This window comes from Lonchura striata, chromosome 2 (genome assembly GCF_046129695.1).
Source record: "Lonchura striata isolate bLonStr1 chromosome 2, bLonStr1.mat, whole genome shotgun sequence".
Classification (NCBI taxonomy): Eukaryota; Metazoa; Chordata; class Aves; order Passeriformes; family Estrildidae; genus Lonchura; species Lonchura striata.
In genome coordinates this window covers 65,332,517-65,452,146 of record NC_134604.1, presented here as the reverse complement: position 1 = coordinate 65,452,146, position 119,630 = coordinate 65,332,517, and the positions used below count along the sequence as shown (strand labels likewise).

General features: G+C 38.1%; 3 protein-coding genes across 11 annotated transcripts; 1 reads left to right on the top strand and 2 right to left on the bottom strand.

Annotated features, from left to right (window-relative positions):
* Positions 1-11,085: 11,085 nt before the first annotated feature.
* Positions 11,086-30,938, bottom strand: ALG5 (ALG5 dolichyl-phosphate beta-glucosyltransferase). Its single transcript, XM_021541903.3, has 10 exons — positions 30,838-30,938; positions 29,684-29,825; positions 28,796-28,842; positions 28,058-28,126; positions 26,738-26,830; positions 25,055-25,168; positions 23,703-23,762; positions 20,828-20,979; positions 13,529-13,614; positions 11,086-12,342 (listed from the first exon to the last, which is right to left on the bottom strand). Exons 1-10 carry the CDS (start codon positions 30,919-30,921, stop codon positions 12,230-12,232), a joined length of 960 nt encoding a protein of 319 aa, XP_021397578.1. The 5' UTR covers positions 30,922-30,938; the 3' UTR covers positions 11,086-12,229.
* A 183-nt stretch (positions 30,939-31,121) lies between these two features.
* EXOSC8 (exosome component 8) lies at positions 31,122-40,564 on the top strand. The gene is made up of 11 exons (XM_021541902.2): positions 31,122-31,158; positions 32,824-32,860; positions 33,869-33,932; positions 34,476-34,549; positions 35,114-35,159; positions 36,130-36,235; positions 36,319-36,364; positions 36,630-36,726; positions 37,721-37,841; positions 39,843-39,949; positions 40,352-40,564. The coding sequence occupies exons 1-11, from the start codon at positions 31,142-31,144 to the stop codon at positions 40,465-40,467; spliced, it is 831 nt and encodes a 276-aa protein (XP_021397577.1). The 5' UTR covers positions 31,122-31,141; the 3' UTR covers positions 40,468-40,564.
* SUPT20H (SPT20 homolog, SAGA complex component) lies at positions 40,491-70,211 on the bottom strand. 9 transcript variants are annotated; one of them, XM_021541893.2, is made up of 24 exons: positions 70,131-70,211; positions 69,343-69,440; positions 67,342-67,377; positions 66,194-66,252; positions 66,044-66,110; positions 64,644-64,773; positions 63,935-64,038; positions 63,296-63,412; positions 63,119-63,172; positions 62,772-62,911; positions 61,370-61,526; positions 61,216-61,272; positions 59,558-59,629; positions 58,429-58,586; positions 56,245-56,277; positions 54,204-54,315; positions 52,004-52,112; positions 51,602-51,760; positions 49,569-49,881; positions 48,412-48,566; positions 46,092-46,147; positions 42,479-42,584; positions 41,823-41,947; positions 40,491-41,021 (listed from the first exon to the last, which is right to left on the bottom strand). In XM_021541893.2, exons 2-24 carry the CDS (start codon positions 69,358-69,360, stop codon positions 40,884-40,886), a joined length of 2,475 nt encoding a protein of 824 aa, XP_021397568.1. In that variant the 5' UTR covers positions 69,361-69,440; positions 70,131-70,211; the 3' UTR covers positions 40,491-40,883. The 9 variants fall into 9 exon arrangements, with proteins under 9 accessions (XP_021397568.1, XP_021397574.1, XP_021397576.1 ...); XM_021541899.2 differs by having other exon boundaries at positions 49,569-49,638; XM_021541901.3 differs by lacking the exon at positions 41,823-41,947 and adding an exon at positions 44,695-44,808 and having other exon boundaries at positions 64,644-64,770.
* Positions 70,212-119,630: the final 49,419 nt, after the last annotated feature.

Genomic DNA, 119,630 nt, shown 5'->3' with positions numbered 1-119,630 from the left:
CCCCCCCCGCCCCGCCCCCGCTCCTCCACCCTTTTTCTTTTTTATGGACCTAAAAGCTCATTAACAAATTTTCTCAAAACAGAGACTGCAAAGATGTGTTTCACTTTTGGAGAAAGCCCATCTTGGAAGGTCACTTGAAATGCTTATCACTAAATGGTGTCCTCTGCCTTCCCTCTCCAGATGAAAACATGTAAAGATATTAAAAATTAATGTTGATTGCAAGCATCTCCTTAATAATATTTTATTTTAAAACACTCCCATGGTTTAAAGAAAGACAGTATATGTGCCTGCCAGGGGAGAAAAAAAGCCATCTTTATAAACTAGACTATTTAATATTCAAAATATGAAAAGGAAAAAACCCTCAGTGATATATGACAGACAAGAACATTGTACTGATAAAGATTCTTATTTGTTCAGTGTTGGCATTATAGCAGGATGCAGTGATTAGAAGGGAAAATGCCATCTGTACTAGAAAACTTAAAGTATTTTAATTAAAAACTTGATTTATATGCATCAGATTTATCTGTATTTTTATTATCTGGCAGAAGGAAAAAGAACCTCACAAACTTACAGTTGCTTCAAACAGTAGGGGTCATGCAGTGCATAATTTTACCCTGTTTTTGCTTTAAAACAAGTTTGGTACTGACTGAATATTTTGCTCAGGAGTTCCAAGAAGGAGATCACTGCACCCCAATCCACTCCTTGCAAATATGTTGTTGTCTTGGAGATCATGAAGTTATTGCCACTCCATAGGACAAGTAGGAACAGTCTGCTTGGAGGTCTGTGTCTTTCAAAGGGAGATGCATTTGGTAATTTATGGCCTGATTTAAAGTTGACTGCAGTTCATAGGAACTACCACCACCAATTTCATTAAGTTATAGATCAAGTAGTTATTAAATAAGGGTTGCAAGACTAAGCATGTGATAAATTCACTCCCCTGGGAAACACCTGGCACCAAATACCAGGCCTCATATTTAATCAAATTATCAGAGAAGCTGAGATACATAAAGACCTGTTTTACTCAGCATCTGTTCAGTGACTATTTGACATCTGAAATGTACAAATCCTGAAGAATGTTTTTATGTCTACAAACATTTTTAACCCACTCAATGCCTAGAATTAAATACTTTAAGATAGTTAATTAGTATCATATTTTCCAGTCTTACCATAAAGAAACCGCAACCAAACTAAAAGAGAAATAAGGGGAGAAGAAGCTATTTCTTATGGAGGAAAGCAAATCAACATTTAAAGATTTGCTGCTAAAGCATACCTGTAGGTATATCACTTTATGAACTTCAGACAGGAATGTATTTATTCCTTAAATCATAAAGCAGCTGCTTATTTTCTAGAGTCCTACCACATTTGAATTACAGAGATGATGTACAGCACATGATGCATATACTGTTGCCATTTCATGATGTCTTTTCATCTTTTTCCATGCTCCAGACCATGTTCCATAAAAATTTCATCATTCCTTTCACAGAAACATCTATGCAACTGTAAAACTGACCCCTTTTTTTTGTTGTTTTGTGGCTTCCATCACAAGACTTAAAGGCACCATATTTTATAATCTAACACATTTAGATTCAGTGAAACTCCATGTTACTGCACACTAATGTAATTATGAGAAATGTAATTAAAGCCACTGCTATAATAACATCTTATCGGAATGCACAATGAAGATAAACTTGCTTATTCCAGAGACAGAGGGCTTATTGCATAGGAAGCAGTTTGTTCTGATGGGATCTTTGATCTACAACCGGTATTTCTGTTAACTGGAGGGGTGAGGAAGGGCTCAGTATATATTGCTACATTTTCCTTTGGCTGCCAAAGGGAGGATAATTAAAATAAAGGGGGCTTCAGGATCAAAGAAATGGAAAAAGTTATGCTGCCTAGTCAACAAGCTGAGGGAAAAAGTTTTCGAAAAGATCTTTGTTAGTAAATATTTAGAAGGCACAGATGCTGAATAAATGCCTCATTTAGCTACAGAGTTCAGAACAATTACTGTATGAAAAAATCAAAAGATTCAAAAGAAAAATAAAACTGGGTTTGTGGCTAGTATTGTAAACTGTGTGTAGAAATACCACAACTATGCACAAGGTATCAGATTTTCTTCATAAAGGGTTGAGAAATTACTCTGACTCATCTCTCCATATTTTGTACACAAATGAGACTGGATGGCAAATGGAAGCCTCAGAGAAGGCTCAGAAGTCAATGCCTGGGAACTGGGTGAGATAGTTTCAGCAAACTGGCCCTTGGCACTGTGTATCTCAAACTGGGATGCCCAACTATCTCCAGTCTCTTCCAAAGGAGGCCCTAACAAGTACAAAGAAAGAGAGGAGAAAAGGAGTTCTTTCTTTATTCTGCACAAGGCTTGTGAAAGCTGAAGCACAACATTAATTGTTTATTCCAAATACTTAAACACTCAGTGCAAGGGTCCATGTTTGCAATGTCCAAGTGGAAATGACTCAGCATGCTAAAAAGAGCAGGCTGTCCTGTTGTAATTCACATAATTAAAATATTCTGCCTAAATGCATTAAATCTCCCCACACACATCAAAGGCTTGTCTTTCCCCAAACTCTCCATTTACATTTAGGGAAGAAGAGTTCTTAAGCTCTTATGAGAGAGAAAATATGATGTGGTCTGGGCATCTCTGCCTTGGTGTGCATAACAAATCATAATACTGTGTAAAATAGCAGGTCCCAGGCAAAGATGCCTGATTTTCAATACATACTGCAGCAGCACCACTGCTGAGTTACCCTTTGCTGTATGAAGGGTCCTGTGCCTAATTCAGTTTGTACATCAGCCTGTATCGACATGAGCCTGCCTGTGTGCCCACCAGCAGCCCAGCAGTGCTGGAAAACTAGATTGCAGGTCTTAAGGAGTCAGCAGGAATATATATATCCTAGCTGGCATATTTTTAAAGGTTTTTTGGTTTACTTGTTCTTTGAAGGTTTTGTGGGGAAGTCCTGGGAAGCGGAGGTCTGCCTAGAAGAATGGCACTTGTGATGAGAATGAGCCTGCCCTGCCACTGTTGGTATTTGGATAGGGCTGCTCTTTTCTTCTGTGGCTTTAGATAATATTGATGAAGGCTTCATCAGCATTTGTGAGGTGTTTGCTCTCTGGCCTGGCAGCCTCCAGGTGGTGGAAAATGCAGGTGCAGAGGCAGCAGTTTAGGGAAGTAAGGACTCAGCAATCTCCATGATGGAAAGGGCAGCAGCTCTGGGCTTTGGGCCAGTAATAAAATTAACAGCCATTGCAGGGGTGTCCTGAAAAGCAAGGAGGAGCCAGCAGTAATGCTTGTGTGGGCTGCTTGCATTAGAACTGACTGGACTGTGGGTGCAGCCTTGTAGGGCTTTACTGGGAAGAGACATTGGCAGGGAAGATGAGGGGCAGGCACTTGGTGCTTGTTGTACCCTCTTGTATCATGCCCTGGTGACAAATGATGTAAGTTGAATGATCAAAAGTTTTAGAAGAAAAGGTGGTTGCTATTTTCCCTTTATAGCCCAGCTGGGTCTACAGGTGGGATGGTTTTAGGTCAAGGATGATAATGTGAAGAGAGTGAGGGTAGGAGCTAGGGTGTGGTGGCGTTACCCTCTGGTCTCTGGACTTGAGGTCAGATATTTTCCTTGGCTTAGGGGGCTGTGTTCTGGATGACTATGTGATTGGACAGTGTCAGGACTCTTCTGGTGGGGACAGCCACGCCAAAAACTGGAGCCTGTCACCTGGCCCATGTTCTTCTTGGCTGAAGCATCATCTCCCTTCGGGTTTCTTTAATGTAATTTGCTATTTCCAGTGGGTTGGTGCTATTTACTGGGGTATTGTACTGTGTATCTTGTGAAGACAATACTTAGGACTGACCACTATAAACAACTACCCCAGAGTTCAGGGGATGAAGAAATGAATATGTTTTAGAAAAATCTTCTTGTTCAGTATTTTCCCATGATACTCCCAATCTAGTTTTATCTAGCAGCAGTAACCAACCATTCTGTGGCATTTAGTCTTAGGCTACAAAATATCAGTTTCACAATTAATTTTCCCTCTCAGTGAAGAGCTGGGGAATCGATCTCATTTCCACAACATGGTTGTATAATCTCTTTTTTTTCTTTCCAGCTTTAATAAATTAGAGCAGTTCTCCTTGCCTGCCTTAGCCCTTCAGTTGAAAGCTGTTGGGCATAAGAGGTGGTGCTTGGTGAGAACCAGACCTTCATCCAAGGAAGGTAGGAAGTAGGTGCTGTGTCACCACAGCAATATAATGGCTACAACAAAATGGAGCAGACAGATTTTGGATTCTACTTAGCTTAAAGGAATTTAACCTGTGGTACCTCCTTTCTGAAACAGTCATTGAGCTATGGAAAGGTCCAGCATGAGGCCACTGAAATCTATTGAGCCACTGTTCAGCAAGGAGAACAGGACTCCTGAGGACACAGACAAAGTGAAGAGGTACACATCTTGCCTTTTAAAAGAAAAATGTGTTTGAGAATGGGAAGTCTTGGTTCTTGTCCATGTGCTGGAAACTGCTTCACAACACTTGCCCAAGAAGCAATTGAATAAAAAATACTTCTGCAGCACTGGAAACAAGACAGAGGACTCCTTTCCCAAGAGGATATTTAAACTTTTCATTGGAAAAGATTTAAACTTGTCATTCGACATATTTTGTCAGCAATGATTTTATTACTCAGTGGCTATTAATCATGGGCCTTACTGTGGCATTCATATTTCAAGTCATTAGCCTTTTATTTTCTGGCAAAAATGTAGTAGATCTGTAAGAGTGACTGTTCCCTGCTGTTGAGAAAGCCATAGCATCATAAAACTTGAGAAGCCTTGCACTAATGTAATCAATCTACTAAATGACAGCTATATTTGAAATACAGTGTGCATGTATAATGCCTCACAATGGAAAGTAAACCACTGGTAGCACTGCTGTGTTGTGGCTCCACACCAGCAATTTGGGGTGTTTCTTGTGTGAAACTACTTCCATGCTGCAAACCTTTCTTCTTCTTGAAGGTCTGTTCCCTCAGACTTGGTGGTGTTTATCAAACACCAAATGGTGTGTTGGCCACATAGCATTTTGATGTCAGGTTTGCATCCTAGCAAAATGACAACCACATCTTTTTTGTTTGTTTTAATTACATTATCTCTCAGATATGAAAGATAATGTTTGCCACTGACTTTACATCCAGTAAGAGTTTCCTGTAAGATTTTTTGCTGTATTAAGCAAAGACCTGTGAAACTGGAATCAATTTATTTTTAAGTTCTTTACAGTGATACTAACTACAAAGACAACAGCCATCTTAGGAGCATTGCATACTTTCATCTGCCATCTTCTTTGAGAATGAAGAACTAATCTCTACAGGACACAGTCCCATTTAGTATGGGATTCAACCCTGAGTGAATAGAAATGCAGGTTAAATTGGGGGAAAAATGTTGACAAGTCTGCAGCAGCAAAATGGTAATTAACAAACCTTTTGTAGAATGAGGAATTTCTTAAGAAACTTTTAAGGTCCACATAAATTATTACTTAGGCATAGCTGAGATTGGTCCACATTCCTGTTGAATTTTCCTAACTCTTAAATATCTGACTGGATGCAGTAGTGGCTTTATGAATGACCATTCTGCAAACTTTTCCCCCAAACATCAAACATCTTGTTTGATGGAAAAATAAAAGCTCTTGCACATTGCTCAAACTTGTGCAGTGATATTATCCATTAGATTTGCACTTAGTAGCAAAGACAGTATTCTCCCCAAAGCAATCACAGTGCATAATAAAGCTTCTTTAAAGTGGGGAGTGTAATTGCCTGATGTTGACTGCACGCCTACAGAACTATAAGCCTAATGCTTGCATTGATAGAGAACATCTCAGGAGGAGAAGAGCCAAAACCCCAGGATTTTTAGTGCAGCCTGCAGGCAGGGTAATTGGGGTCCTAGGTAGTTGATAAAATGACTTCATATTCCCTGTGAATGTTTGCTGTTCACAGTGAGGAGCTTCTATTCCAACATATTAAAATCTTTTGTCCTACCACTGGAAAATTCAGCAGAGGTTTTTTGAGGGTAATTAAATTATCATTACCATCTTCCAGATTAGGGCTAGACTGATTTACTCTATAATCTTGAGTAAATAAGGAGTAGCCAGGAATAGAAAGAATGCTTCATTATTTTACAACCCAGAGAAATCATTACATATGAAATTAGATTCTTGTAACCTCGCAGGTCTGTTCAAGGCACTCCTGAAATTCCTTTGTGTAAGGATGCACAAGGAAGACCACTCTTCCCTCACTACTTTCTCCAAAACCTTTCAGTATTGGAGGCAGAGCATCCATGGTTTCAGTGAATGGAATGGGCCTTACACTGGCTTTTCCTATCTTCAGTCTTGTCAGTGTAAAATAAAACCCCATTATTTTGCCTCTGAATGATTGTTCAGGTGTACCCTGCATGTGGGACTTTATCATGATCCTCTTCTATTTTCTGGAAAAGAGGATGTCCAGGATATGAAGTTAGCTCTTCCCTGGTTCTCATGAGGCTTAGGAAGGCACTGGCAAGTATAGGAAAGACAAACATTAAACATGGAGACAAAATGGTGAGTAACATTTCCACTCTGCAGTATTTCTGTAGGATCTGACAAATCACAGCATTCCTTATTCTTTGTTTAATACTTAAAGATGAATGGCTCTATTAAATTGTCTAACTCTATTTATTCATTTTGGTAAACAGACTTTTTCAGTAATTAATTAATTTGATAAGTGAACAGAAAAAGTCCAGATTTCTTCTCATGCCATAATATGTGCAGATATGAGTGTGGGTGCAAGAATTTCAGAAGTGTCATGGAAATTGAGGCAGTACATGAAAACATGAGTAGTGCATGCAGAAGTTGCTTAAATCTAATATATTATTGTGCAAGCAACCATTCTTTTTTTCTAGCTTTCTAGCAAAATACTGGAATGAAATTGCTTGCTGTCTCCTTTATGAGAATAATTTTTGTATTTGTCCTTTTTGTAGCCCCCTTACACTACTCCTGCAGAAAACGAGCTATTTTTCATTCTGTTCTTGTTCTTACGAAACATTTTATTGAGAAAATAAATTGTCAAAAATGGTAAAATTAAACGTAACATCAGAAAAATTTTTTTGAGACCAGAATTTTACTGTTTGATTGAAAACCATTAAAGGTTGTTCTAACTTCATCTGTGTTTCATCTTTCATTATCACAAAACCTTTACTAGGGCAGAACCTAGCCAGGCTTGTAAAATAACCAAATGGAGAGCTGACACAGTTGATTACCACTTCCAAAATGTATGACTTGGCTTAAAAACTGGAAGATAGCCATAGATATGGTTTTGGGTTTTTGGCAGCAAGATACGGAAGTTATCAGCAGTTCTGTTGTTGAGACCTTAAATGGCGGACCTAGTCAGCCAAAAAGAGCTACAAATTCCTTGTGGTTTTGACCTTTTTCCTAGTTTGACAGCAGATGATTGAGAGTATGCAGTGGGTAGTTTATGACAGCCTGTGCAACTAAGGCTGTAGTGTGGCTACAGGGTGAAGCCTGTCCTTGACATAATGAGCTGAACCTTTCTCTACTTTACAAAGATAGAAAGATAAGGATTAGTCCCACATGTGGAAGGCTGCTTTCCAGAGACAAGGCAAAGTGAATTTGCCAAAACTGTTTGCAGAAATCCATGATTCTTCATCATTCTGTGGTTCATGTACCTCTTCTGATCTCCAGTTCAAAAGCTGACAGTCAATATATCTCTCTGTTTTGTAACGGGATCTTTACACAGCTCTAGAATAACCTCAGATGAAACACCAAAACATGGCAAAAACCAGATGGGAATGCCAGAGTTCATGTCACCTCATTCTTCAAGAATATTGCATAGAATGTGCCAGCAACAAAGGCTTGGATTCAATGTCAATGTTGAAGTTCATTCTGCTAAAACAACAAATTGATGAAAATCCAATGGAGGAAAGTGATCTTGAGAGCAGAGCATGAAGAACCAAAGAAGGCAGAGCCTGACTGATGCAAAGGGATGTACCTGAGGGGGAGTTAAGGTCATGTAGGTAAGAAGGATCACCTGTGGCTAAGCCATTTTGGAAGGATGTTTGCTTGGTTTGCAGCTGTTTCTTGAACACCCAAGTGTTCTGGTACTTGGAACACTAAGCCCAGTAAAGGAGACTGGAAAGGTTTTGTTTGTTCCTTTTTTCCACCAAGGTAACATCTAATTATGCAGCCAGGGCAGTTGAACAGACAGATCCATGAATGAAAAGTTAAGTAGATTGAAAAACTGAGGGAAATGGCTAGTTAGCCCTTTCTTTTCTGATGGATATCTTAAATGAAATCATATTCTAGCACACCCCTCTCGGCTATGATCTCACAACTATTACTAATTCTTGGTCATATGAAAATATAATTCCTTTCCCAGTAAGAAACAAAGGTTTGTCTGTAGCTTCTCCCCTGAGCCTTGATGACCTTTTGGGCTTCTGTGCTTAAGACTCCCTTATGTGCTGTTGGATAAAGCAATAGGCATGACTTGGTACCATCCCATTCTTAACCTCTGAATCTCTATCCCAAAGAGGTAGATAACTTATGGTCCAGCTGGCAGGGTGCAGCCTCCTGCAGTGCTGGAATACTACTTTAATTCATGCCCCTTGAGCTATTGCAGACATGCCACTGCATCCCTAAGAAACATACACGGATCATAAATAAGGTTAGATGTTATTTTAAGTAATAAACACTAAGATACAGAACTTCATTGCAGCCTTCTGTCTTTGTCTGTCTCTTCGTTTTGACTATTTTTAGTTTGCAGTTAGCGTTATGACTGTGAACTCAAGGAACACTTGGACAATAGGTACATAAATAATTATGGATAGGTCTCCAGAGCCTTAAACATTAGCAGAGAATTCAAGTTAAATACTGGCTGGTATTATTCCATGGCTTGGAAATACAAGCTGTACTTACACATATTGCTATAATTTTATTTCCCATGGTGAAAACCTAAGCTGGACATCGGTGGTGGTGGAAGGGTCTGCACAGAAGCTTTGAGAATTGCAAATTGATGTATTACTGAATACAATACTGCAGAACAAACTGGTGCCATCTTCTATGTTTATCTGCTTATACTTCTCAGCAGTGAACTTTGAGCTGTCACAGAAAACATATTGCATAACTAGACATGCCTGAGAGTAAAAAGAAAAGTTTTACTGTTTTCCCAATTGATATTTAAAACCTGAGTTAAAAAAAATAGCTTGTAAGGATAAAAGCTAAGTGTGTATCAAGGGATACTGTATGGCCTAGTGCTTTGGGTTGTGATAAAAAATAGTAAAAGTACAGAAAACTTGTGTAAACTACTGAACATTTTCCAGTAACTTTTTTTTTTTGCATGTGTTTTTCAAATAGGACTCTTAAATATTGTCACCTTTTGAAAAAAATCTCTTGTGAAGTATTAGTAAAGTGGTGCAGAAAGTAAGGTTTTTATGCAGAGATATAATTTCTTTAAAAATTGAAATCTGTATTTATAAAAGCACTGCCTATACAGCCATTGATGTTGGTAAGAATGTTGCAGAATTGCCATGTAGATTTTCTCTATTTGTTTTTATTTTCTTTTCACAGTCTGTGAGAATACTTTTGAGTCTTTGGAGAGCTGGGTCAGGACAGTGAGTAATATAGAAGACTTTCACCTCCTGCAGATCACCCCTGCAAATGGAAGGCTGGGAAGAAATAGAAAATGTTAAGACTCCACTGAATACAAATAAATGTATCACTGCAACTCTATAGAGAAGCATGAGGACAAGTTAGGCAGAGCACTGGTTTGAATGACAGCCTTGGTGATCAGGGAGGTTCTTTGTTTATATCCGAGGCACTTAGTTCTCCACAGAGTCTACAATTAAGCAGGCCTGTATCAAATGTGAATCAATCAGCTTTTTTCCTACTAGGAACAACTGAAACATTTTACTCAAACCTCCCATTTCATGTTGTATCACTTTGTAAAACCAAGTGGGCTCTCTGGAACACATCAAGAGCCAGAGTCAAATCTTTCTGATGGAACTCAGTAATTCAAGGTCTCATTTTGAGGTGGCAACAAGACCTCAGGTCTTGTATAGGATTTAAAAAGATGGAATTTTAAATTACTTTTCCTGCCCTTGGACAGTGTACTAGCCTCCAGGTGACAAGTCAGTCTACAAACTTGTGGTAAGTTCACAGCTAGGAAAGGGGAAAGCTCTCCTTTTGCTGCTGCACCCTCTGCCTGCTAGACCACGCAGGGAGTCATTTTAGATCACTGAAATGATAGCAAACTGTATCAGAAGAAAGGGAAAAAAACAAAAAGCAGACATGTAGAAGATGGCATCCTGCCATTCTAGTGAGCTGAACCAGCCTGAGGGAGACTCTAACCAACAGGTGTAGAGAGGGAGCAGGAATACTCCTCTTTATGGCTCTGTGCCACTAAACCAGTACATCTGCTTCTGAAATGGAACCCAGGAGAATCTTTCCCTGATTCTGGGACTGCTGTGCAACAGTTGAGGTGTACTGGGCCTGAAAGAACACACAGGAGAGCAGAGCAAAAATCTAAATGCAATGTGAGTCTAAAATATGCTTTTTTAGAGCATGTGTGTGGTAAGTCCTGGTCTCCTGGTACTGCCTGTGTGTCTTGTATTTCCTAATCTGCAATAACTGCCTAGGAGATGAGTTTGCTACCCAGAAGACTTCTGACTGCTGCATGAGTGACAGAAGGCCAATCCAACCATCTTTCTCAGCTAAAGTAAATCTTCCATTTCCCTATGGCTTCCATTCCACTATGGCTTTCAACCTCAGCCCCAGATCATTCTCCTTTTCTATTTCTCCCCATTCTTCTTCCATCTCAATTAACTCTTTATATTCCAGCTTCAGCTCTTATCCCCACTGAAAGGGAATACAACCATTATAGGTCCGTTCCAACTCAGAATATTCTCTGTTTCTGTGAATCCACACTGTAGCAAGTGTCCTGAGGAGCAGGTATTTTATTCTAGAAATGGCAATGAGGAGTCTTGATTGATTCTCCAGAGGTGACAGACATGTATCTGGACAAGGTAAGAGAATAAAGCCTGTGAAGTCAAACTGAATATATTTTTGAGAATTTATTCCAGCACTTTATAGAAAACTGAGGTAACCCAAACAGAAGCAAAACTCAAGTCAGTATTACAGAAAGAAAAATCACCAGTGAATTCACATGTGAAAGTACAACCATACACTGTTCATTCTTTAAAGCTTTTTAAATTTGTACAAGTTTCAGAAAGACAGATTGGCTTAGTTTGTTGGCAATTCACAGCTACTTTGAAAGCACAAATGAAACTGTTACTGTACTGTAATGCAGTGTGACATTAGTATGAAAGAGTCAAGACCCTCCCTCTGTCTCTGGTCTCATTTGAAGCATGACAACATCACACTGCCATTACTAATGCACAGGTCCCCAGTGCACACTGGGTCTCACTTTTGCATGCTCTGAGCTTTCCATACCCTTTTCACTACAGATCTGTAGATGTCAAGGACTCCTAGCCTTGAGCATGCACTACTAATTATGTATGAGCAAAGCACATTTATAAAAGACATTTTAAAATTAAATGTGCTTTCTCTCGGACCTCCTACAGTCAGGAAAAGATCTGCAGTTTGATCTCAGGAAAACTATTTCAGCTTCAGACAAAAACATTTGGAATGTCAAGGGACTACTGGAAGTCCTGAGAACAACTTTATGAACATTACTGTTGTAACTCAGTAAAATCCATTAATGTTTCCCATAACATTGAATCTAAACATGCATCAGCATGAACCATGAATGATAGTTCCAAGTTGCAATATGTCCTAACATTTCCAGATATAACAGAAACAAATGGCTGTGGTCATTCACAACAGAACATTGCACAATATCAAACAGAGTACCTCTTTTCAATATGTATAAGGAGATTCCAGATGGATGATGAGACAAAAGCAGATATATTTATTTGACTGAATTTATAAGAAACGTTAAGGCTACTATTTAATAAAATAAAAATCTGATTACCATGTAAGAAAACCTTTTTGGAAATACTTTCTTTTTTCAAAATGTAGAAATTCTCTGCTGACAATCTTATAAAACACATACATGCTGCAAAAATGAAACATACAGAGGAGCAATGAAGAATTACCTCAGCTTTCACCACCACTTCACTTGATTGAAATTGTTCTTGTGTTCCATTAAGCATAATAATATATTTGGAAAATGTAAATAACCTAATTACATTTTTTTGCTTCAAGCTTCCAGGCACCAGTCATATATCGCAGTCGTATAAAAAGAAGATCCCTGCCCATCTGCAGCCAGCTCCAAAAGGGAACTAACTTAGAACCTGTGATTAATGAAGAAGAAAATCAGAATGACATTGTTAGGAAAAAAATGAGCACCAGCAAGCCTCACATTTAAGCAGTCATAAACCTCTGCATTCTCAGTACACTCAGCCCCACAACCTAGACCTTAAAATGAATAAAAATATATGTATTTTGAAAGCAATTGCTTTATAGTATTCCATTATGCCACAGGTGGGACACTCTAGTTTGCAAGCAGCACAGTAATTCCATGTATGTGACAAGATGTGCAGTGCTCTCCATGACAAGGCTTTGTTCAAGAAAATAGGAACCTGAACACCAATAACTAAGCAAATGATTTATCTACAATCTTTGGAGAAGAGAACCACCAGCTTGTCTTACAACAATAATCTTCAGGCAAGGCAAGGAGCCCACACTACAAAACCAAACCTTCTACCATCTCTGCTAATATTTGTTTTAGGTGCAATGAACACATGGAACTGCACTGAAAGGAAACATTTCCAGTAAAGCTGGCTCAGGGCAGTCTGTACTTGCACCTTTCATAATTACTACAGTTCATTATAATATCTGTTGTCCATAAGTTGTACTGAGGAGATTAAAAAAAGATAAAAAACATGAAAAGGGCAAAAAAATAGAGGAACTGCATTTGATGTGGGGGAAGTGAGCCAAAGCAAGCAGTACCTCTCAAGCTGGTTCTGCACTGAAGAAATACACAGAGAGCTATACTTCCCAGTAACTCAGTGGCAGAAACCTCCTGGTCTGAACAGGTCTGAAACAGTATCACATCTTAAGAAGAGATGGTGCTCTAGAGGATGCCTTAATAGCTGAGATTTTTGGAAGGCAAGATAACAGTGAAATGGAATTGAATCAATAAGTGATGATGGTCAAACTCCCTGCAAAGTGGTTTACAACTGCACTAATTTATTAACACATTACAGCAAGAAGACATGCCAAAGTAGCGTTTTGTCCTAGCACTGTAATTCCTTACTTTTGTCTCCACTCCAGTGGGACTGCAGAGTTTCTCTGCCATGCTACCCTTTCACCCACTCTTTCTGTACCAAGCCATGGCAGTAGGCTGGCAAGGATATAAAATTCAGAATTTGTATGGAAGGAAGGCTGTGTGCTATCAAAACAAGGTAAATAACCTTGGATAAGTTATTCTGGATTGACATGTCAGGAATCTTTTACAAACATGAACTATCTCCCTACCTTCTATTTCAGTCCAGTTGACAGCAACTTCTGCTATAGGTATTTTCAAGCGCTGGGCTATATAAAGAAGTTCCACGTCAAAAGCCCTGAAGAAGAACATGAAATACCAAATATAATCAACATACTCCCAGATGAAAGACAGTGGAAATGTTAATTAAATGACTGTTCAGTTATGTAGTTGATAACAATGCTCTATGGGTCAGATACACATGGATAGGAAATTAATTTTCCTGACTAAACATCTCAGAACACAGCCAAAATACAGACAACAGTAACAATACTTCTCTGTAATCTGTATTTAAAGGCATAGATGACTCTGTGTTCAGTCCACTACTTGCTTTTCCTTCTGTTACAAACACAATTTAAACATTTTTGAAGACCATGAAGACCAAGCAGTCAAATGTACAGTGTCATCCACATCTCTAGTAGTTTCATCAAAGAGGACATCTACCTGCTGTGGCTTTATGATGATCTGATGGGTGCTACTTTTACTTTCTCAGTAAAGGAACTCAAGTTGGCAGCATAGAAGTGAGAAATTATTTATTTTACCGTGCACAACAGAATCCAAACAGTTTAGTGACCACTTAATGCACAATAACCCTCTTGAGAGACTTGTCTTTTTTGTTGGCTCACTTTTTGCAGATTGTATAGCAAAATGAATTTGGGCAGTAATCCTGCTCTGTCAGGTGCTCTTTCCTATTCACTTTGTCCAGAATGCACCTTAATCTTCTCAGTTCTCTGCACAGAGAATTGTCTGTGTGTTTCATTCCTGTAAATGCATTCTCAAGTAGGCCTTCTGGCTCTGAAACACCAGACTTTTGATATGCAACAAGTAGTTTGGCAGCTGTTAATGCTTGTTTAGAAATAAGCATATGAAGCTGCCAGTAGCTACTATTGACAGGGTTGAACACAAATCACAATTATGAAGATTGATAATTTGCCTTAAATTCTCATTGCTAAATCCAAGAGAGTTTTCTTTTGAAATGAAAGAAAGTATTTTGCCACTGGAGGGAATGTATGCAATAAAAAAAACCAGAAAATTATTAATTCATGCTTAGAGGGTTGCAAAAATTAATGTTTTTAGTAATTCCAAGTAACACTAGAGAAAAGATGGAAAGGGACAAAGTGATCAAGAGCAGACAGAAGACATACTTTAGCAGGTTGCTTGCCAAGTTGAGCAGACAGAAGACATACTTTAGCAGGTTGCTTGCCAAGTTCAGATGTTATTTCCTTCTACTTCAATCCACCTTCTCCTTTTAAGCAGTGCATTTCTGTAAAGCTATTAATGAATGCAACAGCAGCAGTCCACTCTGAAATGTGCATGTAGGTCTGACACACACAGGCAGGGCCCCACTGAAGTACAGACCACAGCAGGATGGCTTGCTGCTGGAATCACAGGCACGCACACAGACCTGGACTTGCGCTCTCCGTGTACGTGACAGGAGAGCCACTGATTTCACACGGGACACCACTAAAACAAGCAAAGGCAGCACTGACAGATGTTATCTACAGAGGCTACAGCTATTGTGTATAGGGAATTTAGAGCTGCTTTGTAAATCTGACTTTGATTAGGACACAGGCCTTCTCATTGTGACAAAATAAGTTCTAATAATAAATTATTGTTTTACCTCCATGAACTAAATCTGCTCCAAGCAGCCCTGTCATTTCAGTACTGTCTTTACATGAGGGTTGAATATTATTTTATTAATCACTCCATAGTCTCCTCTACTAAAGAGGTAGTATTTAATTTTTTGCTGACATTTTACATTTGTAAGCCAAAAACCCAATGTATTCACCTTTTAATGTTTATGAATAATGTGTATTATGACTAAATCTAATTTTGTAATACTTACTTAAATGACTAAAAATCTTAAGAGACGCAAAATAATTGTCTGATGAATTAGACTGCATGAACTGCTCTAAAAGTATTACACAAACTATTAGCCTAGTGAACTAATAGTTATTTGCAATAATTCCTGTGGACAACTGATTACTGGAATGTCAGCAGATACATCACAGAACATTAAATAATTCTGTGAACTACAGGGCTTAAAGTAAGAGATTAAAAGCACAGGAATTAATCAGGTTGAACACTAATATTGTTACATGTGGTTGCCATTTGGGTAACAGTGAATATATCCTGAAATAAATAAAAAAAACCCAACAAACAAACAAACAAAAAAAAAAAACCCAAAACAAAACAACTCAAAGCTGAAAGGAGAATGATTTCCGTAGAATACCACCGGGTTATTGTTTTTAATTTCTTTTCCCCACCATCTCTCAGTATGCCAGAATGGTTAGTCAGGGAATACAGACTGCAGTGTGCTCAATACACTGACAGTAGTGCACCCATACTGCAGACCACCAGATCCAGATGGTATAGGAGAACCATACAGAAGCTTCCACAGCCAGGATAAAACTTGGGTGTGTTAAATGGAGCCTACCCTAGAGGAGATCAAAGCCACACCAGCAGATGAGCTGTAAGTGCAATTCACGTGATTTGCCACAAAGCCATTTGTGAGCAGTTAACCTGTGACAGAACTGCTCTCAGAAACAGCAAGATAAAATTCACACCATGTACTTCATTCTGCAGCCTCTTGGGAGGGGGGCACACAGCTCAGAACACCCAAACGTGGCTCCTGACTGAAAGAATTCGGGTTCCAATCTAAGTACCCAGAGTCAGATAGCAAAAAATCTATAGTGTGAACAATTTCCCCATCTATTTCTAATAGTGGCTCCATGATGTGCTAATTACCACAAACATGAATTGTAAAGAAAAAAATTCTCCATGTACTTGTGTTTTGGTTAAGTTACAATTTAAGACAATTCGTTTGAAAACCAAGTTGGTAGGTGTTTAATTGAATTCAGTCTTTTTAAACTGAATCCTTAAGATGCTTGAGCTTATAAAATATTTATCCTTAAAAATTATTCTGTATTTTAAAATTGCACTAGGACTCTTTCTTTTTTTGGTCCAATATTATGTGTTTCAAAAAACAAAATCAGGCCTTCAGCTATAATGTTTTAACTGGAATTTATGAGTTTTGTACATCCAAGATCTGTTTTTCCAAGAAACTCTTAAAGGCAAATAAAACAGCAAATGGTCAAAGAGGTCTAACAATTAAACAGGATGCCAAATAGGCTAGACTGCCAAAACTGCCCTAGCTGAACTTGGGCTTTTGAAAGACCAAGTGTCAGCCAAGAGCAGGACTTTTTAAAAGACAAAACAGAGTTAAAATGGCAAAAATATTTTTGCGTTGACTAGACACTCATAAACAATTTTACTTGCCATGCAGAAAAACAGGAAAAAAACCCAATTCATTCCACTGCTTGTGTTGGTCTACAATGGCACAAAAGTGGGAAAAAAAAATCCCTGCAGCAAGATGAATGCTTATTTTTCTGCAACTTTTATACAGAAACTCATATTTAGAGATTAGTGACAAACTAGAGAAACAAACATTTTTTTTTTTTTACATTGATCTTTCCAAGTTTTAAATGTGCAACAGCATGCCTTGTTCAGTGCACAAGGCAATTTTTATAGATAAAACTAATAGCAACAATTTGATCTCTTCATTGATCTGCTGACTTGTACAATGACATCATAAATTGCCACTTCACAAAAATATGCCAATCAAACCAGAACACTAGAACTACATTTTAAATTTCACCTCCTTTTATCATAAAGGTAGGACTGTAATTGCTATGTCTAGTTCTTCTATGGATAGACATTTTCTGGCAGGAAGAAAATTTATCTTTTTTTTTGTTGTCAGAAGAAATCAATGATCAAATTTAGGACAGGAAAACTCAGCCAGCGAGACCATTTAATTTTCCAGTATTTCTCCTGTGCATCAAAATTTTACACTAACAGTTACATTTTTCAGGTCAAGACTATAGATGGAGAACTAGATCTTCTTTTATAGCCTGAAGTAATTCCAACTGTCTCTGTTACATTTTTATAATATCTCTTTTAATTTTCATTTTAGTTTTAGATTAAAAAATCTGCTCCATCCATTTCTGAAAAACAGATTAGTTGTGTAATCAAATTCAGAATCTAAAACACAAAGCATATGCTCTGTGTTCAAAAGGTTGCTTTCATTTCAAACTAATGTTAAAACTTTGCTATTTAGAGAGTAAATTTCAAGAATGTTTCATTTATACTCATATATACACAGCCAAAGAATAGTTAAACAAAAAAGACAATGAGAACACTCGCCAAAAAAAGCCAGTTTAGGATGTAAATATTGAATATATAAACAGTTTGTAGAATCTATTAATTTTCAAATGCCTTCTAAAATTTAGGGTTAGATTAAAACAATATTCTAGGGAATATCTTGGTCTCTCTTCAAGAAATGTTACATGACACTTTATTGCCATAATGATAAAACTGTATTTTTCCTTGTATGCTTCAACTTCAAGATTTCCTAAATGTAAGCATCTATAAATCAAATTCATCACAGCAAGAAGTAAAATCTGGTCTGTTTTCTAGTATTTTTAGTATTAAAGAGGTGATATTCACATCAATGTCCACTGGAATGGAAAAAGCATGGTGAAAGCATAAAGAAGGGAGGATCTAAGCAGGTGGGAATTATTAGATAGTTGATTTTATAGTACTTTTGTTTAACATTAATGAGTAAACATGTTATGCATCAATTTTAGTCTTTTTAACAAGCATTCACCTAACACTGTAGTACCCCCACAAATCCAAGCTTGACTAAGCTTGAGCAGACATGACAGACAATTTGACTTGTGCAGAAGCCTGGTGTTCATTCCTTTCAGCTCACCAAACATTCCAGTGCAGCAGCTGGGGAGCCCTCAGCTGGCTCAAGGACTGGGGTGCTTAACTCAGATGGCTTTTATCCTATTAAATTCCAGCACCCCCCTGCATTATTCCCAGAACATCTGAGCACTGACCATATGGAACTGAACACTCCTTCAAATACCTAACAGAGCTGCATCCCACTTGTTGGATTTTAAGATTCAATGAGAATCAAATAATTTCCTTGGATGTCAAGTAGCCCCAGCGCAGTGACGCAGAAGAGGAAATAAATCCAGATTTCAGAGCCTCTTATCCAGTACCAAGATAGTAGCTCCTCTGCTACCCCTTGCTGATGGTTTCAGTATGAACAAGTTGCTCTATGACCCAGCTGGGGACTCCACATTGTTGCAGGTCAGCAGAAGTACTATTCCAACTACTATTACTCTTCTGTCTCCATACTCATGATATGCACAGATCCTCTATGGCATAATGTCTAACCAGTTTGTATTTTCCTTTGTACACATGCTATGCAATGGAAAAATATCTGGGGCCAGATTTGCTTAAAATAGGAAGTTTCCAGCATTGAGCTGTTTCAGATTCTTATACAATTTTATACAAAGAAATCTAATACTATGGGATGAATGCTTGATGTCCCTATATAATTTCCAATTGCAATTATCCCAACTGTTTGTACAACACTGACATTTCACTTAGGACTATAATTTCCCTGAACATATGCACTCTCCCCACATATTTATATTTCCCATCTCCCAGTTCATTTCCAGATCTTATGAATAATAACTGGGAAAGGGACAACACTCAATTTGTGCACTGACATGCTATCTTCTAGTTACAGATGCTAAATTACTAGCTATGGAGCAGAAAAGTAACTTTTGAGACCTTACTATAGGATTTTGTCTTCAGCAGTGGCAATAATCTAAGTTTCTCTCCTCAGCTGTTCTGTGAGATTTGGTTTAAACTATAAATATAAAAAAAAAGGTGGGTAAACACAGAGACTCGATTGAGAGATGAGCATGAAACCAGACAATACATTGCCAGTTTGTGCAGAAGTAAACCAAATTTTATAAACCCCAAAAAACCTAAAGCTGTTTTAGGCAAATTTGTGACTTGGAATTATCTGAAGAGCTTTTTTCTTGGAAGAACTTGAGTTTTCTTTTCTTGCCACACAAAACAAGCATTCCTCATCACTAATCAGCACATTTCAGATAAATAAGAAAATACACAAGGGATTAGTTTATGCATTACTATAGATAAAAGAGCAAGAATAGAAGGAACAATGAACTAAGACATGAAGATCTGGTATGTTCGACACCAACGATATAATTGCTATAAAATATTAACAATATCCCTTTTTCATTGCAACTGAAGTCTGGAGGGGCAATATAGCTGTCAAAGCTCAGCCTAGAACTATACACATTGGAATTGACTAGAGCTGTAGGATTGTACATGTTTGTGCTCGGGAACATTGTTCAGCAGTTCTGCTCCCTGTCAAGCAAGCAGAAGCCCATGACAGATTTTCTTGAATGAAGACAATTGTTTTAAAAGGTTTGATTACACCTAATTAAACTATCCTTTTTAGCAAAAATTGTGGCATAGAATATCTACAGAAATTATGGTATTTGTGCAAAAACAGTGTTTCAATCCCATAATAGTAGCCGTGGCAGTATCATTCACATACAGGAACTGTTGTAGCTAAATCACAACTAAAGGAGCTGTAAAGTAATTAAAAGACTACACATAATTTTCAGTCGTCTTAAATTAAAGATATCTGTCAATGTTCCTCACATAAAATACTTTAGCAAGAAAGAAAGTAAAGAATAAGCATTTGCTTTCACTTTAGAGTCCTCAGCAATTATAAACACCTTATCAGATATTGATTTTACATAAAATGCTTTGGTTAAGCATTACTGAATTGTAATGTATAAAAAATAACACTGATAGGAGTTTTGAATATGATTAATAACTTTCCTTATCATAATAACAGTTTCTCTCAATTTCTTACTCTGCTTGCATGGCTCGTATCTGTAAAAAGAGAGAGGACTCAAACTGGGGATGAATTACAGCACCATGAAAGCTGTTTGTTTAAAATTTCTTCTGGAGGCGAAGAAAGAAGAGTTACTGGGATTTTTAGTTGTTTGAGACCTTTTTCCTCTTTTTTCCCTCTCCTCTTTTCTAATCAATTATCATTTCCTATGACAAGGCAAAACCAAAATATCCTACCTAGGATTACATATATCTTTTGAGAAAAGAGAATAAAATTAAATAAAGAATAAAATTAAATACCCAACTACTTTCCTACAATGTATCTTAATAAGAACATAGAATTTCTAGCAGTTACCAGGATACTTTAACATAACAAGAAATCAAAGCTACCATGCAGGCAATACTGTAAATGGCTAAAATGAGCAGCTGGGATGTATACACAGACATCCTATGCTTCATTATAGTTGCAACACTAAAATTACTTTTCCAAACCCATGTTCAATTATAAAAAAACACCACCAACAAAAAAAGGAGCAATTTACCAGCGTTCTATGTGAAGGCTTGAGAAAGTCTGCAAGGCAGCTTCTCTGGTTAAAAGTTTAAATCCACACTGTGTGTCCCGTATCTCTTTGACACAGAGAAACCACACCAGGAAGTGGAACCCATACATGAGGAGAGTTCGAAAGTAAGAGCGCTGTGGACAAAAGGCAAGAAGTTAGGTGGTTTTATTTGAGTGATGAGTGAAGTACGTGAAGAGAGCTGTCTTACAGGACAGTAACCCTGTTTTGTGATAGCTTTCAAAGTTTATATACTGGTTGTATTTTGCACTGGAATGAAAACAGAACTTACCAATTGTTACAATACAAACAAAATCCTGCCTGAAAGGGAAATATTTTCATCTAGAGAAAGACTTGCCAGTCATGTGTATAGTCTAGGATAGGAGAAATCCAAGTTCCTTTTTCTCCTCTCCCCGCTTCAGAGCAGTTTTTCACTCTGGATTATGCCTTATTAAGTAAAGCAGGAACCTGCAACTGGATTTCAAATAATCAGTGGAACAGCTATAGTATCTTCTGTATTACATACTTCTTTGGAAGTATATAATGGACCAAGTGAAAACCAGGTCTAAAGCAAAGGCTGCTGCGTAGGATACTTACTTTTGTATTTCCAGCAATGTTACAGTCATCTCTTTTGTTCTTTTGCTTTCATGGATATGTTTTATATTCCTGATAAATGTACCCAGCTGGCTCATTGGTTACACTTGTGCTCCTGACACAATAATTATACAGATAAGTTTGTCCATGAACTCCAGAGGCTGGAGTCTGAATTTGCAGAGGTCCCTCTTAGTCTTTTATTCAAGACAGTTCCTAAACATCTAGAATTGTGATCTAAAAATTGCTTCTGAACTCACTGATGTTCTCAAGCTAAATTTAAGAGATTGTATCTATGACTGCCAGCCATAAATCATGTAAAATCTTTAGGAGCCAATGATCCAAGTGCTATGTATCTCTGGGTGATAAGAGATGCCTTTAAAGTCAACAATTTACAATCTCACTTGAAAAATAGAGAAGATGCTTGCCTTTGGCTCAAGGGAAACCAAATTCATAGCTTGTGTCTTTTGAAAAGTGCTCCTGGCCCAGGTTAATGTGTCCTCTTTGGCTCTTTTGGCTCTGTGACCAAGAACACCAGTCTCCCACCAGGGCCAGAAGGGAAGAGCTAGGAGGTTGCATGATTGTCAGACAGTGAAACTGCACTTACTTCACAAAGAGGAGTTCTTGGGTTATACTTATCACTCCTAAGACTATTTATGCAAGTCAGTATAGATTCATTAAAGGACATTAGCAATTCTGGAAGCAGAGCAGAATTCTTGATGTATTGAGACTGAACATAAGGGTGAAATTCTGGTCTTAATAAGTTCAATACAGCTGCTTATCACAGCTTCGTTCTACTGTTTTAGATGCCAATAAGTCCAGAGAGAAATCCCAACATCTAAAAGATTGCTCTGCAACTCTTTTATACCTACTGCACTATACAACAGTCTTGTCCCGCTATAGTAAAGGTAGTCCTTCTATTCCAGCCTAGGGAACAACTGGGTGATGAAATGAAATGGGTTATACATTTCAAGCAAATCAGTACTACCTAACCAGTTTGTGATTAAAAATTCTCTATTAAACTCTATTAAAAATTCAGAAATATGGGGAGAAGCAGGATGCAAAGGCCGGACATGTCCTAAAAATTATACTTTTGCATTAAAAGATGAAAGTCCTGTTCCAATTCCTCTCCCTAACATACCAAGACCTTCAAGAAATATGAATGCACTAGGAAAAATCTGTCCACATGCAGTATTTGACCATGCAATGAAACACTTTTTCTGGGCTCCACTTTATCAGCCACATAATCTTCCTGTAGTAGTTCCTAGTATCTGATTATGATGAAGGTTTTTTTCTTGTTGAATTCTTTTTTTGGTTTTCGTTTCTTTTTGAGGATGAGGATGCTTTGAGCATGCATTGAAGATGCTAATATACACACAGCAATATTTGCAAGAACTCAGAGTGAACCACTCCAATACTATCTCATAAACCAGAAGAAAAAAAGTACAGATCTACTAGAGGCTGAACATTACCAGTGTAACTTTTTTTGATCTTCTGTAACTATTTTAGTAGTTGTTTATATATTTCAGAATAATTTTGAGTACTAAACATCAGTATAAACAAAGAGAACTCTTTGAGAACATTCACCATGATGAGCACATCCAATGACACTAAAAAATGAGCCCAGCAATGTGTCTGTTGCAATACAACTTCCATGCCTGTGCTTTGTCAATTACTGTCTGCCAAGACATCAGAAAATCAGATGCAAGATAAAGCCATGTGCCTGTGCATCATTGTTTAATACACAAGAGTTACACATAGAACAGTACTGTCTGTGTGTTCAAAACTCAGAAATTTACTATGAGTAATACAGAAGACTTAAACCACTTTCCCATGAATAGAATTACTCTTCAAACAGCTGGCTGCTAATTATCCCTAACTCATTTTAAACAGGTTTCAAGATCTGCAAGTCAAATTCTTGCACTGGAAGGAAATCAGTAATAATGAACACATCAGCTGCTTTCCCTTCCAGCCCCAGCACTGGTTACTGGCAACCAATTCTGTCAGGGTTTAGAAACTCTGCTTGTGAGATATTCTCAACTACAAAAATGAAATTCATAAATTGGAACACTAACTTAAGTGAGTTCAAAGTGCCTAAAATCTAGAACACATCCTTTGTATATGACTGAAGACATGCATGACAAGCTTTTCCTTATTTTTAGCGTCCATTCTTTTAAAAATATTGCTTATCTAACTGCAAAACCTGTAGAGCAGAAACAAATAATGGAAATATTTGGTTATAATTACACAGCCGGAAATGGCAACAAACCTTTGCTATCGAGTCTTTCTCCAGATGAGCTCTAGAACCACAGGAAATAGCCATCCCTTCCTGTACAGGAATATAAATTAAAGAGTTATTTCTTAAATTAATATTATTTTAATTGGTGGAATCTTGTGTTGAGAATCACAAAATAAAATAAGAAAAAACTTCAAAGCAGCACACTTTTCTGCTTCCTATAGCAGCACTTCTACTGCTAGGTTTTGAGCCTAAATCAGTCTTCTACAATTAAGAGACAATCTAAAGTTTATTACAATTTGCATAAGGTGCATGCAAATTGCCTCAATTTATTCAGGTATTTTTTAGCTTTACATTGTTTACTTTATGCAAATGTTAGCAGTACAGATAAGTATGCAGCATTCCTAGGATGGACATTTTCCTTAAAAATTGCTTGATGGAAGCAATAACAGAATAAAGCACTTATTGCACTGATGTATCTTCAAATGAATAAAATGCCATGATATCAGCCAAAAATATAATCTCAAATTAAATCAACATGATCAAAACAAAAGGTTTAACACTATTCTCACACTACTTCCCACATAAAATCTCTCAAATCTACTGGATTTGAGGCCAGTGTTGGAGAACCAGCAGCTGCTGCAGCCCTGGTAGGGAAGAGTGTCAGGGTCACACGCTGCCTGCTGGCTCTTGCACTTGTGGCTCTGGCACTCACAGGCTGTGGCCCCTTCCACAGGCACAGCCCCCACAGCTCTGTCTGGGAGGCTGCACATCTCTTCTGGCACTCTGGGAAACCAGCTACAAGCACCTCACCCATCTGCATTTAAGCAGAAAATAAACCTCAGTTCTTTCAAGTCAAGCTCCCAAAAGCGAATGACTGTGCAGGGAGGTGTTCTTGTTCCACAGGTTTTTGAATTTTTGTTTACAATAAAACGTTCTTCCAAATACTGTCATTAAACTAAGGACCCTGAGAAAAGAAAACCTATATAAAAGAGGGTGGAATTAAGATGCACCCTTAAAGGTATATAGGATGACATCAGATAAAATGAAAAGACAAAACAGTTCACAAAGAAAACTAAGCAGGCATCACATGGCATTTATACACAACAGAACAACTTCAAGCAATTAGCAGGAAGGATAAACAGCAAAATAGAACATTCTGTACTGCCTTGGAGTAGGCACAATGGATGCAAAGGAGGTAAGAACTCAGTGAAAGCTCCTTCTGACAGCCCATTCTTGAGGTTTCTAACCTTACACTTAGGTCTTCAGACATACACCTAGATCTTCAACTGGATCTCAAAAAATTTGAAGAGAACTACAAAGTCTATCTTGTGTATTAAAGTATGCAAGTGTATTGCAGTAAAAGCATGAGAATTTATACTCACAGGCCATGGCCGGAGATTCTTTAGACCTTCTTCTACTTTTTCAATATCTGCAAATTTTGTAGCCCCATCTGCATCAGCCATAAGAATTGTTTTCCCCCGAGAACTAAAGACACCCTGCAATGAAAATAGTCAATAAAAAAAAATCGACATATTTGAAATTGATTATTTGTCATAAGCTAGGTGCAAGATGCTAAAAAATCCTATGTAGTAACACGACAGTGATATCTCACAGATTCCACACAACAGGTAAGTCTTAATATTCTGCTACTAACAGTAATTTACCTATTTATATGGTAATAGCATCTAGAGACTTCACACTGTGAGTGTCCAGAGTGACACACAATGCATGAACATGAAAGGCTAACAATCCTCGGGAAAAAACTGAATCTAAAAGGCAACAAGTGCTACAGTCAGCTCTAGAGGGGAGCACGAAGAAGCAGTGATTAGCAGTTACCACTGTACTGGATGGCTTTTCTTTTCACATGTGCTATGTCAGGAGGATGCAGTGTGAGTTTTACCTAACACTGTTTCATGAACATTCAAGAGCTATTTCTCAAAACTAATTTAAGACTACTGTTTCAAGTGACAGTATCACTACAAAACACTTGTGATGCACAGGTTTCTCAGCTTATGTTGCCATATGCTTGGTCAGAAAAAATTTGTAATTTTTGAAGGGGGTCCAGACAGGAAAACAATTAGCAGTGGGTGTCACAGAAGTACTGTTGCAACCAAGCATGTGTGCATCTGGAAAAGACTGGCAAGGAAGTAGCTGTACACACATCCACTCTACACGATGCATTGCAAAAGTATATCACACAGAAAATTGTTCTCCTTCTCTTGAAATAACTTCAAAATTGTATCTCTTACAACAGTAACATATGTTCTAATACTGTGTTTTCTCCATTTCTCATATTTACTAATTTTTCATAAAAAATAAATTGACATACAAAATATAGAGCTGAAAATAAAGACATGTCACTGAAAATCCATAGATGATACCACCCTTTTTCAGAAAAGCAGGGTGTCATGCACTGGAGGAATACAATGTTCCTTCTAAATGTGTAGCAGCTATTTCATATTTAGAACATGTTCATTTTATAATAACATCTATGTGAAAGCATGAATTGTGCTTTTTTGACTATCTAGTGTGGGTGATAGCAGTGGGCTTCAGTAAACATAAACTTTGTTGGAGGAGTTCTTGTTTATCAGCCATGTTAAAAACCACAGCCATGACCTGGAGAGTGAAGTTTGCCAATTTGGCTCTATTTTTTCTACAAAAGCTTAACTTCAATCTGTAACAGTTTTGGGTTACTTTTTTTGGTTGGTTTTTATAAATGCAAACCTATTTCTAACATGAATATGAGATTCTAACATGAACTAACATGATTCGAACATGAGAACTAACATGAATATGAGATTCAAGCATTTTTTTTCCACTTTGAATTCTTGTATTAAAAAAAGTCTTTGGTGTTGATCTTTCTGGAAAGACAACACTGCTACCAAGATCTAAAATAAACTTACTTTGAAAAAAATTTTTGCTTTAATTTATAGAATCTGTACTCAGTTTTTGCCTGATCCATTTGTTAATGCATTGAATTCAAAATGTCAGTCAGCACAGCTCTATCTTCTGCATATTTGGGCACAGGTACTTCAAACAGAGAAGGAGATGAAAGTATTAATTACCGTCCTGACTGCTCCCCCTTTCCCTCGATTTTTTTCCAAAGATATCACTCGCACTTTGTCACTTCCATATTTCTTGCAGTACTCCTTTGCAACCTGACAGATACACAAAAAGCCAGCATAAAACAAAACTAGGAACCAAGGGACAAGTGTACATTTGCTCACCCTTCAAAAGAAAATAAATTAATAGCACAGAGCTATAACCACTTCAGTCGGCACAAATACATTGCCAGTGTTCGCTGGAGCCTGTTTGGGAAAATAAAAAACAGTCCACGGTTAAAACAAGAAGACTGAAGAAATGAAGTAATGTTCATTAAGAACAGGATATTTCCCGAAGCAATTCAACCCCCATCCTCCCACCTCTATGAAACTCAATCCTAATTTAATTTATATCATACTATTACAGATCTTTTCTATTAACACCAATAGTTCATAAAAGAAATACAATTTTCTATGACAGCCATCTATTTCTCACTTGTCTTGCTGCTATTTGTGGTTTTGAAGAAAAATTCATGTTGATCTAAAGCCATATTCACACTGCAAGGATCTGAACATTTTGGTATATGTTGTGGGGAAGAGAAAGCTTGAGTTTTCTCCTAATTTTTTCTAAAGGTTGTCTTGAGGTCTTTTATGTCCAGAGGGCTGCAGCCATTGTATGCTCAATTGAAAGAGATAGTAGAAAGAATGCACAGCAGTCAAAATTATATACCAGCAATTCTTAAAGCAATATACATTTTAGTCTCTACCTCAAACATCTTCCAAGCAGTAGGAAAGAAAACCCACAAGCTGGCTAGCCTTCCTTGCCAGTAACATAGATCAAAATTGAAGCAGAAGAATACAGAACTATTTTTTTTTACAGAAAATACTAATACTAGCACATGGTTTTTTAAATTAACAATCCCAAAAAGGGTGTGGGAAAGAACTGTGTCACTTGTTCTGTCACAGTATGAATGAGACATTTTAAAAGTCTTTTTAGCTTCCTCAAATTCCTATTCACATCATCACTATGCACATGTAGAGTATTTCAAGTGAAATTTCTTGAAGTTAGGATTAGAATTCTTAGAACCACAGCTGCAGGAAAATGGCTGTCACAGCTGCCAATCAAGAAAACTAGAATTTGCAGAAGAATTGTATGTGCATTCATGTGCATATGTGCCATCCATGATGCAATGACAGAGATAATTCAGATATGTGAACTTCAACTGTCAACTATTTCAAGTACCAAAATATAAATATAAACCACTGTTATATTCCACAAAGATACAAAAATCCAAACAAAATTCCACGCCTCTGATTGCTTGGGAAGACATTACTTTTTCTTACCTTTGCAGTTTGATCTTTACTACCATCATTAACCACTATCACTTCATAAGTGAATGAAGGATCTTGTTTCTTGAAAATAAAAGCAGAAATAATGCATTTCATCCAATTTCTTAAGTAGGCAGTAGGTCTTTCAAACATCATTATTCTTTTCTCCCTACCACAAATTCATAGTTGCCAACAGATACTAATATGATGCAGTAAATTTGGTAAGATGGCATAGCTACAGAATTTTGCCATATTTGATGCAGGTACTGTAACATTGGCTTGTCATGCTACCATCTAGAACTGAAAAATCAACTTAGCAGTAGAAGATGGAAGCTCAGAAAAACATAACTTTTAAAAAAACCTAAACAAAACAAAATCCACAAACTTTTACAATGAGCTTCTTACCCAGGGAACAAATTCTATTGAAGAACAGATGCTTAAGAAACTTGTTGGAACAAACCAGGACGTAGTTTAGAAAGTTAAATGCATGGTTAATCCTTAGCTCTGTCTTGGGCAGATTTCATGTATATGAAGATTGTTTCATCCTATAGTAGCATACTAAATTTTTACTTAATTTAAAAATCCTTTCTGGCACTTGATCTAAAAATTACTGATAAGAGACAGAAGCATTATTTCTAAGTGGCCAAGTACTACTGTTTTAATGTACACTAATATAACAAAGTGACTAGATTACCAACTTGTTATATATAATACACAGGAAAATAATGAATTTTGAATGCAAAAAGAAAATACCTGTCTTTTTTCTAGATAATCCAAAGCTTCATCCATCATAAGTGGTACTAGAGAAAAGGTGGAGGAAGTCAGGTTAGTAGATTGTAACACCAAAAGCACCTGCACAAGCAAGCTGAAAATAGCCACAAAGCAAGACTGAGCAAATCAACTCTTTCATACAACACTACCTTCAGTAAACAAGCTTAGCAGCTGCAACTCTAAGTGCTGTCCTTTCTGAATGCAGAAAGAACACTGAAGAAAATCACACACGTGATAAAAAGAAAGCATAAAAACTTTTATTCTGAGGAACCAACTTTATATTTTAAAGTATATAATTCTCTGCACAACATTAAAGGAAAAAAAAAATAATTCTTTATGACTGACACTGCAAAGCACCACTGACTATCTATTTAAACAAGCTGTCAGCTTGTGTACTGCCACATCAGCTTTAGAGCTTGATTATTTCTATCACATCTAAAAGCCTTCACTCAGTATCAGGTACTCCTATCTATGGCCAAGTCAAACACAAACCCCTGAGACCATCCCTTTTTCTGCTTGTCTGAAGCTGCTGTAGTTGTTTAAAGAGTGGGAAAATCTCAATTTAAAAGTATTTTACTACTTCTTGCCTTGCAGCATGTGCAGAGGCAATGAACAGCCATTCTTCTGGGGTTCATTAAAATTAAGAGGATTCTTACAAGTGCTCCATGCTATTTTTAGCAGTAGAAATCAAGTTCCACTATGCCTTAATTTTGAAATTCAATGTACTTGGACTGTTTTCTGGAAACTGTGTCCAAAATCTGATACATAATCTGGTCTGCCAGAATCTACTGCTAATGCAACTGACCTCTGCATTATTACAGTAACAACAGATAGCTTTTCTTCTTTTCCTCAAAACTAGAAAAATCTTACACCGGTTTTCCTCATTGTATGAAGGCACAACGACAGAGAGTTCTCTTGTAGCAGGATCATGAATATTTGGTGCAGATCCTTTCCTGCACTCAGCATCTTCGTGTGGCATTGTTTTGGCAGTTACATGAGCGATTACACAAATCTGTGATGAAGAAGAAATGAAAAAAGTTGTCAAGCATTGTTAAAAGTTTATTTAGTTGTTAAATGTTCTACCAGGGGCAACTAAGTATATTTCAGTAATAAGGTGGGTCACTGTTGTGGAATTTCACACAGGACCAAAACTCTCTCATGCCGTTTGGTTACTCCCACTCTGACCACTGTCAGCATCATTGGCTTGCTGCTGTTTTTAACTGCAAAGCATGCAGATGCTTCCAAAGCTGTGGTCCGAGCTCCTTCCCCAAGTAACCTTGAGCACATAAGCAGGTGCCGCCTCTGATCCCCCACCACGCCACTGAAATCAATGGCAAAGCTGAAATCAACGACCAGACAGCCATGTGTGCTTGCAACACTAAGGCTCTGATTGCTTTATGCGTGGATAAAAAAAAGTGGTAGAACTTGGGTTCTGTAGCACTTTTACTTGGCGATACCACACACAGAATAACTTAGGTTGAAAAAGACCTCTGATATCACCGATGCCCCAACAACACCGTATCGATCAGACCAGTGCCAAGTCTAGTCTTTCCTTAAACACCTCCAGGGACGGTGCCTCCCCCACCTCCCTGGGCAGGATGCATACGTGGCACTGTGGACAGGCAACAGAATTTCGCTTTCCAGGGGCTCGACCTTCTTAATCTCGCACGACATTTCGGATACGCAGAAACACAGCAACTTCCCAAATGGTTAACGCGAAGGCGTTACCAGGACATTTCCCAACACGTAAGGTAAGGCTGAAATGCTCCGTCCTGGCCCCCTTTGCCAGGCACGGTAGCCCACGCCCCGCCGAAGCACATTCCCCGCACAACCCCCCGCAGAAGCGCAGCGCTGCCGGCTCCAGCCGCCCGGCCCGGCCGGCCCCACGGCCTGCGGGGCGCGGCAGGACCGCGGGACCCCGGGCGGGGCCGGACCGCGCTGCCCCGCGCCGGGGGGCGGCACGGGGCGGCCTCGCGCGCCGCCCCCGCCACGGAGCCCCCGGGCCCCCCGTGCGCGGCTCTCACCAGGACGAGCAGGAAAGCGGCGAGGGCCGCCAGCGCCAGCGCGGCTGCGGGCAGGGGCAGGGACGGGAGCGGCGGCAGCGCCATCGCCCGCGGCAGCCGCGGGGCCCCGGCGCGCCGCGACAGCGACGCGGAAGCGGCCGCGCCGCCCGCCGGGTGCCGCTGGGAGCCGCCGGCGCCCCCCGGCGGTCAGCGCCCGGCAGCGCCGCCGCCCCCATCGCCGCCGCCGCCGCCGGTCCGCCCGCGGAGGCGGCCGGGAGAGCGGGCCGCCAGGGGGCGCCACATCCGGGGCGGAGACGGCACCGCCATGGCGGCAGCGTTCAAGTAAGTGCTGGGCCCGGCGGCCGCGGTCCCGCCGGGCCCGCCCCGCGGGTCCCGCCGCACCCGGCGTCCCCACCGCCCCGGCCGCGCGGGGACCCCCGTGGGCTTTATCCGGCCTCCGCCCCGGCCGCGGGGGGACCCCCGTGGGCTTTATCCGGTCTCCGCCCCGGCCGCGCTGGGACCCCCGTGGGCTTTATCCGGTCTCGGGCCCGGCGCGTGCGGTCGGTGCCGCGGGGGCTGTGGAGCCCCGACGCTTGCGGGAAAAACTGAGCGAGCGGGGTTTGGCCAGCCGGGAAAAGACCCGGCAAAAAGCCCGAGCGGAGCTCGGTGAGGCCCGGAGCTGCCTGGTAGCAGAATTGCAGCCTGCGCCGAGGTGGATCCTTAGAGATCAGCGGGTCCAGCTCCTGGCCCGGTGCAGGATCCCCAGGAGTCACCGTGTGCCTGAAGCGCTATCCAAGCGCTTCTCGGACTCCGGCAGTTTTGGTGCTGTGCCCTGGGGAAGTTCCAGGTCCAGTGCCCAGACACCCTCTAGGCGACAAATGTTTTCCTACTGTCCGACCTAAACCTGCCCTTACACAGCTGATAGAATTATAAGGAAATTAACACGGTAAGGAATTCAATGACTTCCCATTTATAACTATTCGTTCTGGAATAGTAAAGTGGTTTGGGTCAGAGGGGATTTTCCCAGATCATCCAGTTCGAATCCCTCTGCCGTGGGCAGGGACACCTTTTGCTAGGGCCCCATCCAGCCTGGCCTTGAACACTTCCAGGCACGGGGCACCCACAGCTTCTCTGGGTAGTCTGTCCCAGCATCCTTGATTCTATTGTATGGCTTAAAAGCATCAAGCCAGGTTTAGCAAGTGCTGTTACCTGAACTGTAAAACAACAGACCTTCTGTTGGGTTTATAATCCAGTGGTACAGGACCAACACGTGTGGAGCCAGCAGGAGCCCATTCATGCTGGCCATTATGTTCGTGTTGCCTGTATCTTAGTTTGCATTTGGAAAACTTGCCTATTCCACTTTTTTTTCCACCCCTGTCCCAGAAGCACTGTTTTAACAAAACTGTGAATGCTTTGTTTAAATATTGGCAACATTTTTTTTAAAAGCTTTTTTTTTCCTTAATGATTCCCGCATAAAATACTAATGCACAAGTACTGTTACTAGTGTATGATTAGTAATAAGCATCAGTTATGTCTCATCTGAAGCACTGCATGAAGCATATTTTGTATTTTGTTAAAGATTCTAAGAAAAACTGAATAATTAAAAAAATCTATACAATTTTCTGCATCTGAATGCAGTCCTTGGACTTACAGATATTTCACACATTGTAGTAAAATTTTCATTTTTGCATTCCTTGAAAGGCAAAGTGTTTAATGACTCATTTGTCACTAAACACTTCTTTCGATTAGAGCTAATAGGATTACTGAAGTGAAAGCTAGCAATTTTTGTTAAGTGTATGTGCAGGCAGTTTCCTTATATGGAATGAACAATTTGGGACTGAACTTAGGAAAACATATTTTTTTTTTAGATTATTTTAAAATTTCCTCATTGTTCTTTAACTGTATTGGTAAGCAGCTTTGTCAAGCATCTTGATTTCCAGATTTTTTTTTTGTGCATCTTGCTTACTCAGGAGCTTACATTTGAAGTTCTCTTTCTATTTGTTCTAGAACTGTGGAACCATTGGAATATTACAGGAGGTTTTTGGTGAGTGAATCATGTATAAATTCCTTGTAGTGAATTTTTTCTTGCTTGTTTCTGCTCTTCTAACTTGTCTGTATGGAAATCTAAAGCTATGGAAATGGAAACTGAAAAAACTAAACCCAAAAAAAACTGTCTGAGCAGGCAAAAAACATCTGTGCTCTTCAGAATGTGTTTTTCTTTCCATCTATGGTGTTGATGCTTTTTCATCCTTGCTTCTTTTGGTCTTGAAAGGAGTTCAGTTTAATTTGACCAAGATGGTAATGCAGGTTTTTGCCTAGTACAAAATTATATCAAACCAGGTTTTTAGATGCTACAAAAATTAGTAACAGATACTATTACTGCTAACCATACAGCAGTAAATGTAACTGCAGAGGAAAACCACTTAGTTTTGTTACCTTAAATTAGTTCAGCTATTACTGAAGTTGTATTGACTTAGAAATGGATCCAGTGTTATTGCAAATTTTGGTTCTCATAATTGAGCCAAAAGTGTTTGCTTTTGAAAAGCTTGAAACTGTTGTGAGTGACAAGTCAGATCTAAAATGACGGAATATTGTTTCAGTTTCTAACATAAGGGTTATGTGCTGTACAGCTTCTGACTGATGGTGTTTGAATGCTGGATTTTCTAGTTTTCTTTAGTTCACTCTAATTTTAAGAGCTCCACTAAACAATGCAGGCAGGTAGAAACTTTCATTTTAAGTTTACCAGTGTGTGTTCATTCTTGGATAATGTTCTTAATCTAGCCTCCTGTAGTACCTACCCTTTAGACAATCAGTCTGTTGTTGTATTGTCTAAATAAATTTAAATTAATTTTAAAAATCAGGGTTTTTTTTTTGCACGTGTACAACCACAAACTATGTATCAGTTGATGAAAAGCCAACTAAAGTATGACTGAGTTTTCCCTAGCATTTTTGAGAAGACAACTTCATTTTTTATGAAGTTCTGTAGCAAAAATATTATTGTGTTATTTGATAAAATATGCTTTCTAATTTGAAATCTGTAATTTTTCTTTAGAAGGAGAACTGTCGGCCTGATGGAAGAGAGTTAGGTGAATTTCGGACAACCACTGTCAACATAGGCAAGTGCTTATGTGGAATAATCATAATGGGGGAGGTATTATTAATATCAGGTTATAGTGGTGATCTTAATGACTTACTAATTGGTTTTCTTCGTTCTTGCATTTGTAAACCAGGAAGAGGAAGGATTTTTCTTTACAGTTTCAATAAGGATGAAAAAGAGTATGTGGTACAATAATATCCTTGAGCATTGTTTCCAGTCCTGTTCCTGGGCTAACGTGCACAGTGTAATTAGTCAATTCTGCACCTGTATGTGCAGCACAGTTTAGGTGCCCTCACAAGTTTGCAGGTGACACCAAACTGGGAGTGGCTGATATGCCAGAGGGTTGTGCTGCCATCCAGAGAGGCCTCAGCAGGCTGGAGAACCTCAACCATTCTGTGTGATTGACTGTTTAATACAGAGATTCTCACTCTGGATTCAAGACTTTGCTTAGGCTGTGTTTAGTATAAAACGATGGAAGGTAAACACTTAGTGAAGATTGGATGTTATTTGGCACCCTTTGAAGGGAAAATAGACTTTACTGAACAGTACTTTTTCTCTTCAGGTTCAATTACAACTGCAGATGGTTCTGCCCTGGTGAAGTTAGGAAATACCACAGTGATTTGCGGAGTAAAAGCGGTATGGTTGGTTTTTATCTTTATTTATCTGTTAGTTGTCTTCGTGTGTTTGTGTTTGGAATTAATTGCCCTTGGAGTTACAATAATATGCTGGTCAGATGCAATTACAGTATTTCACCTGAATTACTTCCAGACCTGAAAGTTAATGTATATTCTAATTGTATAATCCTACCTGTATAGTCTGAGAACATGTCTTTTTGTGATGCTCATCGTGTATGGGGAAAGATGTGTACAAAACTAAGTCCTTGTTATTTCTAGATAAAAGCTCTATAATTGAAAAGTTCCTGAACATGGATCAGTAAGTGCATTGGGAATGAGCTGGCTGGACTATTGAATGCCTTATAGCCTCAACTGCACCGCTGGCCTGCCATGACCTACAAGACAAATGGCTGCTCATCCCAGTATTGAGTTCTTCCATAGGAAATTTACAGACAAGGACTGATTAAAAATTACTTCTGTAAATCTCATTCTAATGATAACTGGGAAGAAAACAACCATTGTATATAGATCATCTGGAAAATATTTTGTACAAAATTCTTCATTTTTCTCTTTTCTATTTTTCCAGGAACTTGCTGCACCTGCAGCAGATTCTGCTAATAAGGGATATATTGGTAAGTGTAGTGTTTCAGTATGGATCTGAGGTTTTGTATTACTTCAGCTAAAAGGTTGTGGAAATTATGATTTCTTAAAAGAATTAATTTGGATCAAATTTTATTACAACCCTTCAAATTAATTTCAAAATTGACATCTAGGCATCTAGAATTCCCTTTGCTTTGCCTGTGAGTTTTCCTTATACAGCTACCTTTTTGCTGCTCTTTCCGGGCTGGGCGTGGAAGGAAACCTGCATCATTGTGTATATTAAGAGAGAGAAGATACTCTATAAAAGATAGTGGCATGCAAGATTGTGCAAAGGCATGTTAACTTCTGTTTCAAAGTCCCAGTAGGCAAAAAATGTAGCTGTTAAGAACAGTGAAATAAAAACTGTTTATTTCTCAGAGAACTGTATGTCCCAGTGGTACCTCCTCACTCCCATTTGGAGTTTCTTTGGAAATAAAATAATTTTGTGGAATTGAGAGCTTAGACAAAATCCCTTTTTTCTAAGGCATCTCCTAAGTATGTTGTTTTCAGTAAGCTTGACTATTCTTAGGTTCTTTTCATGAATGTTTATGCATGTTTTTGCTTCAAGTCTAAAGCCTTAGGTTTTAATGGTTGATGGAAAGCAGACAGCATACCAGTAAAGTCAGGCAGTGGGATGAAAATGCTGCTGTTTCTTGGTCTGCTGAAAAGTGCTAAGGAGTGTTTGTGGGTCATGATAGAGAAGGAATATAAACAGAGAGTGGTAGCTAGGAGTATGTGCTTGTCCATGTAATATATAGTTTTTGAGTACAGAGAGTACTACAAGTTCTTTAATACAAACTCATGCATAACTTTATTTTTGAGGGGAGAATTAGGAAGGCTTGATTGAAAAATTCTTAGTCTTGCCTTTCATTTGAAGTACATAAAATTGTATTAAGAGCATTCTTTTTTTATTATCCATTGCCTGCTTTCTTTGGTTTATGACTCATGATTCTTGCTACCTAGTTCCAAATGTCGAGCTGCCATCCCTCTGTGCAGAGAGGTTTCGCTCTGGACCACCTGGTGAAGAGGCTCAAGCAGCAAGCCAGTTCATTGCAGATGTGATTGAAAAGTAAGAACCATCTCAGTGCTGTTAAAATACAAGCAATTCTGCAAGAGTTTTCCATTGCCTTGCTTACTCTTATTTTATTTTAGTTCACAGATGATAGTGAAAGAAGATCTGTGTATTGCCAATGGCAAGGTAAGTTCTATCTTAGAATGAAAAGGGAGACGGTAACAAGATCACAGGACCTGTACACAAGTGGAGATACAGAAAGTATTTGAGGTTATAGCAGGTTTTAGTGTTGTTTTTGCTTTTCAGTTCTCATAGTTTGATTTACATCCTAAATGCAAAAATCAAATGATAGAAATAAGTATCTGTATTTAGTGTGGCCAGGATTTTCTTATATATTGCACCATTTACTTAGCTGATGGAATATCTCACATGTGCAAACCTTTTTTAATAGCTTGCGTGGGTGTTGTACTGTGATATCATATGTCTGGATTATGATGGAAACCTTCTGGATGCCAGTGTCTTTGCTTTGTTGGCAGCATTAAAAAACGGTAAGAGACATTCTGATTAGTGTTGCTTGGATAAATGCATTTGTTTTGAACCCTAATACGTGGGTAACTAATTCATGGGACCATTTGTGTCCTGTCATTTGAATGCAAATACAAGGTGGAAATGATGGTGGGATGGTATAGGTGTGTAACACCTGAAAAATAGGATCTGTTTTGTATACTTACTGCTTTCTTAAGAGGCTAACAGCTATTCTGTCACATGTTCTTTGGTGTCAGATACCCAAGTCTTTTAGCAGTGGCCATGAAAGAGTTTAACATCTGTATCAGGATATTACGTTGATAATGTGTTTTTTGTAAGCAGGATGAGCTATTGGAGGCTTTGCTTACACAAGTACATTGTCACAACATAACATTCCTTTCCTAGCTTAATGAATTACAGTGTGTAAAATGTGTGGCCTGACTGAAGGTGTGTGGCCTACAAATGCATGAAGGCAGCAGTTTAAAGGGCAAGGCCTTTCTTTTTAACTGAATTGCCAGCCTTGGAATTCTCCTAGCTACTTTGCTCTTGTCCTCCTTGTCACTAGCAATGTATTGGTTGTCACAGCAAGAGTTAGCTGAAGGTCAGTTTGCACTGTTTCTACAGATATATAAAATTCATGACATGAGATTATATTACTAAATTTTATTTGTGCAGTAGACTTGGGGAAAAAATACCTTTGGTTAAATATGACTAAAGTATTTTAATTGTGTGGCATTTTGGAAGTAGAAAATATTTCTGTGTAAAGAGAAAAGCTTCTGTTACCCTGAGTACAAGAATGAAACGTTTTCTTGAACAGGTAGTTCTAAGATAAATACTTTCCTTGAATTCAAGATTTTTTTTTTTTTTAGTGTACCATTAATGTAGGAAGAACTATTCTAATTGATTTTCAGTGGATTAAGAGAACAGCTTAAATATTTCAGTAGTTGTCAACATCCCTAGGCCTGCTAAACCCAGCATGTTTAATATTAGACCATTGTAATTTTTTTATCTCTTCAGTGCAATTGCCGTTAGTTACGATAAATGAAGAAACTGGTTTATCAGAAGTTAATTTAAAACAGAAGAATCCTTTGATTATCAGAAAGCATCCAGTTGCCACATCATTTGCTATATTTGATGAGTAAGTTCCAAACTGTTTTGTACTTTATGCAAACAACAGTGTCTGTAAAACAAATGAAAGACAGAGGATGCCACCGGTGATGTTTCTGCAGTTCTGCCAGGGATGAGAGTGAAGCCTCAGGCAATGCTGCTCCACTCATCTTAAATTCACCGCCTCTCTTACTGAAGGGGCCTCTAGTTCTGTGATGCAAGGAGTGCACAGAATGAAGTGCAGTCTGTACTCTGCAGCTTCTTTCTGTGGCTTAAAGCAGAAGTGGTTCCCAACCTAAAAGATAAGCTTAACACGGATGGGTACTGTTTCAGGTTTTAGATGTATCTTGGGATAAAAACATTACCGGTACAATTAATGTTTTAGAAGTCTGTGTAAGTAGCTGATAGAAAAGATGGTAGTTTTTGAACAGCTTATTCCAAAGATGCAGTCAACAAAGAAAGTAAGAAGTAACAGTCCAGTTAGAACAATAGAACCCTTGGATAACTGAAAACATAATTACCCAAGGTGAAGTGTAACTAGCATACTTAAATCATTGTTCGTGTAGGAAGAGACTCTGATTATGAGAATTCAAAGTAATCACATTTGATGACTTGACTCTTCATCTGAAATTGTCTACTGGTTCTTCCTTAGGTCAGGAATATTAAGAATGTGTTCTGCTGCTATTTATAAGAAATGCAGTCATTTCTGGTGACATCCATTTGCTTTAGAAAGTGACAGGATAGTGCTCACTGTGCTATTCAAGATTTAGGCCTGTTTGGAGCTCTTGGGGTATTATGGCACATTAATATGTATTCACAGAAATTATTAGTAGGGGCCTTTCATCCAAATAGGGTGGGGAGAGCAATGATCGCAAATGTTGACCAAGTGATTACTAAAATGCATCAGAGTACAATAAAGTACAATAAATTGTGCAGTAATGTACAATAAAGTACATTATTAGGTACTTTAGAATGCTTCTGTTAATTGCTTTAATACCATTTTTCTAGGTCTGAAGTTTGATGTACTCTGAGCATTTGAGTAACATACTAGGCAGACAGCTGTTAGTAGGGTATTATTTACACACAAACCATACATACTTACACATAGACCAAAAAGCTGCCTGGGGAAGAAGGCTTTCCATGAGTGTCTTTTGGGCTTTGTTTCGTTCCCTGAAACCAACTGTTGCATCAAATTTTAGCTCCTAAAACTAAGTATTGAGGGGGTGTCTGCCTGTGTTGTGTGGTTTGCTGGGGGGTTTTTGTGGTATTTGTTTATTTTTTAAAAAACTCTGGTTAATAGCCCTTTCAATAAAATGCTTTACATGCTCTGGCTTCCAGAGGCATTTTTCTTCTGCATAAAAGGCCTCCTTGAATAAATGGAAGCGGTAGGTTGCTGCTTAGCACGGCCGTGGCTGAGGAGCACTGGTGCAGTGGCACCAGCACTGGCTGCTCCTGTGGCAGCAACCTGTACATCAGCAACAGCCATGCATTGAACTGCTCATGTGACAGTATGACAGCCAGAATAAACTGTCTTAAGCAACCCAATGAACCTGGTTTTGAACTAGTCCCAGTCTGAGTGATGTTTGAGTTCACTGACAGCAAATGGAGAACTACTTTGGTGAACTTGCCAGTGGAAATCAGTTTTGCTTTAAGGTGTCTGGTACAAATTAGTGCAGCCTACATGTAAAACCAATGCCTGTCTTCAGAGTAACTACAAAATAATGACTGGAATCTTTCATATTGCATACTGCAGATGGAAATTTAGTGGCATTTTCCTGCAATACATCACTGTCACAAATTATAAAACTACTTATATGCTATTTTCCACAGTCACAAACACATGATTATGTGGAATCTCCCACATTTTTTGGCTTCTTTTTTTTTTAATTGGTGCATTTTGGTAGAAAAACATATAAGCTTGAGACTAAATCCATCTACAAGTATTTTGTAAAACTACAGTAAAAACTGTATTTTGCAATAACATTAATGGAGCAATGTATACCAACATATCTGCATGCATTTCTTTCACAAGCACGCTACTCATTGTTGATCCAACTGCTGAAGAAGAAGATTTAGCAACTGGAACAGTAACCATTGTAACTGATGAAGAAGGCAGACTGTGTTCTGTCCATAAACCAGGTACTTCTAAATTTACGACAAAGAAACCTATGGGAGATGATGGTACTAGGTAAAGCAAAGATTCTGTACCTGCTTTGCCTTGTAAGATACATGTGCTTTGTGGTAACAGAGTGTCTGCTTGAATAGTCATAAAATTACCTGGTCTTGAAATGAGTTTTAAGATGGTGGGTGGCATGCTAAAGTTCAAAAAGCAGTCACAGCAGAGGATTAATTCTGGGCATGTCTCCTGTTACAGCTCTTTGTTTCCATTATCTTTGCCTGAAGCTAGGGCTGGGAAAGCTGTATGCTCCCCAGTGAAAGGTGCTGGTAATGACAATTACTGTATTAATACTCCCATTTGGAAATCACAGATAAATAACTGAAGTATAAGTAGAAAATCAAATTGTTCTCTTCAATGTTTAGGTGGAAGTCCTCTTACAGGAGCCAAGCTTCAAGACTGTATCACCAGAGCAATTACAAGACACAAAGAAGTAAAGAAACTGATAGACAAAGTAATAAAAAGTATAACACCCAAGTGAACAAAAAGAGCTCTTTTCAAAAATGGATTTGTAAAAATTGTATTTGTTACAGTGTTCACAAACCTTTTATACTAAATAAACAAATACCAATACTACATTTACAAAGTTCATTTTTTCTAAAATGTTTTTCACCCTTATTCTATGTACAATGTTGTTGAGTGGTAAAAAATACAAGATAAAACATTCTGTTAAAAAATTAAGTGACTAGAGGAAACCAGATCCTAGCCACTTTATAGATGATATTTCTAAGTTCTGTAAGGTTGGCTTCCAAAATCAGTTCACTTCTTTTAATGTAATGTCAAAAATTCATTTTCCCACCAGTAATATAAAACACTAATTTTATTTTAAGCCTTTTCTTTAACAATCTGGAAAAAACAATCCCCTTCAAATCAATTTTTTTGGGGGGGAGGCAAGTCTCATGATTTTGGAGGGGCTGGTGTGCCTCTTTTCCTTTTACTTTTTGAGTGGCTGCCTGAATGCTGTTGATGATGCAGGTGAGCTGCTTGTGCTGCTGCCGCTGCCATAACCATTTGATGCTGCAAGAATCGCAACTGCTGCCATGGAGGAGAAGGAGAAAAAGCTTGTTAGTGTTGACTATAAAGCTTTCACATCAGAAGAATAAAGGGAGGGGAAAGAAAGAAAAAATGAGGAAGCACCAGGTTGACAAAGGAACACACCATATACCAGGGCAATGGGTACAGTCAAGCAGCACCAGTGGCACAGAAGCCTGCTGAGGGCACAAGCTAACATTTTACATGTGAATGTGCACAGCTTTGTTTCTTTGCCCTTTCTCTTCATTGCAGTAACTGCAGTAACTCAGCAACTTCACTGAGTGTTTCGGTTACACAGTACCTTTATAATGTGATATCTTCTCAGTGTACGCATTGTATGAATTTTCCATATATATTTCAAACATGAGACTGTACTAAAAAAATTCTAAAATATTTTCATGAAGCATCTGAATGGTAAAGGAATGCTTTGCAGAGCTCTTGCTTTCATGTACTTACTGTAGGATTGCTACGTTTGAACTTCCAAGTGCTTACACTTTGAAATCTATTGGCACCTGGTATAGTATTTAGACATGTGCCACAAGCACCCCTTGAATGTTTGCAAATCAGGAAGGTGGAGGGCTTAAACAAATAAAAATAAATTCAGTGCTCCAAGCTGAGAGAATCACAGATTTTGGGTTTTACAATATAGTTTGCCAAATACATGTTGGTTTTCTTTTCCTTCAATTTGCGAGACCATAGTTAAAAAGAGAGCCCAAGAGGGCCATATTTTTTATTTTGGAGCCAAGAATTATATTTTTAATTTAATTTTTTTTAAACACAGTCAGAGTGAAGTTGCTGGATTACTTGTATCTGTTGCTGCTGCTGCTGCAAGGCTTGTTGTTGCTGTTGCAGGGCAGAAGAGAGCTGGAGTCTCTGCTGAGGAAGGCTTTGCCCAGGTCTGTTCACGGCAGAGCCAAGCTGAGACAACACTGAGAAAGGAGAAGGGGAAAGCAGGCAGGTCAAAGAAGTCAGGTTGAGTTGGTCAGGGGAGGAAGACATAGGAATACAGTGTAACAGGAAAAGGGGGATCAACAGAATTAGTTTCAGAGTCAAATTTGGAACAGTGCAGAATAAAGTATATATGATATACATACTCTGTTAGTTAGAACATAATTAGATTATGAAGTGCTTGTAGAGACACAAAGGTTTCTCACACTGGGAGTTAAGCACAGAGTTAAAGAAACATTCCTTAATGAAGTCTGGCATGAAGTTCCCTGCATTTTCGTTTTAACTTTAACTTGTTTTCATGTGATACTATCAATTGATGGCACTTAACTGCCAAATAAAGCAGAGAAGTGCATGCTTTAGAAGTCGAATATTTCTCATAGAATTCATGTCCTGATAATAAACAGTGAACCATTCTGATCTAACGTAATACTTCCTTAAGACCAAACTTCATTTCAGTGTGAATTTATCAACATAAACACTTTGCTACAAAAGGAGGCTCAGCAAGCACATACCTGTGGCTTGAGGTTGCATAAAATTCCCTACTCCAGTCAGGTTAATTACAGCAGCTTGTTGGGCAGATAATGCCTGATCTTGATTGGATGGACCTTGGTCAGACCCCTAGCAAAAATGAAAAGCTTGATCCTTATTACCAAACTTTCATATCAATGAATAAGCAAATAAAGCCAGTGTGAAGGCAAACTTCTGAAGTGCCATTAAAAACGTTTAATGCTAGGTCATCCAGTGTGTGCAGATACAGGCTACAGTGTAGTCACTAACAGTAGGACAAACAGACACTGAGTACCCCAGAACAGCTTTGTTTTGGCAGAAGTGGTATTGCTACTGTTACCCAGCAGAATTCCATGTAGTTGTCAATTTCCCTGCAGTCTAGCAGAGACTACACTTAATGGTTGTAATCTTAGGACAATTTCCTGTCCCAGTCCCAGCCCCAAAGTCTTCTGGAGACCCTAAGATATCCATGTGCAAAGGTCCTAATCAATCAAGATGTGCAAAGGCTGACACATTCCCATGTTCATATTGTGCCACACACTCCTTAATTTCATAAAAATATAGACCCTGGTTTTAAAATTATATTTTCAGAACACAGTAGTTTCCACAGTAATCACTTTAAAGGAATTAGTGGAGTCTGACCAAGTGTCTCCTGAACTCAAAGGGTGCTGAATTATGACCTCTTTTAGAACTTAAATTATGCACTGATTTATAACACAGAGAAATAAAGCATTATATGCACAATTCAATAAAACTGCATGGTTTATGAGTCACAAAAAAGCTGGTTCAGTCCCGGAGTTGCAATGTTTCTTTAGCATTACATTATAATGCTACTAAGATCTAGGATAACCAGACCAAAAGATTGCACGTTGAGACATCATCATCTCCATGATGACTAAGAGTCATAGAACCACCATGTGGGGAAAATTCCTAAGTATGAGAGAGAATGCATATATTTATATTATATGGGTAGCACAGTAAATTGTTGTTTTTGGGCCTAAGTTTTTTCACTAAGCACTGTGAGCACATACATTCAAGTCCTTATCAAAGCTAAGGAATCTAGTGTTCATATCTCACTTTAGCCAACAACCCCCTCCTCTATAATGCAAGGTATGAGAGAAGTTCCTTAGGGCAGTTTAACCAATGCAGAGACTGATTTTCTCCAGAACTTCCTGCCACAAGAACTATGCTTACATCATCCTTTTTATAAATGCCCTTGATGTTCATTATCTAGAAAATAAAACCCAACAGTACAAGGTCACATTATTTTTTTTTTTAGTAGTTCAACTACTAACTGACATTCAGAGATTCAGATGCTGTGAACAAATTGTAAAGTTTCCCATTAAACTGTCCCACAATCCAGAACAAGGCCTGTGGCACAGGAGGCTAGGTATCTATTTTTTATATACCATAAAAAATTTCAGAGAAGCATCTTATTTATGAACAGTCTACAGTATCACATGTGAAATTATGACATACTTGAGTATCCAGTAGAGAGTATTTGGTAAACAGAAGGCCTGTGTGTCTGAGAACACAAAAGCAGAGCAGCTAGTTTTCTCACACTGCTGCATCAATGTTAGTCAGGATTTTTAAGTGCTAACCTGGTACTTGCACCTTAGGATTTTTAAGGTGCAACTGACCATTCAAAATTTGTCACTTGAAGACAGAGCAGTGTCTATCAAGACTTTATATTTCCTCAATGATTAAAGCCTTTAAGACTAATTACAGGCAGCAGTAGAGCAAATGTCTTAAGATTATAGCTTTAAAGACAACCGGTGTTTCCTTTGGTGCAAAGAACATTCTGAACTGCAGCAGTGAGGTTTGTAAACAAACTCACAGCAGTTGCAGTAACAAGTTTTTGCTACTCTGTAATATCCTGACTGCATTTTTTCTCTGTTCATCTGATATATCTGTTAGTTATGATAAACAAAGCACTAAGCTGGTTTCACACCACTCATACAGTGGGGCTGGCTCTCTTCATGACAGAGTTAGACAATGCTCAGCATTGTTAGAGCTTTTCTATACAGAATATAAATAAAGAAGTATAGCCATAGCAACAGAGCCACTGCACTCTTTGCTGTTTGAGAATGTTTAGGAGGAAGAACTGCCTCCCCCTCTGCTTCAGATCTATGGGGTAATGGCTCATTTACTTGTAGAGATGGGGAGAATAGGAGAAACTGTTTCATCCAAGCAACCCAGACTGAGGGCTGTTGGCACACACCTGTTCTCCCTGTTGCTGAGGACTACAGGTTGTAGGCTGCTGACATTGTTGCTGTGGAGAAAACTGTGACAGCTGCTGCTGGAGTGGGTTAAAAATAAGTGAACCACCTGGAAGCTGTTAAAGATTAAAAACAAAAGGCATAATTCAATCAAACTGCTGAGTTTCCTACTGTTCTAGGATGAACATAGTATTGATAGTGGTGTACTTCCCAAAGGCTTAATTTTTCTTTTGCAATGCCTTTAAAAATCAATTTGCAATTGTTGGTGTTTCTGAAAGACTCATGCTCTGAAAACAAACTTGCATGAACTTATAGAAAGGTATTTCCACAGGAAAATAGATTTGAATTATTTTCATTAAAATGGCAGATACTGTATTAATACTGGAAAGATAAATGCCAGTCTTCAACAGCACTGTGTCTAATTTCCACTTTCAGAATATTCCATTGAATTTTAAGACAGCAACACAGCCTTGATTACTCTTCCTTACCCAGCTTTAATTGCACTTATTTCAGCTGAGTTGTTCTTGGTTTATGAGTGGCAGAACTAGCTTGAAACAATGTCCTTTAACATGGAATCACTGAAATACAAGCATTTAATTGTATAGAAGAGCTCTACTCTGGCATAACTGCCTCCTTTGCCTGGCCTTTTCCATGTTTCTGGAGTGTACAGGAGTGGGAAGTGGAAGTAGCAAAGCTGGTAGTAATTTTTTGAAATGTGGTGCAAACTATGTGGAACACCAAAACTGCAATTCTGCATCTGTATCTGGCAGCTGACTTCAAGATCCAAGAACTCTGCCCAGTTCCACAAAAAAAACCCTGCTCCACTTTTAAATGCAACTCTGACATAATAAACATCCGCTCATGTTTGTATTTGTATGCATGCTTTGTGCAAATAAAGCATTTACAGACCTTCTAAACTCCCTATCTTACATGAACTTCCATTTCCAAAAACTCTTAAAACCTATACTGCACCTACCTGTGCATGCTGACCTTGGCTTTTAGGCATTCTGCATGTAAACCTCTGAGTGATTCTACCACACTGTTTTGTACAGTATAATTTTAACTTTAGTCTATGATCTGTAATGAAACCTTATGCAAATCCTGAAGGATTGCATTTTAGGATTAATATTTTGAATCCAAATGTCAGCATCTTTATATTGTTACTGAGAATTATCTGCTTCTTTTCTGAGATAAGAATATAACTTCCACCTGGTATCTCTATGGAGATGTCTTTTCTCTTATTCTAAACCTTTTAAATAAGCAATTAAGATTTGCAGTAAATGGTCTGACCAACTGGCTCCAAAGATCTCTGTGGAGCAGTGCAGTAAGCAGCACTAAGCAGGTCTCTACAGAAAGATAAAAAATTATCATTATTATTGTGTCCAAGTATATAAATTACCTGTAGAAGATTTAAGGGCCGAAGATTTGATGTATTTTTCAAACCAAATGGACTGCCTGTTAAAGAAAACATCTTTTCATTAGTAGTGAGTCTTTACTCAGTTGTATTTGTGTATTGCAGTACACCTTTTCACTGGGACTATTTCTGAATATCTGGAATTTGGAAAACTGGCAAATGTAAATTGAGTGTAAACTTAATACTAAGTGTATAATATAATACAAGTATAATAAAAGTGTAATACTGGTAAGTGTAAATTAAGTGTAAACTTAATACAATGCTGCATTTTCCATAATGCAGTTCATAGTTATTCAGACTCAAAGTGCGCAAGAGCTGACTAAATGGAAAGAAATCTGTACACTACATAACATTATACCCTGTGACCTATAATCTGTTTGTGCATTTACATAAAGGTGATTGTGGAGAACACCACAGCTGTTATTTTTCAGTGATTCTTCTTCTGCCTTTAAAAAGCTTGACTGTTTGTACAGTAAATCCAAACAAGTCCAAAAGCTCAGTGAAGTAATACACTCTCACCAATCTTTAACAGAAAACAATCCCACCCCAAATCTGAGCAACACTCCAGTAAGCCAGCATCTACCAAACAGAAGCCCAGGAGATCTTGCACAGACCTAGCTCAGCTCACTACTTGCGTCTGTTGTGTGGGTGACAGCACAGCATGTACAAATCTGTGACACCTAACTGGTAGAGGTTGATAGTGCTTAAAAGGACAGAAGTAGACTAAAAGAAATCCTCATGAACTGAAGAAATGGTCCAAAACTCAGAAACACCGAATTAAAAAAAGACAAATGACCAAGTACAAAATTGTAACTATCTTTGTGTCTATACAGCAAGAAAGGACACGAGAAGTTACAGGAGGTCACAAACATATCCAAATCACCCATATCACAAACTACAGAGCACTCAAAAGAAAAGAACCTCTTCACACAGTTTACATCTATAAAATTTACTGTCACAAGATGCTGTAGAGATTCCAAAAATACACATGGGTTCAAAAACCAATTAGATAAATCCACAGACTAGACATCTAGCACAGGATATTAAGCACAAAGATCCATGTGGATATTCTTTAGCTGAGAAAGTCTCAAAGCTGTAGATTGCCAGAAGAGGTACAATTGTAGACAAGGGATGTTTGCATTTCACGCTTTTGCCTCATCTCAAACACTCTCCTCAGTATCCTCTAATGGCAAGTGTCAGAGACAGAATATAAACTGGATGGATTTTTGGCCTAAACCAGTAAAGCCATTCTTATGTTAAGGTAATGCTGTTGTGAAAAATACAGATAAAAAACAGGCAGACCTCATTTAGGCAAATGTTAACAGGAATGTTGTGAAAGAGATGAGATGCATTTATTCTGCTGTGCTCCACAGTGGTAAATCAGCCAAGCTCAGGCTTGTGTCCCGTTTTGGTTATCACATTTTAAGAAGGATGTAAGCAAATTGGACAGTCTAGAAAAGAGTGACAGGATTATGAAAGGTTTGAAAAATACGACCTATCAGAAAGAGAAGACAAATGTGGGACATGACAGCATGTTTGATACTTAGAAGGTAAAGAGAAAACATGAACAACTATTTTTCACATCTGAAAGGTATAGGAGGAAAAAAAAATTGCAATTCAGGAGATGCACTGTAATTAGAAAGGAATCATTCTGCATGGATAATGAGCCACTCCAAACAGCTACTGAGGAAAACTGGAATGTTCTTCAGTGAAGGTATTTAAAGATAAACGTTGGTTCAATATGGTTTAGAGAGATTTAACTCATAAGGGATGGATATCTTGAAGTCTTCTACTGTTCTCATTCTATAACCATACATTAGACATTTTTAAATTATATTCATAAAAAATAAACTGGTATTTAAATCGTGCTTTTAAGACTTATATAGTTGCATTTGAAGGCAATATGGAACTACTTAATTGTTGTACAAGAATAAAATAGTACCAGGGCCAGAATAAAACACCCCACACATTTAAAAAGTGAGGCCTCTTTTTAAGTTCAATCATGCATTTTTTTCTGGGAGTCAGCATTATCAAAATTGCATTTGAATTTGGAGTTTCTCTCAAACTTTTTACTGAGCGCACCAAATAATCCAGGTTTTGACTGTGTATCCCCAGCCTAGCTCACCAAAAACCAGCTTAAAACAATCTCAACACAGCCTAGACCTTGAATGCAAAAACATGGATGTTGTTCTGAGCTCCAGCCATCAACCTCTTCACACAATGGCCACTTCAGTCCATTTTTCTCCCAAAATGTTTTCACACTGTCCCTGTCTGAAGGGTGGCTTTTCCACTCAGTCACACTGACCTGCTTGGGAGGCAGACTGCATTGCAGCGGGCAGCGCACTTGGTACCAGACCTCCTGGGGGTAAAATGCCACTCAGATTTATACCTGCAGGGGCTATGGCACCAGTGTTGCACCCCAACATGGGGTTTGAACCACTCATCAGTGACTGTGCTCCACTGTAGAAGAGGAAAGACAACACATCAAACCCAAGTGGCACAAGTAAATCTGAGTAAGTAAATTGTTGCTCTTTGTCTCATGGCAAATAAATCAGTAGCTTGCTGTAAATTATGGGACTATGGATAAAGCATCAATGCAGCTAAATAATTTTGCCTAGAGCATAACATATATTTCATATAATGAGACCATACTAGTTTTTTTCTTCTTTGATATCAACTGATAAAAATAAACCACAAGTGGTCCTTTCATTCTAGAAATACTAAAAGGTCAACAGTCTTCAAAATGGTTGTACTATCATAAAAGGAACAGGTTTGCATTTTCTTTTTGCCCTATAAAAAGTCCAATTTATCAACAGTGACCAGCTGCTGAACACCTTAGCTGGGTAATTTGAATGTCTGATACTTGCATTGAAGCACACTATGTGTCTTACACTGACCATCATAATTGCAGAATTTTTCTTAGTCTAAAAAGCAGTTCATGTTATACCATACCATCTATTCTTGAAAGCATTTATTATTTTTTTCAAACCACAAAATGAGTTTTAAGGATCAAAGAGTGTTTCACCTCTTTTCAAATTGATGCAAACAAATCTGTTCCCATTTTTCATTTAGATTGGTCTGCATATGATATTCTACTTCCCCTCTGATTAATAAAACATTCTCAAACTTAAAAGCAAAACCTCAGAAATCACTTAAATCACTTAAATTGAGATAAAACTTTAAGAAATCAACCTATACGACTCCACAAAGATGAAAACAATAAAGGCCTTTCTTAATAGATGTTTTTCAATAATCTAATAGTAGGTGACTTCTATTTGAGAAATACAAATAGTTTCTACTGGCTCTTCACTTTATAATTACAAAGTGAGTGATCTTTTTTGTACTGCAGATCCTGAAAAATATTTACCCTAATGGTTGGTGGACAGTCCTGAACCACACTGCCTCCCACCAATCAACCAAACCCCATGGCAAATTAAGAAACCATCATAACAAAACACTTACCACACAGAGCCCACTACATTGATGAAGTTAAGTCCTGCAGGGTTTGCCATGACCTGGGTGGAGGTTGTTCCTGTAGTAATGGATGTTACCATGGTGGAAAGAGGAATGGTCATTACAGGCAGTGCCTGGCTCAGAGACATTTGCTGCTGAGCAAATGGGGTTAACAAAGTGGGCTGAGGGGTGAAGCCTGAATCTTGGGGAGTAGGGGTGGCAGAAGGGGTAATAGGAGTTGAGCTCTGAGCATCAGGAGGGTGTGGGGTCGATGAAGGGGTGTTGGTTGGAGTAGGAGTAGATGGTTTAGGAGTTCCAGACCCTGCTCATTGAGAAAAATAAAAAGTGCTAGTTTGTTATAAAAGGCCAATCCTTTTTGTATAATAAGGTTAATGGAATCTTACTTAGCACTGACAATGTTTTCCGTTTTTTAGACTGCAAGTGTTAATTTCTACATGACAAATGTTGCAGCACACACATTGTTAAGGATGCAGTATAATCACAAAGAAAATCCATTCTCCATGCTTCATTCCTTGTGGCATACAACAATTTCTATTTTCCTTTAAGGTTTCTATAATCTATCATACATTAAGTCATAATTCTATTCAGGAATACTTAAAATAATTTCTTAGTGACCATTTTAACCTAATTAATGTTTGTCCTAAACTGTTAAACAAATAGTATCCATGTACTGCCTGCATAACTGGTTGTGTTAAAAACTTATCATGGAAAACAATCATGTATAATTTCAATGATCATGGGGCTGGTCTAAATTTCATCAGATAGCCAAACTGCAGTTTTCCAAGTATTGACCAAATAAAAAGCAACTACCTAATATTTAAGAACTAGAGGATAATACTGCATCTTTAAAAGCTACTGTGTAATTCTCTTTGCTTAAATGTAACACATACAGCTGTATTTGTTGTGGATGCAGTAGGCAAAGTCTATCAACAGAAAAAGAAAACAAAACAAAACCCCCAAAAAACTTGAGCTAGTTTTTTTGTTTTTCTTTTTTTAGCTTTCATGTCCTGCAGAAAGAAAGGAAATAAATATGAATGGCGACAAGAGCCTTAGAGTAACTGTGCAGCAGATTTACAGAATTCATAACACTAATGTAAAACCAGACTCAGTATTTTGGAAGAAAACTAGTTTTCTTTTTTATCTTGTGCAAAATAAGAAGGCAGAAAAGTTACACCTTTTGAGCTACCCAGATTTTAAATTATTTAATGCAAAAAGCATATTTTAATACCATGCAGGATACTGGAATGTGCAGTATACAATTATTCATAAAAAAACTGAGAAGTTGCAGCTATGGTTTCCTCTTTGTACAGATCTGTTCACGACATGGCTCAAGACACATACATGTTTTAGAAAACATTTTTGATCTACAGCTAAGATTAAAACGATCCTGTCAGTGTTAATGAAAATACTTTAACTAGGATGTCGCTTCTGATTGAAATTTGCATTTTTACACCTGAGAATATGGTACTATCGTCAGCAGCATCACCACCACACTTGCAATCAGCAATGATTTGTAAAACAGTGTAGGAGTGTTTTTAAAAAATCATCTTATCGTTTATTGTATCATCACCTTGGGACTGATCAGATTATATACATACATAGATACACAACTGCACCAGTTCCTATAACATTTAAAAAAACAGATGCTTAAATTATGTAAAGGCAAATTGATCTAACACACTGTTTTTACACCGGAATAAAAAAATCTACACTTTGGAATTTATCTCATCACATCATCTACCAACCAGCCTTTCGTATATGAGGAGATCATGCTAATTGCATAAAATGTATTAAAACGTATACACAGAGGGTGCATACATATATATACAAAAAACGAACACAGTTACAATAAACATAAAATACATACAGTGAACAAGAGACCTGCCTAAAGCTGCACAACTTATACAATTTAGGGTACACTGTACACTTAAGTTTCATAATTCCACAGGTTAAGAAGTTTATCTCAGGAAGCATTTATGCAAAAGCCTAAGATTTAATGGAGAATTTAGGTCGTGACTCACTTTGTGAAGAGCTCGCAGGAGACATGGCAGCTGGAGAGAGCATGCTAACTTGATTAAGATCCATAGATTGTTTCCGAGAAACACCAGGAGGCTTAGAAGGAGGAGGTGGAGTTGGGGATTTTAGATGGCCACTAGACTGTTGTGAGCTAAAAATACTGCCTGGAAAAGTATAATTAAAATACATTACTATTCTGTGAGTACATGTTAACTTAAATATTAGGATACAATTTTGTGAACAATATAAGCAGAAATTAAAAAAAAAAAAATCCCCAAAAACTCCATGCTCTTCTCACAGATGACGTTCTGGTATTTTTAAATTAAATCTTCATTAAAGGGACATCCTTTCATTTTACAACAGGCAGAACATGTTAAAATTAGATGTTTGAGTCAAAAAATTATTACCTGAAGAGCTACTTCCTGAACTTGAAGGTAATTTGATAGGAGGAGGTCGGTGTTTTACACCTTTCCCTAGTACTGAAGACTGAACAGAGCCTGATACACTTTCTGGCTGCTGGAAGGAAAGAGAAATTAACACTACCACAGCAATGATGAGAGCTTTCGCACAGCTGACAGAAGAGACAATTCAACTGATTTGTATGAAGGCTTCTCAGAACTACAATATTCCTTGCAGCCATTTCAGATGCTTATGTATTTATTAAAAAAACCCCAAACCTATGATGAACTCTCTTTTAGATAAAGTCTTTACCATCAAGAAGCAGCACGAAGGTGCTAGTAAAAATTTAAACTGAGCAAAGAAATAAGAAATATAATTAAAGTTTCACTTTTCTCCATAATTGTCATTTTCTGTAGTAATTCTCACAAACACAAAAGTGATGAATACACTTAAAATTATAAAACATTTAGGTTTTACTTGAAAAATTACGTAATTTCATTAATTCATTCTGTATATACCTGCCATTTTCAACCAAGACAGACTTAAAGAACAGGATCAGAATTCTTCATTCTAGGAGCAGGATTTCAAATAAATTTAGGAAAATCCTGAATGCAGAGAAATCAAAACACATTTCCCCACTGGCTTCAGTGGGACCAGAACTTCATATTCTTAGAGGTAAGATACAGCCTTTTTGTTTATTCTTATATCCTAATTACCAGGTTGTCTAAACATACACCCACTTCACCTACTGGAGCTTGCAGTTCTCACTCACTCACAATAGAACCTAAATCCATAATTCCAATAGCTGGCACTGTCTAAAGACTCAACAATAAAACACATTCAGTTATATTCCATGTGTTTTTGCCTTATAGCAGATATCCATAAATGACAGTAATGTTTAAACAAAAATACAGTTTGTTTAAACAAACTGCTGAAACTAGGAAATGAGGCTTGCAATATAGTGAATGGAGTATTTCAGTACTGGAGCCTCAATTAAATGTGCATGAGGTAAGAAATCAGAGCATTGTGCAGAATCACCCTTTTTGGTAAGCTTAACTTCCACTGATTTTCAGTAATAAGAGACAGTCCCTCTACATGTTTCTAATTGCTTGTTTATAAAAAAGAATCTTTTGAGGAAAGTTCTGAGAACTACCTTTCTGTTCTTGTATTAAAATCTGCTTTCTTGATTTTGAAAATAAAGACCAATGCCCCATTCAAATGGTGATATAGTAACCTGAGTAAGTCTGGTCCAGGCAAGCACCATTCCACCCAACTTGTGATTTTAATGTATATATACACACATGCATGTACATGTGTGCACACATACACAGAAACATCCATATCTCTTTTTGCAGTTGCTGAATGCTGCTGGTCTGCCTGACACCAGAAACTACCTCCTTCAGAAAAACATTGTTGGAGTTTGTAAGTAGGCATTTAGGGGAAAGATGTCACAAAGGAAATACCCCAGGGGATACAAATCTCAATTTACTAGCTGGAGTATAACATACAGCTCACTGCTGAAGCACCAACTCTGACCAAACAAAACCAGAAGCAAAAGCAAGTAAAACGCAAGGCAATGCCAACAGGCAGGAAAATCTGGGAATATAAGAGTTTATACTGAAAATGTAGAAATGTGTGTGCATGCAAAAATACACACTGCAAAGTTGTTGGGGCTTGTTTTGGAGGTTGTTTTGTATGCTTGAGGGTTTTTTTTTGCTTTTGGCTTTTTGTTTCTTTTGTTTGTCTTGGTTTTTGTTTGAGTGGTTTTTAAAGTTTTCCTCTTCAAATTGAAGAGAAAATAATTTGAATTTCTAAAGGTAAAATGTTCAGCTACTCCATCTGTTTCTGTGTTTACTGACCTGCAAAACAAGACACACAGCTGCATTTTACTATACTGCTCTATGAAAGATTCATATGAACAGGGCAAAATGCTAAAACAAAACTTTGGAGCTACCTACATCATACACAGCCAACCCCCCAATGCCTCAGAAGAGCTAAAAGACAACATCCGAACATGGAAAACACAAATGCTTTCCACTAACTTTTCCAATATACTCACATAGAATGATCATGACCATAATGCAATTAGAAATTAATTCAGGATAGCATTTTTAGGTTATTTTACTGTTAAATATGGATAGCAAAAATTATTCTAATAATTCAATAATTAACCACAAATAAAACAAATTTGTAGCTTGATAAACTCACTTCCATTTCCTTCCCTGGAGAAAGATGACTGACTGATCCACTTGAATTATGAAACATTTTCACAGTACATTTAGCTTCATTTTGCACTAACTCCTGGTACTGATTCACCACCCTAAAACAAACAATGAGGACATGAAAAGATTAACAACTTTGAACTTCCAAAGTAGATACTTGTAGATAAACAGATAATTGTATATGTTATAGTCATATATTTTATATATTATGTAAGCATATCTCTATATAACATAGAGATGCACATATATAAAACATACTTATACTTCTTTGTATCTTTCTACATTATATTCCTGGGCTCTTAGATTTATTCCGTTTTAACATTTAATATCTTTTTTTTTTCTAATACAAAATAATAGTGTGAGAAACACTCTACTGGAGGAATATAGGAAACCATAGAACAGTTCCATTCCCCAAAGCAACTGCAGATCTTTGGGATGTCAGTCAATGGGGATTCCATTCCCGCTTTTTTACAGAAGTCCAGAATCCTCTATAGAAAGTGTCACTTCTGGTTATGTTGCCTGTGATACAGTCAACCCTCATTCAGCTTGAGGTCTATGACAGGTGAGGAGTCTAAATGCAAGGGCTGACCAATCACTCCCCTGTGAGCATTATGACAGACATTCGACAAACAAGTTTAAAATACTGTTCTATCAAACAGAATCAGATACTACATCTCTATTAATCTAAGACAACCAAGCTGAGGGAATAGTGTTTCACAAACATGAGTGCAATATAACAAATGACCTTGAAATCTAACACTGAAGTGCTGTAGTCACTTACACTCTGGCAGACTGGACCTCAGTGAAAACCTGCTGGAATATTTCCATTACCTCACACCTAAAAGTGATGAAATACTCTTTATCTTGATGTAGGTCTGCTTCTGTTATATGCTGTTACCTGACTAATGCAGACATAAGCAAGGGCCCTGACACACATGACAAAGGAAAGAGGGCAGTGCACTTTTTGTAGCAAATAGGTTTTAGGTTTTAGACTGACTTAAAATATGGTGGCATCAGGGTAGTAAAATGCCGTGTACTCAAAAAAAGGTGGTCTTGCACTCCCTCTACTGTTTCTTCTTGTACTTGTCCCTGAAACCCTGTTGCTTATTCTGATGAAGGGACTTGTGCAACCCAGTGACAAACATGATCAGGAAATCAATCACAGTTAAAACCAGGCTCTTGTAATATTGTTGTTTTACTTTCCAGCCAGCCAATCTCCCCAGTTCAGCTTACAGAACAAGCAGCAAAAGTATCAGCACAAAGGAGGCAGGAGAGAATATAAGTAAAAGACTTTCTGGATCAAAATCACCTATTTAAAAGAAGAACATTATTACTGATTTTTGATCAAGTCAAAGACTCATTTCCCTGCCACGCACATAACGTGCCACACAGGCATGGGGATAAGAGCTATGGTATGTACATAGCCAGTGGTATCCTATGGAGGCACAAAAACACAACTGGCTCTGACAGAGGTTGCTCTTTAAAGGTTCTGTGCTTATATGCACAGGCAATCTAACATGATGTACGCTGACAAACACTTAAAACCACTTATCTTGCTGCCTCAGTTATCCCTGAATTGCTATGCCTACTCATTCTATAACTAAAATATACTGAAAAACTGTTTTATTACTAGCTTCTCTAGGAAAGCTGAATCAAAACATGCACAATACACAAAACGAAGGTGTATAAATCTTAAATCCTAGATTACACTTCAAACAAGAAGTTCAAATGAACCATTTCCATGATTGCAAATTTACTGTGCCAAATGTTCAGATGAAATTACTCCTAAGTGCTCTCAGAGTTCAGGTGTACTCACTTATTTGATGTCCTCTATTCTTCCTTGCTTGTTAAATACAGAAACTACACACTATTCTACTTCTTGATATGATGACTAATTCCTCTTTTTTTCATTTGTTCTGTATCTGTTTCCATAACTGTAACACTGGCAGTATCCAGTTTTGCCAAAAAGAAACAAAATTTATTATTTGTCATCAAGCCAATTAGCTGTACAAACTATATTAAGTTACCTTTCAGCATCAGTCTTCGAACCAATAAGGAACCTAAAATGTAAAGTACATTTTCAGTCATGAATTGGACTAAAAGAACATATTTTTATAATCACAAGGCTTCAAACAAATGGCAGTGCTGTGTTTTTTTCATACCTGCTCGAAATACAAATGATAATGTATCCATTCAATCGATCATTCAGTACTTGAAATACACACTTGACTTCCTAACTATATATACAACCTACACACATGATCTAATATGGTCTCCTTTAACAGTAAATTACCTACAAAACAAAAGGCAGAATATAGAAGTTTTGGATTTTATATTTTTTTAAAATATGGAAGCAAGTAACTGCTACAGAATTATTTATGTAAAAAGTACAAAGGGAAAGTTATGCATAAACCAACACCATACCAGTACACTCAAACTGAAATATAAGCGTTCTGAGGGGAGATCAAAAACAGTCCTATCCATAATATTTTAACAAACATTTAGTTTCCATTGTTTGATATCACTTATGCCAATTCCAACACCCTGTGATTTCCCAGACCTCCTAGATAAATATCTCTCTTTTGCATAACACTTATGGCTTGCAAATTTATTGCTATGTTTAACTTTACAGAACTTTCTCCAACTCAAAAAAATTTCAAAAACCATTTTATTTTACTGAACAACAAAAATGTTTACTTCACCTTTAATTTCATATGACAGTTTGCCAAGGATGAGTTATCCAAATTTGATGAACTTTAACTGTTAGTGTCTTAGCAATTATTTCCAAAACCCCCCAAGCATTTAATACCGCTAAATTCATTTAATTCCCAGTTTTATTACAAAACTCTAAGCTAGCATTGTTGTTTCAAGAAGAAACATGCATGCTGGTTTTGGCTAGGGTAGAGTTAATTTTCTCCATGGTAGCTGAAATAGGGCTGTTTTGGATTTGTGCTAAAAACAGTGTTGGTAATACATGGGTGTTTTAGCTATTCCTAAGCAGTACTGACAAAGGTCTCTCACAAGCAAAAGGGCTAGGGGTGTACAAGAAGTGGGGAAGTGACACCACAAGGACAGCTGACCCCAAGTGAGCAAAGGAAGGGATATTCCATACATACCATATGGGAACATGCTCAGCATACAAAGCCAGGGCAAAAAGTAAGAGAGGGTGGGGGAAGCATTTAGAGAGAAGGCATTTGTCTTTCCCAGTAACCATCAGGTGTGATGGGGCCCTGCCCTCCTGGAGACAGGCAAACACCTCCCATGGGACGTGGTGAATTAATTCCTTGTTTGGCTTTGCTAGCATGTGTAGGTTTTCCTTGACCTATTAAACTGTCCTTATCTCAGCCCACATGGTTCCTCACTTTTACTTTTGCTATTTTTCCCCCATCCCACCAAGGAGGTCAGGGGAGGAGGGAGTGAGTGCTTGCATGGTGTTTACTTGCCAGCTGCGGTTAAACCGTAACAGTATGGAAACAAACCGTGAATAGCTCAAGTCTAGGGATAAAATATTCTTAATACTCAGGATGTTTTACAATTTTAATAAAAAATAAGAGAATTATTACATACAAGAAGATAAAAATAACTTTCATTAACAGAACTAAAAGGTTTGCTCAGTCTCACTGCTCCTTGCCTTAGTGAAATTTATAGGCTCTACTCTGCTGCATGGATTCCTCCACACAAATAATCTGGTATCTAGAACAAAAACAGCAGAGAACAGAGAATCTTTGTAGAACCGCAGCCAAAACCAGCATATTCCAAACAATTCAAAATTATGAAGCTTCTTAGAAGCTCATGTTTTTCTTCATTTATTTAGTTCAACTGGATCTAAGAGTAAACAGAATATAGTCACATCACATACTTTCATAGTACCAGGCAATTTTTGAGAACAATCAAAATTCTGAGTATCACCAAAAAGGAGTGCAACAACATCTCATAGTGTTTCCACAGTTTTCATGATTGGATTTGCTGGTGGTCTTATTTCTCCCCCAATGTATCTTTAATGTAAAAGAACATACTAATTTAATGTAGAAGTACATTTGAATTATGACTGTTGCTTGTACATATTTTGGTTTGGGGTTTTTTTTTTTGGTTAAAAAATCTTAACTCGGACTTCTAGCTGTAGAGTATTTGCGTGACTGAAAATGACAATTAATGTTTGTTTTCCTCCACCTACTGATCACAGCATAGTTAAAAAAAAATATGCAACTTACTGTGATGGAGTTAATAGGTTGTCATTTTCCTCATCACCTTTGAGTGTTTGAATTTTACCATAGTACAAGGGATTGCCAAGAGACTGAAAAATGGTCAGTTTTGTTTTTTGAACCTGATTACCAACTTCACATTCAAACACATAATCATCCTTCATTTCCTAAAAAGACAGAATGACCTAGTAAGTCTTGAACAAGCCTTAGCTGAAACAGCAAGTAAAGCAGACCAACTCCATATACAGAGTAAGAAACATTCTATAAGTAACTTTAGGTAACACTCTATAGGAAGGGGTGCATTATTTAAAATGAAAGTGATTCCAGAAGTTACATTAACAGGATGAGAGGAAAAGCATTTATCACGTCTTAAAAAATTATTGCAAACCCCAAACAATCATGTTAAATATAGAAATGTACACTGGGTAAATATAGATAGAAACAGTTTTATATGAATTATGACAATGCAAAAAACATTGAGAGTAAAATGGAGCTGAACATTAAGTTCTATGGTGAAGCATTACTTTTTTCCAACAGGCAACTACAAAAATATCATGATACATGTTGTTAATAAAGCTAGTACCTTGTCTCTAAAATTATAAAAAAATAATTATGTGATTCAATCACATAACTAATCAATGAATTATTATTAATGCAAATTAATCAATGATTATATTAAATTACTACTTCTGACCAAATCACATAGCTTGTGCCAAAAATGTTAAGGTTCAACTTAATCATCGCAGAAAGTTTTTTTGTAAGAGGCATTTAATATTAATCTCTTTCAAAATGTAACATTTTTATTTTAATAAAGCTCTTTTTCATCAACCTTTGAATTTCTGAGTAAAGAAAGCAATTTGTTGTACAGAGTTCTGCTCCATGTAAATTATGATAATTTCTTTAGTACAAGCTGCTTATCCTTGTATTTCTGGAAAATCTGAGGAAATCACTGACCACATGCTTGCTTGACTGTATAAAATTACAAGTCTCTCTGGTAATCTTCCCATGTCTCTGTAACACATGGAAGATTAATTAAACTGGGGGAGGGAAGATTATTCCACATTACATTGATTTTGTTGAAATAAAAGGCATTTTAACTAGAGACAGTGAACTTTGGCCAAAGATCTAAATTACTCACGTGTGCTGGCCAGACAGTTGGTTGTGAGTCATCAGACTTGATAGACTTTTCCACTTTGGCATATTTTTCCACCTTAAAGCAAACAGAGAGATGAGAAAAGAAAGAATCTCCCATGTTTCCTCAAGGAAATATAATTGAAGAACCTTCAGAACTTTACATTTATAGTGTTATTTATACCACATTTGCTATGTTAAACTTAAGAGTGAAACATGGTTTCAGACTACAGTCTGAAATCATTGCCTGCAATGTGGAATGGATAAGTAATTTCACAGTAACAGTAATTCCTAAAGCCTCTGATTACATCAGGTACAACACAGTTAAAGTGAAAAGAGGGTTTGTTTTGTAGAAACTTACGCTGTCATTTCATGTGTTATCTGCGTTCTTGGCAGCCCTATGATGTCCAAAACTACAGTCTTGTCTAGTCTACAGTCTTTTAAAAAAATCTCAGCATAGTAGAGAAAACTTGTGGCACAGGCCCTGGGTGTCCTGGTTGGTGGCAAGTCAAATATGAGTCAGCAGTGCCTTGGCAGCCAGGAGATCCAGGTATGTCCTGGGGTGCATCAGGCACAGCATTGCCAGCTGGGCAAGGGAGGGGATTGTCCTGCTCTGCAATGAGGCTACCTCACCTCGAGTGCTGGGGGCAGTTCTGGGTGCCACAATATAAGAAGGATATAAAGCTACTAGAGAGTGTTCAAAGGAGAGCCACAACAATGATGAAGGTCCTTGAAGTGAAGCTGTATGAGGAATGGCTGAGGTCACTTGGTCTGTTCAGCCTGGAGGAGACTGATGGGAGGCCTCACTGCAGTTACAAATTCCTTGTGAGGGGAAGAGGGGAAGGCACTGACCTCTTCTCTATGGTGACAGTGACAGGACCCCAGGGATGACCTGAAGCTGTGCAAGGGGAGGTTCAGGTTGGATATTAGGAAAAGGTTTATCACCCAGAGGGTGTCTGGGCACTGGAACAGGCTCCCCAGGGTAGTGGTCACAGCACCAAGCCTGACAGAGTTCAAGAAGCATTTGGATAAGACACATTATATGATTTTGGGGCTTGTCCTATCCTGCAGGACTAGGAGTTGGACCTGATGATCCTTGTAGTGCCTTCCAACTCAGATTTTCTACAAGCCCCTTCTGTACACTAGTAGTATGTATTTTGGCAGTGCCAGAAACCAAGAATATGAATGCCCCCAAGAGAAAAATGCACACAGAGTGAAAAAAAACAACTCTAAATTAGAATTCTCTGCATAACACTTAAAACTTTTGGAAATATTAATGTCCATAGCATAACATATTGAAAGACAGGAATTCCTACCAAGATGAAAAGAGACCCATTTTTAAACAATCTACAAACCTCATTTGCTTTTCTGTTTTTCATCATGCTATCAGACAACAGACGTGCTCATTAAGCCTACAGAAGAACAGTGCTAACAATTTCTTTGTGTTGGTTACTTCATCCAAACTATTCTACTACAACTGCAATATATTACAGTGTGGCTTAACCTGTGTTTATACCTTATGGCACAGAAAAGTAATTGTAAATGTTAAAGCCACTCCTATTCTTTTAAAAGGTCATTCTTTGATACTGGTTACTTCTTAGACACTTCTTCATAGAATACAATTTCTAGTAATTGCTAATTATACATAACAATTGGTAATCTTACATCTACTTCAGAAGGAGCAGTCAAGTAGCAAGGGTTCTGTTTCCACATATCTACACACTGGAAAACAAAAAACAGGATTAATATATTAAATCCTTTCACTAAATAGTTAAAGTATATGACATTATTTTTCAAAATTAATTACATTAATACTTACATTTCCAGCTTTTGAAATTTTGAGGTCATACTGCTGGGCTGCTTTCCTCTCCTTCCTTTTCTGTAAGTAGTCAAGTAGTCTGAGCTGAGGTGGAGTTGAGTAGTGAGCTACTTCTTGCTGTCTGTTCAGAGAGGACCTTGAGTATCTTTTGAAGCACCTATGGCAAAATGACACCTAAGCTTGTAAAACCATCAACATGAACTTCCCCTTGTACAAAATCAGAAATATGCAGGGAACTGCTACTTACATGGAGACTAGTAAGTTTTAAAATACCAATTTAAAACTGCTTTTCTGGATTACACTGTACAACGCTAAATTATGATTCCATGTTTATAAAATATACCAGTATTTTGTCCATCTGTTCCAGCACTAAGGATGGGGTTATTTTTTAAATGCCTAATTACAGTACATCATCACAATGAGTAATTAAGATGCTGCCAAGCTTAAAATATTTGTGTATTATCATAGTTTCAGTTCCATCAAATGATCCTTGTCCTGCTTATGTAAGTATAAAGTTATAAAGACAGTAACTATCCTCTGGTCTTTCTTTCATGACAAACTCATGGTTTCAGTAATGCTGTTCTGGACATTCATTTAATCCCTTTTCCTATTTTTCTAATGGAATATTTGTTGACCACCAAGCTTTAAATTCAAGGACAACTTGATAAAATTAATGATTTACATTTTTTTAGAAATTCCCACTGGTTTGGTACTAGCATAGTATTTTAATGCAGATTTAGTTTTAAATATTTCAGTAACTGTGACAGACCACTAATACATTTCTTATTTACAGAGTGAATGCAACTCTTGTGATAGAACAAACACGTTGAACAAATGTTTCAAGCTTCTGTGGAAATAAAGAAGGGCCCAACTATGCACAAAAGTGAAATAATTTCAACATTTTGTACATAGTGCATACCACATTATTTTAAATTTTTCCAAGATTCCTATACACTTACACTTCTGTTTATCCTGAATGACAAACATACAAATAATTATTTTCATTTGGTCATTCGGGATTAAACTTATATGAAGCTTTTAACAAATTAGAGACCAATATGCAACGTATCTGTTTATATATTTTACATTACTGAGCTGCCATCTGATTCTGCTTACACAAAACCTATGCAAAAAAACCCCCCAAATCTAAACTGCAATATAACTGATTATGTTAAGAAAATACTTATATACTTTCCTTTGATACACAAAAATAAGCATATTACAGTATCTACTAGTAACTGAAGTAAAATACAATATTGAGCACTTAAAAATAAGAAGTAATTTCTTGACTGTTTCTCACACATTTCTCTTTAAGTTACAGGTATTACATATGAGGAGTTGTATTTTCACATAGAGCATTACTTAAATTTTTTCTGAAAGCATATTTCATACTGAAAACTACCGTTTCATGGGGCGAGTGTTCATCTTCTGCTTGTTGTACAGGAGCCTGTTTGTAGTACAGGTCACTGCTATTGAAGGGTCAAGACACAAAGGCTCTGCTGTAGCCAAAATAAGTTGGCTCTCAAGTAGGAGTTTGTCCTCCTGTAATATACAGAGTTATTAATAAATATAAAAATAAGAAAACTTTTACAGTAGTCAAGTTCCTATATACTTATGCATGTAGACATTATCTTAGAAAAAACTGAAAAAAATATTAAACAAATAAAAAAATAAAAAATCTTAATAAGTTTTTGTTTTGTTGTATATTTATGACATCACTGTAAATTTTTTAAATAACCTCTAACCTACCTGTGTCCATTTGTGGTTGTCACTTGTTATAGAATGTACGTCACAGATTAAAGTCTGAGGAAAAAGACATAATGGCAATTATGAATAGTAGGATTTGATAATATATGTTCAGTAACAGTGCTTATCCAGTCTAGGAACTACCCTGACACTGAGAAATTACTTAAGGCTTCTCTTTACCTGCATTGTAGGTCGCAAAAGAATGTGCTTGCTTTGGTATGTTGGAGATTTCATGTTACCAGACTGCCTATAGTCACGTATTTCTGCTATGACACATCCACAATGGAAAATATTAACCTGGTTGAAAGAAAAACACCAGCTTTTGAATAAACATTTACCAATCTTCCCCTGCCTCTACAAAGAAGTTTGTTATATAATATATAAAATTCAGCGAAACTAGGAATAAAACTCACGACTAAGATTTCAGACCAGCGGTCTTTCCTATGTGCATAGACATGTTTGTCCTAGACATACCTAAAACGCAAGCTTCAAATGCAGCGTTTTCATATGCCAGCAATGCAGTTGTAAGAAATTCCCATGCCAAACATTCCATAATGACAAAGAACAAAGGAAATTTTGCTAGAGCAGAGTTGAAGATGTTTCACGGCTGTAATCACAGCAATCTCTCTTCTTCTCCTCAGTAGTAAGTACTTTTTTTTTTCCCTACATATCAATAAAATATTTATTTGGGGCATTAAATACTACAGTTTTATATGCACAAGTGTCTTATGTTTACAATCACCTATGTGAAGCACTCAAAAAAATTAAGGTCTATCTGGGTACAATACGCAAGTTCTTTTTGTAAACTAAAATTCAAACCTGAGATTTTTCCAAAAGATCAACCAAAATAGGTGGTAGCTCCTCTGCATCCAAATATTCAAGCAGCTCTCCTTCTTCATAAGGCAAACGAATGGTCTCAGAATCTGAATTTAAACAAAACACATTATCTTTGTGTGTCAAGTTCACACATGAAGAAATCTGAAACAAACTTGCCAAAGGAAAAAGCAGTGTTGGCAGAAACCTATCCACACATACCATTTTTTTGCATGGTATTAATTTTACATCCATTTCTGTACTTAAGAGTTTTAGTTAGCTCTTACTGTTCTAGCTTTTGTTCCCAGGTGATACAATGTATGATCTTATTGCCCATGGCAGTACAAATGGCATAAAAATGCCACCAAAGTAGAACAAAAATGCCTCTAGGCAAATCTAGACATGAGAAGCAGTGAAAGAAACAATTTGACAGAAGGAACCTGAAGTGAGAGAAACTTGGATATGCAGCTCCAGAAACTAAGGGGAAATAAGAGACAGGAAGGCTATCAAAAAGACTCCTATCTACAGATTTTGTTTGTAGATAAACAGCTCAGAGCTTTATGTAAATTTTTAGTTCAAGTAGAGCTGATTGTTCTCCCATCCCACACCCTGGAATTATGTTGGAAGTGAAACAGTTAACGGTAAACAACAACACATTCTAAAAAGTTTATATAGCATTCTGAATATTTTTAAAAATCCAAGAGAAAAATATTACCTGAACCATTTTTTCCCCTGAGCATCAGTGAATAACCCTCATTTCCTGGATAGAGGTTTACCACCAGACATGATAACGTCTCCTGCATAACCAGCTTCTCAAGTAAGTTCACATTTCGTCTCAGTTTCTGCTTTAAAGGTAAACATTTCTCATGAACATAATACTATGAAATAATTAGCAGAAATAAAAACAACTGCTAGAATGTGACTTAGATTAATGACAAATTATACATCTAAACAAGCCCAGTTAATTTAATTGTACTGTATTCAGCAGAGTAAAGATATTATGTATTGTCACACATGTTTATAGACACAGATTTATGAAAAAATCCCATTAATTTAAATTACAAACCCTAGAACTGGAAGCCCACCAACAACAGAATTAATATGAATAACCTTATGCTAAAATGTTGTAAATCTACAGTGCACCATTATTTGTATAATTTCTATGAACATCATCAATCCAGTACAACTTGTTTGGTAACAACAAAATATTTCAGATATTCCTAACAGATGAAGGCATTTCTCTCCAGAATTAAAATAATGAATTGGAGCATTTGGAAGCTTTCTTAATTGCACTTATTTGCTGAAATCTGATCTAGCAGCTGCAGATACTATTCCATTATTGAACTGTAAAACTATCTTTTCCAAGTATAACACATTTTTATAATTACTTGGTGTGTTTCAGAGATAAACATTCCACAAACTGAAACATTTGAAATCTCCTTAGAACTTAAGAGACAATGAATTCTGAACCTCAGATAATTTTACAGCCTCTGGTTGGAGACCATATTTCATCACTGGGTACAACCATTAACTGGGAGTTAACCTGAGTGCTCATTTGTCTTGTCATTCATTTTAGTTCCTTGAAAGCAGCTTCCACAGCTTTCTCTTCTTGTTCAATTTGACATTCAGAGTTTAGCCAAGTAATTTTTGCCTTTTACACCTCATATTTACCACTGGTAAGTCTGAGTCTCTTTGCTAACATTATGAAAATTTTTCACAGAACTTCTTAGTTTACCAGCATTTGGAGAAATAAATCTGAATTTACAACAAAATTACAGGGTCTGAAGAATGATTCACATTTTTCCCACAAAAGTCATGCTAAGCAATTGATTGTGAAACAGTGATAATAACAACAATGCACATGGCATTGATGCTGGCCCCAAACTTTAACACAAGTGCCCTTCAGTGACACAGGATTAAGACAGAATGAACAGCTCACTAAGCCAGACTAGACCTTACTATTCACATTACACACTCTTATCTTTAGGTGACTACTACAGTAAGAAGGGATTATACTTCATTTAACAAAGAAAATAAGTGGAATTAAAACCAAAGTATTTTCTCAATCTGCCTGTTTAGACAGAAATGAAAAGCTTTCCAGCAATTTCCACTTACCTTTATCTCAGGCTCTTTTTCACATTCTTCAATATACAAATCATAAAGTTTTTGAAATACAGATTTTCTGAAATTAAAAAGACTCAATATGTAACCAAAATTAAATAAAAGAAATGCTATTAAAAAACGAAATATTGAAACTCTCAGTACCTTCCACTTGATAAATATTTTCTTTTGGGAGGTCTCTGGCGGGCGCTTTCAATGATATACTAAAAGAGAAAAGTAAACAAGAAACCAGCATACATTACAAAGAAATTTAATTCTAGTTACCACACAGATCATTACCAGACAGTGTTCCATGTATACAGAAAGTAATTAACAGTTATGGTACATGACTGTTCCAAAAGTGCACTAAACACAATCTGTTTATGTTACAGCCATCAATAAGAACACAGCTCAATTTAGCTGTCAAAGACAGCATTTCATGCCTATGGCATCAGTTCCCTGCAAGTTCTTGATTGTACACTCACATCTTGTAATTACAGTAGTAACTAACACTAGAACATTACTGTATTTAGTTACCACTACTGAAATTCATGTGGTTAACACACTAAGGTACAACAAGGTACTGGCTTGACAATATTTACAAATCAAATACTCTTCAACATGATAATTTCAGGAAGTTCTCCCTTTGCCTTTTGCATTTACATTCTTTTTCTCTATAGAGCTGTGCAATATAAATATAATTCACGTACATTATACATTTGAATTAAAAAAGAGTAAGAGAGATAGCATCATCCAGTAAATGTGATTTATATTCTAACAAGGTTTCTCCAAATGTCTATTATTTGAAGTATTTAAATTAACAGCTTTTTTCAGAATTTATGTGAAGGGAGGTTCTCTTACAGGAATGTGCATTTCCCTTAACAGGGTTCAAGGTAACTGTTATATCAGATGACAAGCATTAAAGAACATGAATGTGAAGGCACTTATCTCTTTATTCTCATTAGGTTATCCTTAAAAAACACGAACAGGATTTTATCATATATTTCTGTAAGGTGTCTCTGTAGAACCCTACTTATTTCACAGCACACACTGGTTTAGAAGGGGAAAGCTCAAGTCTTGCACAGTCTATCACCATCACACTTGATGATGTTTCCAGTACAATGGGTAAGAAACAGCAATTTTAGTGAGAATTCAGCAAACTCAGTGTTACACGCATAGGTGATTACACATGTATGTATTTACATAATGTTGTTTTCTACCACTCTTCAGGAAAACTAAAAAATAGCTGTTTTATTTTTATAACTCTGAGATCAATAAATTATGTATGAACAAGTAAATTAGCTGCTTCTTACCTCGGCACGATCCAATGCCAGTTCTAAAGCTTGTTGCTGCAATAACAAAGGGTTTTTTTAGAAATTACATGACTTTTTTTAACATACTCATACATGAAAAGCACCCCAACAACCCTACCACTACTGATACGAATTTATAATTAGAAGATGGGCTCAAAAATTCTTTGGCACATACTAAACTTAGCTAAAATCTCATGTAATTGCATCACAATGCTTGGGTAAATTATGAAGCATTAGAACAATGAAAAGCAATTAGAATTAAAAGTAAAAATGGGAATTACACCTAATAAAAGCAATAACAAACACTACCCAAAACAATTAGAGATGACAACTAGAAAACCTGATCTCTTTTGTTAAGCTGGTCACTAACTCAACAGAAAGGATAGGCCAAAATATCCCTGGAACAGATGTCCAGGAAGAAAACATTTATCTTTTATGTACCAGTGCCCAAGTATAGGTACAGTTATTTTTCACAAAATAGAAACAAAGATCTTGTGCTCAGAACATTACTTCTGCACATAATACAATTTAAGAAGTGTTCCTTATTATATACTCTTAGGTGGCTAGGAAACAAAACCAGCTTCCATTACAGACTTTTTCCAAGGCAGGCTAGAAGTCTGCCCAACCCCCACAAAACACAGCAAAATCTGCTAAAGCTTCTCAATATCCCATAGCATGGTATACTCTACCATTTATTTTAATGAATTTAGCTTCTTTGTTATGCTTTTTACTTCAGTACACATGCAGTTGACATACTTCTATTTCAAAAAGAGCCTGCAACTTTACAGATCAGAATTATGAGTTCTTGGACTAAAATTTGACAAGTATTTCAAACCAGAATAAACAAGCACCAGTGTCAAAAAAAACCCAAGAAAGTCTTCCTTGGCTCCTAATGTTCCTTCTCTGGCACTCACTTAAGCTCTGACTTCCTTTGTGCAGGAATAATGTGCAGCTGTTAAATGAACCAGACAATGAGACTGATTAGGGGTAGGGAGGAAAAAAGAGGACACTATTAAGAACCAAAGTGTTGTAGGAGAATGTCAGGAGCTTGACTCATCTCCCGGTAAGTCCGGAGGAACAATGCATTCACTTCAGTGGCAGCTGGATAAAGTCCTTAGGAATGTACTTGTGACAAGCTCTAATATTTGGTGAAGCTTAGGAATACTTGTAATAGGTCCCTCTTCCCAAATATGCATTTGTTCTATTCCCTCAGTTTAAACCATCCCTATCAGCTGCTCCTAAAAGCAAACACCTCTACTTGAGCCTCAAGAAATAGAAGACACACAAACCATGTCCAATCCAAGGTAGTGCCAGTTATTACATAGATATTGTTTTACTACAATAGAATCCAGTGAAGAAACCCATACTACACAACAACAGAAGAACAACAAAGAAATATACAACAAAAACATTCATATACTATACCTAAAACAAAATTTCTTACCTGTTCATGAAAATCCCCCCACCTACTTACCATACTACTGTGAGGTAGAACCTGCCACGACAGAACACTTTAATTTTCAAGTGCCTAGGTGCTTTTATGAAAATGTCAAAATACTGAAGCTTTCTATATAAGAGAATATATCTAGCAGATACATCTACAATGCCTATGTCTAGGTATGATTTCAAATATTCAATTCACTGACTGTTTAACATTAGGTAAAAATCCATGGCAATATTAGCACCTGTGAATACAAGACTACTATGTAGAAGCAGGATTTATATACACCCAACTTCCTACAACCACTCATGACTGAAAACACCACTAGCTTGATATGGCAATTCCTATGCTGCACTGGCCAGTGAGTAAGTGTTTAGAAGTGTTCACAAGCTATGAAGAAAGACACTCCTAAACAAGGAAATCTCAGAATTCAGCAATAGCAAGCAAAACAATATTTTAAAATAAAATGTCCAATATTAATAGCATTCTCCTCATCAGGCAGACAGCTAGCAGACTAGAACAAAAAGATTTGAAATTATATGAGCTAAATCCTAACTTACCATTGTAGTAGAAGCCATGTGGCCAAATGGCAAAAGAAGTACTCAAGGAGTTTTGTGTAGCTGGCAAAGAATCATATTTGATGGTTAGACCTGGGGTACTGAAAACAAAAAATTCAAGGAGAAAAAAAATACCATTGAGAAACTAAATGGGTATTTATTTAAATGCAACACTTTTGGTTTTTAATTCTACTTGAATGTCATTAGCAGTTTCCTCCAAGAGTAGGAACAAGTGTTCCATCCGCTGCTAGTGTGGAGGTTCTCACTCCAATGACCACTACTACTTTTCACAATCATTTTACCTTAGTTTTATTCAATAGTAAAGCAATAAGCATGTAAATGTACATATAGTTTTCTCCATTGCAGAGATCTACCTAGGCTATCCCAAATGTCAATCCTCAGATGCACAGGAGGCTAACACACTGAATGAAAAGCAGAGTGTTTAACACACTGCATCAGCTCTTTTGTTTTTCTTTTGAGAAGGTGCTATTCCATAGCCAATTCCTCCACTAGCGCTGTCTTCCAGCATTGTTTGGTTTAAAACTGACTCATAGCAGGCTGTCAATCAAGAAATAAAGAGAATTGCTGCCACCCCCTCCGCGGCCCCGCCGGGCTGAGAGCGAGCGGCGCAGCCCCGACGGCAGCAGCGGCCGGGAAGGGCCGGGCCGGGCCGGCAAGAGCCAAGGGCGCAGGCCGGGCCCCCGCGTCCCTTCCCTTCCCTCCGCGCCCCGCCCCGCCCGGCCCCGTCCCGCCGCCCCCTCCCCGGCCGTGGCTCCGCCGAGCGCCGGTACCTGCGGCCTGTCCCGCGGAGCCCCCGGCGCAGCGGCCCCGCCGCCCGCCCGCGCAGCGCCCCCGCCGCGGCGTCCCGGCCGCCCGCCCCGCCGCTTCCGAGCCGCGCCGGAAGGGGCGGGCAGGCCGCCGCGGGACCGCCGGCGCCGGCGGGGCGGGCTGCGGGTGCCTGGGGGTCACGCAGAGGTGCCCAGGAGTTGGACGGGTTTGGTGGTTTAGTTTGCAAAGCGCTTGGACTGCGCTGCAAGTGGCAGCTTTAATGCCCTTGTGAAGATCAGGCTAGGACCCTGTGCGTGTCAGGGATGCTGTAAGGATATTTGAAGGGGTTTGGTATGTCCATCTCCTGGCCCTGCACAGGACTGAGAGTCACACCATGTGCGTGAGAGCAGTGTCCAAACACTTCTTGAAATGAACAGGTTTTATGCCTTTATTAGTGTTCAGCTCTTTATTAAAAAGTCAGCTCGGCAGGGGAAGTGGTGTAGCTTCTTCTGGTAGCCGAAGGGCGAGAAGGCTGCAGAGTCTGTCCCTGGAGTCTCCGAGGCACGCTGGTAGCCGGAGGTGAAAAGGTGTCCAGTCTGTAGCTGAAGTCCCGATCAGCAGACCATCCTCTGTCCTTTCCTCCTGGCACACTGGTAGCCATAGGAGGGGGGATGTGCAGGGCCTGCTGCCGAGATCCAGCAGCAGCTATCCCTCTCCTTCCCTCCTGGTAACACCAGGTAGAGTGTTCGATTCTTTGTGCCTGCTTCCCACAGCCCAGTCCAATCTGGTCCTCTGCAGGTTATAGTGACAAGTTAAACACAGACTAGGGATGGGGTTCCCTTTTCCCCAACCAGCATACCCATCCAGCCCCCTCTACTGTGCCCCTCTTTTTCATTTTGGGGTGTTTTTCATCCCCAAAACCCCCTCCCATGATTCCACTGGCTTATTTTTCATCCTAGTCCTAGTTTGGGTGGGGGTGTAGGTGATTCCCAGGATCGATTAGCTAATTAACATTTCAATGTCAGTACTTAGTTCGAGCCAAGTGTCCCAGCCAGGCTGTTTTGTTCATAACACTTCTGAAGCTGTGTCAAGCTTAGTGCTTCAATCACTTCCCTGGGGAAGTGGGTCTAGGGAGCCCATGGCCCAATGGAGGTCATGACCATCCATGCTCAAGGTCTGCCAGGCACATCTACACCACACACTGTGCATATATCGCTGGGCACAGCACTTTTATGACTTGTAGCACGTTTTTCCCAGACCTTTCTAGCAATTCTGACTGAGCAACAATTTATTTGTTCACAGCAATGAGCGAACGTGCTACCCTGAGATCCAGCAGGAAAAACCACACCTACCACCGCCCTTCAATGCCTTTGTTAACCTTATGGTGCTGACATGTCCTAGCAAGGGATGACTTGAAAACTCAGGAAAATGTAGACACTGGGAGCTCCAGGTAGCTCTGGATAGAGTGGAGTGCTTCTTGTAGGACTACCCAGGTACTCTGTCTTGTTGCTGTCGCTGTTTTACTTTCAGCACTGGATTCTTAGTAGCCCTTCTATGTCTCACAGCATAGCCAAAATGGTGGGAATCAATTGCTGGTTGTGTCTAGGGCCTCTCAGAGGTTCTCAGTGCATAGAATAAGAACATCTGATGAGATTACTGCTCTTCAGCTGTGGGCATAAATAAGTTGGCCACCTATTTTCAGCAATAGGTAGGCTAGTTTATTGATTTTTTTTTTGGAACCCATGTTGTTCCTGAATACCAGAGCAAAAATAACCAGAATCCTGTCCTGGAGCAGGAGCAGGTGGCAATTCTTCCTTGACTCATCTAGACACTAAATAGGTGCATAGTCCAACCGTTCAGCAGCTGCATTTCATTCAATTTTGAAGCTCCTTTGAGGATGCAATTGTGCCATCCTTTAACCTAATTTTTTTTCTAAATTTCTGTGCTGTATGCCTGGCAGTACCAGTGTTTTGTAGCCATAATGATAGACCTGTCCCAGTACAAAATTGCAAAGCTGTTTTTCATTTTCCTATGCTCTTTCAAAATTAAATGGCTTACAGGCCTATGAGTCAGATTTATATGCTGAAGCTGAGACAGTGATTCAAGTATGGTTCCTCTCATTTGAGTATAACATTAAAAAAGTGACAGCATGCTGTGAGTAGAAAGTGCTTGATTCAAGTGACATAGACTTGTAAGCATGTGGATGAAACTTAGGGCAAACAACCATGAACTTCTGAATTCTAAATCAATTATGTCATTGACTTTCTGTGTGGGTAGTTATAAATCCCTGTGGTAACATTTCCTACCCTGGTTATAGAGTCCTGAATCTGTATGCAGGACTTAAATTATTTGCAGACAAAGAAACCCCACAGCTTCCATTTACTTTTAAAGTCAGATACACCTTGTCAGGTATAACAATCCATTCTTTTGTAGGCAGTTTTTTCTAACTTGACTGTTTAAATAGAATTTTAGAGGTTTGGCAAGTGTAGCACAGAACTTGAGGGATCTGTGTTCTTCAGCAGGAAAAATTATCCCTGTCTTAGCCTCCTGCTGGTCAACCAAGTCACTCCCTTGGGGCTTCTTGGCTGTGTTGAAGTGTTCCTCTGTCTGTGGGAGCAGTAACACATAGAGACATCTAGTATTACCTGTCTCCATCTCAAACTGAGCCTTTCTCTAAGTTCATACCCCAGTTTTGAGATGCTTAGTAGAGACACCTTAAAAACAGCCTTGACTTTCTGAATTTTCTGACTTATGCTTTGTGACATAAGTATGTTTAATTCCATCCTTTCTTCATTGTTCCCCACTTGCCTAATAGAAACTTGTCCGTTCCTATTAGACACAGCATAAACTGATCAGTGGGAGATAAAGTGGGTAAAGGCTGGCTTGCATTTCTGCACACAGAAATGTGACTATCAGAGAATTAATTTGGGACTTAACAGTCCTTTTCAGGTGTCTTGGTTCGACAAGACAGGAATCTGCGAAGGAGGGCTAAAGCCTCCTGTGCAATGGAGAAGGTAAACCCCCTCCCTCTGAATTACTAGGAGTTTTAAATCAAAAGGCTCTCAGGCAAAGATATGGGAATGGGAGTAACAATTCTTTACTAGGAGAAAACTAGACAACAATTTAAAAAGGCAAATGCAATCGGTACAAACAAAACCAGTGGGAAAAGTCCAGAACCTGAGGATTCGGGGTGCCAGTAGCAGTCCTGCTGGGACGATTGATCCCCTTGCAGTGGTTGATGAATTGCAGCTGCAGTGGTGATCTTTAGAAGGGTATAGTTTTCCTCTGAAGATCTGGTGGCAGTGGGGGCCGGTCTTCCTCTGCGCCGGGGTTGCCTCCGAGCTCCGCCACCGCCGCCTCCCCGGCTGTTTCGCTGCGAGATCCTGCGAAGAAGAGAGAGAGCTGCTTCTCTGGGAATCCCGCGAAGGAGAGAGAGAGAGAGCTGCTTCTCTCGGAGTCCCGCCCAGAGAGCTGCCTCGTCTCCCCAAAAAGCTACCCCTTTAAACAATAATAGAGTGCTTGTCTTCCCCCTCTGGGTGGAACATCTCACAATAGGATGGTGTTATGTTACCAGCCCTGCATTGAATCAGTCAATGGCCCACTAACAAACCATTACCTCTTAGGAGCAAAACCGGTTCTTGGAAAAGATAACAAAACCTGCCCAACAAGTTTGCCTTCAACAGATGGCAAATAGAATACAAGCTTATCTTACAACCCAGGACATCAGGATAGCAAATAAAGCAAGGAAATTTAATAGAGGTCGTAAGTCTGAAACGTTGTGAGCCACACGGAGTAAGCCAGAGGCTGAGGTTTCTAGGACTGATTTTTGGGTGCAGTTTTTTCTGTTTTCTTGAGAAAGACAGGAAGAAGGAAGTAAAAACTGAGGACATGGACAGTAGTCAGAGTAGATTGGCTCCCTGATGATCTGGAGGCAAGCAAGGCAACATTAGCTTGGGCCTGAAGAGGTTATGCAATGCAGGCTGTACTTAATATAGGAAGGCTGCTCTGACTGGTCCTTTTCTTGAGGCTTACATAGAAGCCCTTATGAGAATGCCAAAGCATGCTTATAGTAATTAATGTCTCATGATGCTAGCTCAATCTGTTATTTGGATTTGGAGTAGGTGTCATATTCTTTCCAAGAGCCAAGGAACCTGTGGTTGGAGGAGTTTGGCACTAAAGGCATTTTAAGGAGAAATTAAGGCAATACAGATATAGCCAAAAAAATTGAGACTATGATGCCAAACTTACCTAGCTTGCTAGCACATAAAGGGAGGCTAACAATGAAACTATTATATTTAAGTATTTCTGGGAAGAGAATTTTGTCCAGTACCAGTTGGTCCAATATGGCCAATCAAAACAGTCAACTAAACAGTGAGGTTGTCATGGCAAACCGTAGTGGAACAATAAAACAAGGGCCCTCTAATTAAGTCAATGATGTCTGAGTGTAAGTCTTGCATTGTAACAAAGTTAAGGGCAGCCTCAGGATCCCTAGAAATTTTTGTCAAATTATTTTTATTTGGCAAAGTATAATATATGTGCTTGTATTATGAACAAAATTAATGTAAATATTGAATTAATGAAACTATAGTAAGGATACAAATAGGATGTTTTCTTCTCCTTAAAAGATTAAAAATCATGTATTTTACTGAACATCTTCTGTAATTAATAAGCAAAGAAATGTATTATTTCTACATAATTAATTTTTGGATGGAGAGTTCTGAGTGAGTAGTCCAGACTTTATAAGTAACAGACTTGTTGGCCTTCTCTTGCAGTACTCAGAATCTGGAAAGCATATCTGCATATTTGCATTTTTAACTTTTACAGATGATGTGAAAGTGCAGCACATTTGTCACTCTTTGAAAGAGGTATAGTTGTTTAATTTTTTAGTTACTATTATTAGTAGTATTATTATTCATTTCAATAGTGTCACCTTCATTATATTCTGCCTGCCTAGTTTGGCCTGATTCCTGTTTGCTTAGTTCACAGCAAAGTAGAAGAACATTATATTCATTAATGTAGATACATAATGTGACGAAGAGAATCAGGTGTATGAGTGCTTTCATGAGACTTCTGTGCTGGAGACTGTAAGACATGTAGGAAGGAGTATGGCAGAGTATCTGTGGCTATCCTGTTAAGTCCATCCATGCATCATTTATCCTGTGTCAGGAATTTCAAAGGGGCAGATGTCATTCCCATCACTTTGTGTCTTTCTTTGACCTGCTAGATGAACGCAGCTGAATTTAATGCTGTCTCTTGCATATATTCTGCAGTCTTTATGTGGAAGCCTCCCATACTTATTTGGAAAATAATTTCAGTGGTTTTTTCAGAGATCTGTATTTAATTTTCACACTGGGGTAAAAATAACAGGAAGCCTAAGATCCTCAGTCTTTGAGTAACTGGAGTGTATCATGCAAGTGTTAAATTTTTGCTCAATGTAGTAGAGGTTTTTAGGCCTTTCAAGCAATCAGGTCTTAATCTAATTCTTAGATTGTAGAAATATTGGAATGTACTTATCCCTAACCTGTCTTACTTGTTTATTCTGAATCCAATCATAGGGTATCTCTTGTCTGAAGGTAAGTTAGCAAAAAAAAAGATAAGTCAAGCAAACTTTGCGGATAACTAAGAGCCTAATAATGGGGTTTACCTAATACAGAGCTCCCAATGGGAATGGGCAGTCATCTGCTGAGAATCAAAACACCTCATCAACCAGATGGATGTTGGCATAGTGCAAACACAGCACTGCTGTTAGCCTGCAATTAATTTTCATCTGTTTAATAAAACAGCTATTCCTTGGCTGATTGCATGGCTTTGCTGGAACTTCTACATTTTCCAGGTTTAAAAGATATTGTTTATGAAACCAAGTTAGCATTTTATCCTTTCTGCAATATTGTTTCACTGAACCCACTAGAGGTCAGGGCTGTACTGCTAAGGTAAATAGTTAAAAATCAGCTAGGGAGAAATCTCTTAAGAGATTGCCAGAAGTGAGAGTTATGTGAGAGACTTCTAAATTATGGACATTTAGAACACGTTACATAATGAAGTTAATATTAAATAATCCATTGTATTTTCTAGTACTGAAGTAGATAAGTTTGGCAGATCCACAGTTATTATAAAATTATAGAGCAGTGACAAAAATATCAAATCTATTTTTTAATTATTATATCTCTAATTTTCTATGAAATTGCTATTGCAGTTTTAGTTCCAGCTTTGTGATTGCATTTTATACACTGGTTATCTAAGTATCTACTTAAAGAAGATCAGAGACGGATAAAAGGAATTTTTCTTCGTTCCATAGAACAAGGGTTAATTCAAGTCCTGTAACCTTCTCAGCAACATCTTAAAGGAAGGGATTGTAATACTGATAGTTGGTAATCCAAAGCAGGGGCAAGGTCTTCAGCATCACATTTGACATATGTGTCGTGGGACTTCTGTACTTTGCTTGCTGGTAATAGGAACTGATTTCATCTTGTTATGAGTAACTAAAATGCAGCACATGATCAGTACTTCATTCACCCTTTATTTTGCTCTTTTGTAGTGTTCCTTTTGAAAAATCCATGCATGCTAAAGCAAGGAGAGCCACAAGGCTCATAGCAAACCTATACAAAGGCTTAACACTCTTACTACATCAGTGTATGACAAAGCCAAGGGAAGGCAGATGAGGAGCTTCATATTGCTTCTGGTGTAAGAAAGAAAACATTCTTTTTTCTCCTGTATTGACTGTATGTCTGACAAGGCCAGGTCTACCTTGTGACAAGAACAGGCAACCTGAAGAGATGAGAAATTAGCATTCACCCAGACTGGCAGTGATGCTCATTTCTTTGCCCCTGTTCGTTATGAGATCAACATCTAAAATTTCTGGGACATCTCTCTCAAGTGATCAGTGTGTGTTTAAACACACAACACTCATTTCTCATTTTGATGTCTGTGTGTTCTATGGATGTGTGCCTGCAGGTGGGGGTGAGAAGAGCAGCAGCAGCTCCATGCTGTGCCTGTGGCATTGCAGGAGGGATGTGTGCCTGCCTGTGGAGTAGGTGTGCTCCAAGCCAGTGCTGGGGGTGCTGCAGGGAAGGGCTGTGGCTGCAATAGGGCCACATATAGTGGGATTGTGCTTCTGGCTTTGCTGGCATTCTACCAGCCCTGTAGCCATGTTGCCTGACCAGTAGTCAACAAATCCCAGATCAGGTTGACATGTGACATCTGCCATGTGTGGCTCTGGAGTAGTGAAGCTGCAAAACCACAGATGGAAGGGACTGTGAGAGAGCCAGAAGACTGAACATTAAACTGAGAGCAGGATGTTTGAAAGGTTTTGATAGTGCTTATTTTTATAATTTTTCAGAGGGTGAGACCTCCCTCCTTCCCTAAATTTTTGAAGAAGTAAATAATTTAAAATTTCACATATACAGTTGTGTTTTTATCCAGAATAACATATATTCTTTCAATGATAATTGGTTTTATTATTCTTTTTGAAATCTCACACTCACAGAATTTGATTGAATTTGAACAATGGAAGTTGTTATGTTTCTGAGCAGGTCTGATATCAGTATTTGCACGAGAATGTGATGTGATGGGTTTGTACATTCATTAATACTCCCTAGCAAAGGAAATACTTTTGGCTGTGTGCTGGGATTAGTTTTCAACTTGTCTTAGTGAACCAAAAATAGGAAAAGCTATGAGGACTCTTCTAAATTTTTCACACTATTGTAAGATGGTGCAGAACAAACTTACCTATCTCTGTAGCAGGAAGGGTGATATATGTTGCAATTATTTGTTACTGTAAACTTTATTGAAATTTTGCTGTAGCACATTGACAGTCCAGGATAATAAAATTTGGCTTTTTTGCAGGCCTGGCTGAGCCACTGCATGTTGCAGTATGAGCAAACTGTGGTGTCGAAGCCCCAGTTGTTTAAGCCTTTTGACTCTCACATTTTACTTTTCCTGTGATACTGTCTTTCAGGACACCCAGTTTAAGAAAAGTTACTTGTTCAGTGCATCTCTGTCCTACTACTTATACCAAAAATAATAATCAAATATTGCTGCTATGTATTAGTCATCTGTAGATGGTGTAGTTGGTAGCCTCAGCAATCTCATACACCTTTCTGCATGTCAGAAGCTTTCTGAAACTAATTTGGTTACCCAGTATTTGGCAAAGGTTGGCATAATGAAGTGAAGAGTAACCAATGACAATATTTTTCTCCACTGAGATGGGCTGGTGGCTTGTGATGGTCTCAGAGGAGATATTCAGGGCCAATTCTCCACAGAGAGCTCCAAAGGTGGCCCTATGTATGGGGGAATTCTTCATCCATCGTTGGTCATCTCACTTGTAGCATAGTGTAATCTTGCCAATGGGTTTTAGTTTTTGAGGCCTTAGACCTTTCCTCTCTTAAGATGTAATGCATAGCAGACTTGGACCCTCTGTATTGCAATTGGCCTTGGCAAGAAATTGTGGACCTCACTTTTCTTTGTTCCATTGCTGAGTCTGAAGACAAGGCATAGGTTATGTGTGTTGTGAATCCTTTGCTGACCAATAATTTTGTCTCCAACTAAGAAGGCATGACTGAGAAAGCATGTAAAGCTGTCTGATATGGATAAAAGTAATAAAAAAATCAAAGCAGTTGGAGCTTTGGGAGTATAAGCATCCAGAGGCAGCATGTTAAGACACAGAGGGTTCAGGAACTGCCCATATGAGAGCATCTGTGGGTCTGAAGTTATTCAGTGTGTGTGTCCTATCGGACATGCAGAGAGGTGTGTGTGCAACTTCAAAGCTCTGGGAGATGGATCCCGTGCACAAATCTCTGCCATCTAACTGGCATCTGGCCCAAGATCACTGTTTTGGGAGGTGGTGGTTTACCAGCCTGCATGCACACCATGCTATGTCAGCTTGCTGAAGGGGCAGAGCAAGTAAGTGCTTTGGCATGCTCATTTTTGCAGTGGAAACATACTGTAACTATGTTAGGCAGAGCTAAGTACCTATGGATGTTTCATGAGTGCCAACATGCTGATTGGGAAATCATATACACTGCACTGTTGAAATTGTTGTAAACAGCAGTGTTGTTAATCATAACATTTTCCAGCTTTCTCTGCAGCAGGATCATTGCACAGGAATTCCTTTGAAGGTAAAGTCATAGTAACAAAATTATGGCAACATCAGTCCTTGCTCTCAAAAGATGATCAAAGATTAGATCCACATTTATGAGCCCTTTCTCGGGTTTTTCCTCACTATCTTCCATATTCTTTCTCCCTATCTAATTTGAAGAACCTTTTCTTAATAATGAAAAATGGCCCAGTTTAAATGGAGCTAACAAAAACAACTCACATTTTCTCCATTCTTCCCTCACATTGTCTTATGCTAGAAACATACATTTTTCTGAATATCTAGAGCTGTGGGGATGGGACAGCAGGAACAGTATCTTTAATCACCCAAGAAAGGAGTGGACTTAAAGGACCATCATACAAATATTTGCTAATCACTCTAATAATCATTGTGCAATGATGGAAAGAGGGACACTTCAATCTCCCTTATGGAGACATTGGTACACTTCCTGTGTTCTGGACATACCTCAAGAATTGAGCTCTTAAGGTAACAGGCCTGGGCCTGGAGGAGCACTTTACTTGCTTTATTATGCATGAAATAGGTGCTGAGTTTTCAGAGCTATCAGAAGCACATTTCTTCTGACAAGTCCCAGGTGTGGAATTCTAGGTGTCGGGTGAGCTCTGATATCAGAAACGTAGCCAGCTGCAGAGTTTCTCTATAGACTGAACAGATACCAAATGGTAATTGTTCTGAGCTATACTTCCAGTTAACATGCCTGAAATGACACTTGGGACTCCGCTGTGGTGAAACTTTTAAAGGAATCTGAATTAAGCTATTTAATACTAGTTTTAACTGTAGAAAAATTAATAACTGATAAATGGAATAGCTGACAGCAGGGGCCTTCATTTTTTCCCCTCAAGTCAGGAAAGAATGCTATTGTATTGCAATTATCTTTGTGTCTGAAAATTTAAAATTTTTCAATATGCCTCTGTTTTAAGTCAATTTAAAATGGTGTTCAGTATAAATAATAGCCTTTCTTATGAATAAGTAGTTCTGAAAAAAAAAGTCAGATTAAATATTGCTCAACTGACAGAGCATGGAAAAAAATCACATGGTCAGAAGGCCAAGTATCCTTATGATGTAACTTTTTCTTATATATCAGGTCATAATTTTGCTTGAGAATATATGTTTGTTTCCAGCTGTTGGCAGCCTCTGCTTTTCATCTTTATGACCTTCAAGTGTGTCTGTTAAGGAGAACATAATCTCAAAGCCATTTTCTTTTAGTTGCTTTCCAGATAGGATCACTGTATCTCCTTTTGTTTAGAGAATCCAGAAAGCTGTTGTATGAGAATTTACTTTCTTTTTATTTTGGCTTTTAATTTTCTTTCTTTCATGTATTATTATGTTTTTATATATGCTGTAAATGACAAATAAATCCAAAACTTTGAACTGATGCTGAAATTCAGTTTTTCTTACATGAGCACAGATAATTTATTCCATATGTTACTGAAAAGCTGGCTTGTAAATTCTGTTTATGTGTTAAAAATAAATGTCTTATCAAAACTAACAGCTACTCCTCATGATTTTAAGGAATTTTTGTCTATGGATTTCATTTCAGTCTTGGAAGAATGTGTAGGAAGGTAGGCCTACTGAAGAGGCTGACCAGCCTAAAACCTGTGGCTTTCAAAGAAACATAGTGCATTTTCACTAATCTGGGTCCCTCCACAATCTGAGGGGTTTTTTTTGTTTTGTCTTTGTTTTGTTTTGCTGAAAGTGTTAATACCATGCCCAGGACAAACTGCTGCCTCAGAAGAAACATAACTTTTTTACTTTACAGGTCCCATATGTTTGCATATTCTCAAGTCAATGGTACTTTTAGTTATTGTCTAAACTCTTGCTGTGTCAAGGGCTATTTTTTGGTGCTACTGTTTTTTGTATTAATAATATACATTTGGTATGGGAAATAAAGTGTGTCGTGGCTTCTGATGTGTGTGAAGGCAAGGAAGGGATGTGTACTCTGGACTTGTCATTCTACAGCTGTGGAAAAGTGGACTTGATACTTGAGGGATCCTATTTGTTTCTATAAATTGGTAATCACTAAAGAATTCCAGACAGGCTATGCTATTTCTGGTTTAAATTCTGATATATGTATGGAGGTATCATTCCCCTGTGTGTATCTTCAAGAACCCAAGATGGGAATTATGCCCAGACTTCAGTCACCTAAGCTTCTGCATCTCAAAAGAAGTTTCCACATTCACGTGAGGTGCCTCAGATGACGATATAATAAAGATATCAGTACGGGGAACAGAGTGGGATTCAGTTGCATTAATTCAGCTCAACACTCTTAAAAGATTATTCAGCTGATCACCTGTAAGTGTCTCTTCTGGGGTAAACTGGATCAATTGCTTATATAGGTGGGAAAAGGATTTTGTTTCCTATGTATGTGAGTTCAATGCCCTTTTTACTGGTAGGGGTACATTCCTGGAATTCAGCTGCTCCTCATTTTTCCCTGTGAATCCTGTAACATAGCTGTCAGCTCTGTCCAGGTGTTCTAGATTGTCCATGTCACTGGAAATCTCTAAGGTCACTGACTTCTGCTCTAGCTCTGATGGCATCAAAATTTTATCTTCAAAGTCTGACACTGGTTCAAGCCTTTGTCCTTTACTATTCTGCTAATTATGTTTCTGTTAATCTACCTTAGATTTTTGTTTCATGCCCAAGTGTTGGACACTGGTTCTGCAGTTATGGTACAAACTTTATATAATATAATAATCCAATCCTGGTTTTAAGTTCACAGTATTACTCAGACAGTTAAAAAATACTGATACATTTTTAAATTAGAAATTTGAATAAAAATTGTATAGCTCTGTGTTGTCTTTACGAAAGGCCTTCTGAACAGTATAATGTAACTTTTCAAGTATTGCTATATTACAGTTATTTGGGAAGTAATTCTTAATTGCAATTTTGGGATCCTTCAGAATTAATATAGTTGGTGTAATTTTTATTTTCTTTCATTATGAGTTTTATCGCAAATTTAACGATGTGGGTTATAAATACTGGATGTTCTTTCTCTTGGCTTCATAACCTTTTCTTTTAAGCAGCTCAAGCATTATTCTGATGTACACAGCAACTCTCCAGTTCTGCAGATGCTATGAACAGGCTTAATTGAAAAACCTTACTCTTCTATTCTGAATGGCTAGACAAAAAAATCAGATTTTGAAGTTGATCCAGCTGTAATCTGGAGAAGTCTCTGACATTGCCTTTTTCTATTTCTGTCTGAAATTAATGCCTTCTACAATAAGTACCTTGTATATCATTTCAGACAGCTACCTCTTTCAAATGCACCATTTACCCTACCATATATCAAAAAGTAGATAATATTTCATGACAATAAATTAGTAAGAATTCATAGCAAAGAATAAATGGAAATGCCTCAAATGGAGTTTTTCCAGGTATTTGTGTTGCCTTTCTGAACTTCAGAGAATTACAAAGAGTGGTCAGAGTATGTGTGGCTTATGTTTGTGTTTCTCTATAAAGAAGAGACAACTTTAGATTCAGATATTATTCTAACATTTTGCTGAAATTTCGTTCACTACTGGTTGACTCAGGTAACACTCAAATAATGCCACAGTCTTAGATGTTGTAAATGTAGTTAGGAATATTATTGACACAGCAGGGAGACTGAGCAAACACTGCTCTGTGGTCACAAGAAGTAAAGGTTTATTCACTAGCTGTGAGAGTTTGCATGCTGCACACCCCTTACCTTCCAGTGCTTTCATGTCCTGCTGGGCCATAGGGTGCCCAGCAACCTTCTCTATCACTCTCTTTCCATCAAAAGGACAGGGGAAGTAAATGCAATGAAAAGTCTGTAGGTGGGCTAAGGAGAGAAGGATCACTTTTCAACTGCCATCATGGGCAAAAGAGACTCAACTTGGCAAAATTAATTTATTATTTGCCAATAATGAGAAATAAGAAACAATCTTAGAATACCTTCCCTCCACCCCTCCCTTCTTCCTGGGCTCAATTTCACTATCAAGTTCTCCATCTCCTCCTACCCTCATCAGCACGGGGGGATGGGGAATGGGGGTTGTGATCAGCTCATCACATGTTGTCTCTGCTACTCCTTATTCCCTGGTCTCTTCCCATGTTCCAGTGTGGGATCCTTAAACACAGGTTACAGTCCTTCATGACCTTCTCCAATGCGAGTCCTTCCCATGGGTGGCAATTCTTCACAAACTTGCTCCTCCATGTGTTCCTTCCACAGCATGGAAGAGTCCCTCAGGAAAGGACTGCTACAGTGTGGGTCCCTCATGGGCTACCAAATCCCACCAGAAAATGTGCATCAATGTGGTCTCTTCTCCACAGACTGCAGCTCCTGCCAGGAGCCTGCACCTATGTGGGATGTCCATGGGCTGCAGCTTTGGGGCACACCCATCTGCTCCAATGTGGGGCTTGCCATGGGCTCCAGGTGGGTATCTGATCCACTGTGATCCTCAGGGATTCAGGGGAACAACCTGGCTCACCACGGTCTGTATCACAGGCTGCAGGGGAATCTTTGCTCTGGTACCTGGAGCGCCTCCTCCCTCTGCTTCTCCAGGGTCTTTGGTGTCTGCAAACTTGTTTCTCTCATATTTTCTCACTCCTCTCTCCCCGATGCTGCTGTGCAGCATTTTTCACCCATTTCAAAATATGTTATCACTGAGACATTACCTGTGTCTCTGATGGGCTCGGCTTTGGTGCAATGCCAATGGTGCATTCATCATGAAGCTGGGTGGAAACTGGCCCAGTCCAATGGGGAGGCAGCTTCTCACAGAAGACAGAAGTCTGCTCTCCAGATATCAACAAACCAGCATCTTAGGCACCAGATTTCTCTTGTGTAACTACAAAATACATAATTAAATTGACCAGTAAGCTTTACCTCTTAATTATATTGCTTCAGAGTTGTTCTAATTATCCAAAGAAAAAACAGCTGAAAATTTATCCAGTGAGACATAATTATTTTATATTTCCTGTTATGATTTTAGAAAAAATCCCACTCTTCAATCAGGCCCATTTTTAGAAAAAGTGTAACCTCTGTAAATGTGGAGAAAGTTACCGAAGCACTCAAATGGAAAGGGTGTGAGGTGTTTCAATAAAAAAACAGATTATGTCATTCCCTCATTATGTATCTGATTTGTCACTGATAGATTTTCCTTTCCTGCAGCCACTCTATGCCCCCAGCATGGTGCAAATAACACATGACTTGCATAGCAGATATCATAGATATTCTTTGGACAGATAAATGTTAAAACTACATGGCTTGGAATATAGTCTAGCTAAGGTTTCCAGCTGGAGTTTTCTTGTAAACCCAGCAAGAGTTGGAATAAATGGTTTGGGGATTTTTCACAACTACTCTTTCCTTGTTCCTTTTCCTCTTAGAGTGAGTTAGAATAACATTTAAGATTTGTTCTATATTCTTTTTTTTTTTTTTCCTCTTCTTGTAAGTTTATAGCTTCTTCATTAGAAAAAAAAAAGATACAATGGCAAAAAAGAAATGGAAGAAAAATACAGGGGAAGCTTCTTAACTTCACTTACGCATTTTTATTTAGTGATATAAATGGGAAAGGGCATTTCCAGAAATTACTTTTCATAGTTTCTGAATACTTTTTGGTAGAGAGATTGAATAAGAGAATGACTTTATACAATCTCTCATTATACGAGTAGAGAAGAAAGGGTATTTCTGGTAAGTCAAAGGGGTGAAAGATGTTCTGCATAACTCAGTAATGGTGGTCTCTGGATTGGAAATTGTGGGAAATGAAGAAAATATTATTAAAATAATATCTCTCCATACTTATATTTTTCTTCTCTTTTCCTTAAATCAAATGTTGGAGGGCACTGTTCAATCAAACGAACCTCTTTTTGTAGCTGGAAAGGCAGTTCTTATATTCATAAGTTCCAATATTGTCCTTATTTTTTGAGAATTTTACATGCTAACACACTTTTTAAATCCACACAGATTGCCATATGAATGAATGTTTTTTCTTCATTTTAGACATTGATTAGACATTTAGAAATTTATTATAAAGGTTGAGAACACCACCAAATATTCTAACAGACTGGTGATTTCAGTATTCAGAAAGTTATTGCATAGTTTCTGGAAGTTTCTTCACTTATATGAAAGCAAATATTTGTATCTCTGGCAGATGAGTGTTAACATTTCTGGTAGGATTGTTTCAAGCTCACTTTTTTCCTGCTCTTTGAACAAGAATGAACTTTGGATAGAAAGTTTTCAAAACTTAGAGATGCTTAGTTTTCCATGTCCCCTGGATTAGACTGTGGATGTGTAACAGATTTGCACAGGTGTCTCTGGCTCTTCTCAAGGACTTCTGGACATGCAACAGTCAGTAGGTGATTGCTTGGAGCAGAAGGATGGCAGGGTATCGCTGTGTAACACTTCAGCAAAAGCCTGAGAAGTAGTCTGAATAGCCACAGTCTGTTTCTCCTTTGAGTCATAGCCCCAGAGGTTCCAACATCAGCTATGTTGCTTTAATCCAGTCTGTGAATCTAGGCAGCTGTTTCTTGTGATTGTTTCCTAGTGCTTCTTTTATAGTATTTTATTTTTTGTGCCACAGTGATTCAGTTATGGGAGCAGTTTAGCAAGATTCATTGGCACCCTCATCCTTTTCTGTGTTTACTAGAATGAAGTAATTGACATATGGGAGCATTTATGGGATTGTGTCAGACAAGATAGACTGAAAGCAACACAGATGTCCAGTGAGTGAAATATGCAAATCTTGAATATAAATGATGAATTAGATTAAAGAACAGATGAAAAATTACCATATAAAAAATGACTGGAGTCTGATCTCATTCCTTCTGGGAGAATTTTTGTGTATCACATTATTACCACAGATAAAGCATTTTTTCTCTTTCAGTGTTATTCTGGGTAACTGGCACATTCTTTGTTATTATCATGCTGTGTTTAAATGTGTTTTTCTGTGCCTAAGTGGAACTTCTCAGTAGATACTTTCAGATTATTTGTTATTCACATTCACTTTTATCACATAGCGCTAGATATTAACCAGGGTATTGATTCATACTCTCAGTAAGTTTAAAATTCTAATAATTGATGTAAAGGTGTCTGATCAAAGTTAAAAAAATAAAATTCTGTCTTTTTTTCCCCAGCATATATTTTCATCACTGGGAACTGTGTGCAGACGCACAAGACTTGATTTTGGACCACTGGAGATTGTAGGGTTTTGCTGGGACACAGCTGAACTGATCAGATTTTATATTAAATTCATTTAATTACAACAGAAGAGATGAATTTCTTTCTAGCAGACAGCCTAATATGAGCGATTTTTTTTAAACCTCTCCTTAGCCAGTGGAGAAAAGTAGACTGAAGTCATGGCCAGAGGCCCACTCTAAGTCAGCATGCCTCTGGCTTCTTTCATGCCATTGCTCCTTCTGTGTCTCTTTTAGCAGCTGCTGGAATAAGCAAAATCAGGTTCCAGTGTACTCTCTATTTCCCTGGAGGGATGCAGGAGCATGGGGAATGTGGAAACCTCCCTTTTGGTGACAGTTCAGGTTTCTGTTGCATAAAAATGTCCATTTAACCACAGTTAAAAAGGCCTGTAATGAGCTGTACTGCTTGCAGCAGGAGCCTAGACAAATAAGTTACTTAGTTACTTAGATAAACAGAATTAAGGAAGATAAATCCTGGTCTTAGTATACTAAACATTTACAGTTAACAAAAAACAAAGTGTTTACATGACAGGCCGTGTGAGGGTGTGGTGCGGTAAGTCTTTTCTGCATTTCATTCTTTACAGCTACTTTATCAAATGTGAAATAAGAAAAGAAAAGATGAAATAAATTAAAGATAAGCATGCAATTGTAAATATTAATATAACTGCTTATTGTCACAGAAATACAAAATAATTGATTGCAAGTGACATCTGGAAGTTGTCTGGGCCAATATCCCTGCTTAAGCCAGGCCACTCAAAGCCAGTTGATCAGGACTGTGCCCAGTTGGGTTTTGAGTATCTCTAAGGATGGGGACTTCACAAGCTCCCTGGGCCACGCATGCCAGTGCTTGGTCATTCTCACAGCAAGAAAAGATGTTTCCTGATGTTCAGATGACATCTCTGTTTGAGTTTGTGCCTGTTTTCTGATGTCCTTTCACTGGGCACCACTGCAGACCCCAGCTCTATCTTCTTTAAACATTCCCTTCAGGTGTTTATAGACATGGATAAGATCTGCCTGAGCCTTCTTGAACAGTCCCAGTTCTCTCAGCCTCTCTTCATAGGGGACATGGTCCAGTTCCTGTGTCATCTTTGTGGCCATTTATTGCACTCTCTACTGTATGTCCATGTCTTTGTTGCATTCACAAGCCCCACATAGACACAATTCTGCAGGGGCAGCCTCACCAGTGTCAGAGAGGCAGGATCACCCCTCTTGACCTCCTGGCAATGCTGTGCCTAATGCAGTCCAGGTTAACCTTGGCTTCTCTCAACAAAGGCATATTGTTGGCTCGTGTTTAATTTAGTGTTCACCAGAGCCCCCAGGTAATTTTCTGTCAAGCTGCTTTTCACCTGGTATATGTGGGTGTATTTCACATATACCTCTGCCTGATGTTGTTCATCCCCACTTTGCACTTCATCTTGTTGAACAAAGAAATAAATTACTAAAATGATTTAGAAAGAAAAAAATCTCTTAAAACTGTTGTAACCACAGGGATGTTCCTTCTTGAGATACAGGGCTTTCTTTACCCAGTCAGGTTTTCTCCTACTGGTCTTGTTTAGTTTGTCTGTGGGGTTTTTGTACAGTTTTTTGAGGAAAAAGCAATAAAGCATTGAGTTAATATAGTTAAGTATTTTGTGCTCAACCCTGAGATGTTATTCTTAAAATCTGCATTCAGGGTATTGTTTCCAGACATTGTGGGTCTGCAAGCAAACCACTTTCCCTCACATTCTCATCAGTATATTCTGCCTTAAGCCTCAACTTCTGTGAAAAAGAGGAGAAAGCAAGGTTAATGCTTTCCCACTCCTTTCACCCCTCTCATGTGAGGGCAGCTGAATTTGCTATTTATTAACTAATTAAGTAGCAAATTGCAGTGTGTGATTTAAAGTGTCACTAGCTTTCATCTCCTTACATTCCACAATCTTTACTGGAGAAGTTTGGAGGGTGATTTGTAAGTGGTTTAGTACATTTTACTTCCTTCCACAGAAGAAAAGGTTCTGGGGTTTCATCAACAGCCCTGTTTTTCTTGTCTCCATTCAGGAATCAGAGCATTTTAATTCTAAATTATCTCTTCAGAGGAACTTTGACTCAGTACATTTTAGTGTATCCTTTGCAGTAAGAGTCCCTCTGTGTCACCTGAGACTTCCAGTCACTATGACAACACAAATCATAACAAATTGGTGAACATCTGAAAGAGATTATGAAAAGGCAATATATAGCAGAGTAATTTAAAAAAAATATTTCATTAACCTATTTTCAGAACAAGCAGAAGTAAAGGGATTGGGAGTGTCCCTGCTCTGTGGAGCTGAGTCATATGTGAGTGCTTTCACTGTCAAAATGTGAGCTGGGTTTATGCCCCAATGGTGGGATGTTTTCCAATTGCTCAACTTCCACTTGTGGATGAGGTGGAAGGATGTGGTTTTGGATATGGCCTGTTGTAGACAATGTCACCTGGTTTTGGCCATTCCCAGAGGACCTATTGGGAGGTGCTGAGCTACCTTTGTGGGAAAAGTGGTGCTAAAGAGACAGAGAGTACAGCTGCATATATGTGTATTGAGCATTGGGAGCTGCTTTCCAGCTGTAGGCATCAATATGAACTGGTGCTTTGATTTACACACTTCCTTTTCCAGCTTGCTTTCAGCATGTGAGCAAAGGTGTATACATAGTGTGATCTGCTTTTTTTACTGACAGTCTGCTGGTATGAGCTTCTGTTTGAAGTGTTTATGTTTATTTTCTCAGCAGAGAAGAAAAATATTAGTTTTGTATAAATTTAACAGACATTTGTAGCAAATAATTAGTCTCAGAGTATGTCCAGGTTAAATATGTTGTAACTAAGAAATACTTGTGCCTCACAGAGATAATACTTTGATTTTATTATTGTGGACAAGTGAAGTATGCTGCAAAATATTTATCTGTGGGAACAGTGAGTTTTGATGACTTCTAGGCATTTACAAATTAATGTCAGTCATCCTTACTATATATTTGTTTCCTTGCATGAGGAAACATAATCAATGCCTTTCATTTCAATTGTTCTTTTTTACAGATTTTAAAAATCTGCGTATTTGTGGTGGTGAGATATCAGTCTGACTAAATGACTAATTCAGGCAATGAAGAAGGTCCTGTGGGGAAGGTGGGAGTGATTCTCACTTACGTGAGAATTGGTCATTGTTTGTTAGATGTCAGAATCAATCCAGACTCCAATTCCTATGAACAGAAGCCCACATTTTCTAGTAAAACATGAAGCTCTGACTAAGAAGTTTGATTCCTAATTGTGAAGTTATTGTCTTTCTCCTTTGGTATTACGGAAACTTCTTTGGGGCCTACCAAGACAATGTCAGTGAATCCAAAAGTAGTTAACCTTTTACTAAGGCATCTGGACTACCACTGCTTAAGAACTGTAAAGCACCTTTAAGATAGTCTATTAAAAAGCCTTAGAAAATAATCTGCAATAGTAAAATTCTTATTCTTTTAAAATCCTTTACTAACTCATTTAGGTAAGTTTTTAACAATATTTTATTGTGTAGAGCAAATGAAATAAGGGGAAACTAGAACCTGTTTTATGCTAGAATTTGAATGAGTCTTTAATTGGGTGGCCACATTTCACCTTCCTTGGAAATGAAGGCATGTATGTGAGTCTCAGTGAATGGATTTAAATACCTTGTCTTGAGGTCAAAGATAGAAGCAGAAGGTTTGATGTCCTGTCCCACACTTCAGGCATAGGAATCACTATGAACTTTGATTTATGTAGTTCCTTTTCCAGTTTGCTTTCATTGTGTGAGCAAAGACTGTAAATATGCTGTGATCTGCTTTTTCTTACAGTCTACCTGTATGTGCTTCTGTTTGAAGGATTTATATTTATTTTCTCAACAGAGAAGAAAATGACAGTTTCATGTAAATTTAAGGGAATTTGTAGCAAGTAATTTGTCTCTTTTATGTCTGCTATATTCTGTGTATTCTATGTAAAGTTTTAGCTCTATTATAAAAAACTTACTTCCTTATTTTTTCTTTTTTTTTGCATATCTATGTGCATTCTTTGTATGGGTGTTCGTGTGATGAAGAGCCTGTATTGCTGTATTCACCTTATATCACTAGGACAGCTACTTCCAGCTCAGCATACTCTATCTCACTTGCATGCAAAATTCCTTATGGGTGCTTTTTTCCTAGTTTATCTACTCTGGACTTACGAGAGTTACAAGTTAAATTCTGTTAATAGCCAGTTTTTCAACAGAAAATCTCCAGCCCTAAATTTAGTAAATCTTTCTTTTATTTCAAATATCCATACGTACTTCACTAAGCCTAACTGGAAAAGTATAGTCTGTAGCTTCTTAAATTATACCTGGTTCAGAATTAAGGCAAGAATTCATGGAGAAAGATTTCAGTTTCCACAAGCATAAAGAATTTGTAAAGGAAGAAGCAGGGTAAAAAGCGAACAAGCAATAAAATTCAAATAAAGATGCTAAAGATATTTTCACACTTGACATGTGTCTACAGCTATTGGCTTAGAATGATCATGAGTTGTGCCAGGGACAAATATAAAACAAGTTCATTGCTTGCATATGAATCTTTAAAGGCCCTGTGTTAAGTTAATATGCTACTGATAACTTATCATATTTTATGTCTAGACATCCAAGCTAATGTGAATAGGAATACTTTCATGTATTTTTTCCCTCTGGTGGTTTTCCCCTCACAACTGTGCTCTTTTTTTGCTTCAGTGCTGCTAAGAATAATAATGGAAATTTCTGTCAAAAAAGACAGGCAGACAGACACACACTCCCCATACCCTCCCTTACCTTTTCATGATATAATGTGGAGTATGGAGCTTTGGCCCTTGCAATGACATGTTTCAATTTGAATGTGGTCATTTCTTCCTTACCTAGAATAGGTGATGCACTGTTTACCTCTAGACTTATCCTTGAGAAGCTTAGAATATTTAGGTCTTGTTTTGAATCTGCTGTAGGTACACTTGGATTATAGATAAAACCAGGTAAGAAAGACAATTCTCCTGGTCATACAGTAGATTTTTACACTTTTGTAGAGCTATTCACTTAGACAAAGTTTTAAATCAGGAAGAAGGTTCTTGAATTCATGGTGATTTAACTACTCTTTCAAGTGGTTTTCCATTAACTTTGTATAAAAATTCCTTAAAGAGCTCTTCAATTAGTAAGGTTCCCCTACTGAAAGATTAAAGACTGACAAGACCGGGAATTGTCTTAAAACACTATGGAAACACATCTAACTTATGTAAGTTCAAGCCATCTGACAACCTTTATAACACCCTTTGTTCTTCAGTAGATTTATGGAGTATCTGCCTAAATACCATTTATATGTCCACATAATATTTGCTTATATTTTACCCCATCATCCATTTGGCTCACAGAATTGATTCCATCTTGTTGTCATTAAAACTGGGATAAATTTTCCTAACAATGAGCAATGTATAGTTACCCATGCTTATCTGTCAGGTCACTTAGAAGCTTTCAACAGTACTGATGATGAGATATTTGCCTTAATGAGAAGTAATATCCAGGTCAGCTTACTGAAGCAATTCCTCAAGGACTGTATCTTCTGAGTAGTGAAAGAGGCTTGTATCTCCAACATAGTGTCTTTTGACATTTTCAGGCCTCTTGGGGTGCACTAGTTGCTGGGCTGCTCTGCAAGGAACATAGAGCCTGTGTTAAAGGGTGAAGACCCTTAGATAGGGTCCCAGTCCCATGGTACCCAAACAAGAGGAGCAGAGCAGGTCTAGGGGGTATCAGGGCAGTAAATGACCCTCATTTCTAGACCACGTTGTGGTGTCAGACTTGGTCTGAAGCTATGCTGGGAACACAAGGCAGCAGGTGGGCACAGCACAAAGCCAGGCACAGGCATCCCTGAGTGCTGCTCAGACAAGGACTGTGGGCCAGGATTCAGGCCAAAAGCAGATCCCAGGCTGGGAAGAGGTCCACAATGAGGCGTCTCCAGCATCTTTCTTACACATCTCTTTCTCAGCAGCTTCACCCAAAGTTCAGCTACACTGTCCCAGAACTGGTCATGAGCGCCCAAAGCCAAAGTGTTGGCAGAGGGAAGAGGCTGCAGAACCTGTTGCTACACTCAGCCACTCAGCAGATTGAAGCTGAGGAGAAATAAGTCTAACTGGGGTAATTTGATAGCAATCTGCAAAAAGCTGTTAAAGAGAGGGTGAACAAAAGATGATTCTTAAAAACTTGGAACAGTTAATTTCAATCATGAGCTCTTTTTTTTTGGTTTTTTTTTTTTTTACTTTTAAAGAGATAGCTTCTGGTAAACTGAAGATAAAATAAACAAAAGGAAGTCTCTTCTACATAGTGATTTGCTATGGAAAACTTGTGGCAGCAGAAGTCTAATTCAGAAGTAGGCAAAGATATTTCATCTTTTTCATGGAATCTAGATCCCCAGGTGACAAGTAAACTTCATACTCAGGATGTGACTTTTGGTTCAGGGACATCCTAAACCATTGGCTGTGAGCAATTTGGAAGATGTGCCAGGGAAAAAATATCTCTGCATTAGGCATACTTGTTACATAAAGTAATAATGCTGTTACATAAACTAATAATGCATAAAGTAATAATCATGTCATCATAATATTTGCATTCACTATGATGATATAACTTAGCTGGACATGAGTCCTTTAATTCTCAGGATGTTAGAAATAATGCAGTTTGCTATTGCATGTGTTCTCAGTTTTACAGGTGCTAACATCTAACTTGTCCTTCAAAGAAACTATGGGTTTCTATGGTACTTTTAGTTAGTTTCAAGAGCTCATCAAAATACTCAGTGTCTCAGGCCAAGGGTATCTAAAAGCCATCCTAAATCTCTTGGTTGATGATTTTCATCTCTGCACAATGCAATACTAATGAAGTTTTTCTGGCAAAGTTGGAGGATTTGGAAAGAGGTCACTGGAGAACTAAGAATCATTACAAATGTCAGCATATTTTTTTTCCTTTCAATCTGGCTTTTTCTAAGAAAAAATATATGTGATTCTGTATTTTAATGCAATATGGAAATAAACAACTCTTTCAGAAAACCCAAACCTCAAACCTAATAAAACCTGAACTGCAACAAAACACAGCTATCCTATTTCTCTTTTGGTCTCCTGCTCCTGGGGAACTGGTGGGGAAAATATACAGCATTGCATAGTCTTCTGTTCCCTTTTCTTTCCAAATTAAAGTAGCTCAGATTGTACTAAAATAGGACAAATGTCCCAGTTTATGCCCAAACTAGTCACATTCAACACATGTTCAATCAGTGAAACAAACTAATATATTTTTTTCCTTTCCTTCCATGCAAGAATATGCAGAGAAATTTGGAAGTCCACTGTACACTAAAAATGCAAACTTATGCCATTTAATTTTTATATATAGTAACTCCTAAGCTGTCTTTACATTCTTACTATGTTTTTCATGAGTATAGATCTCAAGATTTTGTATTGGGAAACTTATATAGCTACCTCTCATTTTACTCTTCTGGTCCTCTTTGTAGAAATAGTGGTTTTAATAATATCTGGCCAGACAGTCAAGGAAGATGACTTGATATGATGTCAAATTACCCTACTCTGAAGATATAAGTAAATAGTCCACTGCTGGTATATGAAAAGGAAAGCAGCAAACCACATAATTTCATCTTCTTATGACAATAAATTTTCCTTAGATTTGACTCCTTCCAGCACAAAACACCTGATATCTCTTGGAAGGAGAACTGGAGCCTTCAGAAACTCCTGAATTAGCTACAGAATTCTCAGGTTCTACCTACTCTCATAATTTCTAACCATGTGACATGAACCTGAATTAATACAGCCAGGCATAGTTGTTTGCATTTATGCTAGGAAAAAAAATACTTACATGCATTCATTATGCACTCAGTGTGCTTGGCCCAGTATACATGAATCATGTGATTCTATTTTACAATAACAATCCCAGAGGAATCACAGTATATTGCCAGCTGGAGATCATTTTAGTTTGTAATGGGAAGAGTTCATGCTGAGGAATATTGTGGCAGTGTTTTTCCCATTTCTCCATTGCCATCTTTCAAATGAAGTCCTGCGACCCTTAACAGTGTCTTTTGTTGCCTACTTTGTTATGAATCTAAATTCAGATGTGAATCCACTGCATGTGTAATATGTCTTTTGTCCCTGTTTGCATTTTCTCCAGCTATCATATTTCTGTGTTGCCAACTCACAGTTTCTGAATACCTTGTACCATCATAGTGTCTCTCCTGCTCCTTCTATGCTAAAAAGGTGGAGTAAGTCTGAGGAACAGATGGAAAATATTTACTTGTCTCTAGGTTCAACCTAAGCTCATAGGCACTGTCAGACTTGGTTTGGGGAAGCAAATATCAACCCATTTCCTATATGTGACCCGATCTGGGGATATGAGATGTGGGCATTCATATCATATCTCTTCACCACTGGGTGGGTTAATGAAATAATGTTGAGGATTCGGGTCTTCAAATGCTTAATTAGGAATCTGCTGATGCTGGTGAACCCATTTTGATTTGAGTCCAGTACTAAACATTCTTGCTATGAAGTACTGGATTTGGCGTTAACCCTATGCTCTATATTGATACTTAGATCAAAATCCATTGATACTGTTTACTCCTTATCTTTAATTTTCTCATCTTTAAGTTGTCAATAAAATTTTTATTGTTGAGTGTCAATGAGATATACTTTTGAAACATTGGTTTTACCTGAGAAATTTTGCTGTCTATTTCTCTGTATTGTATTAGGCATAAATAATCAACAGCAATGTCTGACTGAAGACTCCATGCTCTGACAGTATAGAAGAAGATCAGATGCTTAGATCAGGCAGGAGAAACTGTCTGCAACCTCACTGCACACATTGTGTCAGATTCCAGAATGGTCTAATAAGTAGCATTTGATTGAAGTGACCTAGTGCAGATACTTGACAGCTAAGACAAATATTGATCTCTTTTTTGTCAGAAGAGTAGCAAAATGACCAGGGGGTTGATTTTTGAAGTCAGCTCCATCAATGAGCACAACTCTGAAAAATGTTAAGTCTGTGTTGCTGCAAAATTGGAATTTTAATCATTGTAGGTGCTGTGCTTTATTCATGTCTCACCATGTTTAAACGGGTCAATGATGCTGAGTTACTTTGGACATGAGTAAATGTGATGCTGGATGCTTTGCTCTTTTTGCATGTGGAGCTGAATATGAAGAACTGGTGGGCCTTAACTTTGCCTTTTTTACAGAGATATTAATAGGTATTTATGGAATTAATGAAAGCAAAAAGGAATGTGTGTGCATTGCACATTACATTCACATTAGTTGTGGTAAAGTGCAGGAAAAAAATGTTACTGATGAATTCAAGGTATGGTTGTTGGTGGAATCAAGAAGTTTTTGGAAGAAAATCAAGCTAGAGGCAATAAACTGCTTCCACACTCGCTGTTTTGCAAATACTTTAGCTAGCCTTTAAAAAAAAACTAAGATGGCATTTCACTTCCTTCATATATATAACTCTGACGAACTTAGTTGGGGTTTCTGGAAATGTGTTGGGGGTCTTAATGTAGGCTTTCTGGGCTCCAGCTCCCTTTCTTTAGGCACGTGGGTAATCCACAACTTCTTGTCACACCTGCCAGCTCTGTGTCTTCAACACTGTAAGTAATAGCAAAATGACTCTATGTACCAGTGTCCAGACAACTGAATCAGCTTCTCTTGTTTTTTCCCTGCATCTCAGAAATGGGATTTTTTAACCTGGATCCTGGCCACATCATCTGTCCTCAAATCCTGGCCTCTCAGTCCTGCATCTTCAGCAGCTGGTGGAGGCTGCATGGAGCTTGTCCAGGGTAGGCGTGTGGATTTCCTTTGCTAGAAAAAACAGGGCATGTGGGAGGATGAGGTGTGTAGGCAGGGAACACACCCACTAGGATGAGAAGCTGGGATATGGACATCTGGGCCTGAGAACTGGGATGTGTACCTATCTGGGGGGACTGGATATGGTCTAGACTATGTCTAGACATGATCTAACAAAAAGTACTAGATATTTGGCTACTGGGAGATTGAAAAGTTCCCAGGTTGAGCAGGAGGGATGCTGAATCCCTCATCCAGCTGCTTCAGGACAAATTAATAATGGAAAATTCTCAAGTATGGTAGTTTTCACAGTTCTACTGGTAATCTGGCAGTTTTACCACTACTAGAGGTAGGTAGCTTTGAACTGGATTTGTGGACATGAAATGAACTTTGATTATTTGTCATATTTAATTGCTGAATTTGGTAAGAAAACTATAGCTCTAAAAATATTGTAGGAAAAAAAGTTATTTGTACACTTAGCAAAATAACATATTCTTATGTATATAAGAACATTTCTATTCAGAAAGACATTTTTCAAAATAAAAATAAAGTATTCCTCCTCATTCCTCCTCACACTTCCCAACCCACCAATTCCTGTTTATTTTCTAATTTCAGATGATGTAATTCAACCTCTTTGTGAACAGAAGTTGGGTTGAAAAAGTGAAAACATTTTTTTCAATTAACCTAATTTTTTTAGATTCCGGGACTCCTACAGACAGAGTATCAGGCTCCTCATTCACTTATATAAATATAAATCACAGGACTGAAGAATGTATTGATAGACATAATTATTATTCAGGAAACCAGGGGAAAAGTTCCAGAGTTTACTGGAAAACTGGAAGATTGTCATGTATGTCTTTAAATATTAGTAATCTTATCTTTGTCATTAAGTATTGTACTCAGTGATGCCCTTGGTGACTCTTCAGTGAGCAGCACTGGTAAATTGGTCTGGATGTGCTGTGGGAAAACCACTGTAACTTAAATCTGCTGTGAATCTCTTCTCTGAAAGTACATGCATCTTCAGTCAAACATTCAAGCTGAACATCTCTTGTTGATAGGAAGAGTTTTGTAACTCTGTATCAACAAGATAGTTGATGGCTTCCAAGAAAAGGATGTTTCCATGAGATTTGTTCATCTATCTGCAGAGAGAAACCTGTGATTGGAAAGATAAAGAAAAGTGGAGTCTCCTGATCCATAGGTTGCTGAGTTTCAGGAAGGTTTTCCATATTTACTATGTCCCAGCTGAATGTCCTTATTGTTAGCCTCTAATCACACTTCCCTGTAGCTGCTCTCCATCGGTTCTGGTGACTCTTGCATGCCTGATCACACAGCACATAAAATACCTCTCCTAAGTGACCTACTATCCTGAATCCCAGGCCTGTCTTGTGGAAGATGTGGATTTGAACCTCTTCTGACTGAAGAAAGCCATTCCATTGAAAGTGCTCTTGCTTGCAACTTTGTGGAAGGTAGGAGGTGTGGCCAGGAAATCCCTAGTCCTTCAGGGGAAAGAGAGGTAGCTGATCCAAAATGGTTTAGTTACCAGTTTCTCTGACTATAGAACACAGTAACAAGATCTCCCTTCAGAAGTTTTCAGGCACTGTTGCTTCTCTCCCTCTTGTTCCAGCATAACTGGGGGCTCATTTTAGGAGGTCTAACTTATATACCTGAGGCAACCACTGAATGTAAGAAAGCTGGATGCACAATGAAGATATGCATTGTGAATTACATATAAGTTTAATATAGGGCTTTAAAAGAAACTCTTTCCAAAAAGTTGTCTTTAATAGATACATGCAGGCCAGAATGAGTATATTTGGGCAATTTTTCCTCTTTCATTTGAGCTGAGACACTCTTCATATTTCAGCTTCACTTGTCTCTTTGCAATGTCACATTGAACCCATTTTACAGCCTGATACCTAATGCAGAAGCATTATGCTAATATTTCTTTTTTTTTTTCCTGCTTTATTTTATTTGGCTATAATTTTGTATAGGCTCTTTTCAGATATAGGTAGATTTTGCAAGACCAGATTTAGTTGGCAGTGGGACACAAAGGAAGTATTTAATGTAATAATTTTTGATCACAAAACTGCTTCCTTTGCTGTTATCTAAACTCAATTAGGTGTATTGTCAGCAAGATCACTTGCAGTAGCACTGTTTCCCTTTGAAATTTGTTCAAACCCTCTAGATAATACCAGCTATTTGTCTGAAGACACCAAAGGTGTGATAATAACTGATAGATCTGTGGTACTATCTTTATCATTGACTTGTGATTACAGCTCAATTTGTGAATAAATTGACAGTGAACCTCTTCATCCTTCCAATCCAGTGTGGACTGTTCAACATAATGAAGTTGAGTATTCATTTTTCCCTTTAAAAAGCATCGCAGCTTTGTATGTATATGTTTCACACATAATGGTAGAATAAGGGGTAATAGTTTTGAACTGAATGAAGGTATGCTTTGATTAGATATTAAAAAGAAGTTGTCTGCTATGGGAGTGATGAGACACAGATGGCCCAAAGAAGTAGTGGATGCTCCATTCTTGGAAGAGTTCAAGGCCAGGTTGGATGAGGCTTTGAGCAATCTGGCCAGTGGAAAGTATCCCTGGTCCATCCAACCTGGCCTAATGTAGCTTCTCTCAGGGGGATTTTTAATTACACATTACCTTCTTCCATAAACCTTTGTCAGTTCTGAGAGTGAATTTTCCCTCTGAGGCAGACTGTGATGCAAAATCCTTGAACACCTTGTCCAAGCAGCAAGTAAAGAAGCTGCCAGGGGCCTCAGCTGTCAGCCCATAATTAGCATTAGTTTAACTTACATGTTATTTACATACTTGTTATAGACAGCTTATCCAGAAAAGCAGTCCTTTGACCTTCCCAGCTGGGAATGGAAGCAGGGAGTTCAGTGTCAGGGCTCATGAAAGGTGTGGCTTGCCTTGTGCAGATTTTCTGCAGCAAAATGAAGGAAAAGGCTGCTTTTTTGCTGTGTTTCACAACTACTCACAGAATTTGGAAAGGTTGCACATTAAAAATAATAGAAAATCCAAGCTCTGAAGTATCAATTGATTCTTGGAAATCACTGGAATACTTTGTTTCTGTTGGTTTTTGTCTGGGTTTTTTTTTTTTTTTTTTTGGTTTTTTTTTTTTTTTTTTTTTTTTTTTTTTGTCAGGGAGGCAAGGGTTTTTGGCAGACTGGAATTTTTCTTTATGGAACCTCACCTGTTCTCATAGAATTTAATCCACAAACCACAAAAAGCAATTGGAAAATGCTACTAGAGTTTTGTCAGGCTTCCGACTGGGCCCTTTACCTTGAGATGGGAGTGTCTATACACAGCATCAATAACAGGGTTTGGTACTGGCAGCACATGCAGTAGGGATCACAGAAATTACATCTAACCCCAGTTCTGGGTCTGAAAATCCTGTGCTATACAACTTTGGGCAAGGCATAAAGCAAACGACTCCCTTCACAGTAGGTAGCAATAATAGCACTTTCCTACTCCAAAGAGGTGCTCTGAGAATGAACAGATGCACATATCTGTCTCTGAGCAGGGCTGTGAGCATCACTGTCAACACGGAAAGGTTGAGGTAGAGGGACCAGAAGTCCATAACCCCATCTATGGACACAGGGAGATCAGCCCTGATGTATTTCTGGCACACAGATGTCAAAATCAGATTTTTCCCTCTCACATTTTTCCAAAAGTAGTTGGTTTAAGTAAACTTATATTTTTTACACTGATACCTAATTTCATTAGTTGCATGGGGTAGATTTATTCTAGAGATTTATTCTAGAGGCAGCTTTGCAAGACTGTCTGTAGTATTGTAAATATAATAGTCTACCTGCTTTGTCAATATATAACAATTAAGTAAAAACTGTAAGAAATTGCTCTTATTTATGATCAAGTGCTCTTTTGCCCATACAGATTTAGGGGTTTGTTTATTTGGCTTAATTTTTACATGGTATAATATGGGAAATTCTTGCTTTTGCTAATTACATTCTGAAATTGCTGTTGTGATAAAAAAATCACAATTACCCAAGTGTTTTACCCAGTACCTTATGCACTGGCTTGTCAAGACTGAATGTGTTTCTCTCCCTTGACTGCATTCCTTCGAAAAGGACAAGTCAGCACAAGGTGGTGCTAAATAGCACACCATTAATCTTTTTCTAATATACAGCCCTGAAGGGAGCTTTGGGAAAAGGCAGTTAAAGGATCTTTTTTTTAACAGCCTGATAAAAGATTTTTCTTTTTTTATTAGTTAATTTATTTACTTGTCTGTCATGACCAGGAGACTTTTCCCAGTAAAGTCTGCACACTTTTGCTGTCAAGGATGTCTCCTCTGAGAGGTGTGGGCCCCCAGTCTTTGGATAAATGCAGTAATGTAATTTTAAGCTTCCCTTACAGGAGAGTGTAGCCATTATCTACTTATTTTTAAGTGGATAGTGGTATTTTTCACCTCTGTTCCACAGATCTTTGGGTTTTGTGAGTAGTTTCTGAGAAAAGCTGTACATTGTGTGCTGTGGGCTTAAGTTACAGGGTTCTGTATTTCATTTGGACAAATTGCTAAGGAGAAGTTGAAAATGCAAAATGGGTGGAGAAAACTTGAATGCCTGAGCAGATTCAGGACTGGTAGCTCCAGGGAAGATGGGTGTCCCTTCACCCAAGAGCTGCTCTGTTCAGTGTGCTGCTGCTCTGCCAGAAGAGAGGAGAGATGCAGTGTTTGATGAGCTGCTGATCTCTTTGCTTTGTGTGCAAGCAGAAGCACTAACTAGATATTTTGTTTTCTTGGCACCAAATCACTTCTTGTGAGAAAATGCTCCTAAGATGCAAAACTGAAAGGGATGGACATCTTTAAGTACTCTGTATTTTAGGGGAAGGCAAAATGAAAACCTCTCCAAAAACCCCAAAAAATAAATTTATTTTTTGCTAGTAAACACACATCAGATCTGGAGTCAATTAGCCAGAGTACTGCACTTGCTGATGCTGTTTCTCGAAGAATCTCAACTCCACAGATATTTGGCAGCACTTTAACATTGTATCTACACCTCAGAGACTTCCTTTCATGTCTTTTGCCCTTTAAAACATGTGTTATAGATAGGAAAGGTCTCTAGGAAAGCCTGGAACATTATTCTTTTACAAAACAACATAAGTTTGAGAGAGGCCCTATTTCTTTTCCATCATTTAAATCCCATTGTCAGAGAGAGCTTCCTAAGGAACTACAGGAACAGTTACTAGGCTTCCTAGTGAGGTGGTCGATGCCCCAAGCCTGTCAGTGTTTGAGTGGAATTTGGACAATGCCCTTAACAACATGCCCTGACTTGAGGTCAGGCAGTTTGAGAAGATGATTGTTGTAGGTCCCTCCCAGCTGAAATATTCCACTCCATTCTATATAATAAGCTTAATTTCTCTCTTAATTTGTTTGGACAGGAATTGAACTAATGAGTCAGAGGGGGTTGGCTCTATTCTCTCTTATATGGACATACATTTGTTAATATATATTAATATAATATTACTAGACTTGATGTTTGAAATCCAGGCTGAGCAGTTCCCTAGTTCTTATAACCTAATTTCCCACCAGTGGCACCAGATCTCTAAAACACATTTGTAACTGTAGTAGCACCTTTTCTATTGGAAACAAAGTGCAGATCATAACCTGTTCTTCCTGCATGCCATTGACACTCCATTTCATTAAGAGACATTAATTTGATTGAGAATTAATGCTTTATGTATTGGCACTTTACCAGGCTGGACAATGCTCTTGTATGTTAGCATTCTAAATCATGTTTTATAGCTATTCATAGGCATTTTCATTAGAAGATGAGTCTGGACAACTCATCAGGATCTGAAACATCTAAATTTATGTTGAAGTTCTTTAGGTGATTGTGGTATGAGCTGTTGGAACAAAATTTGGCAGGCATTGAGAGATTAGACATGTTTATATAGTGGGAACATTGAATTAGTTTTGGATAAGTACCTGGAGTTCAGAATATAATTCAGTGACTGTCTGGAGTAAGCAATACATTCCTTCTTCAGATAGGTTATCCACAAGTTTTTACTGGATAGATGGATCAGAAGTCTGCTCTGATATGACAGTGCTTGTTTTGTATGTTTTAAGCATCAAGTGCAGAAAAGACCTGGAAACACAAAGTGGCATTTCCAAGGGTGAGATCTGATACTCCTCATCTGTGTTTTTAGTTTCAGCCAGGAGTCTGAGTGTCTGAAACTCAGACATTGTTAGACAATATAGTGAGTTTTGGGGGTATGGTCGTGCAGGTAATGGCATTTTTTGTTGGTTTGTTTGTTTTGTTGCTGTTGTTGGGTTTTGTTTTAGATTTTTTGATTTTTTTTTCCTTGTGAATAAGATGAATTCATATACCAATAATCTTCCTTTTTCTTATGATCTGTCTAGTTTTTAAGATGTGAGTCTGTGGATTCTGTAGCTTTGCAAATCCCGGCCTGGTGACTTTTTATTTGTCCTCCATCCCCTACCTCAATTTATTTATCACCCATTTTCTATCATTAGCAGTAAATTGCTTTCTTGTTCACCTAAGTCTCAGGTAGGCAAAGAGATCTACTCTGAATCCATTCAGCACCAAACAATTAACTTGGTGTAGAAAGTAGGTACATTTCCATTCGGGAAGGCAAGAGGGAACACGTGAGGAACCAGCCCAGTTCCTTGGTTAGAGGGCATGTTTCTAGGAGATATTTCATAAGGCAGCTTTGCTGTTACTGAATTGGTACTGAAAGCAAGTAAAATAAGACAAAACAAATCAAATCTCAGAAAACTAACAGCTTTATAGATAATGATTCTCCAACTATCAGGAGAGGCTCAACAGATAAAAAGCAGATGGTGAAGTAGAAATCAAACTGATTTCTACTGATCTCATTGCTCCTGTCGATACTATTGTACTGCTACTTGTTTGTGCCAGTGGGAGAGAGAAATTTGTGTTTCTGAACACCACAGCAGGGTGAAGAGCTTCAGAAGTGCTCTGTATAAATTGAGAATGAGTTTAATTTGTTCCCCAACTGGTCCTTCAAATTTACTAGTGAGAGATTTTGCTTGATGTTGTAATTATTCTCATTTAGCACAGCTGAGTCATTGGTCTCTTTCCTCTGCTTTATGTCTTGTAATTATAGGTCTGCATACAAAGGTGTGAGCCTTTGGCATCTATATTTCCCCAAGTGATTAAAGTGCTGAAAGAGGAGACATTTTCCTCATTTTGTAGTAACACTGCCTTCAATTAATGCTATAAATCACTTGGTCCTTATGCTGATTTTCCTTTGGCCTTGTGGTGTTGTCCCTCCTGCAGTCTGGAATGAATGCTGCTATGAAGCACAGCTTGTTTCTGGGAAAACCATGCTGGCATTGTAGCTTGAGCTCCTCTGGAGGATACAGCCTATTCATGTGCAGAGAGGCCTAGTGCTTCACTTGCTGGAAAACTTCAGTACTCTCTGGAGTGTTAGTAGCTTAAGTTACAAGTGACTGCATCTTTCAGGCTTCCAGACTCTTATTCCACTAGGATATAAGAATTTGACATTTTGATTTTTTGTTTAATGAAAGCATTCTCTTACCTATAGCTCAGTTGTTCTGATATTTAAAAAAAGAAAATAAAATATATATGCTGGAAACTAGAGATCTTGACTATATAGGAACATTGTTTTCCATCCAACAGTGTGACACTAAGCAATTAGAAAGAAGAGCAGCATTGGCCTTCACACTGTTACAGTGAGCAAAGCATGACCAAATATTAAACATAAATTGTGCCCATGATCTTTGATTCAGATCCCAATTTGGACAACTTCCACTATTAGAGGTGCTTACAGCTGAGTCTTGTGCTCAGTCTAGGGTAAAGGGATGGATCATTTGTGCATGTGGTTTGCAAATGGGCTTGGGTTTGGGTCTTTCCTCAAGATGGACATGGCCCTTTGCTTATTCTGGCAGTTCTGGCATACTGCTGCTCTGTGGCGTGCTTTGCTGCTCATTGGATTTTGAGAAGCTCTTCTGGTGGCCACACAGTTCAGTTCTCTCTGAGCAGGGCTGCAGACACTGCTCCGCTGAGTGCTCCCCTCTGAGATCTTGGAGGAGAAGTGGGCTGAGCTCTTGCAGCTGGACTTGCACTCTTGCAGCTTGAGTGGACGGAACTCATAGCAAGTGGTGCAGCTTTGTGTAGTGGACCCCTCACTGGAGGGGGTCAGTTGGCAGCAAGAGAAGCCCTTGGAAACACGAGGTCTTCAGGAGCCACGGGGACGGGTGTGGCGCAATGAGTAACGGTATGTAATGCATGTGCAAGTGGCCGCTGGAAAATACCTGAGAACACCAGAGATAACAGCAGGAACTCTGTATTTATCTCTGAGCTGGAAAGAATTGCTCATTCGCTTCACTATCTGGTCCTAGCACAGCCAACATCTGAGAAAGATATATGCAAGGTCAGACAGATAGCTAACCTGCCTTTCAGAAAGTTCTTCCTCCTCCTGGCTGTTTCATTAGTTTGTGAGCTAAGGTAAGAATAATATATATCTTTAACCTTTTTAAAAAGAGCTTTGGATGTTCTTATTATCTGTATGAATGTCTAATTCTGCTTTTATTGCTGGCCAGTGCTTGAATGCATCACACAGCAATGACTCACACGGTGTAATGGTATGTCATGAAAAAAGGCACCTCTGTAAAACATACATATTTTCTCTTTCACTACTTGTGGCTTTTCTTATGTTTATGGAAGACTTGTTTGCATGAGACTTCTTTCAAAACTTATCTCTCAGAAAGAGACCAGTTTCACACGAAGGTCCAGAGTCTCATTCTACAGCCATGCAGTTCAGAAACACTGACATTACATGAGAAATGGCACACAGTCTACAAAAGCATACATTGTGGATTTCTGTTACAGCTGCAGGAAGAAGAAAAATAAATACAGGGAGCTGCAACAAGTCCCTTTAAATAATGAATGTTCTGTTGATTTGGGAAGATCTTTGATTTTTTTTTCATTTTTGCTGAGTTTTTAGGCTAAGAGAAAGGGTTTTTTAATGTAATGTAGACAAAGCTGTAGCAGGCTTTGAACCTGCCAGAGTTTTTGAAAGTAGCTGGGAAGTTGACACTCCTTTTCAGTAACTGCTGGGCATTGTTCATGTGCTCAGATAATCCTTGTTAACTGGTCTTGCCTCTGACCTCCTGGGCTCCATGGTGGTGTGTGTGAGTGTGTTAACGAAGAAATCTCACAAGAAATGTCACAAGAAGAGTGTGTTAACCAGGAAAACTCACAAGAACAGTTGATCAAGACAGCGTTTTCTGTTTTTCATCAGAGAAGTGGCTTTTCTCTGTTTTTTTTCCATACAAAATATTTCTCTCATTCTCTGAGGAAGATTGCATTCTTCAAATTCCTCAGAAATCCTTTCAAATGACACTGCTTCTGCCTGGTAGGAGTCATCTTCACAGGAGCTTCAGCTTTGTTGGCTGGCAAAGAGGCTGGTACACACAAAGGAGCCTGCTCAATTTTCCTGAAAACAACAGAAAGTTTCTTCATTTACAGCAGATTCTGGACATGATTATTCTTGTCTGTAAGACTTTTCAGAATGGAAGAAAATCCATTAATAAGTTTTTCAAGAGTTTGTTAAAATTTTATATTAAGACTAATTTAGTTTGCAGCAGGTTGTAAATGAAAAGTGAAAATGCCTGAGGTAAGGCCACAAAAGGGCTCACAAGTCTAACACAGTAGATGGAAGTAGTGGGTTATATTGACAGATACAGTTCCTAGCAGATTAAATACTAAGAAAAACTGGGAAAGTGCTTCAAAAATTTTATGTGCTATTTTGAACTTCTCTTGTTAATTTATTATAGAATTAATATACTTCAAGGAAACTTATCTGATTTAGACCAGCTGGGGATGGGGTCTACTATATGCTGTTGGGGAGAAGCAGTAATGCATTTGAAGATGTTTGGCAAAAGTTTTCAAATTATTCTTGTTGCAAGTCTGAGCAAATATCTGTGCCTGAAGAAAGTAAGCATCCATGGTACTTATTTATTTTATGTGTATTTAATAACTATGTGTTTAATGTATGATGTTCACCACATATAAAACCAAAATCAATGTGAAGGATTTATATTGAACTTAAAAGCAAACTTGGAGGTTTTTCTGATTCCAGTGCCTTTGAATAATTTTTACCTGTTTTCTGTCTGCACAAATGCAATTGACTGAAGGATACAATTATGCTGGAACACTGTGAAATGAGAAAAAAAAAAAAATGACACACCAATACTGTCAAAACTGAGAAGGTTTCCATAGTAGTTGAATGAGTGTGAATTTAGTTCACAGAGTTTAAGCTAAAGGCTGGATGGGTTTTCTGCTAACAGGTTTTGAAGGGCAGACTGGCAATATGGTGCATTTCTTTCTCATGCTTTACTAATGGAAACCATTATGAATTTGTATGGAACCATAATTGAAGCCACATGATTTCAAATCATTCTAATACTTAAATTTTGTCTTCATGAAGTATATAATCTATCATTTCTTCTCTCAGTATTACACTATATTGGAGTGTTAATACTTGCTCCAATACTGTGAAAATTCATGAAGTATATAATCTATAATTTCTTCTCTCAGTATTACACTATATTGGAGTGTTAATACTTGCTCCAATACTGTGAAAATACAGACAAGTCTCTGTATGTAGTGGGATATTTCTTTGCTATCCTCCAACAGCCTTCTCTTTCCATGCCTCAGGAGCCCTAACTCTGCAATTTTCTTTCTGTACATTTCATCTGTTCCAGTGAGCATTGATTCCTACCACAATATCCTCCCAAATTAATTCCTATCACATTATCCTTCCAAATTCTTTCCCTTCATAGTATGTTCCTCACTGCTGAATGCTACTATTGCACCTCAGCTTTTCAGCAAGCTGGCACACTAGGTGGATAGAAGAAGGAGCTGCTAGGAAAGGGATGGGCTTGTGCTAAAAGCTGAATATAAGGCTGCAATAGTCTGTTGATTTAGACAGAGCAAGGAACATCTTTTCTGTGCATCACACAAAACCTCCATTTTTTACTGTGCTATGACAAACTCAATATAAAAACCAAGAAGTCACAAAAATGGCTTGAATGGGTCTCAAGGACGCAGCAGCCAAAGTCATTTAATAAGGAAAGAATTTGTAGACAATTGAATTTAAGGTGTGAATGAGTGAGTTGCCTAATAATGAATTTTATGTAAATATCAAAAATTTTAAGAGAAACTAAATGGCATTATGTGTACATTCTTGCTTCTTTTCTTGTTTAAAATAATAATAATAATATTCCTGGTTAGCAGTGAAATAATTTAACTCCACTATATGAAATGTAATGTTGCTTATGATTTATTCTTCTGGCTGCCTTGTATGGACAGCTTTGCCTAAATTCTGTAGAGCTGAAGACAGTGGATAGTGGCATGAAGCCATGGAACATTAGTTAATGTAGAGAAACAGAAATGCAGGAGTTATTTGCAAGTGCTGAAAATCTTGGAGAAAAAGGAAAGTAGCTGAAGAGAAAAGCTGAAATAGCCACTATAATAACTTGATAAGCCTAATATGAAATAATGTGTGGATTGGCCTGGTCAACAGCAGGAAGGGGAGCTCTCTAAGTTTGGCCACACACATAACTGTGATTTTTGCCACGTGATTATGTGTACATGAAGGGATTTCTGGAAGAGCTGGTATGTTGAAACTGATTGTGCAAGTCCTCCTGACACAGATCACCTGATCAACCATGAAAATACAACGGAAATACCTCCTCTATTTTCCCTAATCCTACATCTTTTCATTGGTATTTCAAAATTAATTGACAATAGAGGAGGGCTTTCATAATTATCATCTATCCCTGATGTTTCCTGAAATGTCCCTCCCTCTTTTAGATTTTGGCTCTTGTCAAAACTATTACTATCTCTTTTCGCCTACCACAGGAAGAAGTGCAGTTCCATCATATTTATCCCCTGGTATTATTTAAAAATGGGCTGCCTCTGAAAACATCTGGCTGTGTTTAGCATGCTGTTTATCAAACTTGCATACTATTAGGCAAATAAAGAATTATGAGTAAGCCATACCAAAAAATGAGCAAAATAATCATGGACATAGAGCAAAAAAGAAACAAGTAAAAATGTATTTAATCAGAAACTTATAATTTTTCCTTGAAGAGTCATTATGTAGAAGTATGTTTGGCTTTATATGTATGCCGTTGTGCTTATATAGGTTTGATTGGGGGAAGAAGAGAAGGGAAAATGAACAACACAGGCCCTCTTCCACCTCTGCTGCTCTGATGATCTCAGTTTCCGTAATTGAGTAATTCCTAATTTGTACAGACACCAGATGTAGGCTCTGGGGTTCTCTGGTTTATCAGTTTCCAAGAACTGGCTTAAGAAACCTTTCTTAAAATTTCAAAGAGCAATGTTTTGAAACGATCTCTGAAATACATTGTATTCTAAAGGCAATAATTTACATGTCCTTTGAGGTTTGGTGCTCAGTTCTGTTTCACTCAGGATGAATTACAGTGTAGGAAGGCAAAAAAAAATAAAGGTGTTAGCATTTAATCTACTCCTATTTAAAAAAGGGGTTTCAAAGTGATCAAAGTTTCTTTTCATGCTCTACTGCAGATAAATTAAAAGATAATCCTCCCTTGTTTTTGACTCTATGATTATGGATGCATTATGGCATTCATACTTCAAATGCTGCTGTCATTGCAAGTTCTGATGTGAACACAATATGGGCTTGTAGGTGTTTACATACTTTCAGAGTAGTCCAGGATCTGTCTTGCTTCTTGGTTATGACAGCTGGTTCCAATTTTTGAAGTGTATTCACTGTTTCCAATGAACAGTACATTGCATTAACTAGGTACATCATGTCTCCAGATAGCTGAGGACTTGCCAGATTGTGAGATACATTCATTGCTCAGACCTTCTATCATGGGTAGTCATTTTTCATTAGTTACTCTGAAATTTGATGACAATAAATGAAGTTATAGCCATAGGTGAATTTTGGTCATTTTTGAGGAGACTTGACTTTGCTTTTAATTGACTTTTTCTTTTTATATCGCAGATTTTATTAGATGAAGGCATGATGGATGTACAGATTATAAAACATTTGGTAGTGAAAAGTCTATCCAGTCTTCAAGATGTTTTTTTTTGTTTTTTTGTTTGGTTTTTTTTTGTTTTGTTTTGTTTTGTTTAGTTTCTTTCTCTGTCACGTACATTCACATCCTGTTGAAGACTATTCCTGCTGTCCACTGAACCATGTCAGACCTGTAATTAAAGTGTGATCTCTGCAGTTTCCTTAGGCTTAAATCAGACCTAGAGCTAGATGCAGCTTCTCTGCAGCATCCTTCCAGTTAGAGCACAAACAGCACACGTCATTGCTGGACACTGAGCAGAGGCGAACAGAGCAGAGCTCACACCCACACTCATCTCTTGGATGACCTTGCAGCTCTTGGTGGGGGAGTGTATCCAAACTTCTTATCACCACATGGAGAGCTGGAGGGAGAACAGGAAGAGAAGCATCTGTTTCTCTCCTCTTAGAGCACTGGCTCTAGGGTTAGGGGCACAGCTAGAGAGCTTGAGAGCTTATTAGCACTTCCAAATGTTTAATTTCCGAGTCTTATAGCTGATGGCTAGTGCATATCCCATCCTTTGCTTCTTATGGACAAAGACAGGCTTGAATAAATGCTCTGCAGTTATCTGGGAAAATGGAAGAGGGGAAAGAAGTACCTAGGGAAAACTTGTTATCCTAATTAATGTGTCATAAGACTGACTACTATCTTTAATATTGCCCTAGTAATATTTGGGACAAAATTTATTACTTCCTATCATTTACTGATCATACCATCATTTACTGATCCAAGAGCAGTTAGCACAGGCCTCCTCACCTGGGGAAGGAATAGCTCTATCTTTGCTGTTTCCTTTCCTTGAAAGAAATATCACCATGTGTAGTGGCTAATTTAGCCTCCAATTTTATAACAATTTTAGAATTACAGAACACTAAGGAGAACTATTTTAACCCCTCCTAAATCATCAAGTGTGCAGCTCTCTGGCACAGGGCATGTCCCATCTTGGCTCCTTATTGTGAGCTTTCAACAGCTTTTATATTCAAATTAGTTTTCTTAACAAGTTTTAGAGTCCTCTCAAGTTGTTTCCTTTTCAGTCAAGCACTCAGGTGGAATGACTCTGTTCCTATTTCTTTATCAGAATCTCAAGACAACACAAATTTTATTTTAAATCTTAGGTGTTCCTCACACAGCCCTATTTTTTGCTACTTCACTGCATTCAAATACTATAAGGATGTGTTAATTGACATTTTTTCTAATGAGAAGCAGCCTAACTTTTCTTAAAAGAATTTTGCTGACTGTCTTGTACAATATACTGTCTTTAATTCACAATCAGATGAAAAATAGAATATATTTTTGGTGATGACTTATTTGATGTATGAGTTTCCACTTTACATTTTTGTCCAGTGAAAATATCTATGCTTTTGATGCATTTATTTCACAGAGCAGTCACATCACTCTCATATCTTACACCCCACTTCAGATCCTCATCTGAGCAATGTCGATCTCAGGCAATGGTTTCCAATCCACAGAATGTGGGCAATGAGCCCAACATTATTCATGGTACATTTGTTCCTCTAGATTTTTATTTCTTTAACATGACATGAGATCAGAGTGGCATGTGACCTCTGAAAGCAGCACACTCTTAGTCATACTTTTATATACCTCTCATAGTTTAAATATACTTTCCTATTTACTCTAGAATATTGATTATATTTTCCAGAGAAACTTTTTGGCTGCTCAGATACAATCTAAAGAAAGAGTATACCTTAAAGGGTATTCTGCACAAAAAACCACTGTATTTTTATGGGTACCTCCTGTCAGCTCTTTGATTCATCAGGCATGAAAAAAATTCCTATAAAGAAAAAAAAAATCAAGTATTAAAACATTTATTGCTTCATTTGAAAACACTTTGAACGAAAAGTCTTTACATATATCCATATCTATATCTATCTATATCTATATCATATATCATATATCTATATCTATATCATATATCTATATCTATATCTATATCTATATAATCTATATCTATATCTATATATATCTATATCTATATATATCTATATCATCTATATCTATATCTATATCTATATCTATATCTATATCATCTATATCTATATCTATATCTATATCTATATCTATATATCTATATCTATATCATCTATATCATCTATATCATCTATATCATCCAGATCATCTATATCTATATATATATCTATATAGTGTTTACTATCTGAAAGAATTTATAAATTTATTTCCTACAGTGATCATGGATGAATACAAACTGGTATAATTTGCTTGACTGTGATTCCTGGAAAAATGATCTTATTTAACTCTTTTAGTACTTGCTTTTTCTCTTGTCATTACCTAGTACTATGCTATATCTATATATCTATCTATATAATCTATATCTATACCTATATATCTCTATATCTATCCATATATCTATCAGCTGTGACTTTTTTAACACTAAGAAATAAAGATTTTCCACTTTTTTGTTTTTCTGCTGTCAACCTTTTCCATGATACTCTCATCATGATGACATTGTCAAGTTCTTGCAATCAATATAATCAGTTATTATTCCTTCTGTTTTCACAGAATCTGCTATTTGTCACAGCATGCAGGGTTTTTTTTGACTGTGTTATTTTTTCTCTGAGCTATAATTCTGAGCTCCGTGTATTTTTCAGTCTCAAGTCACTTTCCTTTTAGCATGCTTGGTTATTTGTCATGTACCCATAAACTAGTCCACCATAAACCACCTTTCATTAGCAATGGAGGATATTGAGAGGGGACCTCATCAGTGTTCATAAGAATTTGAAGGGAGGAAGGCAAGAGGATGGAGCCAGGCTCTTCTTGGTGGTGCTGAGCAAGAGGCAACAGTCAGAAACTGATGCACAGGAAATTTCACCTGAACATGAAGAAGAACTTCTTTACTGTGTGGGTGATCATGCACTGGAACAGATTTTCCAGAGAGGGTGTGGAGTCTTCTTCACTGGAGATATTCAAGAACTGCCGGGATACAATCCTGTGCTAGGATTGCCCTGCTTGAGCAGGGAGGTTGCACCAGATGCCCCACTGTGGTCTCTTCCAACCTGACACATTCTGTGATTCTGTGGTTCTATGTCTTCCTTAGATTAGCATGTCTAATTTGCTGCCTGGTTTTCAGGTAGTGATTTTCCCAGTTACTATTTGCACAGATGACAAGTTTCCAGACTGGGCAGTGAGATGTGTTCAGTATTCATTTTTAGAGAGAATTAATTTTTTTAGTTTTTCCTCTAGAGCCATAGGCCAGTTCCAAATGCCTGGGAGCCTGGCAGAGTCTGGATAAAGTCAGGTGTGCCTTCTGACTGTCTCTCTGACGCTATGACACAGCAACATCCAAGTGCCACAGCAGTGCAGTTCAGCTGGCTTTAGCTGGGCCACCTTACAGGTACAGTTTCCCCAGATACACCAGGAGAACAGCAAACACAATGTGTTTCTGGTTGTGTGACTAGAAACAGATTTTTTTCCATAGTCCAATTTAGTCTTTTTTGACTGTTTCAAGTACTTACTAGCAATAGGTATGTGAAGTCTTTCTGGAACTGACTCTGATGAAGCTTGACTCTTCCTTCCTCCTGACCTCCTTTTGACTTTTTCAGCTATGATGAATGAGTCAGGGACTGAAGGTGGTGATCCAGGCACAGCCTTTTCTTGTATTGCTGCCAGAGAATATTTTCAAAAGGAGAACCAAACACACCATCGTTTAGGAGTTTCCTTCTTGCTCTCATTTTCATTTCTTTAATTATGTTCAAATATTACAACATAAAAGACTGCCATATGTCAGAGCTTGCTTTGTTGCTTGTCATCATTCAGGCAACAGATTATGATAAATTATAGAGAAATAAGACACTTTCTTAGAAAGCTAGAATAGATCTGCTGTGTTTTGTTGTGTCCTGATGTAAACTGTCTGTTACACACCTCTTAAAGGATTCAGAAGATTAATGCTCTAAAATAGCTCTACTCAGAAATAAAGTTGTGATTATATCCTGTTGGCTACAAAGTGGGGCAAAAAAAGTTCTCAGCGCTTTCCCTCAGCTGATGGAAATAAAGAGTCACCAAAAACAGAGAGAGAAAAACAGTGTTTCTTTGGGTCATGTACTCATCATCAAAAGGGGAAGGAGACAGAAACTCCAAAGAAAGCCTTGCAGATTTTGTAATCATCTTCCTGACCCTTTAACTAGAGGCACTTGACATCTGCTGGGATAGATGGCTATAAAACCAGGAAAAAAAATAGTGAAAAAAAATTTTTAAATTGTCCTATTTTGTTCCCAGCACAACTTTCTGACGTTGTGGAGTGCTCTGTAAAACCTCCAGTAGCACTTGAAAGAATGTCAAAGCAAATAAAGCTTAATGATTTCAGCTAAACCCCATATTTTTGAATGAAAAACTGAGAAGTCAGGGATTATTTCCATCTGCACCTGCTAAAGTTTTGGCATGATGCTGAGGTGGGCAGAAAGAGGCAGCATTTTCTTGAGCTGCCACAACCTAAACCTGTTCAGCTGAGCTTCTTGAGTCCCTAGGCTCCTCTGTCTTCTCTGCATTTATAGTTCATGTAGTGACATCTGAACTTCACCCTACTTCTCCCTGTTCTTCCTCTCCCATAGGACAGTGCAACAGAGTCAGATGTGATGCTGAAATTATGAAAGGTGGAAGTTTTTCATACATGGATAAAGAGAAATGGACTAGGAAAGGGTCTTCTTCCTTAAGTTTTGAAGATAAGAGTCCTTCAAGATGTGGCCATGGGAAAAATTAAGGCAGTCCAAGAGAATGTGAATTTGTGGGTGGTAAGAAAACTTGTGTGATACATTCTGCTTAACTTGAGTTACAAGATTTTGCTCACTATTTAGCACATAGCAAAACACTCATAAGTGCTTACACTGAGTATTTTTTGATGTAGAGATGTAGATAATGTTGAAAACCTCTATAGTATACTTATTTTATTTATTAGCTTTAATAAAAAACCTATTTAAAATGATACTTTACAGAGTCTGAGTACTTTCTTACCAGGATAATAGTGGCCCAGCATTCCTGGTGTAAGAACAGTGCCCCTTAGGATCAAAAAAATGACACAATTTTAAAACAATGGACTATGTCTGAGGAATAAAGATTAATCCAAATTTTGTCTTCCCTTTCATAGAAAACATTTTGGTTTGATTCAGACAGAGAATTGCAACACAGAGTCCTTAATCTATTATAATCAGCAAGGTTAAATATTTTTGATCAATGGACTCACTTTTGCTATAAAGTTCAGAGAAGGTAGATCAGCTCCTGATATGGAAAAAACCCGAGTCTGAGCACTGTTTGTGTGGCACATTTCTGTGCCTCCTTAGTTGCATGAAAACATAACTGTAAGTCCCATTTTCCCTCCCACTGGTATCCTCTGCTCACAAAGGGCACTCAGCAGTTTTATGTTAATGCTGACTTCCAGAGCATTTATACTTAAATAACAAAATTACTGAGAGAGTTAGGGGAGGAAATTCAGCAGCTTGTTTCCACAGCTGTGATTCAAAACCTCAAAGACATTCATGTCCAATGAATGAGGCTGCCGCAGACCAGCACTCTTTTCGTATCCTGTCTGCTTTCTATCACCTCATTAGTTTTATTGGTTTTTTAGTCAGAAGTCAGCTGTGTCCTTCTCCCATTTGTACACCTATGGAGGGAAACACTTGGTGAATTTTCCCAACAGTATGAGATTTCATCTTGTGTTATGCAAGTTGTATAACTCTTTTGAAAGTCTCAGTTTTACTCTACTTATTTTATTTCTCAGATTTCCTCTTTGTCAGGACTATTTCTCTGTGGGCAGCTACTGGATACTTTTCTTTATAAATCTTATCCCATCTAATAGGTGGGGTGCTTTTTCTCTTTTGAAGTATTTGCAACTGGTATATTGCTGCTCTGTATGGCTGCATTATGTTGTATTTCAATAAGCTAGGGAAATGGGCCTGAAAAAGATGTGCTCTTATCTGTAAATAGTACTTAGGGATACATTTGTTTTAAGCACACACTATTCCCAGCAAAGCTGTTTGTGTGTGTAAGTGCTTTATTAGGTCCTTGTAGCAATAGTACAATTTCTTTGATAGGGCAAGTGAGTGCTAATGAAAAATTGAGCAGAATTCTTAATATTTACCATACCCTAAAGGCTGGAAATAAGTTCTCATTTTTGGAAACTTACAATGAGATATTTGGTAAATTATTAATATTTTTGGAAGCTGGAAGTCAGTTTTAATATTGGTGACAAGTGGGAGTGATACCTTTGATAGTTCTTCCAGATTGCTATGAGTAATCTCCACTTCCACAGATTAAGAGAGATTTCCTTAGAAGTTTCAGTTGCTCAGAGGATGTTTTCTTTTGACCTATTAGTTCTGTGGAAACAGCATTTTTTGTCTGTTAACTTGGAAAGCTTTATGACAGAGAGCACTAAGCAGCAGATATCTGCTTACTGCTCTTTGTTTAGTGGTTGTCTGCATAAGCCCACAAGTAAAAAGAATGCATTTGTCATGCATGAGTAAGGCAGCAGTTGTGACAGAATCTATTTTAATATTTAGGAATTTCAGCAATAGTGGAGAGAATCAATTGTGAGATACCTCTTACCTATCTTGAGGCATCTGAACCCACTTTTTCATAGCCTGCTCTGCATTTTGCTCCATAACATCTTACAAGAGGGCTGGCTATTATAAGTAGGGATTTCTTAGAGTGGTGTTTATGCCTTCTTGTTTTCAGGTGTGAAATGTAGAAAGCAAGTGATGTCTCAGCATGCTGTGGGAAGGCAGGCTGGAGGTGCGTGGGGCAGGGTTATCTTCCTGACTAAGCCCAGCAGATATTTCAAGGTCAAGTTGTGCAACCACAGAATGCTGAAGGGAAAGTTCACAGTGCCAGGGGTCAGCCAGGAAAGAGCTGTCAGAGCAGAATGCTTTCTGTTCCTGGATTCTGTTCTGGGATGAGGAGGAAAGATTAGATGCCATGGCCTCACTAGCTGCCAGCCAGGGCATGGCAGTGACAAGGCAGGCTTCTGGGTCCCAGTGTGAAACAGTGTTCAGAAACACTGGTGAGGAACTACACCTTCAGTGTATGGTTCTATTGAATCATAAATACAGAAAAATCCATACAAAGGTTTGCTGAGGTTGTGTGCATGGAGGACATGAAGGATAACCTGACTACAGTTTCCACCCTTTAAGAATGTGCCCAAATTTCTGGCTGCAGAGCTGCCTCCTATGGAAGGGAAGACAATGCCACCTGCTCTCCTGTAAGTCTGCTGCTACACTGTGTGCATGCTGCAGCTCACCTGCACATGTCAGGTATAACCCACTTGTCCTGTAAATCATCTACTGCTGGATGCCCTGGAGACACAATATGAGTGTGGTCAGGGTACTGGCATCCCTATTCCTGTCCTGTGTGGAGATCCCTGGGAAAAGGGATATTATTATCATTGTCATTATTATTATTAATAACACCCAACAATATTTTAATATTTATTATATAAAATTATATTATATATAATAATAGTAATATCAAATCATTGCTTCATTGAGGGAGGCAATTTCTCATGACAGTTGTTGATTTGAAATTATTTGATGGGGATTGCCTCTTGGTGATATTTCTGAGGATGAAAAGGATTCTTTCTTATTGTGGATTTTGATAGCTTTCTATTGTCAAGTGGTGTCAGGGCCAATGCAAAACAAACAAGTGGTTTTTTTTCATTTGGGAAGGATTTCTATAGCTTTACAGGATTAGTCTTTTCCCATTTCCCAATGGTTATATTGTAGAGGTTGTGAGTGGAACATAAATTTATTCCCCCCACATCTTCACCAAGAAACAAAATAGGAAAATATGGGGAAAAAAAAATCTCAAGTGTATTGCTTGGTGTTTTCATGGCTTTGTTTCTCCTGATGGCTTGAAATGTATTAATTTTGTTGTTATCAGGGGGTTTTGTGGCTACAAGGATTCAAGGTGATAAATCATGACAAAGCATAAGTAGTATCTTTTGGCTCACAGACAGGCTGATTAATGGTTGTAGTATGGAGTAGGTCAGGCCTTTCCCAACAAAACATACTGTTTCAAGTTTGCCCATTACTGCAAACTTGAAATTTAAAAATGATCTTTGATACCTCAGGTGTGGCCCTGTACTGTAGCTGTCTAATGAACGGTGTGCAACAAGTACCACCCTTTCAAAAGTTTTTTCACATGGGAGTGGTATCTTAAAATCTGGCATGTATAGCATTCATACAATAATAGGAATAAGAAGTGCTAATTACTTGCTCTAATGGTGAGATTACTCCTATTCCTGTGAGGGTTTCCTGTTCCCAGATGTATCAGTTCTTTTTGTTGCTTCAACTGGGGGAGTTGGATGTGTGTCTTATTGGGGTGTGTGCTTTCCTTCTGCCACACGTGCTGACCTTCCTCAGTTTGGATCCCTGACACCTCTGGGTCCCTCTCACTATACTGAGATGATGCTGAAGGCGTAATTTCATCATGAATGGGTATAGACCAAGGAGGAACTTGGACACAAGATATTTTTAAGCTGTCCAGTTTGGAGTAGAGAATGTGAAGGATAAGTGAAAATCCACGAGTGCTGGAAGAAACATCTCTAACCACATTCTTTAAGGTATAGAGAAGGGAAGGATATGTTCTTAGCATTACCTTGTTTTACAAATTTTTGGAGGATGGATCGTGGCTATTCCAGAGAGATAAAAAAAATGTATGTGGTGCTTTTTCCAATAACTACTAGACCCTGGGACCAAAGGCTGAAGCACATCACTTTCCTTGTCACATTAATTTTCATGCTGTAAGGAAGTCATGTGGTCCTCTGGTCCCACACTACCACTAGCCACATGACTGGGTGGATGAAATCAGTTTCTGTGTTACCATCTTACTGTACATCCTTATTGTCACTATGTTTTTTTCTTTAAAACAGCTTTAGAAAAATTTAGATTTTCATTGTTTGAGAAAACAAGCTAATTTTTTAGCCTTCTACTAACTCTTTCATTATTCATCTTTTGGTTCTGGAATCTGAAATTTCTTAATATTATTATTTTCCCTCCAAAATGAATTGATTGAGTCTACTGGTTGAATATATAGGCTGGCATTGGATAGAGCAGCTTGGAAATGAAGTATATAGGAGACCCATGAAGAGGCCTGCATGGCCAAAATGCTCACGTAGCTGTGTATGTGGCCAGCAGGAACTGTCGCCAGCTTTGCTGGCAGATGTGATAACACAGAGGTAATTGTGCTGAAGATGCACAAATTGTCACTGTGAGTAAAGGTGAAACCTGGGAAGAAACCATCAATTTGGTTTTAGAGTATTGCCCAAGTCTCCAATACTCTTCTTTTGCTGTCCACTGTACTAAGACTAAATAATGTCAGAGAATAAACTCAAGGGTCTCCTTCACAGTCCACAGGGTTCATGCAAGGGCTTAACAAAAGCATGCACACTATGCCTCTGCTGAATACCAGCCAACATTGAAAATGTTTAAACTTCCTAGTAAAGTTGATGTTCATCAGAGATCTGTTTATCTGGTCCCTGTGGCTCTGGGATCAGTGTCCAAGTCTGATGGACTTCATCTTGGCTTCTAATCCAAGACCAGTCCTGCCTTGGGCCTTTCTCTGCTGAGACCAAGTGACAAACCTGACCCATCAGACACCTGCACATGGCTTGTCTGAGCAAGATGTTATGCATGAGCATAATGTCTTGCTCAGATCAAGCCATATGTATTGCCTGATGTCTGACATGCTCGTGGCCTGGCAAGGCCATGTCACATTGTCACGTCTCTGTGCTTTTCCCAATGCTTGTGCATCACTAGATCAGTGTCTCAAAAAGTGCAGCCTCACCTGGTCTCATCATCATGACCTTCAAACCTGTGTTTTCTACCTTCCATAGCTGTACTGAAACCAGTAATCTCTGGGCTCTCCTTGGTGAGCAGAGGTAAACAAAACTGCACAGATTTGTGGCATCTTGGTTGGAGCACTGAACTAGGAAGGAGGTTAGCTTTTGGACATCTAAGCCCACACATTTTATCTTTTAATTTCTTCCTATGAAATGCACTTTAGAGTTAGGGAGGAAGGGAACACAGCTCAGGACTATCTTTTTCTCTCTGATCAGTAAAGTACCAGACAACAAAGTCTAGATCCACTGATAGGTTTCATAATAATTTTTATTCCTATAACTTTACAAAAAATGAAGAATAAAGTATTTTTTTCTGTAAAATTTCCCAGATTATCTGTCAGTGTTATTCCAAATGAATTTTGAAAGAAGTTGTATATTGTATTTCAGGTATTTTTTACCCAATTTGTATGCAAAAATAATCAATATAATTATTTAGGAGTGCTGAGACATGTTCTAGATATCTAGACAAAACTTAGTTCTTAGCCACTTTG

Excerpts from the sequence above, each read along its gene's own strand:
- ALG5 (XM_021541903.3), bottom strand. The coding sequence starts at position 30,921 with ATGGCGCTGCCGCCGCTCCCGTCCCTGCCCCTGCCCGCAGCCGCGCTG. Across the intron at positions 29,826-30,837 it reads CCGCTTTCCTGCTCGTCCTG|ATTTGTGTAATCGCTCATGT; the intron begins GTGAGAGCCGCG and ends TCTTCATCACAG. Across the intron at positions 28,127-28,795 it reads ATTATCTAGAAAAAAGACAG|AAACAAGATCCTTCATTCAC; the intron begins GTATTTTCTTTT and ends TTTATTTTCAAG.
- EXOSC8 (XM_021541902.2), top strand. Across the intron at positions 36,727-37,720 it reads GTTGGCAGCATTAAAAAACG|TGCAATTGCCGTTAGTTACG; the intron begins GTAAGAGACATT and ends TTATCTCTTCAG. Across the intron at positions 37,842-39,842 it reads TCATTTGCTATATTTGATGA|CACGCTACTCATTGTTGATC; the intron begins GTAAGTTCCAAA and ends TTCTTTCACAAG.
- SUPT20H (XM_021541893.2), bottom strand. Across the intron at positions 52,113-54,203 it reads CTCCAGGGAAGGAAATGGAA|CAGCCAGAAAGTGTATCAGG; the intron begins GTGAGTTTATCA and ends CTTTCCTTCCAG. Across the intron at positions 42,585-46,091 it reads GGCCCTTAAATCTTCTACAG|GGGTCTGACCAAGGTCCATC; the intron begins GTAATTTATATA and ends CATTTTTGCTAG.